This window comes from Tachyglossus aculeatus, chromosome 21, assembly GCF_015852505.1.
Source record: "Tachyglossus aculeatus isolate mTacAcu1 chromosome 21, mTacAcu1.pri, whole genome shotgun sequence".
In the NCBI taxonomy this organism is placed as follows: Eukaryota; Metazoa; Chordata; class Mammalia; order Monotremata; family Tachyglossidae; genus Tachyglossus; species Tachyglossus aculeatus.
The window spans coordinates 720,007-855,609 of record NC_052086.1 but is presented as its reverse complement, the minus strand read 5'-3'; the positions used below and the strand labels follow the sequence as shown (position 1 = coordinate 855,609).

At 57.6% G+C, this 135,603-nt stretch overlaps 9 protein-coding genes across 15 annotated transcripts; 6 read left to right on the top strand and 3 right to left on the bottom strand.

The window, feature by feature from the left end:
* Positions 1 to 14,860: 14,860 nt before the first annotated feature.
* Positions 14,861 to 39,476, top strand: SEPTIN5 (septin 5). Of its 2 annotated transcripts, XM_038763259.1 has the most exons (12): positions 14,861 to 14,908; positions 15,138 to 15,148; positions 32,495 to 32,591; positions 32,953 to 33,039; positions 33,304 to 33,427; positions 33,555 to 33,689; positions 33,969 to 34,086; positions 34,171 to 34,272; positions 34,376 to 34,472; positions 34,640 to 34,775; positions 37,758 to 37,860; positions 37,987 to 39,476. In XM_038763259.1, exons 1-12 carry the CDS (start codon positions 14,866 to 14,868, stop codon positions 38,041 to 38,043), a joined length of 1,110 nt encoding a protein of 369 aa, XP_038619187.1. In that variant the 5' UTR covers positions 14,861 to 14,865; the 3' UTR covers positions 38,044 to 39,476. The 2 variants fall into 2 exon arrangements, with proteins under 2 accessions (XP_038619187.1, XP_038619186.1); XM_038763258.1 differs by lacking the exons at positions 14,861 to 14,908; positions 15,138 to 15,148 and adding an exon at positions 27,558 to 27,664.
* Positions 38,253 to 41,779, top strand: GP1BB (glycoprotein Ib platelet subunit beta). Its single transcript, XM_038762309.1, has 5 exons — positions 38,253 to 38,298; positions 38,670 to 39,032; positions 39,241 to 39,439; positions 40,529 to 40,531; positions 40,892 to 41,779. The coding sequence occupies exons 1-5, from the start codon at positions 38,253 to 38,255 to the stop codon at positions 41,571 to 41,573; spliced, it is 1,293 nt and encodes a 430-aa protein (XP_038618237.1). The 3' UTR covers positions 41,574 to 41,779.
* A 2,866-nt stretch (positions 41,780 to 44,645) lies between these two features.
* CDC45 (cell division cycle 45) lies at positions 44,646 to 61,468 on the bottom strand. 4 transcript variants are annotated; one of them, XM_038762989.1, is made up of 19 exons: positions 61,394 to 61,468; positions 57,855 to 57,914; positions 55,217 to 55,309; positions 52,725 to 52,862; positions 52,182 to 52,352; positions 51,890 to 51,945; positions 51,497 to 51,545; positions 50,622 to 50,683; positions 50,035 to 50,085; positions 49,760 to 49,879; positions 48,329 to 48,460; positions 47,454 to 47,552; positions 47,075 to 47,245; positions 46,526 to 46,664; positions 46,221 to 46,304; positions 45,982 to 46,100; positions 45,341 to 45,417; positions 44,916 to 44,982; positions 44,646 to 44,791 (listed from the first exon to the last, which is right to left on the bottom strand). In XM_038762989.1, the coding sequence occupies exons 1-18, from the start codon at positions 61,442 to 61,444 to the stop codon at positions 44,918 to 44,920; spliced, it is 1,737 nt and encodes a 578-aa protein (XP_038618917.1). In that variant the 5' UTR covers positions 61,445 to 61,468; the 3' UTR covers positions 44,646 to 44,791; positions 44,916 to 44,917. The 4 variants fall into 4 exon arrangements, with proteins under 4 accessions (XP_038618917.1, XP_038618919.1, XP_038618920.1 ...); XM_038762991.1 differs by lacking the exon at positions 61,394 to 61,468 and adding an exon at positions 58,639 to 58,705; XM_038762992.1 differs by lacking the exon at positions 55,217 to 55,309.
* A 3,555-nt stretch (positions 61,469 to 65,023) lies between these two features.
* On the top strand, positions 65,024 to 77,108 carry UFD1 (ubiquitin recognition factor in ER associated degradation 1). 3 transcript variants are annotated; one of them, XM_038762907.1, is made up of 12 exons: positions 65,024 to 65,089; positions 69,894 to 70,026; positions 70,256 to 70,288; positions 70,830 to 70,951; positions 71,102 to 71,232; positions 71,730 to 71,802; positions 72,213 to 72,281; positions 73,197 to 73,262; positions 73,781 to 73,831; positions 74,238 to 74,326; positions 76,586 to 76,667; positions 76,996 to 77,108. In XM_038762907.1, the coding sequence occupies exons 1-12, from the start codon at positions 65,087 to 65,089 to the stop codon at positions 77,068 to 77,070; spliced, it is 927 nt and encodes a 308-aa protein (XP_038618835.1). In that variant the 5' UTR covers positions 65,024 to 65,086; the 3' UTR covers positions 77,071 to 77,108. The 3 variants fall into 3 exon arrangements, with proteins under 3 accessions (XP_038618835.1, XP_038618834.1, XP_038618836.1); XM_038762908.1 differs by having other exon boundaries at positions 65,025 to 65,089; positions 73,784 to 73,831; XM_038762906.1 differs by having other exon boundaries at positions 70,830 to 71,232; positions 73,784 to 73,831.
* Positions 77,109 to 80,495: 3,387 nt separating this feature from the next.
* Positions 80,496 to 86,441, top strand: C21H22orf39 (chromosome 21 C22orf39 homolog). The gene is made up of 5 exons (XM_038763098.1): positions 80,496 to 80,525; positions 82,027 to 82,194; positions 83,691 to 83,950; positions 85,550 to 85,628; positions 86,252 to 86,441. The coding sequence occupies exons 1-3, from the start codon at positions 80,496 to 80,498 to the stop codon at positions 83,820 to 83,822; spliced, it is 330 nt and encodes a 109-aa protein (XP_038619026.1). The 3' UTR covers positions 83,823 to 83,950; positions 85,550 to 85,628; positions 86,252 to 86,441.
* On the bottom strand, positions 86,391 to 89,511 carry MRPL40 (mitochondrial ribosomal protein L40). The gene is made up of 4 exons (XM_038763097.1): positions 89,447 to 89,511; positions 87,776 to 87,859; positions 86,898 to 87,056; positions 86,391 to 86,815 (listed from the first exon to the last, which is right to left on the bottom strand). The coding sequence occupies exons 1-4, from the start codon at positions 89,506 to 89,508 to the stop codon at positions 86,491 to 86,493; spliced, it is 630 nt and encodes a 209-aa protein (XP_038619025.1). The 5' UTR covers positions 89,509 to 89,511; the 3' UTR covers positions 86,391 to 86,490.
* A 4,424-nt stretch (positions 89,512 to 93,935) lies between these two features.
* On the top strand, positions 93,936 to 105,439 carry LOC119942007 (protein HIRA). Its single transcript, XM_038762647.1, has 25 exons — positions 93,936 to 94,041; positions 97,727 to 97,789; positions 98,041 to 98,151; positions 98,374 to 98,464; positions 98,640 to 98,734; positions 98,854 to 98,949; positions 99,098 to 99,258; positions 99,343 to 99,510; positions 99,804 to 99,917; positions 100,413 to 100,483; positions 100,598 to 100,703; positions 100,819 to 101,040; positions 101,307 to 101,392; positions 101,639 to 101,827; positions 102,080 to 102,244; positions 102,386 to 102,590; positions 102,699 to 102,797; positions 102,927 to 103,075; positions 103,190 to 103,351; positions 103,474 to 103,532; positions 103,647 to 103,752; positions 103,837 to 103,959; positions 104,269 to 104,432; positions 104,756 to 104,844; positions 105,004 to 105,439. The coding sequence occupies exons 1-25, from the start codon at positions 94,005 to 94,007 to the stop codon at positions 105,118 to 105,120; spliced, it is 3,048 nt and encodes a 1,015-aa protein (XP_038618575.1). The 5' UTR covers positions 93,936 to 94,004; the 3' UTR covers positions 105,121 to 105,439.
* Positions 105,440 to 110,438: 4,999 nt separating this feature from the next.
* PPIL2 (peptidylprolyl isomerase like 2) lies at positions 110,439 to 125,163 on the top strand. Its single transcript, XM_038762667.1, has 20 exons — positions 110,439 to 110,547; positions 113,597 to 113,646; positions 115,287 to 115,332; positions 115,442 to 115,504; positions 115,705 to 115,756; positions 117,300 to 117,351; positions 117,723 to 117,814; positions 117,937 to 118,026; positions 118,123 to 118,198; positions 118,315 to 118,475; positions 118,685 to 118,760; positions 118,949 to 119,055; positions 120,820 to 120,909; positions 122,001 to 122,034; positions 122,152 to 122,269; positions 122,552 to 122,608; positions 124,248 to 124,320; positions 124,465 to 124,527; positions 124,691 to 124,830; positions 125,007 to 125,163. The coding sequence occupies exons 1-20, from the start codon at positions 110,516 to 110,518 to the stop codon at positions 125,095 to 125,097; spliced, it is 1,563 nt and encodes a 520-aa protein (XP_038618595.1). The 5' UTR covers positions 110,439 to 110,515; the 3' UTR covers positions 125,098 to 125,163.
* A 1,034-nt stretch (positions 125,164 to 126,197) lies between these two features.
* LOC119942775 (protein yippee-like 1) lies at positions 126,198 to 130,533 on the bottom strand. Its single transcript, XM_038763715.1, has 4 exons — positions 130,295 to 130,533; positions 129,585 to 129,628; positions 127,783 to 127,891; positions 126,198 to 127,302 (listed from the first exon to the last, which is right to left on the bottom strand). Exons 1-4 carry the CDS (start codon positions 130,409 to 130,411, stop codon positions 127,213 to 127,215), a joined length of 360 nt encoding a protein of 119 aa, XP_038619643.1. The 5' UTR covers positions 130,412 to 130,533; the 3' UTR covers positions 126,198 to 127,212.
* Positions 130,534 to 135,603: the final 5,070 nt, after the last annotated feature.

The window sequence follows — 135,603 nt, the reverse complement described above, 5'->3', positions numbered from 1 at the left end:
TGTCTCCCCCTTCTAGACTGTGAGCCCGCTGTTGGGTAGGGACCGTCTCTCTATGTTGCCAACTTGTACTTCCCAAACGCTTAGTACTGTGCTCTGCACACAGTAAACGCTCAATAGATACGATTGAATGAATGAATGAATGAATTTATTGAGCGCTTACTGTGTGCAGAGCACTGTACTAAGCGCTTGGGAACTACAAGTTGGCAACAGAGACGGTCCCTACCCAACAACGGGCTCACAGTCTAGAAGAGGGAGACAGACAACAAAGCAAAACATGCGGACAGGTGTCAAGTCGTCAGAACAAATGGAATTAGAGCTAAATGCACATCATTAACAAAATAAATAGGATAGTAAATGTGTACAAGTAAAATAGAGTAATAAGTCTGTACAAACATATATTGTTGTATTTTACTCTCCCAAGTGCTCAGTACAGTGCTCCGCACACGGTAAGCGCTCAATAAATATGACTGACAATGAATGAATGAATGAAAGGACGTTGCTCGATGTCACGGAGAGGCCCGCTGGCAGAGCCGTGGCTAGAACCCAGGTCTCGGGACTCCCAGCTCTGTCTAAGGGGTTACGTTGCTTGCCCCATGCCAGTTTGGGGTTCCTAAGCGCCGGCCAGAGAGTTTCAGCTCAGAGACGGTCAGTGCGGGGGCCCATTCACTCAATCGTATTTATTGAGCGCTTACTGTGTGCAGAGCACTGTACTAAGCGCTTGGGATGTACAAGTCGGCCACATATAGAGACGGTCCCTACCCACCAACGGGCTCGCATCGCCCACTCCCTGACACGGGGCACACGGACAGACGCACGGGACCACCTGGGGGGCATCGTCCACCTTGGCTCTAGACCCTGTGGACAATCAATCAATCAATCAATCAGTCGTATTTATTGAGCGCTTACTATGTGCGGAGCACTGTACTAAGCGCTTGGGAAGTACAAATTGGCAACACATAGAGACAGTCCCTACCCAACAGTGGGCTCACAGTCTAAAAGGGGGAGACAGAGAACAAAACCAAACATACCAATAAAATGACACTGCTCAGGCCCCACCATCATCATCAATCGTATTTATTGAGCGCTTACTATGTGCAGAGCACTGTACTAAGCGCTTGGGAAGTACAAATTGGCAACATATAGAGACAGTCCCTACCCAACAGTGGGCAGGTTATTGATCTGGGCTAGCCCCGGGGGCTCAGCAGAATCCCCGCCGGCCTTCCCCTGCCCTGTCCGTGCCGGGCTGCTGCCCTTCATCCATCAGCGCTTAGAACAGTGCTTGGCACATAGTAAGCGCTTAATAAATACCATTATTACTATTATTATTGTTATTATTATTATTATTATCCCCAGCTCTCATGTGGGTGAAGAGGTACGAAAGACCTGTTGAACCCAGGCCTGCGCAGGAAGCCACTGACGGGGGGCCCGTGTCAGCAGCCTGCTTCCCAAGCGCTTAGTCCAGTACTCTGCACACAGTAAGCGCTCAATAAATACGATTGACGATGATGATGATGATGCTGTCTCCCTGGGGCACTAGAACTGTACTCAGAGACAATGCGGCTCAGTGGAAAGAGCACCGGCTTGGGAGTCAGAGTTCATGGGTTCAAATCCCGGCTCTGCCGCTTGTCAGCTGGGTGACTTTGGGCAAGTCACTTAACTTCTCTGGGCCTCAGTGACCTCATCTGTAAAATGGGGATTAAGACTGTGAGCCCCCGTGGGACAACCTGATCACCTTGTATCCTCCCCAGCACATAGAACAGTGCTTTGCACATAGTAAGCACTTAACAAATGCCATTATTATCACAGAGAAGCAGCGTGGCTCAGTGGAAAGAGCCCGGGCTTGGGAGTCAGAGGTCATGGGTTCAAATCCCGGCTCTGCCAATGTCAGCTGTGTGACTTTGGGCAAGTCACTTCACTTCTCTGGGCCTCAGTTACCTCATCTGTAAAATGGGGATTAAGATTGTGAGCCCCCATGGGACAACCTGATCAACCTTGTATCCTCCCCAGCACTTAGGAGAGTGCTTTGCATATAGTAAGCGCTTAACAAATGCCATCATAATTATTATTATTATTATTATTACTGGGTGTCTACCGTTTGCAGAGCACTGTACTAGATATTTACTATGTGCAGAACGTTATACTGTGTGCCTGCTATGTGCAGGGTGCAATACTGGGTACCTGTTATGTGTAGAGTGCTGTACTGGGCGCCTATTTTATGCAGAGCATGGTGCTGGGCACCTACTGCTTAAGCACTCTTTTAACCTCTGGGAAGGACTTTATGGAGACTGTGAGCCCACTGTTGGCTAGGGACCGTCTCCATATGTTGCCAACTTGTACTTCCCAAGTGCTTAGTACAGTGCTCTGCAAACAGTAAGCGCTCAATAAATACGATTGAATGAATGAATGAATGAATGAGTTAGATGCGGTCCATGGACCCCAAGGGGTCACAATCTCAGGATAATGCTCGGAGAGGGGACCAGCGCCTGAAACTTGAGGAGAGATGGCACGATTCCAAACATCAAAATGACAAGGACACATCCAGGAAAGGAAAACCAAAAAGCGGTAGGGATCTGGGCTGGAGGGGCTGAGGTTTGGGCTCCTCGAGGCTCAGCGCTCCAAGATGGCAGCCTTAGTACCTGCCCTGGCATGGTAATAATAATAATAATGTTGGTATTTATTAAGCGCTTCCTATATACCAAGCAGTGTTCTAAGCGCTGGGGTGGATAGAAGGTGATCAGGTTGTCCCGTGTGGGGCTCACAGTCTTCATCCCCATTTTCCAGGTGTGGGAACTGAGGTCCAGAGAAGTGAAGTGACTTGCCCAAAGTCACCCAGCTGACAAGTGCCGGAGCCAGGATTAGAACCCATGACCTCTGACGCCCAAGCCCAGGCTCTTTCCACTGAGCCACGCTGCTTCCCTACCACGGTAGCCTCCACGGTCTCCCCACCTCCTGTATGTAATAATAATATTAATAATAATAACAGTAATTCATTCATTCAGTCAATCGTATTTATTGAGCGCTTACTGTGTGCAGAGCACTGTACTAAGCATTTGGGAAGTACAAGTTGGCAACATATAGAAACGGTCCCTACCCAACAGTGGGCTCACAGTACAAGTTGGCAACATATAGAGACGGTCCCTACCCCAACAGTGGGCTTACAGTAATAATAATTGTGGTATTTGTTCAGCACTTACTATGTGCCAGGGACTATATTAAGCCTTGGGTTGACGAAATCGGGTTGGACTCAGATCTGAGGCTCATAGTCTTAATCCCCATTTTACAGATGAAAAGAAGTTAAGTGACTTAGGCAGAGCCACAAAAGCAAACAAGTGGCAGAGCCAGAATGACTTGTCAGCTGTGTGACTGTGGGCAAGTCACTTAACTTCTCTGTGCCTCAGTTCCCTCATCTGTAAAATGGGGATTAAGACTGTGAGCCCCCCGTGGGACAACCTGATCACCTTGTAACCTCCCCAGCGCCTAGAACAGTGCTTTGCACATAGTAAGCACTTAATAAATGCCATTAAAAAAAAAAATGACAACCTGTGGCCTTCTGACTCTCAGGTGTGCTCTATGCACTACGCCGTAAGGCTTCTCCTTTGGAGACGTTTCCTGCTGCCACTGCCCGCGTCCTTCCTGCTTTGGTTGTGTGGGGCCGGACGGGACCGAGGGCCTGGGTTAGTGCCAGGGGGTAAAAGTAGTGGTGTTTGTTAAGCGCTTACTATGTGCCAAGCACTGTTTTAAGCACTGGGGGGATACAAGGTGATCAGGTTGTCCCACGTGGGGCTCACAGTCTTAATTCCCATTTTACAGATAATAATAATAATAATAATGACGGCATTTATTAAGCGCTTACTATGTGCAAAGCACTGTTCTAAGCGCTGGGGAGGTTACAAGGCAATATCAGGTTGTCCCACGTGGGGCTCACAGTCTTAATTCCCATTTTACAGATAATAATAATAATAATAATGACGGCATTTATTAAGCGCTTACCATGTGCAAAGCACTGTTCTAGGCGCTGGGGAGGTTACAAGGCGATCAGGTTGTCCCACGTGGGGCTCACAGTCTTAATTCCCATTTTACAGATAATAATAATAATAATGACGGCATTTATTAAGCGCTTACTATGTGCAAAGCACTGTTCTAAGCGCTGGGGAGGTAACAAGGCAATCAGGTTGTCCCACGGGGGGCTCACAGTCTTAATTCCCATTTTACAGATAATAATAATAATAATAATGACGGCATTTATTAAGCGCTTACTATGTGCAAAGCACTGTTCTAAGCGCTGGGGAGGTTACAAGGCGATCAGGTTGTCCCACGGCGGGCTCACAGTCTTAATCCCCATTTTACAGATGAGCTAACTGAGGCCCAGAGAAGCGAAGTGACTTGCCCAAAGTCACGCAGCTGACAATTGGCGGAGCCTGGATTTGAACCCGTGACCTCTGACTCCAAAGCCCGGGCTCTGGTAATGCCCAGCAGCACTGCCAACCTCCCCCGATCAGTGAGCAGGAACTGATTCTGGGGGAGGTTGGAGACAGGTCAGCGAGGAGGCTGGGGAAGTAGTCAAAGAGGGATATGTCCCGGCCCAGACCAGCGCGGTGGCCGTAGGGATGGGGGGGAAAGAGGTAAATCCAGGATGTGTCGTGGGGAAAGACTGGCAGGATTTTGCAACAGACCGGAGATGGGGGTTGCAAGAGAGGGAGGAGTCAAGAATCAGGCCACGGTTAGGGGCTTGAGACACAGGAAGGGCATGGGTGGGGTCACCGCCTGTGATGGGAGAGGCGGGAGGGAAGGCGATGGGGTCGGCTTTGGACATACTGAGCTTTGAGGGGCCGGTGGGGCGTTCAGAAGGAGAGTTTCTGGAGGCAGGAGGAGGTGCGACAGTGCAGAGGAGGAGAGGGGTCAGGGCTAGCCAAGAAGGTGTCCCCAAAGAGGTGGGAGTCATCATAATAATAAGGATAATGGTATCTGTTTGTCCAGAAACGCTCTGGGCATATTACTCCCCTCCTCAAAAATCTCCAGTGACTACCAATCAATCTGCGCATCAGGCAGAAACTCCTCACCCTGGGCTTCAAGGCTGTCCATCACCTCGCCCCCTCCTACCTCACCTCCCTCCTCTCCTTCTACTGCCCAGCCCGCAACCTCTGCTCCTTCACTGCTAATCTCCTCACTGTACCTCATTCTCGCCTGTCCCGCCATCGACCCCCGGCCCACGTCATCCCCCGGGCCCGGAATGTCCTCCCTCTGCCCCTCTGCCAAGCTCGCTCTCTTCCTCCCTTCAAGGCCCTGCTGAGAGCTCACCTCCTCCAGGAGGCCTTCCCAGACTGAGCCCCTTCTTTCCTCTCCCCTCGTCCCCCTCTCCATCCCCCCGTCTTACCTCCTTCCCTTCCCCACAGCACCTGTATATATGTATATATGGTTGTACATATTTATTACTCTATTTATTTATTTTACTTGTACATTTCTATCCTACTTATTTTATTTTGTTGGTATGTTTGGTTCTGTTCTCTGTCTCCCCCTTTTAGACTGTGAGCCCACTGTTGGGTAGGGACTGTCTCTATGTGATGCCAATTTGTACTTCCCAAGCGCTTAGTACAGTGCTCTGCACATAGTAAGCGCTCAATAAATACGATTGATTGATTGATTGATTGTACTTCCCAAGTGCTTAGTGCAGTGCTCTGCACACAGTAAGCGCTCAATAAATACGATTGATTGAATGAATGAATGAATATTAATATCTGTCTCCCCCTCTAGACTCTTGGTGGGCAATAAATGTGTCTATGTAGTTCTCTCCCAAGTGCTTAGTACAGTGCTTTGCACACAGTAAGCGCTCAATAAATACGATTGACAGACTGTCGCTGATTCTCCCCCAGTGACCCAGCACGGACAGTCCAACACCCCTGACCCTCCCCTCTCCATCATCATCAATCGTATTTATTGAGCGCTTACTGTGTGCAGAGCACTGTACTAAGCGCTTGGGAAGTACAAATTGGCAACATATAGAGACAGTCCCTACCCAACAGTGGGCTCACAGTCTAAAAGTGGGCTCTCCATCGCTGACTGTCCCCCAGTGAGCCAGCACAGGCCACCCCACCCCCCCGACTCTCCTCTCTCCGTCCCCGCCTCTTCCCCCTCCATCCCTTGGCATCCTCCCTTCCCCCAGACCACGAGGGAAGGAGGATTTGGAAATTTGACGTCAGGCTGCGGTTGAGGCCGCGGAGCCCTCGGTGGGGGCGGGGAGCACCGGTGCCCAGTGGGTGGCCGTGGGCAAATCCCCTCCCTACTGCAGGGCGAGGATGGGGGGTGCCCTGGGCGGGGGGTGAGGGGTGGGAGGGACACCCAGTTTGTGCTGGAGTGTATGGGGGGTGGGATGGGACTGGACTGGCCCGGCCCAGCCCAGGAGGGCTCTGGGCGTCCCTCCCACAGCCGGAGCCCAGCCTCGTGGCCAGGCCGCCTTGCTCTTGGTGCCCAGAGCCCGACATTTCTGTGGTGGGAGTGTCCCCACCCCCCACCCCAACCAGCTCCATTTCTTCCTCCTCCCCGCAGCCCCCCGCTCCTCTTCTCCTCCTCCTCCTCTCTGTTCCTTCTTCCTCCTTCCCCCTCTCCCCTGTGTGATGTCTCTGCTACCACAGCATCTCCCCCCAACCAGTGCAGTATCTCTCCTTGGTGCGACGTGTCTCTGCAGCATAGCATCTCTGAGCAAAGGCTGGCGGGGCCCTCCGTTCTCTCTCTTGCCAGGCACGGGCAGGCCACGGGCTGGCAGAGAGCAGCTCAGTCGATCCTGGAGTTTGCATCTGCCCTTTATTTATGGTGTCTGTTAAATACTTACTGTGTCAAGAACTGTCCCTCTAGACTATAGGCTTGTTGTGGGCAGGGAGTGTTCTGTTATATTGTTCATTCATTCATATTTATTGAGCGCTTACTGTGTGCAGAGCACTGTACTAAGCATTTGGGAAGTACAAGTTGGCAACATATAATCAATCGTATTGAGCGCTTACTGTGTGCAGAGCACTGTACTAAGCGCTTGGGAAGTACAAGTTGGCAGCATATTGAGACAGGCCCTACCACATATAGAGATGGTCCCTACCCAACAACGGGCTCACAAGTCTAGAATTGTTGTATTGTACTCTCCCAAGTGTTTAGTACAGTGCTGTGCACATAGTAGGCGCTCAATAACAACCTGATGCCCTTGTATCCCCCCCAGCGCTTAGAACAGTGCTTTGCACATAGTAAGTGCTTAACAAATACCATTATTATTATTATTATTTGCTTGTATCCACCCCAGCGCTTAGTACAGTGCTTGGCACATAGTAGCATGGCTCAGTGGAAAGAGCCCGGGCTTTGGAGTCAGAGGTCGAGGGTTCAAATTCTGGCTCCGCCAATTGTCAGCTGCGTGACTTTGGGCCAGTCACTTAACTTCCCTGTGCCTCAGTTCCCTCATCTGGAAAATGGGAATTAAGACTGTGAGCCCCACGTGGGGCAACCTGATCACCTTGTATCCCCCCCAGCGCTTAGAACAGTGCTTTGCACATAGTAAGCGCTTAACAAATATCATCATCATCAATAAATGTGATTGACTGACTGACTCCTTGCCCCTCCTGCCTCCTCCCCTTCTTATCTCCCTCAGTCTTCCCATCCCCGCCCTCTTGCTCAGTTTCCCGGCCTGGCTCGCTTGTCAGCCAGGTGGGCTACCGAGCACTGAGAACCGGGTGCTGGGTTTCCCACCCCGGGTGCCATTTCAGTCACACAGAAATCGGGGGGCCGGGGGGGTGTCCCTGAAGGAATAAGAGTGTGTGTTCTTGCCAGTATCTGTTCTGGCCCAAATTTGTTTTGTTGTCTGTCTCCCCCCTTCTAGACTGTGAGCCCACTGTTGGGTAGGGACCATCTCTAGATGTTGCCAACTTGTACTTCCCAAGCGCTTAGTCCAGTGCTCTGCACACAGTAAGCGTTCAATAAATACGATTGAATGAACGAATGAATGAATGGAGGCTTGGACAGCCCGCTTATGAATGCGTGCCCACACGTGGGATTGTGTGCGTGTGCTAATGTCAATGTGTGTGTGCAGGCGTGCGTCCATGAGGGCCAATGCGAGTGTGAAAGCGTACATGTGTGCCATGGAAGTGTGAGTGTGCTTATGGGAGTGTGAACATAATAATAATAATGGTGCCATTTATTAAGCGCTTACTATGTGCAAAGCACTGTTCTAAGCGCTTGGGGAGGTTACAAGGTGATCAGGTTGTCCCACGGGGGGCTCACAGTCTTCACCCCCATTTTATAGATGAGGGAACTGAGGCCCGGAGAAGTAAAGTGACTTGCCCAAAGTCACACAGCTGACAAGTGGCAGAGCCGGAATTCGAACCCATGACCTCTGACTCCAAAGCCCGGGTTCTTTCCACTGAACCACGCTACTACTTCTTCTTATAGGGGTGGGTGTGAGGACACGTGTTCATTAGCATGTGTTTACACGCACAGTAATGAGAGACACAGTCACTTTAAAAATGACTCTGTATAGCAGCGTGGCTCAGTGGAAAGAGCCCCGGCTTTGGAGTCAGAGGTCATGGGTTCAAATCCCAGCTCCGCCAACTGCCAGCTGTGTGACTTTGGGTAAGTCACTTAACTACTCTGTGCCTCAGTTACCTCATCTGTAAAATGGGGATTAAAACTGTGAGCCCAGTATGGGACGACCTGATCACCTTGTAACCTCCCCAGCGCTTAGAACAGTGCTTTGCACATAGTAAGCGCTTAACAAATACCATCATTATTATTTACAAACATTCATACAAACGAGCCTGGGGGAGGGGGGGTCTTTTGCTCACCAGCCCCTGCCTCCCCCCAAGGGGTCAGTGGGGTCAGTTTCAGCCTCCAAACCTCGTTAATGTAATTATCATTATTATTATTTTAGTATTTGTTCGGCACTTACTGTGTGCCAGGCACTGTACTAAGCCCGGCGTGAATACAAGCAAATTGTGTTGGACACAGTCCCATGTCCCACGTGGGACTCACAGTCTTAATCCCTATTTTGCAGATGAGGTCACCGAGGCACAGAGAAGTGAAGCCACCTGCCCAAGCTCACACAGCAGACAAGTCGCGGAGGTGGGATTAGAACCCATAACCTTCTGCATCCCAGGCCCGGGCTCTATCCACGAAGTCACGCTGCTTCTAATGTCCTGGTCTGAGGATTACGGCCCCCCTCGAAAGTGACCCTGCCACAGGTACGAACAGCAAGTTGTTTCCTCAGTCAGTCAATTGATTGATCAGTGGTGTTTATTGAGCACTTACAACACAGAGAGTACTGTAGATTCCTGGGAGGGGACAACAAAATAGAATTAGCTGCCCTCAAGGAGCTTCCAGTCTACTGTGTGCAGATGATGATGATGATGATGATGGTATTTGGTAAGCGCTTACTATGTGCAAAGCACCGTTCTAAGCGCTGGGGAGGTTACAAGGTGATCAGGTTGTCCCACGGGCTATTTGGTAAGCGCTTACTATGTGCAAAGCACTGTTCTAAGAGCTGGGGAGGTTACAAGGTGATCAGGTTGTCCCACGGGAGGCTCACAGTTTTAATCCCCATTTTACAGATGAGGGAACTGAGGCTCAGAGAAGTGAAGTGACTTGCCCAAAGTCACGCAGCTGACTGTGAGCCCTGTACCGAGCGCTTGGGAGAGGCAGTAGAGTCGGGAGACACGTCTCCAGCGCACTGGGCCTGGGTTCTAATTCCGGCTCCACCGCTTGTCTGCTCTGGGATCTTGGGCAAGTCAAGTCACCCTTCTGTGCCTGTTACCTCATCTGTAAAATGGGGATGAAGATTGAGCCTCACGTGGGACGTGGACTACATCCAACCTGATTAGTTTGTATCTACGCCCGTGCTTAGTACAGTGCCTGGCTCATGTAAGCATTTAACAAATATCATTTAAAAAAAAACAACACACAAAAGCTGAGTGCCCGCATGTCTCCTTATGCCCCCTCTGTGTGCCAGCTGTGAGCCGGGCCCCTCCTGTCATTGCCCCAGCCCCCGACTGGACCCCTGCCCCCCGGCCCTCCTCCGAAAGCAGCTCAGGAAGCAGAACTTGCCCAATAACGGCCTCCCTTGGCTTGAGGAAACCCGTCCACCCTGCTCTTTCCAGGCCGTGGCCTTGGTTCGGCCACGGGCCCCGAGGCTGGGGGCCTGGATTGGAGGGGAGGAGGCCTTGTTGGCCCTCCGACCCTCACTTTTCCTGTGGCCAATTCATTCATTCAGTTTGTTCAATCCTATTTATTGAGCGCTTCCTTGTGCAGAGCACTGTACTAAGAGCTTGGGAGACTACAGTACGACAATAAACAGACACACGCCCGGCTCGCAATGAGCTTACGGTCTAGAGGGGAAAGACCACCCCTGGCCCAGCCCGTCCCACCCTTAGGGGTGTTTTTCTGGATCCCTATCAATCAATCAATCATATTTATTGAGCACTTACTGTGTGCAGAGCACTGTACTAAGCGCTTGGGAAATACAAGTTGGCAACATATAGAGGCGGTCCCTACCCAACAGTGGGCTCACAGTCTAAAAGAAAAATGGTACTGAGCCTCACACTGCAAGCAGCGTGGCTCAGTGGAAAGAGCCCGGGCTTGGGAATCAGAGGTCATGGGTTCTAATCCCGCTCCGCCACTTGTCTGCTGTGTGACTCTGGGCAAGTCGCTTCTCTGTGCCTCAGTTACCTCATCTGTAAAATGGGGATTAAGACTGTGTGGGACAACCCAATGACCTTGCATCTTCCCCAGTGCTTAGAACAGTTCGGCCCCTCTGTCCAGGGGTCCTCCCTGCCCCCAGTTGGGGCAGTACATTATAGATATATACATAGCATTAATAAAAATAAATAAAATCATAATTATAATAATTATAGGGCTGTCTCGGGGGCACCACTGGGAGACCAGCGGTCGGGGCGCAGAGTGTAGAGCTGCATGGTTGAGTCGGGGGCCGGGCCGCAGGTGGAGATGGCCACTCCCCTGCCTCTGAGCCCAGTCACCGCCCTGGCCCAGCCGGGCAGGGCTCTTGGCTCCTGCGGGGAAGCGGTGACTCAACCCCACGCGGGCTGGTGACCGTGCGGAGCTGTTTGACGGGGTGCAGGGGGAGCAGCGGGAGGGTGCCATGGGACCTGCTGTCCTGGGAGACTCCCCCACCACCACCCACCAACGCCCCATGGGGGAGGAGCTGAGGGTCAGAGGTCATGGGCTCAACCCTTTTTTTATGGTGTTTAAGTGCTTATTACACGCCAGGCACTGTACTGAGTGGGGGAAGAAACAAGATAATTAGGATGTATACAGCCCATGGCCCACATGGGATTCACAGCTTAAATCCCCATTTTACAGATGAGGCAACCGAGGCACAGTGGAGTGACTTGCCTGAGGTAACACGGCAACAATAATAATAATAATCATATTTGTTAAGCACTTCTTATGTGCCAAGCACTGTTCTAAGCACTTGAGTAGATACAAGTTAATCAGGTTGGATACAACCCCTGTCCCACATGGGGCTCACACTCTCAATCCCCATTTTAAAGTTGAAGTAACCGAGGTGCAGCTGAGGTAACCCAGAGAAGTGAAGTGACTTGCCCGACGGCAGACATGTGGCGGAGGCAGGATTAGAACCCAGGTCCTTCCAGGCCTGGGGTCTCTCCAGTAGGCCGCAATGCAGCCTTGTGGGGAGACTGCGGGGCTTGGAGTCAGGAGACGGGGATCGAGTCCCTTCTCTGCCCAGGGCTTGGGGCGGTGTGACCTTGAACATCTCTAGGGCAGCAGCGTGGCTCAGTGGAAAGAGCCCGGGCTTTGGAGTCAGAGGTCACGGGTTCAAATTCCGGCTCTGGCACTTGTCAGCCGTGTGACTTTGGGCAAGTCACTTCATTTCTCTGTGCCTCAGTTCCCTCATCTGTAAAATGGGGGTTAAGACTGTGAGCCCCACTTGGGACAACCTGATCCCCTTGTAACCTCCCCAGCGCTTAGAACAGTGCTTTGCCCGTAGTAAGCGCTTAATAAATACCATTATTATTATTAGAAAAAAAGCCTGAAGGGAGAACTGGGAATTGAGCCGCCCCAGCTCCCAGCCCAGGTCACTTGATAATCAGTAATCAATTTCCTTAGTGCTTACAGCATCCTGAGGGTGAAGACAGGCCCCCTCCAGAATCCCAGAGAGGGCCTGTGCATGGCCCAGGGGAAATAATAATAATAATGGTGGCATTTATTAAGCGCTTACTATGTGCAAAGCACTGTTCTAAGCGCTGGGGAGGTTACAAGGTGATCAGGTTGTCCCACGGGGGGCTCACAGTCAATCCCCATTTTACAGATGAGGCAACTGAGGCACAGAGAAGTTAAGTGACTTGCCCAAAGTCACACAGCTGACAACTGGCGGAGCTTGGATTTGAACCCATGACCACTGACTCCAAAGCCCGGGCTCTTTCCACTGAGCCACGCTGCTTCTCCAGGCATGGGCCTGAGAGTCAGGGCACTGGATTTTTAACCTGATTCCCCCTTTTATTTGCTGCGTGATCTTGGACAAGTCATTTAACTTCTCTTGGCCTCCGTTTCCTCATCTGTAAAATGAGTTCAATACCTGTTCTCCCTCCCACTTAGACCGGGAGGCCCATGCGGGGTGGAGACTGTGACTGATCTGAGTGATCCCATATCTGCCCCAGCACTTAGTGCAGTGCTCAGCACATAGTAAGTGCTTAAATACTACATTATTAGGATGATTAGGGGTTCAGTAAGTGGTCTGAAGTTCGGGGGTAGCGTCAGGAGTTGAGCCCAGACCCTTCTGGCTTCCCAACTGACCCTGGTGCTTTCTACTGGGTGGTGGACTTAGGGGAGGCCAGGGAAATAATTCGCCCTTGGGTCCTGGGCCTTCTCAGGGCAAACTGGCAGGTCCTCAGGGACACAGTAGCCACTGACTTCCACACAGACTTCTTGGCAGTGGAGTTGGGGTTTTCTGCTTCTATGAGGGGTCTCCAATTGATCAGTGAACCGTATAGATTGAACGCCCACCGTATACCGAGCACTGTATTCAATCAGTCTTGCAGAGTACAGTATAACAGAGTTAGTAGGCATGTTCCCTGCCCACAGTGAGCAGCGTGGCTCAGTGGAAAGAGCACGGGCTTTGGAGTCAGAAGTCATGGGTTCAAATCCCAGCTCCGCCACATGTCTGCTGTGTGACCTTGGGCAAGTCCCTTGACTTCTCTGAGCCTCAGTTCCCTCATCTGGAAAATGGGGATTAAGACTGTGAGCCCCACGTGGGACAACCTGATCGCCTTGTATCCACCCCAACGCTTAGAACAGCGCTTTGCACATAGTAAGCGCTTAATAAATGCCATCATAATTATTATTATTATTATTACTGTCTAGAGGACTAAGGGCTGTACTAAGGGCTTGGGTGAGTATGGTAGAGTCAGGAGACGTGATCCCTTGAGGAGCTTCCAGTCTATTGTGTGCATGCAGAGCACTGTACAACAGAGTTAAAAGTAGACACAGTCCCTGCCCAGAAGGAACTTGCAGTCATGCCCGTCTGTCCCTGCCCCTGTGCCACAAAGTCCTCTGTTTGACCAGGCTTTCTGGGCGGGGATGCCAGCCTGCCCCTGGTCCTTGCTCAGAGCCTGCTGCCCTGGCCTTCCCCCAGAGGTGGGCAAGTCTTCCTTCCCGCTGAGAAACACCCAGCCCCAGAAAACCACGACCCCCCAGCACTCCAGCTGGGAAGGGGTGGGGCTGGGGAATCCCGGGAAGAGCCCCCCTCTCTCTGGGGATCCCTTTTGACATGCCCCTTTCTGCAAGGGAGGTGGTTGTGATCAAGGGTCAGTTAGCAATCAGGCAGATCTTCTTGGGTCTGGAGGGTGGCCCACCCCAGGGGAGGCCTCACGGGATTCCTGCTGGCCATCTTGGGTGGCAGTGTCACCCGTGGGAGGGGGGTGGGTGGGCTAGGGCCGTGGGTGTCACGCTCTGGAGATGACCCTCTCGTGGGCAGGTTGGGGGTATGGGTGTTGTCCCCTGGGGATGGGTCTGGGCAGGTTTGGGGTGCCGGTGTCAACCAGGCGGGTGGGGCTGGGGGTGAGGCTGGAGAGTGGGGTGTGGCCCTCGGGGATGGGTGGGCCGGGGACGCGGATGTGGCCAGGGGGTTGGGGCTGGGGCTGGGGATCTGGGGGTGTATATGGGGACCTCGGGGCTGGGGCTGCAGGTGTGACTTCGGGGGGGATGGGGCTGGGAATGGGTGGCGGGCTTGGGGGCGTGGATGGCCCCCCGGGGGATAGGTCTGGGGGGCTGGGGGCGCGAGTTTGGTCCCTTGGGAAGGGGCTACGGTGCGGGGGACGCCTCGGGGGATGGGGCTGGGGGCGTGGGTGTCCCCCCGAGGGATGGGGCTGGGGGCGTGGGTGTGGCACCGGGGGATGGGGCTGGGGGCGCGGGCGTCACCCCTGGGATGGGGTCGCGGGCGTCGCCCCTGGGGATGGGTCTGGGGGCGCGGGTGACGCCTCGGGGGCTGGGGCTGGGGGCGCGGGCGTCGCCCCTTGGTTGGGGGCGATGGTGTCACCCCGAGGGCTGGGGCTGGGGCTGGGGGCGCGGGTCGGGGCGCTGATTGGTCGGCGGGGCGGGGAGCGGCGCTGATTGGCGGGCGGGGCGGGGAGCGGAGCGCTGATTGGCGGGCGGGGCGGGGCGGGGCGGGGCGGGACGCGGGGGGGGGGGGGGGTGCAGGCGGTCTGGGCCCGCGCAGCATCTATCCATCCATCCATCTCTCTATCTGTCTCTCTGTCTCTACCTGCCCGCCCGCCCGCCTGCCCTCCTGCAGCCTTGGCTCCGGAGACTTCGGCTCCCGCTGGGCCCGGCCCCCGCCCCCCGCCCCCCGCGCCCCCCGGCCGCACCATGAGCACCAGCCTGAGGTTCAAGAGCAAAGCGGCGAACCCCGGTGAGCCCCCCGCCCCGGCCCCCTGGGCCCCTTCCCCCCGGCCCCGGCCCCGCCCGGGCCCGGCCAAGCCTCACCGGCTCCTGTCTCTCTCTCTCTCTCTCTCTCTCTCTCTTGCTCTCTCTCTCTCTGTCTCTGTCTTTCCCCCTCCCTCTCTCGCCCTCTGTCTCTCTCCCTTTCTCTCTTTGTTTCTGCCTCTGTGTCTCCATCGCCTCCGCTCCGTCACCGGCAGAAGAGAAGCAGGTAAGGTGGGGGCTGCCCCTTCCCCGTCCCCTCCCCCATCCCCTTTCCCATTCCCTTTTCCCTTCCCCCATCCCCTTTCCCATTCCCTTTTCCCTTCCCCCATCCCCCTTTCCCTCCCCCATTCCTTTCCCCATCCCCTTCCCCATCCTCTCTTCCCATCGTCTCTCCCCGTCCCCCTTTCCCTCCTCCCATTCCCTGTCCCCATCCCCCTTTCCCTCCCCCCATTCCCTGTCCCCATCCCCCTTTCCCTCCCCATCCCCTTTCCCCATCTCCTCTCCCCCCCATTCTCTCTCCCCATCCCCTTTTCACTCCCCATCCCCTTTCCCCATTCCCTCTCCCCATCCCCTCTCCCCATCCCCTCTCCCCATTCCCTCTCCCCATCCCCTCTCCTCATCCCCTCTCCCCATCCCCTCTCCTCATCCCCTCTCCCCATCCCCTCTCCCCATCCCCTCTCCCCATCCCCTCTCCCCACCCTTTTCCCCACCCCCCTTTCCCCACCCCCCTTTCCCCACCCCCCTTTCCCCATTCCCCTTTCCCCATTCCCCTTTCCCCATCCCCATCCCCTTTTCCCCTTTCCCCATCCCCTTTCCCTCCCCAGTCCCCTTTCCCCATCCCCTCTCCCCATCCCCTCTCCCCATCCCCTCTCCCCATCCCCTCTCCCCATCTCCTCTCCTCATCCCTTTCCCCATCTCCTTTCCCCATTCCCCTTTCCCCATCCCCTTGCCCTCCCCATTCCCCTTTCCCCATCCCCTTGCCCTCCCCATTCCCCTCTCCCCATCCCCTTCCCCCTTCCCCCCGGGGCGCTGGTAACCTGTCACCGCTCCGTGAAACCCGGCCGCCTCTCCTCTTCCTCCTCCTCCTCCTCCGTGATTGCCATGATGGGGGAGGGGAAGGGGCTTCGCCCGGCGTCGGGGTTTGGCCCGGGCTGGGGGCATTCCCGGGGCAGCAAGGGGTCACGCCAGGTCACCGGCTGGACGCCCACCGACCCCCGGCCGAGAGACCCTCCCTCCCCCAAGGATGCTGCGGCCTCCCCAGGGGACCCGTATGGGTGGGTGTGTGGGTGGGTGGGGGCTGCTTGGCTGGAAGCAGCATGGCCTTGGGGCTAGACTACGCGCCTGGGAGTCTGAAGGCCCTGGGTTCTAATCCCGGCTCCTCCACTTGTCTGCTGTGTGACCTTTGGCAAGTCACTTCACTTTTCTGAGCCTCAGTTCCCTCATCTGGAAAATGGGGATTAAGACTGTGAGCCCCCCGTGGGACAACCTGATCACCTTGTATCCCCCCCAGTGCTTAGAACAGTGCTTCACACATAGTAAGTGCTTAACAAATGCCATTATTATTATTATTATTATTATTGTTGTTATTAATTCTGGCTCCGCCACTTGTCTGCTGTGTGACCTCGGACAAGTCACTTCACTTCTCCAGGCCTCAGTTACCTCATCTGGAAAAAGGGGTTTGAAACTGTGAACCCTTCGTGGGACAGGGATTGGGTCCGCCCCAATTTGCTTTCATCCGTCTCAGTGCTTTGCACAGTGCCTGGCACATAGTAAGCGCTTAACGAATGCCATTATTATCCACAAATGGGGATTGAGACTGTGAGCCCTATGTGAGGAACTGTGGCCAACCCAATTTGCGTGTATCCATCCCAGCGCTTTGCACAGTGCCTGGCGCATAGTCAGCTCTTAACGAATACCATTATTATCCACAAATAGGGACTGAGACTGTGAGTCCTATGTGAGGAACTGTGGCCAACCCAATTTGCTTGTATCCATCCCAGCGCTTTGCACAGTGCCTGGCACATAGTAAGCGCTTACAAATACCATTATTATTATTATTATTGTTATTATTATTATTCACAAATGGGGATTGAGACTGTGAGCCCTCTGTGAGACAGCGACTGTGTCCAACTCAATTGGTTTGTATCCATTCCAGCGCTTTGCACAGTGCCTGGGACATAGTAAGCACTTACAAATACCACTGCTATTATTATTATTATTATTATTATTATTATTATTATTAACAAATGGGGATTGAGTCTGTGAGTCCTACGTGAGTCAGGGACTGTGTCCAACCCAATTGGCTTGTATCCATCCCAGCGCTTTGCACAGTGCTTGGCACATAGTAAGCGCTTACAAATACCATTATTATTATTATTATTATTCACAAACGGGGATTGAGACTGTGAGCCCTCTGTGAGACAGCGACTGTGTCCAACTCAATTGGCTTGTATCCATCCCAGCGCTTTGCACAGTGCCTGGCACATAGTAAGCGCTTACAAATACCACTGTTATTATTATTATTATTATTCACAAATGGGGATTGAGACTGTGAGCCCTTTGTGAGACAGTGACTGTGTCCAACCCAGTTGGCTTGTATCCATCCCAGCACTTACTACAATGCCTGGCACATAGCAAGCGCTTAACAAATACCATAATAGTAATTATTATTATTATAGGGTGGACCCCGGCCGCGAGTGGGCCTTGTCCTGGTCGTCTCTGGGCGCTCTCTTGGGGAGCTGGGAGATGATTTTGCCGCCGCCAGGGCTTTGCCCTCGATGAGTTTGTAGGCCGTGGGGAGGGCGATGTTTAAGTAGCCCCACATTGAAAGCTGGAGACCAGGGGAGCGGGCAGACCGACGGCCGGTAAGGCCAGGAGGTGGAGGCCCGCGACCACCTTCTTTCCCCCCTTTCCCTCCCTCCGGTAGTATCTTGGACCACAACTCGATGTGGCCCCCTGCTCAGTCTGGGGAAACGAGTTTGACTGCAGTGGAAAGGATTGAGGTTAGACTCTAGGGCGGGGTGACGCAGGAACGCCCTCCGGGTGGGGTGCCGCCCTCTCTGTTGGGATTAAAATCAGGGTGGGAGGGGGCACACCCCTAGGGCCCGCCCCTCCCGTGCCAAATGGACCAGGCCAGGTCCAGAAACTTGTGGGCTCAGCTAATAATAAAATAATAATGATGGCATTTCTTAAGCGCTTACTATGTGCCAAGCACTATTCTAAGCGCTGGGGAGGTTACAAGGTGATCAAGTTGTCCCACGGTGGGGGGCTCACGGTCTTAATCTCCATTTTACAGATGAAGTAACTGAGGCACAGATAAATCAAGTGATACGCCCAAAGTCACACAGCCAACAATGGGCGGAGTAGGGATTTGAACCCATGACCTCTGACTCCAAAGCCCGGGCTCTTCCCACTGAGCTACGCTGCTTCTCTGGTGCCGGCCCCCTCCGTGGATGGGGAAGGGGGACAGGGGTCGGCTGGCCTGGCGACAGAAATGTGGGACCCGATTTCTAATACTGCCACCTTGCCCGACTGGATGGCTGGTGCCTCGGTTTCCCCATCTGCGGCTCCGGCCGGGGAAGAAAGGTCAAGGCCGTGCCTCTTTTTATGGGGTGGGGGGAGGAAACCGGGGGAGGGTGGGGAGCTGGAAGAGCATGGCTTAGTGGAAAGAGCTTGGGAGTCAAAGGATATGGGTTCTAATCCTGCCTCCGCCACTTGTCAGCTGTGTGACTTTGGGCAAGTCACTTCTCTGTGCCTCAGTTCCCTCATCTGTAAAATGGGGATAAAGACTGGGAGCCCCACGTGGGACACCCTGATGACCTGGCATCTACCCCAGTGCTTAGAACAGTGCTTGGCACATAGGAAGCGCTTAACAAATACCTTAATTAGTCTTCTTATTAGGGATGCTTTGGGGCAGGAGTGCTACTCCCCCCTCTTCCCCCTTTCCGTGTGAAAGGCCGCTGTTACCGCCTGGGCAGCTGCAGGAGGAACCCAGACAGTACCAGGAGCCCCCCACCCCCCCAGCGTCGTCGAGATCACAGATGGTCTCTGAGCGCCGCCAACCGCGCCCGCCCTGGGCCCTGTCAAAGGAGGGATTGTGCGGCATGGGCACAGAGGGGCGATGGGGGTCTGGACTGGAAGGCGGTGCCCACCCCCTCCCACCACCCACTTTTCCACTAGGTCTCAGCAGGCCCCGCTCCGGGAGTCCAGGGGACCTGTCGGGTTATTAATAATAATGACAGGAGTAATGTAATAATGACACGAGAAGCAGCGTGGCTCAGTGGAAAGAGCAAGGGCTTTGGAGTCAGAGGTCGTGGGTTCAAATCCCGGCTCCGCCAACTGTCAGCTATGTGACTACGGGCAAGTCACCTCACTTCTCTAGGCCTCAGTTCCCTCATCTGTAAAATGGGGATTAAAGACTGTGAGCCCCTGGTGGGACAAGCTGATCACCTTGTAGCCTCCACAGAACTTAGAACAGTGCTTTGCCCATTGTAAGCACTTAATATATGCCATCATTATTATTATTATTAATGATAATAATGGTGTTTGTTAAGCGCTTACTATGTGCTGAGCACTGTTTTAAGCGCTGGGGGAGATACAATGTAATCAGGTGGTCCCATGTAGGGCTCACAGTCTTAATCCCCATTGTAGGTTGAGAACTGATTAGACATGGTTTGGGGGTCTGGGACCCTCGGCTCTCTCCCTGAGGCACGGAAAGCCCCTTTCCTTGGTGCTGGGTTGGGGGTAGGAAGTGTGGGGAGGGGGCTGAAGTGGACCCCCCCCCCCAACCTTTCACCCAAGCCCCTCCGGGTCACCGTCCGAGACAGAGCCGGGGCCTGATGACGACGGTCCGGTTCGGCCTCCCCCGGGAGAAAGAAGCCCCTCAAGACTGGAGGCTCGTTGTGGGCAGGGCACGTGTCTCCTAACTTTGCTGTATTGTCCCAAGCGCTTCATACAGTGTCCTTCAGGGAGTAGGCGCCCAGTAAGTACGCTTGATGAGAGGAGGCAGAGGGAGTGCGGTGGACGGACCCGGGTTCTCGTCCCAGCCTCGGCCCGCTGTGTGAGCTCGGACAAGTCACTGCCTCCCTGGGCCTTAGTTTCCTCGTCTGTAAAATGAGCAAGACCATCCCTTAGAGAAGCAGCCTGGTGCAGTGCATAGAACACGGGCCCGGGAATCAGAAGGTCTTGAGTTCCAGTCCTGTCATCGCCACTTGTGTGCTGTGTGATCTTGGGCGAGTCATTTCACTTGTCTGGGCCTCAGTTACCTCATCTGCAAAATGGGGATTGAGACTTTGAGCTCCGCGTGGGACAGGGACTGCGTTCAACCCGATTGGCTTGTATCTACTCCAGCGCTCAGTACAGTGCCTGGCACATGGTAAGCGCTTAACAAATACCATAATTGTTGTTATTATTACTACCCCTAGCCCTGTGTGCCTCGTGGGGCTGGGGGCATCAATCCGTCGACAAGTCTGTTAACTCACTTTATGGCCTACTGGCGATGGACCGGTGGCGACCCCGACCCTCGCGGGAACCAGAGCGGAGGGCGGCCGTCTGCTTGGGGAGGGATCGGGGTGTCCGGGGGCTTAGGCTGGAGGGACCCCGTCTTGCCCGGTGGGTCGCAGCTAACTCTGGCCGGACTCTGTGCGGCCCGTGCGGATCAGAGTTTCCTGACGGCTAAGGGAGAGCGGTCGAAGCCGGTCAGGTGGGGGGCTGGCTCCTGGAAGTGGGGGTCTTTCCCTCCCCCCTGCCCAGGACCAGGCTGCCCCTTAGGGATCCTCTTCTGTGGCCAGGAGTCGGGGGTCGAGGGCTGCCCGTCCACCTGCTGGATTCTGCCTTTGCCCTGCCGGAGGGAGCGCCGAGGGGTGTGGGCCGGCCCAGGCCTGACTCCTTGGGGTGGGTGTGGGGGCAGTGACATGACCCCTCTCTCCCAAAAAAACAAACCCCTCCGCCTCTTGCCGGATCAGGATTCGCTGCTCAGCTCGGCCTGAGCCCAGGTTTCAGGCTGCTGTTCCTGGAGGAGACCCTTCCCCTTCCCCTCCTCTCTTTTCGTCTTCTCCCTCTCTCCTCTTCCCCTTTCTTCCTCTTCCTCCCTCTCCCAACTCCTTTTCCCTCTCCATCTGCCCTTCCCCTCTCTCTTCCCTTTTCATCCTTCCCGTCTCCCCTTCCCCTCCTCCCTCTTCTTCTTCTTCCTCCTTCCTTTTATTCCCCCCCCCCCCCCCGCCCAACTCCTTTTCCCTCTCCCTCTGCCCTTCCCTGGTCTCTTCCCTTTTCATCCTCCCAGTCTCCCCTTCCCCTCCTCCCTCTTCTTCTTCTCCCTCCTTCCTTTTATTCCTCTCCCCCAACTCCTTTTCCTTCTCCCTCTGCCCTTCCCCTCTCTCTTCCCTTTTCATCCTCCCCTTCTCCCCTTCCCCTCCTTCCTCTTCTTCTTCTTCTCCCTCCTTCCTTTTATTCCTCTCCCCTTCCCCTCCCGCCCCCCTCATTTTTCTCCTTTTCCTCCTCCCATCCTCTCTCTTTCTCCCTCCGCCCTGTTCCTTGGCTCCCCACCCCCGGCCTTCAGGTGGGAGCTTGTCCCCGGACATTGATTCCCCCACCTCGGGTCCGGTCACGGTCACTCGTGGTCACTCGGGCTCGACGTGATCCTTGGCCTGAATCCCCTCCCTCTCAATTGGGTGGGCCCAAGCCCAGTCCGGCCCGGTTGGAAGTGCCCCAGTGGTTCGAAACCTGTTGGTTTGGGGTCGTCTAGATGGGGCAGGGGGGTGGGAGGTGGGGAGAAGAGCGTCGGGGTACCAGCCTGCCGACCCTCCCCACTGACCCTCCCCACTGACCCTCCCCACTGGTCCACCCCACCCTTTCACGCGGGGGTGGCGCCCCCTGGTGCGGGAATCCGGTACTGAAGCGGGGCCGGCTCGGGTCGTCGTCCCATCCTTAACCTGCGGGCCCAGGGGTCAGGGGGTCGAGGGGCAGAGTGGGGCTCGGCCTCACCCCATCTTCAGGCAGGAAACGGAGGCCCAGAGATGGGAGTGAGCTGTGACAGGTGGAGTGGGGGCTTCCTGGCTGCTCCCCTCCCTCTCAGGACACTGGCTGCTGATGTGGGGGGACGGTCGGAGTGACTCCCCCTGGGCAGTGGGGGTTGATGAGTGGCCGGGCCCTCCATCCATTTTCTAACCCCCACCCCAGGCCCCCAACTCCCAGTCCGGCCCCGTTGGGCCCCACAGGCCGGGCGGTGGGCCTGTCCCAGGAGAGGACCAGCCGGGACCAGGATGCTGGCGGAGGGGGGTGATTCTCAGGTTCCCCACACCCCAACATCCACACTGCGGGCAGGACCCCCACCCCCACCGCTGCGGGGGTAACCCTGGGCTCAGGGACCCCAATTCTTCCCTCCCAGATTGGGGCCAAAGGAGGACTCTGCCGTCTCCCCCAGGAGATCCCGCTCCCCCTACCCCAACAGGAACCTCCATCTGAGCGGAGGGGGGAGTTTTGAAGGGGTCCCCTGCCCCCGACAATGCGCCCTGCAGCTTCCCTCTCCTTCCCCCCCAAAACCTGGCTTGCCCACCCGGTCCCCGCCCCCGCCCATCTGACCTGGGTGGAAGGTTAGACCGAGACTGGCCCGGGGGACCCCCAGGCTCCAGTGTCCGGCCCGGTAGGAGGTGGGAGGCCAGCCGGCCGGCTTCCTTCTGGGAGGGCCGCATCCCTCGCTACTGGACTTCAGTTGTCCTCGCTCATCTCCCCGGCCCCCTTGCGCGGAGGAGGGTGCCGGGGGTGGGATCCGCCACTGTCCATCATCGTCCCGGCCTCCGTGCCACCGGCGCCTGGCAACCGTCTCCTAGCAACCAGCGGGGCCGTGGGAGGAGGGGACCAGCTGGGCCCTGGGACAGTCGGCGAGGGCGGGGACCAGCTGTGCGGGACCTGCGGGCCGGGCCGAGGGGCTGCCCAGGGCCTGGGGCCCCAATCCCGAAGCCCGCCCCTGGCTCGGGGGTCCTTCCTAGGCCTGGGAGCATCTCTCACAGACCCCCCAGCCCCGCCGGCTCTGCCCCCTCGCCCACCACAGAGTCCAGGCCTCGGGTCACCCCGGCTCTGAGAAGCGGCGTGGCTCAGTGGAAAGAGCCCGGGATTGGGAGTCAGAGGTCATGGGTTCTAATCCCTGCTCTGCCGCTTGTCAGCTGTGTGACCTTGGGCAAGTCATTTCACTTCTCTGTGCCTCATTCCCCTCATCTGCAGAGAAGCAGTGTGGCTCAGTGGATAGAGTATGGGCTTTGGAGTCAGTGGTCATGTGTTCAAATGCCGGCTCCGCCAATTGTCAGCTGTGTGACTTTGGGCAAGTCACTTAACTTCTCTGTGCCTCAGTTCCCTCATCTGTAAAATGGGGATTGATTGTGAGCCCCCCGTGGGACAACCTGATCACCTTGTAACCTCCCCCAGTGCTTAGAACAGTGCTTTGCACATAGTAAATGCATAATAAATGCCATCATTATTATTATTGTTATTAAAATGGGGAAGAAGACTGTGAGCCCCACGTGGGACCACCTGATCACCTTGTATCTACCCCAGTGCTTAAAACAGTGCTTGGCGCATAGTAAGCGCTTAACATATACCAACATTATTATTATGAAGTGCTCCTACCTCCGCCACTTGTCTGCTGTGTGACCTTGGGCAAGTCACTTCACTTCTCTGTGCCTAAGTTACCTCATCTGTAAAATGGGGATTCAAAATGTGAGCCCCACGTGGGACAACCTGCTTATCCTGTACCCACCCCAGTGCTGTATGTTGGCAACATACAGACCGTCTCTGTATGTTGCCAACTTGTACTTCCCAAGTGCTTAGTACAGTGCTCTGCACACAGTAAGAGCTCAATAAATACGATTGAATGAATGAATGCTTAGAACAGTGCTTAGAACAGTGCTCCCCCTCTCCATCCCCCCCGCCTTACCTCCTTCCCCTCCCCACAGCACCTGTATATATGATATATGTTTGTACGTATTTATTACTCTATTTTACTTGTACATATTTATTCTATTTATTTTATTTTGTTAATATGTTTTGTTTTGCCGTCTGTCTCCCCCTTCTAGACAGTGAGCCCGCTGTTGGGTAGGGACCGTCTCTATATGTTGCCAACTTGGACTTAATATGTTTTATTTTGTCATCTGTCTCCCCCTTCTAGACAGTGAGCCCGCTGTTGGGTAGGGACCGTCTCTATACGTTGCCAACTTGGACTTCCCAAGTGCTTAGTACAGTGCCCTGCACACAGTAAGCGCTCAATAAATACGATTGAATGAATGAATGAATGTTGCCAACTTGTACTTCCCAAGTGCTTAGAACAGTGCTCTGCACACCGTAAGCGCTCAATAAATACGATTGAATGAATGAATGAAAGCTTGGCACATCGTAAGCGCTTAACAAATACCATAATAATAATCATTATTGTTATTAATTATCAAATACCACCTCCCACCCCCCGTCCTGGGCCTTACCAGTTTGGGGTGGTGGGTGGCGCGTCCAGTAATCCCGGGGTGGGGTTGGGATGGGGAACCCTCCCTCCTCATCCTCGCGGGCTTGGGGGTCGGAGGTCATGGGTTCTAATCCTCTCTCCTCCTCTCCCCCTCCCCATCCTCCCCGCCCCCCAGCACCTGTGTATATGTTTGTACAGATTAATTACTCTATTTTACTTGTACAGATTTACTATTCTATTCATTTTATTTTGTTAATATGTTTTGTTTTGTTGTCTGTCTCCCCCTTCTAGACTGTGAGCCCGCTGTTGGGTAGGGACCGTCTCTAGATGTTGCCAACTTGTACTTCCCAAGCGCTTAGTACAGAGCTCTGCACACAGTAAGCGCTCAATAAATACGATTGAAGGAATGAATGATCCCGGACCCGCCGCTTGTCAGCCGTGTGACCTCGGGCAAGTCACTTCCCTGGGCCTCAGTTCTCTCCTCTGTAAAATGGGGATGAAGACTGTGAGCCCCACAGGGGACAACCTGATCATTTTGTATCCCCCCCCCCCCACACACACACCAGGTGCTTAGAACAGTGCTTCGCACCTAGTAAGCGCTCAACAAATGCCATTGTTATTATTATTAGTGGAGGGGCAGGCCGATGGGGTAATAATAATAATGGCATTTGTTAAGCGCTTACTATGTGCAAAGCACTGTAGTGCTTTGGGCTGTGTGTTGGGGGGGTGCGCTTAGAACAGTGCTTCGCACATCAGCGTGGCTCAGTGGAAAGAGCCCGGGCTTTGGAGTCAGAGGTCATGGGTTCAAATCCCGGCTCCGCCAATTGTCAGCTGTGTGACTTTGGGCAAGTCACTTAACCTCTCTGTGCCTCCGTTCCCTCGTCTGTGAAATGGGGATTAAGACTGTGAGCCCACCGTGGGACACCCTGATTACCTTGTAACCTCCCCAGCGCTTAGAACAGTGCTTTGCACATAGTAAGTGCTTAATAAATGCCATTATTATCATTATTATTTGGAGTCAGAGGTCACGGGTTTAAATCCTGACTCCGGCAACTGTCAGCTGTGTGACTTTGGACGAGTCACTTAACTTCTCTGGGCCTGTTACCTCATCTGTAAAATGGGGATTAAGACTGTGAGCCTCCCGTGGGACACCGTGATCACCTTGTCACCTCCCCAGTGCTTAGAACAGTGCCTTGCACATAGTAAGCACTTAATAAATTCCATTATTAATATTATTATTATTTGGAGGCAGAAGTCATGGGTTCAAATTCCGGCTCTGCCGACTGTCAGCTGTGTGACTTTGGGCAAGTCACTTCATTTCTCTGGGCCTCAGTTCCCTCATCTGTAAAATGGGGATTAAAGCCTGTGAGCCCCCCGTGGGACCACCTTATCACCTTGTAACCTTCCCAGTGCTTAGAACAGTGCTTTGCACATAGTAAGTGCTTAATACATGCCATTATTATTATTATTATTATTATTTGGAGTCAGAGATCATGGGTTCAAATCCTGGCTCTGCCAACTGTCAGCTGTGTGACTTTGAGTCATTTAACTTCTCTGGGCCTGTTATCTGTAAATTGGGATTAAGACTGTCAGCCCCCTGTGGGACAACGTGATTACCTTGTAGCCTCCCCAGCGCTCAGAACAGTGTTTTGCACATAGTAAGAGCTTATTATTATTTGGAGTCAGAGGTCATGGGTTCAAATTCCGGTTCCGCCAACTGTCAGCTTTGTGACTTTGGGAGAGTCACCTCACTTCAGTGCTTAGAACAGTGCTCAGCGCTTAGAACAGTGCTTTGCACTAGTAAATGCTTAATAAATGCCATTATTATTATTATTATTATTGTTATTATTGTTATTTTTCTCTGGGCCTCAGTTCCCTCATCTGGAAAATGGGGGTGAAGCCTGTGAGCCTCCCGTGGGACACCGTGATTACCTTGTCACCTCCCCAGCGCTTAGAACAGTGTTTTGCACATTGTAAGCGCTTATTATTATTTGGAGTCAGGGGTCATGGGTTCAAATTCTGGTGCCGCCAACTGTCAGCTGTGTGTCTTTGGGCGAGTCACTTCACTTCAGCTCTTAGAACAGTGCTTTGCACATAGTAAGTGCTTAATAAATGCCATTATCATCATTATTATTATTATTCTCTGGGCCTCAGTTCCCTCATCTGGAAAATGGGGGTGAAGCCTGTGAGCCCCCCGGGGGACCACCTGATCACCTTGTCACCTCCCCAGTGCTTAGAATAGTGCCTTGTGCATAGTAAGCACTTAATAAATGCCATTATTATTATTATTTGGAGGCAGAAGTCATGGGTTCAAATCCTGGCTCTGCCGACTGTCAGCTGTGTGACTTTGGGCGAGTCCCTTCACTTCTCTGGGCCTCAGTTCCCTCATCTGGAAAATGGGGGTGAAGCCCGTGAGCCCCCCCGGGGGACCACCTGGTCACCTTGTCAGCTCCCCAGCGCTTAGAACAGTGCTTTGCACATAGTAAGTGCTTAATACATGCCATCATTATTATTATTATTATTTGGAGTCAGAGGTCATGGGTTCAAATTCCGGCGCCGCCAACTGTCAGCTGTGTGTCTTTGGGCGAGTCACTTCACTTCAGCGCTTAGAACAGTGCTTTGCCCATAGTAAGTGCTTAATAAATGCCATTATCATGATTATCCTCTGGGCCTCAGTTCCCTCATCTGGAAAATGGGGGTGAAGCCCGTGAGCCCCCCCCCCGGGGGGCCACCTGGTCACCTTGTCAGCTCCCCAGCGCTTAGAACAGGGCTTTGCACAGAGTAAGCGCTTAACATAGTAAGCGCTTCTAGACTGTGAGCCCGCCGTCGGGTAGGGACCGTCTCTGTATGTTGCCACCTTGGAGTTCCCAAGCGCTTAGTCCAGTGCTCTGCACACAGGAAGCGCTCAATAAATACGATTGATTGATGGATGGATGGATTGACAGGTACCATCTTCATTAGTGGTAGTGGAGGAAGCGCTTAACAAAGAGCATCGTTGTTGTCTTTCTGGTGGAGGGGCCTCCCTCCCTTCCCGTCGGCGGGGCCGGGGCGGCCCCCGTGGCGTGTCCCCGCCCCCGGGGGTGGGGGGCTCGGCCCGGTTGGCGGGGTAGGATGGCTCTGAGCGTCGGGAGCCCCGGAGGGCGGCCGGGGGGGCCGGGGGGCCCCGGGGGGCTCGGCGGCCACCCCAGTGCCGGCCCCAGCCCCAGCGCCATGGACTCGCTGGGGCTCCAGGACCGGCTGGTGGAGCAGCTGCTGTCGCCCAGGGCCCAGGCCCAGCGCCGCCTCCCCAGGCACAAGGTAGCCGGACGGCTGGGGGGTGGGCCGCACTGCTAACCGGAGCCCCCCCCCCCTCCCCTTAGACGCCCCCCAAACCGCGCCCCGCAGACGGCCCGCGCAGGAATGGGGGGCGGTGGGGTTGCCCACCCTCAGGACAGGCCGACACACACCGTGGGCCCGGCCGCCTTGGGGGTGGGCGTGGGGGCCCCCAGCATTCTGAGTCTCCATAGGAGGGGTGGTGGGAGCCCCCTCTGCTCTGGGCCTGGGGGTGGGCGGCAAGACCCCCGGCACTCTGAGTGTGGGGGCGGGCGGTGGGGGTCCCAGAGCTGTGGGGACGGGTGGCGGGGCCCCCAGCATTCTGAGTCTCTATAGGAGGGGTGGTGGGAGTCCCCTCTGCTTCGGGCCTGGGTGTCAAGACCCCCGGCACTCTGAGTGTAGGTTTGGGCGGCAGGGGTCCCAGAGCTGTGGGGGTGGGCGGCGGGGCCCCCAGCATTCTGAGTCTACATAGGAGGGGTAGTGGGAGTCCCCTCTGCTTTGGGCCGGGGGGTGGGTGGCAAGACCCCCGGCACTCTGAGTGTGGGAGTGGATGGCGGGGGTCCCAGAGCTGTGGGGGTGGGCGGTGGGGCCCCCAGCATTCTGAGTCTCTATAGGAGGGGTGGTGGGAGCCCCCCTGCTCTGGGCCTAGGGGTGGGCATCAAGACCCCTGGCACTCTGAGTGTGGGAGTGGGCAGCGGGGGTCCCAGTGCCCTGGCTGTGGGGATGGGTGGCGGGGCCCCCAGCATTCTGAGTCCCTGTAGGAGGGCTGGTGGGAGCCCCCTTTTCTTTGGGCCTGAGCGTGGGCGTCAAGACCCCCCGGCACTGTGAGTGTGGGGGTGGGCGGCAGGGGTCTCAGTGCTGTGGGGGTGGGCGGCGGGGCCCCTAGCATTCTGAGCCTCTAGGAGGGGTGGTGGGAGTCCCCTCTGCTTTGGGCCTGGGGGTGGGTGGCAAGACCCCCGGCACTCTGAGTGTGGGAGTGGATGGCGGGGGTCCCAGTGCCCTGGCTGTGGGGACGGGCGGTGGGGGTCCCAGAGCTGTGGGGGTGGGTGGTGGGGCCCCCAGCATTCTGAGTCTGTATAGGAGGGGTGGTGGGAGCCCCCTCTGATCTGGGCCTGGGGGTGGGCGTCAAGACCCCCGGCATTCTGAGTGTGGGGGTGGGCGGCAGGGGTCTCAGAGCTGTGGGGGTGGGCGGCGGGGCCCCCAGCATTCTGAGTCTACATAGGAGGGGTGGTGGGAGTCCCCTCTGCTTTGGGCCTGGGCGTGGGTGGCAAGACCCCCGGCACTCTGAGTGTGGGGGTGGGCAGCGGGGGTCCCAGAGCTGTGGGGGTGGGCGGTGGGGCCCCCAGCATTCTGAGTCTACATAGGAGGGGTGGTGGGAGTCCCCTCTGCTTTGGGCCTGGGCGTGGGTGGCAAGACCCCCGGCACTCTGAGTGTGGGGGTGGGCAGCGGGGGTCCCAGAGCTGTGGGGGTAGGCGGTGGGGCCCCCAGCATTCTGAGTCTCTATAGGAGGGGTAGTGGGAGTCCCCTCTGCTTTGGGCCTGGGGGTGGGTGGCAAGACCCCCAGCACTCCAAGTGTGGGAGTGGATGGCGGGGGTCCCAGTGCCCTGGCTGTGGGGATGGGCGGCGGGGTTCCCAGAGCTGTGGGGGTTGGCGGTGGGGCCCCCAGCATTCTGAGTCTCTATAGGAAGGGTGGTGGGAGTCTCCTCTGCTCTGGGCCTCGGGGTGGGCGTCAAGACACCTGGCACTCCGAGTGTAGGGGTGGGTTGTGGGGGTCCCAGTGCCCTGGTTGTGGGGGTGGGCGGCAGGGCCCCCAGCATTCTGAGTCTCTGTAGGAGGGGTGGTGGGAGCCCTCTCTGCTCTGGGCCTGGGGGTGGGCATCAAGGCCCCTGGCACTCTGAGTGTGGGGGTGGCTGGCGGGGGTCTCAGAGCTGTGGGGGTGGGCGGCGGGGCCCCCAGCATTCTGAATCTCTATAGGAGGGGTGGTGGGAGTCCCCTCTGCTTTGGGCCTGGGGGTGGGTGGCAAGAACCCTAGCACTCTGAGTGTGGGGGTGGGTGGCGGGGGTCCCAGTGCCCTGGCTTTGGGGGTGGGCAGCAGGGCCCCCAGCATTCTGAGTCTCTATAGGATGGGTGGTGGGAGTCTCCTCTGCTCTGGGCCTGGGGGTGAGTGTCAAGGCCCCCAGCACTCTGAGTGTGGGGGTGGGTGGCGGTGGTCCCAGTGCCTTGGCTGTGTGGGAGGGCGGCAGGGCCCCCAGCATTCTGAGTCTCTATAGGAGGGGTGGTGGGAGTCTCCTCTGCTCTGGGCCTGGGGGTGAGTGTCAAGGCCCCCAGCACTCTGAGTGTGGGGGTGGGTGGCGGTGGTCCCAGTGCCTTGGCTGTGTGGGAGGGCGGCAGGGCCCCCAGTATTCTGAGTCTCTATAGGAGGGGTAGTGGGAGCCCCCTTTGCTCTGGGCCTGAGGGTGGGCATCAAGACCCCCAGCACTCTGAGTGTAGGGGTGGGCAGCGAGGTCCCAGTACCCTGGCTGTGGGGACGGGCACCGGGGGTCCCAGAGCTGTGGGGGTGGGTGGCGGGGCCCCCGGCATTCTGAGTCTATATTGGTGGGGTGGTGGGAGCCCCCTCTGCTCTGGGCCTGGGGGTGGGCATAAAGACCCCCAGCACTCTGAGTGTGGGGGTGGGTGGCGGGGGTCCCAGTGCCCTGGCTGTGTGGGAGGGCGGCAGGGCCCCCGGTATTCTGAGTCCATATAGGAGGGGTGGTGAGAGTCCCCTCTGCTCTGGGCCTGGGGGTGGGCTTCAAGGCCCCCAGCACTCTGAGTGTGGGAGTGGATGGCGGGGGTCCCAGTGCCCTGGCTGTGGGGACGGGCGCCGGGGGTCCCAGAGCTGTGGGGGTGGGCGGCGGGGCCCCCCTCATTCTGAGTCTATATCAGTGGGGTGGTGGGAACCTCCTCTGCTCTGGGCCTGGGGGGTGGGCATCAAGACCCCCAGCACTCTGAGTGTGGGGGTGGGTGGCGGGGCCCTCAGCATTTTGGATGTATAGGACGGGTGGTCAGAGCCCATATGCTTCTGGGTGTGGGAGTGGGCGGCAGGGCCCCCAGCGCTATGGTGTTGGGCAGCAGAGCCCCCTGCGCTCTGGGTCGGGGGTGGGTGTCAAGACCCCCGGCACTCTGGGTGTATTTATTAAATCATATTTATTGAGCGCTAACTGTGTGCAGAGCACTGTGCTAAGCGCTTGGGAGGGGTGGCGGGAGCCCCCGCTGTTCTGGGCCTGGGGGTGGGCGACTAGTCCCTGGCACTCTGGATGTGGGGGTGGGCGGTGGGGCCCTCAGCGTTCTGGGTGTGTGGGAAGGGTGGCGACAGCCCTCATCCCTCTGGTCCTGGGGGTGGATGGCAGGGTGGGTGGGTTTGGGAAGGGTGGCAGCAACCCCCCATTCCTCTGGACCTGGGTGTCGGCAGCAAGACCCCCCAGTACTCCGAGTGTGGGGGCGGGTGGCGGGGCCTCCAGTGTTGTAAGGGTTGGGGTAGAGAAGGGGCATCGCTATTTGGGCCCCCTGGGGCCAGGGTCAGGTCAGCCATCAGCCCAGAGCTGAGGGGAAGGGGAGGTCTTCCTGTAGGAGATGAGAGCTCCCTTCCCGGGGGTCGGCGGCTCCCCTCCTCAGGCCCCCCTGCCCTCCCCAGCTGGGGCACGTGGCCCTTTTCTGGGAAGATTGGGCCCCCTCCCCGGGGGAGTCTAGCTGTTGGGGACCCAGAAGAGGTCCCAGGGGATGGAAAGGTTCACAAGCCCGAAAGTAGCAACAGCACTGGGGTCCCCCGCAAACACACACCCGCCCCCTCCCAAATATAGTCTGACACCCATCCCCTCTGCAGGTGGTCAGGAAGACGGGAAGAACGTTCCCAAGTGCCCAGCACAGTGCTTCGCTTACAGTAGTAATAATAATAATAATAATGGCATTTATTAGGCCTTACTATGTGCAGAGCACGGTTCTAAGCGCTGGGGAGGTTACAGGGTGATCAGGTTGTCCCACGGGGGGCTCACAGTCTTCATCCCCATTTTACAGATGAGGGAACTGAGGTACAGAAGGCACCCAACCGAGCACTCTGCGCCCAGAAATCGGGCGGAAGTAGCAGGAGGGATTCTGATGGGCTGAGGAAGGGGAAATACTGGCCGGTGCTCCCCAGGGAGGGATGGGGGGGTCTTCACCCCAGGTTTTGCTGAAGGAAGAGGAGACCCTGCCTATCCTGGCTAGGCGCCTTGACCCTGTACAGGGGCAGGGGATTGGACCGCGTGACCCCTAGGGGTCCCTCCCTGTTTGGGAATTCTGGGATCACAGCAACAGGTGGTGGTTCCAACTGTTGAGCGCTGTGCCTTGCTCAGCCCCGGACCCTCTCCCTATCCCCCCACCAACTCCTGTCACATTTTAAGGGACTGGGGCTGGGCCTTACCGGATGGGGGTGGGATATGATTTGCCTTGGCAGAGGAGCCAGGGCTGTGTTTCTTTTTGTGGGGTAGGTCTGGAGGTGGGTTCTGGTGGCCAAGGAGCTAGGGTGGGTGTTTTTTTTGTGGGGGAAGAGGGACATCTGGATGGGAGCTCCGGTGGCAGAGAGCCAGGACTGAGAGAGCTGAGAGAAAGGGAGGGAGGGGAGGGAGAGGGATCCATCTTGTGCCAGGAAGGAGCCCGGTGGGGCCCTCCGCCTTAGGGGTCCCGGCCCCCTACAGAAGCCTCCTGGCCAGGGGTGGTGGGCACACAGGGACCCGCGGTCCCCCAGGGGGCCACGGCCTGGCCCGGCCCGGCGAGACCTCCCCTCTGGCCCCGCTCCCACAGGACCATGAGAAACAGTATGTGGGTTTTGCCACCCTGCCCAACCAAGTCCACCGCAAGTCCGTCAAGAAGGGTTTTGACTTCACCCTCATGGTGGCAGGTGAGTCATCGCTCCCCCCGCTATTCCCTCCTTCCTCCCCCTCCGATCTCTTTGGCAGCCGGCCCCTTCCCCATCTCTCCTCGGGCCTCTCCCCCAGCCCACCCCCTCCAGCCTACTTCCCTGGCCTGTCCCCCAACCCCTCTCCCCATCTGTTCATCCACCGGTTCCTCCCTGGGGCCGACCGCAGCTGGCTACAGCTCAGGACAGCTACGCAACTCACCCCGCACCGTGTCTCCCCTTCTGATCTCTGCTGGTCCCCAGCGGGAGGTGAGGGCGGAGGCTGGACCAGCTGGGGCCCGCTGCCCGTGTCCCCGTCGGGGACCCCACGGCCCGCCCCTCACCTCCCGGCTTGTGCGGACAGGGGAGTCGGGCCTGGGAAAATCCACGCTGGTCACCAGCCTCTTCCTCACGGACCTGTACAAGGACAGGAAGCTCCTCAACGCAGAGGGTGAGTGGCCGGCGGTGACCAGCACCCGGGGACCGGTCTGGGAAATGGACACCTCACCCTGCCCTCTGTGGCAAACGGGTCCTGGAGCCGAGCGGTGGCGGGTGGTGGGGGGAGGCCTCTCAAGGCTGCATCCTGAACCAGACCTGGGCCCTGAGCCCAAACCCCAAACCCCCAGCCATGGCACTGCCCTTGATGGGGAAGGGGAGACCTACCCCTCCGCGGTGGGGCCCACCTCATTCCGCCCTCCCCCTGCCCGGGCCTCAGAACGAATCAACCAGACTGTGGAGATTGTGAAACACACGGTGGACATCGAGGAGAAGGGCGTCAAACTGAAGCTGACCATCGTGGACACCCCGGGGTTTGGCGATGCTGTGAACAACACGGAGTGGTGAGGGGGCTGGGACTGGGGGGGGTTGGCTCCGCAGCTCACGTCCCGGGGCTCACCTCCTCGGGGGCGGGTGGGGTGTCCGAGGACCCACCCCCAGCCCTGATGGACGCCCCGCTCTCGACTGCAGCTGGAGGCCCGTCACAGACTACGTGGACCAGCAGTTCGAACAATACTTTCGGGACGAGAGCGGCCTGAACCGGAAGAACATCCAGGACAACCGCGTGCACTGCTGCCTCTACTTCATCTCGCCCTTCGGCCACGGGTGAGCCCACCGGCCCCAGGCCCCCCATGCTGGGGATGACCGCAGCCACCCAGCCTGGCTCAGGACCGGTGTGGGGGTGGGACGGAGGGAGATCTGGTGCGATCAGAGAGGACGCAGTCCCTGTCCCACGCGGCCTAGGACGGAGGGAGACCCAGGAGCCCATCCCCATTTCATGGATGAGGAAACAGGCCCGGAGACAGGGTTGGGCCTAGGAGCTGGATGTCCTGATCACGGCCCGGCCAGCCCTTAGGGCCTCACCCTCCTCCGTCCGCCACCCAGGCTGCGGCCCGTGGACGTGGAGTTCATGAAGGCCCTGCACGAGAAGGTGAACATCGTGCCGCTCATTGCCAAGGCGGACTGCCTCGTCCCCAGCGAGATCCGGAAGCTGAAAGAGCGGGTCAGGCCCCGGGGGCCGGGGGGCGGCGGGCGGGGCCCGGGGCGGGCCGGAGCGGAGCTGACCCGGCTGTTCCCGCTGCCGCAGGTCCGGGAGGAGATCGACAAATTCGGCATCAAGGTGTACCAGTTCCCGGAGTGCGACTCGGACGAGGACGAGGATTTCAAGCAGCAGGACAGAGAGTTGAAGGTAGTGGCCGGCCGAGGGGGGCCCCGTGCCTCAGCCCAACCCCCGGGGCCCCCTCTCCCCCCGCCGTTCTCCTCGTCTCACCCCTCGCGCCTGCGGCCCGCAGGAGAGTGCCCCCTTCGCCGTCATCGGCAGCAACACGGTGGTCGAGGCCAAGGGTCAGAGGGTGCGAGGCCGGCTTTATCCCTGGGGGATTGTGGAAGGTGAGTCTCCCCATCCCCACCCACCGACCTGTCCCCTCGGTCGCCCCCTGAGCCCCCCCGCCCCAACCTGTCCTCCCGCCCTCCCCGTCCCCTGGCCGCCCCCCGTCCGTCCCCCCGTTCCGACCGGGCCCCGGGCCCGGGCCGGACCCCTGACCCCCTGCCCGCAGTGGAGAACCAGGCGCACTGCGACTTTGTGAAGCTGCGTAACATGCTGATCCGGACGCACATGCACGATCTGAAGGACGTGACCTGCGACGTGCACTACGAGAACTACCGGGCACACTGCATTCAGCAGATGGCCAGGTGCGCGGGGGCCGGCCCAGGCCCCGGGGACTATTGGGTGGCCGGGTCGGTCCGCCAATCGTATTGATCGAGCGTCTACTAGAGCCCCGGACTAAGCGCTTGGGAGAGTGTCGCTTGGTGGAAAGAGCCCGGGCTTTGGAGTCAGAGGTCATGGGTTCGAATCCCGGCTCTGCCACCTGTCAGCTGGGTGACTTTGTGCAAGTGTGTGTCTCAGTTCCCTCATCTGGAAAATGGGGACTAAGACTGTGAGCCCCACGTGGGACAACCTGATCACCTTATATCTACTCCAGCGCTTAGAACAGTGCTTGGCACATAGTAAGCGCTTAACAAATACCAACATGATTATTATGAAGTGCTCCCGCCTCCGCCACTTGTCTGCTTTGTGACCTTTGGCAAGTCACTTCACGTCTCTGGGCCTCAGTTACCTCATCTATAAAATGGGGACTAAGACTGTAAAATGGGGACAACCTGATCACCTTGTATCTACCCCAGCGCTTAGAACAGTGCTTTGCACATAGTAAGCGCTTAACACATACGATAATAATAATAATGGCATTTATTAAGCGCTTACTATGTGCAAAGCACTGTTCTAAGCGCTGGGAAGGTTACAAGGTGATCAGGTTGTCCCACTGGGGGCTCACAGTCTTCATCCCCATTTTACAGATGAGGGAACTGAGGCCCAGAGAAGTGAAGTGACTCACCCAAAGTCACACAGCTGACAAGTGGCAGAGCCGGGATTTGAACCCATGACCTCTGACTCCAAAGCCCGGGCTCTTTCCACTGAGCCACGCTGCTTCACTATTATCTCGTTATTAGTATTATTACTATTACAATAGAACAATAAACAGGCATATTCCCTACCCACAATGAGCCTAGTGTCTAGAAGGGGAGACAGGCATTAATGCAAATAAATGAATTACATGAGTGCTGTGGGGTTGGGAAAGGGGTCTTGTGGGTGCGTGTGTGTACATGCATGTGTGGTGTGGTGTCTACATGCATTTTGAGGCTTGTGCGTACGTGTGTGCAAGCGTGTGCAGCCTGACCCAGTGGGTAGAGCATGGATCTGAAAGAAGGACGTGGATTCTAATCCTGGCTCCGCCACTTGCCAACTGAGTGACCCTGGGCGAGTCACTTCACTTCTCTGTGCCTCGGTTCCCTCATCTGTAAAATGGGAATTAAGACTGCGAACCCCATTTGGGACGTGGATGGTGTTCCCCTGATTTGCTTGTATCCACCTGGCATGTGATGATCCTTCCCGTCTCACAAGCCCGCAAACTTGGTGTCATCCTCGACTCCGCTCTCTCATTCACCCCTCACATCCAAGCTGTCACCAAAACCTGCCGGTCTCAGCTCTGCAACATTGCCAAGATCCGCCCTTTCCTCTCCATCCATACCGCTACCCTGCTCGTTCAAGCTCTCATCCTATCCCATCTGGACTACTGCATCAGCCTTCTCTCTGATCTCCTGTCCCCGTGTCTCTCCCCACTTCAATCCATACTTCATGCTGCTGCCCGGATTGTCTTTGTCCAGAAATACTCTGGGAATGTTACTCCCCTCCTCAAAAATCTCCAGTGGCAACCAATCAATCTGCACATCAGGCAGAAACTCCTCACCCTGGGCTTCAAGGCTGTCCATCACCTTGCCCCCTCCTACCTCACCTCCCTTCTCTCCTTCTACTGCCCAGCCCGCACCCTCCGCTCCTCTGCCGCTAATCTCCTCACCGTACCTCGTTCTCGCCTGTCCCGCCATTGACCCCCGGGCCACGCCATCCCCCGGGCCTGGAATGCCCTCCCTCTGCCCATCCACCAAGCTCGCTCTCTTCCTCCCTTCAAGGCCCTACTGAGAGCTCACCTCCTCCAGGAGGCCTTCCCACACTCAGCCCCTTCCTTCCTCTCCCCCTCGTCCCCCTCTCCATCCCCCCCATCTTACCTCCTTCCCTTCCCCACAGCACCTGGATATATGGATATATGTTTGTACATATTTATTACTCTATTTATTTTACTTGTACATATCTATTCTATTTATTTTATTTTGTTAGTCTGGTTTTGTTCTCCGTCTCCCCCTTTTAGACTGTGAGCCCACTGTTGGGTAGGGACTGTCTCTATATGTTGCCAACTTGTACTTCCCAAGTGCTTAGTACAGTGCTCTGCACACAGTAAGCGCTCAATAAATACGATTGATTGATTGATTGATAAGAATTATGATTATCATTATTATTTGTTAAGTGCTTACTATGTGCCAAGCACTGTTCTAAGCACTGGGGTAGATACAGGGTAATCAGGTTCTCCCTTGTGAGGCTCACAGTTTTAATTGCCATTTTACAGATGAGGTAACTGAGGCACCGAGAATAATAATAATAATAATGGCATTTGTTAAGCGCTTACTATGTGCAAAGCACTGTTCTAAGCGCTGGGGAGGTTACAAGGTGATCAAGTTGTCCCATGGGGGGCTCACAGTTTTAATCGCCATTTTACAGATGAGGTAACTGAGGCACAGAGAATAATAATAATAATGGCATTTATTAAGCGCTTACTATGTGTAAATCACTGTTCTAAGCGCTGGGGAGGTTACATGGTGATCAGGTTGTCCCACGGGGGGCTCACAGTCTTAATCCCCATTTTACAGGTGAGGTAACTGAGGCACAGAGAATAATAATAATAATAATGGCATTTATTAAGCGCTGACTATGTGCAAAGCACTGTTCCAAGCGCTGGGGAGGTTACAGGGTGATCAAGTTGTCCCACGGGGGGCTCACAGTTTTAATCGCCACTTTACAGTTGAGGTAACTGAGGCACAGAGAAGTGAAGTGACATGCAAGATCACCCAGCAGACAAGTGGCGGAGCCGGGATTAGAACCCACAACCTCTGACTCCAAAGCCCCTGCTCTTTCCACTAAGCCCCGCTGCTCCTCTCAAGTAAGCACTTAATCGATACCGCAATTTTGATTATTATCACTATTAACTGACCCTTCCGTCCCCTCAGCAAACTGACCCAGGATAACAGGATCGAGAGCCCCATCCCCCTCCTCCCGCTGCCGACGCCCGACGCCGAGACGGAGAAGCTCATCAAGATGAAGGACGAGGAGGTGAGGGCCCGCTGTGCGCCGCCCCCCGACTCCCCTCCACCCCCCGGGGGGTCCGCGCGGCCTCGAGCAGGGGGCTTGCCCCCCAGGGCGGGGGTCTATTTCTGACGGCTGCCCTCGTGCCCCCAGCTGCGGCGGATGCAGGAGATGCTGCAGAAGATGAAGCAGCAGATGCAGGACCAGTGAGAACTGGCCTCTCCCGACCCCGGCCCGGCCCCGAGGGGGCCCGCTGGGCGGGGGGCTGCCGGCGGGCACCTCCCCCTGACCCTAATTTATTCTCCCGAGGCTACGGGTCGGCTGGCGGGCTTCCTCCCCACGGGTGGCGGACGTTTCTGCGGGGCTTGACCCCTCCTCACAGAACACCAGTCCCCCACAGCCCCCTTCCGCTAGAGCTCATGGGACCTCGGAGCCCACCCGCCCACCCCACTCCCGGGCCGGGAGGTACTGCTAGGTGGACTTGTGCCCCTTCTTCGCCCCCCACCCGTTTCCAGCCCCCAGAGACCGGGTGCTGCCTGCAGATAGCGGCGCTGGCTTCCCGCTCCTTCCGGTCCCGGGCCCCTTTGGGAGCGGGAGGACGTTTCCCTCCCGGCCCCCTCTCCACCCCCCTGCCCCTCCAGGGTCTCTGAGGGGCTTGGGGGACAGGGGAAGGGAGATGCTCCGTGCCTGTCTACCCACATCAGATGGGACCCCAAAGCTGAGGCTGACTCCTCTCCCAGCCCGGCATCCAGATTGTCCCCAAGCCAGGGTGTCCCCCTCTCCAGCCCATGTCATCTCCTCCGGACCCAACGCTCACGCTTCGGCCCCTCTCCCAGCACGGATCCGTTGCCGAGGACCGAGGTTGGGCCGAGGGGCCGGGCTGGACGTCCTCCGCGCCCCCCACATCCACACACGCCCAACACGCAAATCCCTCCCTCGGACGAGGCGACCAGAGCCGTCGGCCCCCGACGGCTCCAGGCGGGCACAGTGCCCGCACGGGGCACGACCCGGCGGCCACCCTGAGTTTCAAACTCCTGTTGGACCCCCCTCCCTGCCCACCACCATGCCCTACCACACAGACACGGGCCGCCACATATGTAGACAGGCCCCACCGATTCACGCGCTCCGTGCCGTACGGTTGACGAGCCATCAGCGGCACACGGGCCTACCCGTGCCGGCCAGCGGACACACGCGGCTCAGTGAGACGTCTGCACGCCCGACGTAGACCCGGAACCCGGGCTCCTCCGGTCCCTCCTCCTCGCATGCACATCGCGGACCCCTCACCCCCCTAACTCCCGCGCGCACTCGTGGCTCTCTCTCTACAGGGTCTCTGGGGTGGGACGCCCGCTCCACCCCTCCCAGCCCCTCTCCCTGGGACACTCTTCCTCCCTGCTGTCACTGCCGCAGCCCTCCCCGGGCCCCTCTGCATGCCTCCTCCCCGTGTCGCCCCCATTTTCCTGGCTGGGGCGGCATCCCCGCCTTGGAAACGATTCCAAGTCGTAGCCGAGGATGTGCCCCACCTCGGGATGAGGTCCCGCCTGGGACTCTGGTCAGTGCGGTCCCCGCCTGGGGGATTCTTGTTGTCAGTCATGTCCGACGATACCCGGTGAGGCCTCGTTAACGATAATTATAACTGTAACGATCAACGGCAGTAGTGATGATATTGACCCCGCCGCCACCGGGACGGGATTGGCCGCGGGGTGTGGGGACGCCTGGGTCTCGCTCGCTCTTGGGGAGAGGGGAAGAGGAGGGAGGGTCGTGGCAGGAGTCAGGAAACCGTGGTGTCCCGGGCTGGGCCTGACTGCTATCAGCCCCGGCCGTGGGCGTCCGTCCGTTCCTCCATCTGTCAATCTGAGGCCCGGGTGCGTGACCCAGGGTTGGGGGTTGGGATGGTCGGGGGTGACCGCCCATCGCCCCCCCGCCCCCCCAACCCCACCTGAAAACTGGCAATGGGCCTTGAGGAGTCTTGGGCAGTGATTCTCCCCATCTCCTGCAGCCCTCTCGCCCTGCTCACCTTGGGCTGTTAAGAGGACTGGGCCTTGTGGGGGGTGCTGGGCTTGCCCACACCCGTGTCTAGTCAGTGGTCCCAGAGGTGGGGGAGGAGACCGGGGGTGGGGGGCGGGGCCCTGCACGAGTTTCCCCTTATCTCCCTCCCCAACCCAACCAGCCTCACAAGCCAGCTGCCCGCGAGCCAGTCTCAACATGGGCTCCAGTGAGTCTGCCCAAATTTGGGCCTGGGGGTTAGGGGTGGTGACTGGCGGCTGGGTGAGGGTGGGAGCTGGCGTCTGGGGGTGGTCTGGGGGGGTTAGGCTGGGGACCAAGAGGCAGGGACTGGGGTGTGGGGTCAGAAATGGAGGTCGGGAGAGATGGGGGCCGGGGGTCAGGCACTGGGGTGGGGGCTGCGAGCCAGGAGGCAGAGAGCGGAGTTGGGGCGGGGGCTGAACTGGAGTCCGGGAATTGGGGGCTTGGGTGAGGGGGCGGCTGGGCTGAGGGCTGGAGTCGGGAGGCAGGGACTGGGGTGAGTTTGGGTACGGCACCGAACGAGCCAGGGGATGGTCTTGGGGTCAACTTAGTCAGTCCCCTGCCCCAGTCTGAACTCAAGTCCACAACCCAGGGAGCCTCATCCCTATTCATCCTGCGGCTTACTCTGTCACTCCCTCCACACTCCCTGTCACCCCCAAACCCTCCCTCTCAGGAGGTACAGTTCTAACCTGGATCCACCTGTTGTTCCGTCAGCCAGTTTCAGCCCCTCTGCCCTAGGGCAGTTGGCCTGAAGGCCGGGCCCTGACCCAATCAGGACCCCCTCCTCGCCCCTGTGACCCCCTACCTTCCCTCCCCACCTCCCCACGGCGGAACCCCAGTGCGTAGGTCCGAGGCCAGCCTGGAGACAGGGGGCTAGATGACATGATCCTCGGGCTGCCGAGGAAGTTAAAACCTAGTGTTACCCCAGAACCCGCGTCTAGGTGCTGGCAGGGTCTCGTCCGCCTCCTCTCCCGATTTGGGGGCAGAGTGGGGTGGGGGGAGACTGAGGCACGGGGCGCCTAGCCTCCCCCCACCCCTCTCCCTGGGCCCCGTGGCCGCACGGCCCCCGCTCACGCCTGCCCGTTTCAGGGCCGCGGACCCCGGCGTCCCGGGCCCTGGGCCCGCTGCTGCTGGCCTGCTGGGCGCTGCTCCCGGCCGGGCTCTCCGCCTGCCCCGCCCGCTGCCGCTGTGCGGGCACCATCGTGGACTGCGGCCGGCTGGGGCTGACCGCGGACCTGCTGCCCGCCGCCTTCCCGCCGGCCACCACGGAGATCGTGCTGTCGGCCAACAACCTGTCGGCCGTGCCCGAGGGGCTGTTCGACGGGCTGACGGCCCTGCGCGCCGTCCACTTGGCCGGGAACCCCTGGCGCTGCGACTGCGACGTCCTCTACCTGCGGGCCTGGCTGCGTTGGCAGCAGCAGCGCGACTCTTACCGCGAGCTGCGCTGCGCCTCGCCCCCCGGCCTGCGCGGCCGCCTCCTGGCCTACCTGTCGGAGGACGAGCTGTTCTCGTCGTGCCAGGCCTGGTACTGCCGCTGGGCACTGGGCGCGCAGCTCTGCCTCCTGATCTTCCTGCTGCTGCAGGCCCTGCTGCTGCTGCTCGTCATCCTAAGGCTGCGCCGCTTCCAGGCCGTGGCGCGGGAGGCCCGCCGTACCGCCCAGGAGCTGCTGCAGACCGTGCCGCTCGTGCCCTTGGAGCCTGACGCCCCCTCCACCTAGCCCCGGCCTCAGACCGGATGGACTGGACAGTCGGGACCCCCCCAACCATCCCCCCCAGCCCAGGACCCTGCTGCCCAACCTGCACTCCGCCCAGCCCCGTCCCCTTTGGCCAAGTGGATGTGGGCGAACCCCTCTCACTCCTCTCCCCGGGCCCGGTCTCCCCACCCCCTCACCCACAGGTCGGCTGAATGGTCATCCGCACCCCTCGCCCCGCACCGGCCCCTCCAGGCTGCGGGCAGCCCGGTGGGCGCTGCGGCTGCCCTCGGCCAGGCGAGAGGAGTTGGGGGACGGCGGGCCCCGATCCCCCCGCGGTGAGCGCGGCCCTTGTCGATCTCGGTGAAAATAAAGGCCCCGGCCTGACCCGTGTGCTGCATCTGGCTGGGGCCAGGGGTGGCCCAGAGGGCAGGGCCGTCGGGGCTGACCGCGCCGGCCGGCCGGCGGTGATGCAGGGGCCTGCCGTGCACCTCTGAGTTCGTGTCGGGGCAGCTGTCGCTCTAGGATCCCCGCTTTGATGGCCCCAGGAGGAGGTGCTGAGGCTCCAGGCTGTGGTGGGGCTCGCTCTACTCGGAAATTGTCCCCCGGTTGATCAGTAGTAGCGAGACCGAGTGCCTATCGTTCAGTCAATAAGTGGTGTTTATTGAGCACTTACTGTGTGCAGGGCATTGTGTCAAGTGCTTGGGAGAGTACTGTATAAGAGAGTTGGCCTACTTCGTGCGTGAACTGGGTGTGGACCGCGGGGAAGAGTGTGACGGAGTCGGCAGAGGCGACCCCTGACCTCGGGAGCCTTCGGTCTAGTTGGGGGAGACGGTCGCTGAAATACAGGACAGACTGGAGGAAGGAGGGGAGGGGGCCGTGGACCGGAAAAGTTGAGTGGGGAGGGTGGGAGCTTGCCCAGTGGTTCTGTAGTGCTGAGGGGGCAGTCGGGGAACATAGGGCGGGGAGATGAGGAATCGATCGGGGAAGGCTTCCGGGAGGAGATGTGAGCCCTCAAGATGAGAGGAGCTGGGAGGAGAGAGCAGCGGGAGGGAGCCGAGGGTGGGAGAGACAAGAGTGGAGAGGTGAAGAGGTGGACTTGGAGAGGATTGATGAGCGTGAGCTGGGGCCTAGAGGGAAAGGAAAGAGGATGAGTAGGGGGTAGGGAGCCGATGGAGCACCGCAAAGGATGATCGGGAGTTTCTACCTCATGTGGTGAGGGATGGGAAAGGGGTCCCAGGGTCGCCTCTCCACCTGGTTGTGTGCACCCCAGGGATGGGGAGGTCGTCTGCCGGGTTTTGTGGAGGGGCACGTGCACCCGGCTACAATCGTAATCTTTATGTCCTCCCCACCCGAGGGAACAACTGAGCCACTAAAATCCGCCTCCAGCCCCAGCCCCCAGCTGCAGCGGGAGCCTTTACTGTGCTCCCATTCTGTGCAGGGCACTGTCCTAGCCGTCGGGGAAGGACAGAATGAAGAATAATAATAATGATGGCATTTATTAAGCGCTTACTATGTGCAAAGCACTGTTCTAAGCACCGGGGAGGTTGCAAGGTGATCAGGTTGTCCCATGGGGGGCTCACAGTCTTAATCCCCATTTTACAGAGGAGGTAACTGAGGCCCAGATAAATTAAGTGACTTGCCCAAAGTCACACAGCTGACGATTGGTGGAGCCGGGATTTGAACCCGACCTCTGACTTTAAAGCCCGTGCTCTTTCCACTGAGCCACGCTGCACATTTTGTGCCCCAAAAGAGCTTCCGCTCTAACCAGGGAGACAGATAGATACCTAACTACAACTAGAACGGCCCAAATAAATAATGGAATAAGCTCATAATTAGGTGTGATAAGGGTGGGCATAAATAAGTATGTATGGCCTAGAGGCGACAAGGCAGTTTATACGGTTTTAAGTGTCGCGTGATCAATCAGGGGAAGGCTCGTTTGGAGAAGGCGGGATTTTAGGAGGGATTTGAAGGTGGGGAGGGCTGGGGTCTGTCAGATGTAGAGAAGGTGGGTGCTTCGGGTTGGGGGAGCAGTGCGAGTGGGGATAATAATAATAATAATGATGGTATTTTTAAGCACTTAGTTTGTGCAAAGCAGTGTTCTAAGCGCTGGGGGGATACAAGGCGATCAGGTTGTTCCACGTGGGGCTCACAGTCCTAATCCCCATTTTACAGATGAGGGAACTGAGGCCCAGTTAAGTGAGTTGCCCACAGTCACACAGCTGACAGTTGGTGGAGCCGGGATTTGAACCCATGATCTCTGACTCCCAAGCCTGGGCTCTCTCCACTGAGCCAAGCTGCTTCTCACGGAAGCGGAGTCCACGAGAGCGAGGGATGGCTAGAAGATTGGCTGTGGCTGAGCCGACTTAAGTTTTGGCGTGATGCGGAGGGACCCGGGGAGCTGGTTGGGGTTTTTTGGGGAGCGATTCGGGCCGAGTGACGCCTGGGAAGACGAGCCGTGCGGAGGCGTGGGGTCTAAGATAGGAGTGGGAGAGGCTGGAGGCGGGGAGACTGGCGGGGAACCGGATGTGAGCATCCCACCGCGATATGGCCGGAGCTCGGATCGGGCTGGCGGAGCCCGTTAGGATGGAGGGGAAGGGGGTGGATCAGGAAGAACTGGCAGGACGTGGCAGTGGGCCGGATGTGAGGGCTGAATGATAGCGAAGCGTCGGGGATGGCACCGAGCAGAGACGCGAGCCCCCCCTCCCAGGGTGTCCCACTAGTGTCTTCTCCCGAAGTTCTTCCTTGTGTCCCCCCACAATCCCTCCTGCTGCAGTGTCAGCCCAATTCCCCACGGTCCGGCCCTCGGGGGGACGGGAGAGCGGCCGACCGGCCTCCCCCGGTACAGATACTTCCAGTCCCGGGCGGCCTCCCTTCTCTCCCTGGATGTAGTGGAAGGTCCCTGTGGGCAGGAACTGGGTTGCACGGGCCAATTCCAGGGCCAGGCCTCAATAACTGCCCCCACCACTTAGAGAGATCGCACTTTGCTCTCCCCGGAGTGGCCGTGAAGGTTGGCCTGCGGGACGGGTCACAGCCCAGGGGGATCCAGGCACTACTGGCTGGGGAGGGAAACAGGACAAGAGGCAGGAGGGGGGCGGTTCAGGGTCTTTATTAGGTCCGAGGGGACGGGCAAGTTTCCCCTCCATCTAAAAAGTTGATCATTTACAATCACCTCACGTGGAGGCGGGCAGTGGGGGCCGGTGGGTAGAGGAGCGTCGGGCTTTGTTCCGAGGGCGTGGGTGGCACTGAGGAAGAAGAAGAGCCCCGCTGCAGCCGGGCTCCCCGGGCCCCCCGGATGCTGTCCCGGGACCCGGGGAGACATCTCCGATCAGCAAGTTCCCCCACCACGTACGGCCCCGCCAGACTCACCCTTAGGACAAGAGCGAGATCAGGGCATCCAGGAACTTGCTGCGATCCTCAATTTTCAGCTCGATGACTGGAGCAGAAGGTGCAGATGGTTCATTAGGGGAGGGGCCCGGTGGAGGGAATCAAAGGGGGGTGTGGGGAGGACCCCCCCACACACCTCTGCCCCAGCACCTCCTCTCCCACCATCCCCCCCCAACCCATCACGGTCTCCAGGATCCCCTCAGCGGTGGGCCCCAGCCCCCCAATTTTCCAGTATTCCGCTTCCCGCTGGCGACCCGGCCTGGCTCGTCCTGAGAGCCAAGGGCGGGTGTGCGATGGGGATGTTACTAAGCACTGAAGCCCCCAGGTGTCTGCCCAGCCCAGCCCAAGTCACTGGCTCAGGGTGGACCCCCCCCCAACTAGGTGACAACTGGAGGAGAGGCTCTTACTCGACAAGTCGAAGTGGTTGTGCAGAGTCCTGGAGTTGGTGCTCTCGGCCGCCTTCTCAAACGCTCTCCCAAAGAAACTACAGGGCCCAGAGAGATGTTCTGGGCGGGAGTCTCAGCAGCACAGTCCCAGCATGTATCACTTCCCCCTGGATGTAGGCCTCCCTGTTCGGCTCTTAAAGAGCTGCAGAGCCCTCGGAGGCTCTGGAAAACTCCCCCGGGAGGCTCTGCAGAGCTCAGGGGCGGGAGCGGCCTGACTCACGGCCGGCTTCTCCCCGTATTTTGCAGAACTGGGGGGCTGTGGCGAGCAGCCCCTCTCCCCAATCTCTCCCGCGTGCCCTGGGCGCCGTCCGAGCCAGTTGAGCGTAGGCATCAGTGTACTCTCTGCCCGTGTTCTATATTAGGGCCCCACTCTCAAAGTCTCTCCCCAACCCTGCAAGGTTTGCTCCCTCTCTGACCTTAGACCATCTGGGGGGTCACCTCCACCCAACAGGCGCCCAGTACAGCACCTGATGTAACATCCGGCCCTCGGCAGGGGCCCTGCCCGTCTGGGCGATCATGCCCCAGTATCTGGGAGTTCTTAGCAGGGAGGAAGTGGGGTCCCCGGTGGGCCCCCGCCCGCCCCCGGGGCACCAAACGCTCACTTCTTCTTGTCGGAGGCCTCGGTCTCCGGAGGAATCCCCACCATGATCACGGTGCCCTGCTCCACGTCCATCGGGGCCGCCATCACCAGGGGCAGCAGCTGGCAGCGTCTGTTCTTGGTCTGGGGGACGAGGGGTTGCTCGGTGCGGGCCCCCGCCGTCCGGAGGGGAGAGGGGAGCGGGGAGGGCCGCGCCCCGGCCGCCTCCAGCCCGCTAGCGGGGAGCCTCGTCGCTGGACTTACGGAGCGGATGAAGGACTTGAGCAGACACTTGCTGAGCAGCCCCAAGGCCACAGGTTTGGAGAACAGTCTCACGTCGGGTGTGCCCTGGGGGCGGAGAAGGGTCACCGGTGGGTGCCTCGGCCGAAGGAGGGTGTGAAAACAAGGGGAGGGCGAGGACAAGGAAATGTGGGTGACGGTAAGGATGAGGACGAGGGCCAGGGGCAGGATGAGGGTGAGGCCGAGGGCCAGGACCAGAGAAGGGACAAGGATAAGTCAGGTGGCAGGGGCTAGGGCTGGCGAGGGGACAAGGCCCGTTGAGTACCCACTTCGGGGAGGTAGCAGTAGAGGAAGGGCCCCTGGGAAATGACGAGGTTGGTGCAGATACAGCTGGCCACGGTCTGTTGAATGGCCCGGAGACGCCGCTTAGCCAGCTCTAGACCCTGCTGCAGCGTGTCCAGGTTACTCCTGTCGTGGACCCCGGCGGGAGTCAGTGGGTCCTCACCCCCAGCCCCAGCAACACCTCCCCAACTCCCTGCGCCCACCCTCACCAGATCCCGGGTCCCGACCCCCCGTCCCCTCCTCCCATCCCACCGGGCAGTCCCAGACCCCTGGCTCTGCCCCAACCTTTGTTCCCCCTCCTGCTCTCGCCACCCGCCTGGCCGCCAAGAGCCCGGCTGGGAGGCCAGCGGGTGCCGAAAGACACCGTGGACCCACGGGAGATGCCCCGAGAGAGTAGCGGCCGTCTCCTGCCAGCAAGGGGAGGTCAGACTGGGGACCCTTTGGGGTCCTCTGGGCCAAGGCGGATCGCTAGGAAGCTGGGACCGGCCCGAGGTGAGGAGTTTGTGGGAGGGGGCCGGTGGAGGTGCCCTCCGTACCTGGAGAGGCTGTCCAGTGCCTTGATGAAGCTGTCCGTGCCCGTCCCGTTGGCCCCGTCCTTGTCCACGCTCTCCATCAGGGAAGTGGCGGCGTAGACGATGTCGCTGGCCAGAAACTTGTTCTTGAAGCCAAACGTAATGCTGAAAGTCTGCACCCGCAGGTCCTTCATCCTGCAGCGGGGGAGCAGGGAGAGGGCGTGGGTGGGTGGGCCGTGGGGAGCGTGCTTGGGCGGGCAGACCATGAGGGGAAGGTGGCAGAATTTAAAAATCAGAGGTTTTTACTGCCTAACAGGAGACCACTCGCCCCAGTTGGCTCGGGGAAGAAGCGACCCTGGCTTCCCGGTGGGGGTGGGGGCGGGCAGAGACCGTCCGGCTTTACCCAAACTTGTTGGCGGACTCCTCAATCATGTCCCGCAGGCTCTCCTTCAGGGAGACGTCCATGGAGTGGAACTTCTGCTTCACCTGTTTCAGAGGCAGGCTGCAGGGACGGGGAGGGGCCGGCCTGCTCGGCATCTGGGGGCCACCGGGAACGGGGTGGGGGGTATGTGTGGGGGCTGGGGGGCACCTGCTTGGGGCAGAAAGGTGTTTCGGGGTGTTGCTTCCAGCCCACGGATGGGCAGAAACAGAGGGCAGAGTCCCAGGTTACAACCAGTGGGGTGTGTCTCTGCAATCTCTCCGTTTCTCTTCCTCTCCATCCTTCCCTTTGTTGCATAGGTCTTTGTGACTTTTTTATCCTGGGTTGTGTGTTCTGGTGTCTCTGCTGAGGCCCTCTCCGTCCCCCTATCCGCCCCTCTGGGGCTCCACTTCTTCCTTTAGTCCGTAAGTTTGTTGTGGGCAGGGAATGTGCTTATCAACTCTGTTGTATTGTACGCTCCCAAGCGCTTAGTATAGTGTTCTGCACGTGTTAAGTGCTCCATAAATACAACTGATCAGTCGATTGATTCTTCTGAGGACTGCTGAGTACAGACCGTCACTACAGCACAGTTGCAAATCCCTGCAACTCTTGCCCTGGTGACGATTCCCTCGGGACCCTAAGGGATAACGGCGGGAGAGGGGGTCTAAACTAGCTCATTTTCTATAAGGACATGGCAGTTGCTCAGAGCCCGGACCCCTGGCCCGGGAGACTGGCTGTCCCGTTGCCGGGGAGGAGGAGTCCCTGCAAGCCTCCCAGCCTGAAAGCCCGTCCGTCGGGTGACCCCACCTCCGCTGCCCAGTGCCCAGCTGGAGGGGCCATCCGTCGGCCCATGTCCTCACCCCATGTCCGCCAGGAATTCCTGCAGACGCTTCTGGCCCTGCAGTGTCCACAGCTTGAGGCTGGCCGCCGTGTAGCCGCTGTTCCACAGGCTCTCGTAGAGGGACCAGTGCTGATACAGGGCCAGGCGCAGGCTGTCGCAGCACGCGCCCGGTTAAGGAATATTCCGAGGCCCCCGACGCCCATTTCCCGTCCATCTCGGCCCGGATCCGCTGGGATCCCTCCGGCGTGGCCCGGCCCGGCCCCGCCGTGAGGCTGCAGTTACCCCGCTCGGATCCATTCCGCACTCGGTCGCGGGTGACGGGCACGTTGTCCCAAGCCCCGTGACCGGGGACCCCCGTTCCCCACCCGTCCCCCTCATCAGCAGGGGATCGTCGGGAGTAGCCACCCGCAGCCCCGACCGCCAAGAGAAGCCGAGAGGCTTGGGAGTCAGGAGGACATGGGGAAGCAGTGTGGCTCAGTGGAAAGGGCACGGGCTTTGGAGTCAGAGTTCATGGGTTCAAATCCCGGCTCTGCCAATTGTCAGCTGTGTGACTTTGGGCAAGTCTCTTAACTTCTCTGTGCCTGTTACCTCATTTGTAAAATGGGGATTAAGACTGTGAGCCCCCCATGGGACAACCTGATCACTTTGTAACCTCCCCAGCGCTTAGAACAGTGGTTTGCACATAGTAAGCACAGCACCTGTCAATATGTTTGTACATATTACTCTATTTATTTTACTTGTACATATCTATTCTATTTATTTTACTTTGTTAGTATGTTTGGTTTTGTTCTCTGTCTCTTTCTCCCCCTTTTAGACTGTGAGCCCACTGTTGGGTAGGGACTGTCTCTATATGTTGCCAACTTGTACTTCCCAAGCGCTTAGTACAGTGCTCTGCACACAGTAAGCGCTCCATAAATACGATTGATTGATTGATAGTAAGCGCTTAATAAATGCCATTATTATTATTGTTATTAATCCTAGCTCCTCCTCTTGTCTGCTGTGAGACCTTGGGTAAGTCAATTCTCTGGGCTTCAGCTCCCTCATCTGCCAAATGGGGGTTAAGAGTGGGATCCCCACATGGGACGGGGACCGTGTCCAGCCTGATTAACCGATAACCTGAGAGAGAAGCAGCGTGGCTCAATGGAAAGAGCCCAGGCTTGGGAGTCAGAGGTCATGGGTTCTAATCCCGGCTCTGCCATTTGGACAAGTCACTTCACTTCTCTGTGCCTCAGTTACCTCATCTGTAAAATGGGGATTAAGACTGTGAGCACCACATGGGACAACCTGATCACCTTGTATCCCCCCCAGCGCTTAGAACAGTGCTTTGCACTTAGTAAGTGCTTAACAAATACCAACATTATTATTATTATTAACTTGTATCTACCCCAATACTTAAAACGGTGCTTGGCACATAGTAAGCGCTTAACAAGCACCAAAACGGTTAGGATACTCGTATTCGAAGGCGATTCTCATGCAGTCGATGGACAGGGAGTTCTCCTCATCCTCGTTGCGGTGGTTGTGGCGGGACACGTGTCGCTGGAGCGCCCCGATGTCTGTCACGTATTTCATTCTGGAGACGGGAGTGGTCCGAGCTCACGCCGGACCGACGGACTGACCAAGGCCCCCCAGCTTCCTCCCCCGGCCCAGGAGCAGCGGCCTCGCCCCCGCCGCGAGGGACTCCGCCATCGCCCCTTCCCAGAGCCTCAGAGGTGAGAATGGGCTTACTGAGTGATCTTGTCTTGTATCCACTGGTCCGTTAGTCCGACGATGGCCCACCTGGGGTGGGGGGAAGAAAGTAGGTGGTGAGGGAAATGGGGGCCTTCATACTGGACAGGATCGGGGAAAAGAAAGCAGGCAGCGAGGGGCAGGTGACGATTGCCCCAGGTCTGGCCAGCGAGTGCAGTGACCGCCCAGGGCCCAGAGTCCACGGTCTATGGTACCCGCAACGGAAAACCCATTTGGACACGGCCTCGGGTAATCTGGAGGAGCAGGTCTGGGGGTCTCCTTCCCATGTCTGTCTCTGGCGAAGGCCAGGATGGGAAGGGGGGTCCACCCATCTGTCTCCCAGGGGTCAGAAGGGTGGCAGAAAGGGTCATTTTGTTTCCTCAGGACTAAAGCCACCCGGGCCCAGTGTTCCCCTCATGGGCCTCGTAACAGCACCAGCCCCCTGCTCCGCTCCGTGGTGACGCTGGCCCGGCTGGGGATGGTGCAGCCCAACGGGGATGCGGAGGTCAGAGGCCGCGGGCGGACTGGTGGTTTGGCCCAGGAAGTAGCCGTCCCGTGGGGAAGCATGTGAGTTTGGTGCCACGTACCACAACATATCGTTCAGGTCCTTGGACATGATCCAGGCGAGGTCAAACATCACCATGGCGGACTGCAGGGCAGACGGCAGACATTGAGGCCCCGTGCCCGTTTGCCTGTGGCCCGTTTCCACTGGTGGCTACGCAGCCAAGGGCCTGGGGCGGGTGGGTCCCCGCTCCGGCGCAGGGAGTGGGCACATGCGGGGCCTCGGTCATCAGCCGCTGTCCTTTCTTAGCCTGGCCCCCTCAATTGCCGGTGCTCTGCGGGGGCAGTCAGGGACAGCCAGAGAGGGCATGAATAATAATTTTGGTGTTTGTTGAGGGCTCACTATGTGAGGCACTGTTTTATGCACTGAGGTAGACACAAGGTAATCGGGTTGGACAGTCCCTGCCCCATTTAGGGCTAACAGTCTTAATCTCCATTTTACAGATGAGCGAACCGAGGCGCGCAGAAGTGCAGTGACTTGCTCAAGGTCACCCGGCAGACAAGTGGTGGAGTCCAGGACTCCCAGCCTTTGGGGCCTCCAGTGAGACACTTTCCCTCCCAAGCCCAGGACCTCCACAATGACTGCGAGAAGCTGGGACGACCCTGATGGGAACGGGAGCAGGAAGGTCAGGCTTCGGCTGCTCTGGCCGACGTTAGTGTTCTAACTTAGTTTTCTCTGATATGTGCGTGTTTGTGTGTAACTGTGTGTGCACCCGCACACTTTTCCTCCCTCCCTCCCCATTCCCACCCCGCTGCAATTCTCCCCACCGCTGGCTTCCTGCTATCCCATTTGGCTGGTGGCGGAAACACCCAGGGCTACGTCAACAGGAATGAGCCAGCGGGCTGTCCCGGCGCCCAGTGCCGGGCACGGTCCGGCCTCCCGGCGCCCACCGCTGCTCACCGAGGTGCCGTGGTACTCGTACTGCTCGTAGTCGAATAGGATCTCCTTCCTGCAAGGGAGACACAGAGCCCCCAGGCTCCCTGCTCAGGTAGGTGAGCCCCGCCTGCTCCTTTCCCCGAGGCCGGAGGAGACCCTCGGCCCCCGCCACGCCGAGGCTGCGTCGGGATCGCGGCCCACCCGCCCTCAGGTCCCCCCACGTCCCCAACCAGCCGGACCCCTAGGGTGAGTGGTCCCCAGATGGGGTGGCCAGACGGCTATCCCTCACTGGGTAGAGTGCCTTGGCTCCCCCGCCGTCCCGGGGCAGGAGTGTGGATATGTCAGGGGAGACGACCACCCGCGATGGGGAGCGAAACTGAGACCGGACCCCGCCCGGGGCCCCGCCGGCTGGCCTACCTGCGGGCTTCCCACTCCCGCCGCTCACGGCGCCTCATGGTCCGCTCCACCACGGCCTGGCGCGGGAGACAGAGCCGAAACCCCTTCGTGTCGGGGACCGGGGATCCCTGCCGCTCCTGCCCCCCACCTCCGGCACCGCGCTTGGCTGGCGCACGTTACTCCTGTACGGACCGATGGACGGAAGGAGCCATTTCCCCACCCTCACCGCCCTTCCCTTTGAATAACCACTGGGGCCTTGCAGCCCAAGGACCAAACTGTCCCGGCCATCAGGGGATCCGCCCCAGCCCCTCACCTCCTCAAATCGCCTGCGTTTTTCAGCGGGCCCCGCCCTCTCGCTCTCCGAGCTCTCTCCCCCTTCCTCCTCCGCCTCTTCTTCCTCCTCCTCCTCTTCCTCGTCGTCTCTGAAGATGTCCTCATAGGCGGGGACGTCCAGGTCGTCATCTTGCTTAATGAGGAGCTTCACCTGGCGGAAACGGAGCCGCGGGGGTCCCGGGCAGCCGGCCGAGTGCCAGCCCAGGCACGGCCCAAGAGCGGAGGGGGCAGAGGCTTAGGGCCAGGGCTCGTGACCCTCCTCCACACACTGGCATCGCCCAGGTGTCTCTGGCCACTGCCCCGAGACTTCGGCCGGCTGCCCGGGAGAGCCACCCTGCCAGCACCCCAAGGTCGGCGGGCCCTCCGTTGAACGAACACGTCCGCCACGTCCGTAGCCCCCTGGCCAAAGTTCCTTCCCGCCGGGCTCCGTGCCCACGGCTGGCCTGGGCTAACGGACCCAACGCCACCGCTCCCTGACCCACCGGACTTCTGCGAGGCGTAAATCCCGGCAGGGAGCACATACCTGCGTGTCGTTGTACACGTTGACGACGTTGACGGGCCGGTGCGTGTCGCACACGAAGAACAGCGTGTCTTCCTCGGGCTGCAGAGCCTCCAGCAAGTCTACATTGGCGCCACAGTTGATGAGGAGGAAGTGACGGAACTGGAGGAGGCAACCGGGGGGAGTCGGACCTCTAACGGCCCGCCAGGGATCCCGGTTCAGAGGGGCTTCGCCCCCAACGAGGGTCCCTCCCGCCCCGTCTCGCCCCCGATCCAGAAGGACGGGGCGCCTGTGAAAGAGTCCGGAGCCGGAAGGCAAGGAGTCCCGGCTTCTAGTCCCAGGTCAGCGACTGACTCAGGCAGGCCTCAGTCGCCCTGCCTGTCAAATGGGTGAGTCCCTTCCCTTCCCTCCCTCTAACGCTATGACCCCCTCGTTGGGTGGGATTGTGTCCGATCTGATAATCCTGTTTGTATCGGCTCCGGTAGTAGCGGTAGTAGTACTAACGATTACGGAGCACTGTACTAAGCACCGGGAGAGGATGTATAGGTGGGAATTAGACGTGGTCTCTGTCTCTCGGGGGGTTCACAATCCAAGCTCCGGGAAGCGGCAGGGAGACACGTGGAACTGGGGAGCCGCGGGTGGGAGGGAGGGTGGCCCTGGGAGGAGGGCGGTAGGCTGGTCCCCGATGACCTCTTTGCCCTTGGGGAGATGCCCGAGGTTCAGTCTATAGATGGTGGCAGCGATGGGGGCACCTGGACTTGGGGACAACTGAGCCGACCCCATCAAGAAGCAGCGTGGCTCAGCGGAAAGAGCCCGGGCTTGGGAGTCAGAGGTCGTGGGTTCTAATCCCGGCTCCGCCCCTTGTCAGCTGTGTGACTTGGGGCAAATCACTTAGCTTCCCTGGGCCTCAGTTCCCTCATCTGGAAAATGGGGATGAAGACTGTGAGCCCCACGTGGGACAACCTGCTGACCTTGTATCTACCCCAGCGCTTAGAACAGTGCTTGGCACACAGTAAGTATTTAACAAACACCATAGTTAGGAGAAGCAGCGTGGCTCAGTGGAAAGAGCCCATGCTTTGGAGTTAGAGGTCATGGGTTCAAATCCCTGCTCTGCCAACTGTCAGCTGTGTGACTTTGGGCAAGTCACTTAACTTCTCTGTGAATCAGTTACCCCATCTGTAAAATGGGGGTTAAAACTGTGAGCCCCCCCGTGGGACAACCCGATCACCTTGTAAGCTCCCCAGCGCTTAGAACAGTGCTTTGCACATAGTAATCGCTTAACAGATACCATCATTATTATTGTTATTATCCCAAACCCGTGTTAGAAGAGTGGGAGAACTGAAGGGCTTTAGGATTCGGCAAAGGCCGATCGGGATCTGGAAGACTCTAGTGACGGTTTAAAACCCTGGGAATGTCCCAGAATCTCCTTGGTTCCCCAGATGAAGAGCAGGCGGGGTAGGATGCGGACTGGGCTCTGAGGGGCCGGTTGCCGGGGGTCAGGGTTGAGAAGGAGGGGAGGTGTTGGGTGGGCGGGCGGGGTCTCCCCTCAGGGACCCCCACATCAGGCGCAAGGCTGCAAGAGGCCGGGTCACCGAGGCGGGGCTCCTCGGGCACTTGGGGCAGGGGGCGAGGGCCTGCCCTCCGGTTACCCCAACATCAGCTCTTCTCTTCCTGCCAGGGGCCCCGCCCCGGCCCCCCCAGCCCAAGGACGACACGTTTTTCCACAGTCCCCTCCCCAACCTCCACAGTTCCAGCTCAGGCTGACCCCCGGGCTCCGTGTAGCTCTCTGCAATCCCCAGCTGCCCCCGCAATCTCTCTGGGCCTCACTTTCCCCGTCTGTAAAATGGGGGTGCCAGCGCCCGCCTCTCCGGGCCTCAGTTTCCCCCATACGTGTATCTGCAGAGCCAATGCTTGCTCCCCGGGGCTCGGTTTCCCCATCTGTCCCCTGGGGGTGCCAGGGATGATGATGATGGCATTTATTAAGCGTTTACTCTGTGCAAGGCACTGTTCTAAGCACGGGGGAGTTTACAAGGTGTTCAGGTTGTCCCACGGTGGGGGGCTCACAGTCTTAATCCCCATTTGACAGATGAGGTCACTGAGGCCCACAGAAGTGAGGTGACTTGCCCAAAGTCACACAGCTGACCATTGGCAGAGCCGGGATTTGAACCCATGACCTCTGACTCCAATAATGATGATGGCATTTATTAAGCGCTTACGATGTGCAAAGCACTGTACTAAGCGCTGGAAATATGATGGCATTAAATGTAACGATGGCTTTGCCCGAGCTCTTTCCACTGAGCCACGCGGTGCCTGCCGAGGAGGTTTGCAGTGGGTTTGCAGGTAGACTTGTAGACTGTGAACCCGCTGTTGGGTAGGGACCGTCTCTATGTGTTGCCAACTTGGACTTCCCAAGCGCTTACTACAGTGCTCTGCACACAGTAAGCGCTCAATCAATACGATTGAATGAATGAATGAATAGGGGGAAGGGCCTGGTGTGGCCAGAGGGCATCGCCTACCTGCTCTTTGTGCTCCAGAAATGCCGTCTCCAGGTCCTGCCACCCGGACACGGGGACCAGGGTGTACTGAACGTGGTCGCACTGGAACAGAGCCTGGGGAGAGAAGCCGACCGAGGCCCCCGTTCTAGTCCCGGCTCCGCTGTGTGACTTGGGTGAGTTCCTCAGCCTCTCTGAGCCTCCGTTTCCTCTTTAGTACAAGGGGAACTAAAGGAGGCCTTCCCAGAATGAGCCTCCTCCTTCCTCTCCCCCTCCTCTCCCTCTCCATCCCCCCCCGCCTTACCTCCTTCCCTTCCCCACAGCACCTGGATATATATATATATATATATATATATAGATATATAGATATATACATATATATATCTATATATATATATGTGTGTGTATATATATATACACATACACATACATGTATATGTATATATACACATGTATGTGTGTATATATACATATACATGTATGTGTGTATACATATATATACACACATACATGTATATATACATATATATATATATATATATATATATACATATATATATATATATATATATTCCCCCTTTTAGACTGTGAGCCCACTGTTGGGTAGGGACTGTCTCTATATGTTGCCAACTTGTACTTCCCAAGCGCTTAGTACAGTGCTCTGCACACAGTAAGCACTCAATAAATACGATTGATTGATTGATGTATATACGTTTGTATGTATTTATTATTTTATTTTATTTGTACATATTTATTCTATTTATTTTATTTTGTTAATTTGTTTTGTTCTCTGTCTCCCCCTTCTAGACCGTGAGCCCACTGTTGGGCAGGGACCGTCTCTATATGTTGCCAACTTGGACTTCCCAAGCGCTTAGTACAGTGCTCCGCACACAGTAAGCGCTCAATAAATACGACTGAATGAATGAATGAATGGGAAATAGATCCCTGTCTCTCCCCGGAGTGACGGGAACACAGCCCTCTGTAACTGGTGATGACAAAGGAGCAGTGCTCAACAACCACGGTGTATGTGAGTGTGTGGAGAGAGAGCGCACATACGCACAAGAGGGTGGTCCATACGGTAGCCGGAGTTCTTCCCCGACCCCAGAGGAGCCGGTAGTTGTTGTGGAAACCTGTCCCCGTGCTGGGTGGGGAGACTTTGGTCCCCTCAAATCTCCACCTCTGGCGCCACAATCCCCGCACCCCCCGGGCTTTGCGAACACAGGCAGCAGCAGCGAAAATCAGGAGACCCGCAGGCCGTCCCACCCAAACCTCAAGCGTGTATCACGCACAGCTCGTGTACAACGCTCAGGTGTACAACTTGGGCGCACAGCTCACGAGAAGTGGCGTGGCTTGGCAGAAAGAGCTCGGGCCTTGGCGCCAGAAGACCTGGGTTCTAATCCCAGCCCCGCCACTTACCAGCTGCGTGACCTTGGGTGAGTCACTTCACTTCTCCGGGCTTCTATCTGTGCTCCCTCCTACTTAGAATGTAAGCCCCATGTGGACCCTGATTATCTTGCATCTACCCAGTGCTTGATAAGTGCTTAACCTATACCACAGTTATTATTATGGCTTGCCTGCACTTAGTCATTCATTCATTCATTCATTCAATCGTATTTATTGAGCGCTTACTGTGTGCGGAGCACTGTACTAAGCGCTTGGGAAGTACAAGATGGCAACATATAGAGATGGTTCCTACCCAACAGCGGGCTCACAGTCTAGAAGGGGGAGACAGACAACAAAACAAAACATATTAACAAAATAAAATAAATAGAATAAATATGTACAAATAAAATAGAGTAATAAATCCGTACAAACATATATACATGTGCTGTAGGGAGGGGAAGGAGGAAAGGCGGGGGGGATGGGGAGGGAGAGGAGGGGGCAAGCGTTCAATTAATATTATTGATTGATTAGTTAACAAAGAACAGCACAAATGCCTCACATTTCCACTTTAATCTTTCTTCCCGGGACACAAACCCAGTATGATGATGATGATAATGGCATTTATTAAGCGCTTACTATGTGCAAAGCACTGTTCTAAGTGCTGGGGAGGTTACCCTGTATACGGCTCGCGTGCACAGCTCATGTACGCAACTTTCACATATAAAACTCATGCGAATACGGTTGGCGTGCACAGCTCATGTACACAACTTTCACATACAAAACTCAGGCGCACGGCTTGGGTGCACACAGCTCAGTTAGACGGCTCACCCACCCGGCCCTCAGCAGGCCCCCCAAAGCGACACTATCAAGATGTTGTCCTTTGCAGACTGGGAAACAAAAAAAAAAGGTTCCTGAGTACACAAGACTGTAGACTGTAAGCTCACTGTGGGCAGGGAATGTATCTGTTTATTGTTATATGTTTATTGTTACATTCATTCATTCATTCAATCGTATTTATTGAGCGCTTACTGTGTGCAGAGCACTGGACTAAGCGCTTGGGAAGTACAAGTTGGCAACATATAGAGACGGTCCCTACGCAACAGCGGGCTCACAATTACTGCTTATTGTTATCTGTACTCTCTCAAGCGCTTAGTACAGTGCTCCGCACACAGTAAGCGCTCGATAAATATGAATGAACAAGGACACCCCCCGCTCCCAGCCCACGGGCCTCCAACCCCAGCCCCCCGGGCTCTGGAGGGAGGAAAGGGAGTCTCATTACCTGGAGGATTTTGCAAGCGCATAGCGCATCCACGTCGAAAGCCACCAGAAGCAGAACCCTCTGTGGGAGCGAGCAGAGAAACATGAGGAAGAAATAAAAACAATAACAACGATAACCGTGGTATTTGCGAAGCACTTACTACGCGCCAGGCACCGTTCTAAGCGCTGGGATAGGTACAAGCTAATCGGGTTGGACGCAGTCCCGGTCCCACGCGAGGGCTCCCAGTTTTAATCCCCATTTTGCAGATGAGGGAACTGAGGCCCGGAGAAGGGAAGTGACTAGCCCAAGGTCACACAGTAGACAAGTGGCAGAGCCTTCTGACCCCCAGGCTCTCTATCCGCTAGGCCACACTGCTTCCATAATCCCACGTCCAACGGGGAATCTGCCGACGGGATGGTCCTGCTCCCGGAAGCGGCGCGTTCCTCACTTGGGTTCGTTTCCATTTTATCAAGTCTCGGGAGCAGGCTCGCTCCCAAGGACAAGCAGCATTCCCTCCTTCTGACCCCCACTAGGCCACACTGCTTCCATAATCCCACATCCAACGGGGAATCTGAGGACGGGAGCGGCCACGGACGGTCCTGCTCCCGGAAGCGGCGTGTTCCTCACTTGGGTTCGTTTCCATTTTATCCCGTCTCGGAAGGAGGCTCGCTCCCAAGGACAACCAGCATTCCCTCCGGACTGTCGGCTCCTTATGGGCTGGGAATGGGGCTACTAATGATGTTGTATTGTACTCTCCTAGGCGCTTAGTCCAGTGCTCTGCACTTAGTAAGCACTCAGTAAATACCATTGATTGATCCTGAGCAGAGTTCTACCCTCAGCACAATGATTTGGTCCACGACAGGCGGCCAGCACACGGCGAATGTTTGTTATAGGACCGGGCACCCAGCACGTCATCCTGGGGCTTGTGATGATGACCTTCCTTGTCAATTCAAGTTCAATCCTATTTACTGAGCGCTTACTGTCTGTACTAAGCGCTTGGAAAAGTACAGTACAGCAACAGGGACAATCCCTGCCGAGCTCCCAGCTCACGGAGGACACACACACACACAGGGTGAGAAGCAGTGTTGCCTAGTGGAAGGAGCCCAAGCTTGGGAATCGGGAGGCCTGGGTTCTAATCCAGTGAAACCCTGGGCGAGTCACTCAACTGCTCTGTGCCTCAGTTTCCTCATCTGCAAAATGGGGATTCAATACCTGTTCTCCCTCCTACTTAGACCGTGAGCCCCATGAGGGACCTACTCCCTCTCATCCTGTAAAGTCCCTTGAGGGTTGGGATCGTGTCTATCAACTCTATCCTATTTTTTTAAAATCAATCAATCAATCAGTGGCATTTATTCTTGTCCCGGGCAGGGACCGTATCTACCAACTCCGTTGTACTGCTCCTCCACAAGCCCTTGCTACCTCGCCCCGCACGCAGGAAGCGCTCAGTAAATAAGACGGATGAAGATGATTTATTGAGCGCTTACTGCGGGCAGAGCATGGAGCACTTATGCAGGCCATAAATGCTCACTAAATACTCCTAGACTGTGAGCTCGTTGTGGGCAGGAAATGAGTCTGATGTTCTACTGTCCTCTCCCAAGCGCTTAGAGCTTTGCACGCAATAAGCGTTCAATAACCCCAAGAGCTTAGTACAGTGCTCTGCACACAGTAAGTGCTCAATAAATGCCATTATTATTAATAAATACAACTGACTGAATGAATGAATAAATACGATTAATCAGAGAAGCAGCAGGGCTCAGTGGAAAGAGCCCAGGCTTGGAAATCAGAGGTCGTGGGTTCTAATCCCGGCTTTGCCACTTTGATAATAATAATGGCATTCGTTAAGCGTTTACTATGTGCCAAGCACTGCTCTAAGCGCTGGAGTAATAAAAAAAAAAAAAATAATAATGACATTTGTTAAGCTTTTACTATGTGCAAAGCACTGTTCTTCTAAGTGCTGGGGGAGGAATACAACGTGATCAAGTTGTTCCACTTGGGGCTCACAGTCTTAGTCCCCATTTTACAAATGAGGTAACTGAGGCTCAGAGAAGTGAAGTGACTTGCCCAAGGTCACACAACAGACTTGTACTTCCCAAGCACTTAGTACACTGCCCTGCACACAGTAAGCGCTCAATAAATACGATTGAATGACTATTAAGTTGGTTCCAATCCCGGCTCCGCAACTTGTCAACTGTGTGACTTTGGGTGAATCACTTCACTTCTCTGTGCCTTAGTTACCTCATTTGTAAAATGGGGATTAAGACTGTGAGCCCCACGTGGGACAACCTGATAATAATAATAATGATGGCATTTATTAAGCGCTTACTATGTGCAAAGCACTGTTCTAAGTGCTGGGGAGGTTACAAGGAGATCAGGTTGCCCCACAGGGGGCTCGCAGTCTTAATCCCCATTTTACAGATGAGGGAACTGAGGCCCAGAGAAGTTAAGTGACTTGCCCAAAGATCACCTTGTAAGCCAAGCTGATGATGATGATGATGGCATTTATTAAGCGCTTACTACGTGCAAAGCACTGTTATAAATGCTGGGGAGGTTACAAGGTGATCAGGTTTTCCCACGGGGGCTCGCAGTCTTAATCCCCATTTTACAGATGAGGGAACTGAGGCCCAGAGAATAATAATAATAATAATAATAATAATATTGTTGGTATTTAAGTGCTTACTATGTGCAAAGCACTGTTCTAAGCGCTGGGGAGGTTACAAGGTGATCAGGTTGTCCCACAGGGGGCTCACAGTCTTAATATCCATTTTACAGATGAGGGAACTGAGGCCCAGAGAATAATAATAATAATAATAATAATGATGCCTTTTGTTAAGCGCTTACTATGTGCAAAGCACTGTTCTAGGCGCTGGGGAGGTTACAAGGTGATCAGGTTGTCCCATGGGGGGCTCACAATTTTAATCCCCACTTTACAGATGAGGTAACTGAGGCACAGAGAAGTTAAGTCTTCCAGACTGTGAGCCCACTGTTGGGTGGGGACCGTCTATGTTGCCAACTTGGACTTCCCAAGCAGTGCTCTGCACAAAGTAAGCGCTCAATAAATACAACTGATTGATTGATAAGTGGGTCTCTCTAGGTTGCCAACTTGTACTTCCCAAGCAGTGCTCTGCACGCAGTAAGCGCTCAATAAATACAATTGATTGATTAAGTGACTTGCCCAAAAAGTGAGGTGACTTGCCCAGGGTCACACAGCTGACAAACGGCAGAAGCCGGGATCACCTTGGAAGCTCCCCGGCGCTTAGGACAGTGCTTTGCACATAGTAAGCGCTTAGCAAATCAATCAATCGTATTTATTGAGCGCTTACTGTGTGCGGAGCACTATACTAAGCGCTTAGGAAGTTCAATCAATCAATCAATCGTATTTATTGAGCGCTTACTGTGTGCAGAGCACTGTACTAAGCGCTTGGGAAGTATAAGTTGGCAACATACAGAGACAGTCCCTACCCAACAGTGGGCTCAATGCCTTTGTTATCAGAAGGGGCGGATTTTTGCGGCCGCCCCAGTGCTTAGCGCAGGGTTTAGCGCCCACATCAGCCCCCGCGCACCTGGCCCTGGATCGGCTCGTAGAAATCCCTGCGGAAATCGGCCAGGAACATGGTCCGCCGGGCCGGGAATCCCGGCCTGGGAATCCCGGGCTTCCAAGGAGGAGACGGCCACAGGCCGGGACAGCGGGCGGCGCCTCCAAGCCGGCGCCAAATCCCCCGCGCCTGATTGGCCGCGCGCCCCGCCTGTCGCCGGCCGCCCACCAATGGCCGCGCGCCGCCCCGGCCGCCCGCCGACGCCATTGGGCGAGCCTCCCGCCGAGTTGCGAGGGCTCCACCAATCGGGGGCCGGGACGGCGAGGGCGGGGGGCGGGGCCAACGCCGGCCTTCCCTCCTCCCCTTAGGGACGGGCCCAGGCTAGCAGTCATTCATTCATTCATTCAAAAGTACTTATTGAGCGCTTACTGTGTGCAGAGCACTGTACTAAGCGCTTGGGAAGTACAAATTGGCAACGTATAGAGACGGTCCCTACCCAACAGCGGGCTCACAGTCGAGAAGGGGGCCTCTGCATGAGCAGAACTTAGTCTTGAATCCACTGCTGTTGGGTAGGGACCGTCTCTGGATGTTGCCTACTTATACTTCCCAAGCGCTTAGTCCAGTGCTCTGCACACAGTAAGCGCTCAATAAATACGATTGAATGAATGACAAGACCCCATATGTTTGACCGGATCTCTCTTGAACGCAAGAGTACCCGCAGACGTAAATGTTCTTTAAAGATGAACTTTCGGGGTTTTGTGGCTTACCCTTCATTCCTTCCTTCCTTCCTTCAGTCGTATCTATTGAGCGCTTACTGTGTGCAGAGCACTGGACTAAGCGCTTGGGAAGTCCAAGTTGGCAACCGCCGGGGACGGTCTTGGGAGCTAGAGGTCGTGGGGTCTAATCCGGCTCCGCCAAATAATAATAATAGCATTTGCTAAGCGCTTACTATGTGCAAAGCACTGTTCTAAGCGCTGGGGGGGATACAATGGGATCAAGTTGTCCCACGTGGGGCTCACAGTCTTCATCCCCATTTTTACAGATGAGGTCACTGAGGCTCAGAGTAGTTAAGTGACTCGCCCAAGGTCACACAGCAGAATTGTGGTGGAGCCGGGATTCGAATCCATGACCTCTGACTCCAAAGCCCGCGCTCTTTCCACTGAGCCACGGATTAATTATTATTATTAATAATAATGATATCCATAATAATAATAATGACGGCATTTATTAAGCGCTTACTATGTGCAAAGCACTGTTCTAGGCGCTGGGAAGGTTACAAGGTCATCGGGTTGTCCCACGGGGGAGCTCACAGTCTTCATCCCCATTTTCCAGATGAGGGAACTGAGGCCCAGAGAAGTGAAGTGACTTGCCCAAAGCCACACAGCTGACAATTGGCAGAGCTGGGATTTGAACCCATGACCTCTGACTCCAAAACCCGGGCTCTTTCCATTGAGCCACACTGCTTCTCCAATAATAATGATGGTATTTGTAAGCGCTGGGGGGGATACAAGGTGATCAGGTTGTTCCACATGGGGTTCACGGTCTTAATCCCCATTTTACAGATGAGCTGAGGCACAGAGAAGTTAAGTGACTTGCCCAAAGTCACACAGCTGACACTTGGCAGAGTTGGGATTTGAACCCATGACCGCTGACTCCAAAGCCCGCGCTCTTTCCACTGACCCACGCTGCTTCTCATCCATCCATTCATTCAATCGTATTTATGGAGCGCTTACCGTGTGCAGAGCACTGTACTAAGCGCTTGGGAAGTAGTAATAATACTAACAATAATGGTATTATTAGGTCAGAGAGGAGGCTGATAAAGCAATCATGACAGGGGAGGATAATTGATTGGATTAATGTGGTAGCTTGTACTTCCCAATCGCTTAGTACAGTGTTCTGCACACGGTAAGCGCTCAATAAATACGATTGAATGAATGAATGAACATTTAGATCTAATCCTGACTCCACCACTTGTCAGCAGTGTGATTTTGGGCAAGTCAAAATACGATTGAATGAATGAATGAACATTTAGATCTAATCCCGACGCCACCACTTGTCAGCTGTGTGACTTTGGTCATGTCACTGAACTCTGGGCCTCAGTTACCTCATCTGTAAAATGGGGATTAAGACCGTGAGACACATGTGGGACAACCTGATCATCTTGCAACCCCCCAAGCGCTTAGAACAGTGCTTCGCACATAGTATGAGCTTAACAAATGTTATTATTATTAGTAGTAGTAGTAGTATTATTATCGTTTCAAGGGAGACCCGAGGCGCCCCAATTCACATTGTGGCCCCCCTCGCAGTGTCTTCTGGGAGTTGTAGTTTTAGGGACGGGCTAGGCCCAGGCCCCTCGCAGTGTCTTCTGGGAGTTGTAGTTTTAGTGAAGGGTTAGGCCCGGCCCCCTCGCAGTGTCTTCTGGGAGTTGTAGTTTTGGGGACGGGCGAGGCCCGGCCCCCTCGCAGTGTCTTCTGCGAGATGTAGTTTGGGGAACGGAAGATCAATCAATCAATCGTATTTATTGAGCGCTTACTGTGTGCAGAACACTGTACTAAGCGCCTGGGAAGTCCAAGTTGGCAACATATTGCAGAGAAGCATTGTGGCTCAATGGAAAGAGCACGGGCTTTGGAGTCAAAGGTCATGGGTTCAAATCCCCGCTCCACCAATTGTCAGCTGTGTGACTTTGGGCAAGTCACTTCACTTCTCTGTGCCTCAGTTACCTCATCTGTAAAGCGGGGATTAAGACTGTGAGCCCCCCATGGGACCACCTGATCACCTTGTAGCTTCCCCAGCGCTTAGAATAGTGCTCTGCACATAGTAAGTGCTTAATAAATGCCATTATTATTATTATTATATAGAGACGGTCCCTACCCAACAGTGGGCTCACAGTCTAGAAGGGGGAGACGGAGAACAAAACAAAACATATGAACAAAATAAAATAGAGTAGATACGTACAAGTAAAATAAATAGAGTAATAAAACAAAACATAGTAACAAAATAAAATAAATAGAATAGATACGTACAAGTAAAATAAATAGAGTAATAAAACAAAACATAGTAACAAAATAAAATAAATAGAATAAATACGTACAAGTAAAATAAATAAAGAGTAATAAATCCGTACAAACATATATACATATATACGAAATACGATTGATTGATTGACTGATTGTACTTAGATTGTACTTAGTACAGTGCTCTGCACCCAGTAAGCGCTCAATAAATACGATTGATTGATTGATTGATTGATATACAGCTGCTGTGGGGAAGGGAAGGAGGTAAGGCGGAGAAGAGGCCCGGCCCCCCTCGCAGTGTCTTCTGGGAGTTGTAGTTTGGGGAACGGGCCCTCGCAGTGTCTTCTGGGAGTTGTAGTTTTGGGAGGAAACCGGGCTCGGCCAAGGTTCCCGGGTGGGAGGGAGGGGGCTGCCGTGGGACGTGAAATGGAAGGGGGACGGCCGTGAAATCCGGAGCGGGAAAACCGGAGCAGGGTTAGGGAGGGCGGGGAAAGGGTGAGGCCCCTCCCCCACCCTCAGCTTGGAGCCGCCATGTTTGTGGGCCCGTCTCTTCCGGTGCCCGCCCCCGCCCGTGACCTCTGACCCCGCACTTCCGGTGGGGGCCGCGCTGAGGGGCTGCCGTCCCGTCAGCTGAGGAGGCCGGTCGGCCGTGAGGAGGAGGAAGAAGAAGAAGAAACGAAGAAGAAGAAGAAGAAGATCATCCACCATGGTAGGAGGCCCCGGGACCCGCTAAAGGACGAGGGAGCCGCCAAACGCCGAGTCATCCCGGTCCCCCGTGGTATTTGTTAATCAATCGATCAATCAATCAATCGTATTTATTGAGCGCTTACTGTGTGCAGAGCACTGGACTAAGCGCTTGGGAAGGACAATAATCAATCAATCAGTCGTATTTATTGAGCGCTTACCGTGTGCAGAGCACTGGACTAAGCGCTTGGGAAGTATAAGTTGGCAGCGTATAGAGACGGTCCCTACCCAACAGTGGGCTCACAGTCTAGTTATTAATAACACTATTAGTTGTTAAGAATAATAACAATAATAATGCTATTTCTTAAGCGCTTACTATGTGCCAAGCACTGTTCTGGGCGCTGGGGGGATACAAAGTAACCAGGTTGGCCCCCAGTCTTCATCCCCATTTTACAGATGAGGGGACTGAGGCCCAGAGAATAGTAATAATAATGGTGGCGTTTATTAAGCGCTTACTATGTGCAAAGCACTGTTCACAGCACTGTGCAAAGCACAGAGAAGTGAAGCGACTTGCGCTTACCATGTGCCAAGCACTGTTCGGAGCGCTGGGGCAGTTACAGGGTAACCAGGTTGTCCCCCGTGAGGCTCCCAGTCTTCATCCCCATTTTACAGATGAGGGGACTGAGGCCTAGTAGAGAATAATAATAATAATAATAATGGCATTTATTAAGCGCTTACTATGTGCAAAGCACAGAGAAGTGAAGCGACTTGCGCTTTCTATGTCCCAGTCACTGTTCTGAGCGCAGGGGCGGATACAAGGTAACCAGGTTGTCCCCCGTGGGGCTCCCAGTCTTCATCCCCATTTTACAGATGAGGGGACTGAGGCCTAGAGAATAATAATAATAATAATGGCATTTATTAAGCGCTTACTATGTGCAAAGCACGGTTCACAGCACTGTGCAAAGCACAGAGAAGTGAAGCGACTTGCGCTTACCATGTGCCAAGCACTGTTCTGAGCGCCGGGGCGGATACAAGGTAACCAGGTTGTCCCCCGTGGGGCTCCCAGTCTTCATCCCCATTTTACAGATGAGGGGACTGAGGCCCAGAGAATAGTAATAATAATGGTGGTGTTTATTAAGCGCTTACTGTGTGCAAAGCACCGTTCACAGCACTGTGGAAAGCACAGAGAAGTGAAGCGACTTGCGCTTACCATGTGCCAAGCACTGTTCGGAGCGCTGGGGCAGTTACAAGGTAACCAGGTTGTCCCGCGTGGGGCTCCCAGTCTTCATCCCCATTTTACAGATAAGGGGATTGAGGCCTAGAGAATAATAATAATGATAATAATGATGATGGCATTTATTAAGTGCTTACTATGTGCATAGCACAGAGAAGTGAAGCGACTTGCGCATACCATGTGCCAAGCACTGTTCTGAGCGCTGGGGCAGTTACAAAGTAACCAGGTTGTCCCCCGTGGGGCTCCCAGTCTTCATCCCCATTTTACAGATGAGGGGACTGAGGCCCAGAGAATAATAATAATAATGATGGCATTTATTAAGCGCTTACTTTGTGCAAAGCACAGAGAAGTGAAGCGACTTGCGATTACTATGTGCCAAACACTGTTCTGAGCGCTGAGGCAGATACAAGGTAACCAGGTTGTCCCCCCTGGGGGGCTCCCAGTCTTCATCCCCATTTTACAGGTGAGGGGACTGAGGCCCAGAGAATAATAATAATAATGATGGCATTTATTAATTGCTTACCATGTGCAAAGCACTGTTCACAGCACTGTGCAAAGCACAGAGAAGTGAAGTGACTTGTACTTACTGTGTGCCAAGCACTGTTCTGAGCGCCGGGGCAGATGCAAGGTAACCAGGTTGTCCCCCGTGGGGCTGCCAGTCTTCATCCCCATTTTACAGATAAGGGAATTGAGGCCTAGAGAATAATAATAATAATAATAATAATAATAATGATGGCATTTATTAAGTGCTAGCTATGTGCAAAGCACAGAGAAGTGAAGTGACTTGCGCATACCATGTGCCAAGCACTGTTCTGAGCGCTGGGGCAGTTACAAGGTAACCAGGTTGTTCCCTGTGGGCCTCCCAGTCTTCATCCCTATTTTACAGATGAGGGGACTGAGGCACAGAGAATAATAATAATAATGGCATTTATTAAGCACTTACTATGTGCAAAGCACAGAGAAGTGAAGCGACTTGCGGTTACTATATGCCAAACACTGTTCTGAGCGCTGGGGCAGTTACAAGGTAACCAGGTTGTCCCCCGTGGGGCTCCCAGTCTTCATCCCCATTTTACAGATGAGGGGACTGAGGCCCAGAGAATAATAATAATAATGATGGCATTTATTAAGCGCTTACTATGTGCAAAGCACTGTTCACAGCACTGTGCAGAGCACAGAGAAGTGAAGCAACTTGCGGTTACTATATGCCAAGCACTGTTCTGAGCGCTGGGGCAGATACAAGATAACCAGGTTTTCCCCTTTGGGGCTCCCAGTCTTCATCCCCATTTTACAGATGAGGGGACTGAGGCCCAGAGAATAATAATAATAATGTTGGCATTTATTAAGCGCTTATTATGTGCAAAGCACAGAGAAGTGAAGCGACTTGCCCAAAGTCACCCCGCTGACAAGTGGCCGAACCGGGATTAGAACCCATGACCTCTGACTCCCAAGTCCGGGCTCTTTCCACTGAGCCCCGATGCTTCTCAAATAATAATAATGATATTTGTTAAGGGCTTACTGCATGCAAAGCACTGTTCTAAGCGCTGGGGAGGTTACAAGGTGATCAGGTTGTCCCACGGGGGGGGGCTCCCAGTCTTCATCCCCGTTTTACAGATGAGGGGACTGAGGCCCAGAGAAGTGAAGCGGCTTGCCCAAAGTCACCCAGCTGACAAGTGGCGGAGCCGGGATTTGAACCCACGACCTCTTGACTCCCAAGCCCGGGCTCTTTCCACTGAGCCACACTGTTTCTCATTCTGTGCGGACTGGGCGCTGGGGAACGCAGCCCCTGCAGCTTGGCAGCCCCCCGAGGGACAACCTGACGACCTTACGACCTCCCCAGCGCTTAGAACAGTGCTTTGCACATAGTAAGCGCTTAATAAATGCTATTATTATTATTATCATTATTATTATTATTATTGTGTCTCCTCCAAAAGGCCTTCCCTGACTAAGCCCTCCTTTCCTCTTCTCCCACTCCGCTCTCTGTCACCCTGGCTTGCTCCATTTATTCATCCCAGCCCCACAGCACTTAGATACGTATCTCTAATTTATTTTTATTAATGCCTGCCTCCCCATCTAAACTCTAAGCTCATTGTGGGCAGGAAATTTGTCTACTTCTCATTATATTATTCTCTCCCACGGGGACAGTAGCGTTCGGTAAATACGATCGAATGAATGAATGAAAGAAGGGCCCCTAAGCACTTTGCCCCTCACCCCCCAGCCCCACAGCATTCATTCAACCGTATTTATTGAGCGCTTACTGTGTGCAGAGCACTGCACTAAGCGCTTGGGAAGTCCAAGTTGGCAACATATAGAGACGGTCCCTACCCAACAACGGGCTCACAGTCACTTACGTCCATATCCTTACAGTCTGCCGCTTCCCCCGTGAGCCCCCTTCTTCCTCTCCCACTGTTGGGTAGGGATTGTCTCTCTATGTTGCCAACTTGGACTTCCCAAGCGCTTAGTCCAGTGCTCTGCACACAGTAAGCGCTCAATAAATACGATTGAATGAATGAATGAATTTATTTTAACGTCCGTGTGACCCGCTAGCCTGGAAGCCCCTTAGGGTGGGGATCGTGTTTACTTGCTCTATCGCTTTGTCCTCTTACTTGCTCTATCGCTTTGTCCTCTTCCCAGTGCTTAGTTCAGTGCTCTGCACCCAGTAATCTCTCTGTAAATACCGTGGATTGTTTGATTGGCGAGGCCATGCCCACCGTCTCCGCACGGACCAGCATCCTGAGGGTCTGGCTAGTGCTTCCTGAATGTTTCCCAACCATTTCTCCTCCTCCCCCGGCCCTCTGCCCGGGAACCGCCTCTGGGCCGGTCAGAGCACCGGGAAGCGGTGATCCGGAGGGTGTCGGTTCCGAGCGTATTTGTAAGGGCCGTGTCCAGATGTGCCGTACTGAATGGTGTGTATCATCATCATCAATCGTATTTATTGAGCGCTTACTGTGTGCAGAGCACTGTACTAAGCGCTTGGGAAGTACAAGTTGGCAACATATAGAGACGGTCCCTACCCAACAGTGGGCTCACAGTCTAAAAGGGGGAGACAGAGAACAAAACCAAACATACTAACAGAATAAAATAAATAGAATAGATATGTACAAGTAAAATAAATACTAAATAAATAAATTTATTTATTTATTAAATAAATGTATTTATTTAAAAAAATAAATAACATTATTTACGTATTTGCCCTGTACCAAAATGCGCGGTGTGCGGTCTCTCCGTCTAGAGCCGTCCACACTGCACCGATCTTTGCAACGTCCAGTTGGTCTTTTGGGGGAATTGGTGCCATTTCATCCGCCCCCCCCGGGGACCACATCCCTCTCTCCCCGCCCTGTCCCTGTCTCTCTTCTCCCCCCATGGTACCCTGCCCTGTTTCTGCCAGGTTGCGGAGATGCCGGGAAGTGAGGGAGGGACAGGGGTGTTGAAGGAGCAACCGTCAGGGTGGGTGCCCCCATGCCACCGCCCTGGTGAGGCCAGGGCCAACCGTGAATATGTTCTTGGGTGCTGCTGCTGGTGGGGGGGCTCCGTCCCGGTGTGATGTTCCCGCGGGCTTGTCTCACTCTCTCTTTCTCTCTCTCCACTCCAATTCCAGTTTTCCTTCAACATGTTCGACCACCCCATCCCCCGGGTCTTCCAGAACCGCTTCTCCACGCAGTACCGCTGCTTCTCCGTGTCCATGCTGGCCGGCCCCAACGACAGGTCAGATGTGGAGAAAGGCGGGAAGAGTATGTGCTTCTTTTTACTTCTCCTCCTCCCCGCCCTCCCCCTACCATTCCTCATCACTCACGCCCCTTAGTCTCTTGGGGCCGGCAGGCGGGGCGCGGCCCCCCCGGGCAGAGACCCAGAGAGGAAAGTCGGCCTGCCCGTCTCTCGGTCTCCGGCCGAGCCCCCTGCCCCCTGCGCGTCAGGTTCCCGTGCCCGGCCCTGACTGGGCCGTGCCTGTTCTCTCCTCAGTCATCATGCCGCCGTCGGCCTTGGACCAGCTCAGTGAGTAGCCCCCGGGGCTGGGCCGGGGGTGGGGTCCCTCTGGAGGCGTGAGGGGCCACCGGAATCCCGGAGAGGGTCCGACCCGCCGGGGAATTCACTCGTGAATGGTGGCTGGAACCTCTGGGGGCTTGGGGTTTGCCCTCGGGAGCTCGGACCAAGAGTGGGGAAACCTCCCGCATTGGCGGGCACATGGGGCGGCCCTTCCGGGAAGGGGACGGGGACCCTTCCCGCGTCATGGGCCACTTCTCAAACTTGGGCCACCATCCTGGGCCTGCCTGCCGTGCTCCCCGCTAGAACCCCCAGCCTCCCCGCCACCGCTCGGAGACAACGTTGAGGGGGCTGGGAAGGGCGAAGGAGCCATGCCCCCGCTCCCTTACCCCCCGGCTCCTTTGCCAGTGGCAGGGTGAGGCGAGGTGTCCCCAACCAGCCCCCCTCCTCCCCGCCTCTCTTTCTGCTCTTCCTCCTCGTCTCTCCCTCCTCCTTGCCCTCCCTGTCTCCCCGGCCCGGCCGGTCCCGCTCTCCCCGTCTGACCCGGCTCCAGGCCGGCTGAACATCACGTACCCCATGCTGTTCAAGCTGACCAATAAGAACTCGGACCGGCTGACTCACTGTGGCGTGCTGGAGTTCGTGGCCGACGAGGGGATCTGTTACCTCCCGCACTGGGTAGGCTGTCGGGTGACCGGGGGCACGGGGCCTGCCCAGGGGACCGCAGCAAGGGGCCGGTCCCGGATGACTGATGCTGCCCGGGGGAGGCCTCTGCCCCCGCCCCCTCCGCCCCCCGCCCCTACCCTGAGGCCGCGTCCCCCCCCGCAGATGATGCAGAACCTGCTCCTGGAAGAGGGAGGCTTGGTGCAGGTGGAGAGCGTCAATCTGCAGGTGGCCACTTACTCCAAGTTCCAGCCCCAGAGCCCCGACTTCCTGGACATCACCAACCCCAAAGCCGTGTATCCTTGGGCGGCACGGCCCCGAGGGAGGGGGCCCGCGGGGGGCAGGGGCGCGGGGCCCGCGGGTCAACGCGAGCGGCGGCCGGGGCCGGGACCAAACGGCAGCAGCAGCGATGGCGTTGGTTTCTCGCAGGCGTTTGTCTTGGCAGGGGCTCCAGAGGCCCTCGGCCCCGAGGCGCCGCCCAGCCGGGAGAAGCAGCGCGGCTCAGTGGAAAGAGCCTGGGCTTGGGAGTCCGAGGTCATGGGTTCGAATCCCGGCTCCGCCACGTGTCTGCTGTGTGACCCTGGGCAAGTCACTTAACTTCTCTGAGCCTCAGTTACCTCCTCTGTAAAATGGGGATGAAGATTGTGAGCCCCACGTGGGACGACCTGATCACCTTGTCTCCCCCCCGCGCTTAGAGCAGTGCTTTGCGCATAGTAAGGGCTTAACAAATGCCATCATTACTATTACCGTTCGGTCTCTCCTTCCATTTGGCCTTGACTCTTCCCGCTCCCAGGCTGGAGAACGCCCTGAGAAACTTTGCCTGCTTGACCACAGGAGATGTGATCGCCATCAACTACAATGAGAAGGTGGGGAGGGGCCAGGCCGCCCGAGCCGCACCTTTGGGGTCGAGGGCCGGGCCGGGCGGTGTCCCCCGGAGCGGAGCGGCCGGGCGCTGCCCTCTGTGCCGGGTGCTTCCCACTGGGGTGGGGGGCTAAGATGGGCAGTGCCCTCCGTCCTGGGGGACAGGGCCAGTGGTTCCCTCTGGGCCGGGGGGCCGGGCTCGGGGAGGTTTGATCTGGCCGGGAGGTGTGGGTCAGCGCTCCCTGGCCATTAGACCCGTGTCGGAGCGTTGGGCGTTGAGGTGGCCGGGCGGGCTTGGGAACGGGCCTCCACATCTTCTGGTCACCGGGGGAGCCGGGCCGGGAGGGGGACGGCGAGAGGGAGGCCTGGTCCCAATCTCGGCCCCAGGAGTGCTGAGAGACGCTCCCCTTTGCAGATCTACGAGCTGCGGGTCATGGAGACCAAACCGGACAAGGCCGTGTCCATCATCGAGTGTGACATGAACGTGAGCCTGGCAGGGGCCCGGGCACCGCAGGCGGTGGAGGGGCGGGAGCCGGGCCAAGGGGCGTGCCCGGAGGCCTAGGGCCTGGGGTTCACTCACTCAGTCATATTTATTGAGCGCTTACTATGTGCAGAGCACTGTACCTAGCTCTTAGGAGAGTACAATGTGGCGTCAGATACATTCCCTGCCCACAGTGAGCTCACAGTCCAGAAGGTGACAAGTGGGGGCCAGGGAAGGGGGGCATTCATTCACTCAGTCGTACTTATGGAGCACTTAATAATAATAATAATAATAATAATAATAATAATAATGGCATTTGTTAAGCGCTTACTATGTGCAAAGCACTGTTCTAAGTGCTGGGGAGGGATAGTAGGTGATCAGGTTGTCCCACGTGGGGCTCACAGTCGTCATCCCCATTTTACAGATGAGGTAACTGAGGCTCAGAAGTTTTGACTTGCCCAAGGTCACACAGCAGACAGGTGGCGGAGCGGTGATTCGAACCCATGACCTCTGACTCCAAAGCCCGTGCTCTTTCCAGTGAGCCACGCTGCTTACTGTATGCGAAGCACTGTACCAAGTGGTTGGGAGAGTACAATATAATGTCAGACCCATTCCCTGCCCACAATGAGCTCACAGTTTGGGGGGTGCTCACACCAGGCAGAGGGGGATCCCCCTTAGACCGTGAGCCCCACATGGGGCAGGGGCTGCCTCCCCCCCGGGCCCAGTACAGCGCTCCGCACAGAGCAAGCGCCGTTTCTCCCCAGTCTGGTTTTGAGTGGGCTGGGAGCTGGGCTCGGGAGAGACGGCGTGGCCCGGGTGCTTAGTGCAGTAAGCACTCAATAAATACGATCGATCGATTGGAGTGGGGACCGTAATCAATCAGTGGGCGGCTCACGCTGCCCCCCCGTCTTCCTGCAGGTCGATTTCGACGCCCCCTTGGGCTACAAAGAGCCCGAAAGGCAGACTCAGCCCGAGGAGATTACGGTGAGCATCTCCCCGAGGGCTCGGCCCGACTCGGCTGCCTCCCTAACCGTCCGCCCGGCCGGGCCGGGACTCTTTGCGGCGTGTCCCCGGGGCCCCACAAGCCCCCAGTGAAACAGGCCTAGCCGTCGGCCCTCCCTCCGGCCCGGACCAGGCCCCCGGCGTCCCTCTCCTAACGCCGCTGTGGTCAGGAATGGTCTTTTCACACCCTAACTCTCCCACTCACGGTCACCCAAGGGTGTCGACTCTCGGAACTGGTGGAACCCGTAAGGGTGTCCTCTGGCCTGGATGCCCAGGCAGGAATTGGGGAAGCGCTCTGCCCATTCGGGTCTCCATCCGAGCGTTCTCCCTGTCACTGTCTCCCGGGCGGATACTCCCTCCCTCCCTCGCCCTGTCAGTCCGTTGGGGTCTTCCCTCTCCGGGGTCGGCGGGGTCCCAGCCGGAGCAGCCGGCCGGGGATCGGGAGCGTGTTGAGCTCTGGGCCAGCGGCCGGTCTTTCCTCTTCCCTCTCCCCTGCCCCACAGGACGTCGAAGGTGACCACAGCGGCTACGTGGGCGACATTGGATTTAGAGTAAGTGCCTGCCCTGGCGAGGGCCGCCTCCTGGGCAGGGAGGGGCACGTGCTGAGTGACTGGATTGGGGTGGTGGGCATTAACAGCCATCTCTGCGGGGGCAAGGAGTTCTCACTGTCCCCCTGCACCCCGCCATCGGGGGCTGAGTCTCCAACCGTGGCACCAGGACACTGGGGGGGAGCCAGGTGCTGGTTGCCCTCCTGGACCCCCACGTGCACATTGATGGCCGGACTATCCAATACAGACCCAATAGACCATCCCACACCCCTGACTCTTCCCCCAGTGACCCCGCACGAACCATCCCGTACCCCTGACTCCGTGCACTAACCCAGCCCAGGCCATCCATCGCCCCTGACTCTCCCCGCTCAATCCCGGGAGGCTCAGCTGACTCCCTGACTCCCTGCAGGCATTCTCTGGCTCCGGGAACCGGCTGGATGGAAAGAAGAAAGGCGTCGAGCCTCGCCCCTCGCCCATGAAGCCCGGAGACATCCGGAGGTGACAGGCGGGCAGTGTGGGGTGGGGGAACGCCACCGTGGGAGAATCCGGGGTCTGTGGATTGGGCGGACCTGCCAAATGCCCCCCGTGGTCCTCTCTACCCCGCCGGTTGGGTGGTGAGGAGAGCACTGTGCTTGGGAGAGTACAGCATAACGGAATTGGCGGTCGCTCCTTGCTCACGAGGACCTTACAGTCTAGAGCGGGACGCAGACCTTAAAATAAACGATGGCTATGAACGCAAGTGCTGTGGGGCTGAGGGGAAGGGGTGAACATCAAGTACTTAGGGTACAAATCCAAGGGCAAGGGCAGCTTGGGAGGGAGAGGGAGTAGGGGAAAAGAGGGCTTAGTTGGGGAAGGCCTCTTGTAGAAGGTGTGATTGTTAATAAGGCTTTGGAGGTGGGGAGAACAGTGGTCTGTTCATTAGGGAAGGAGGGGGAGATCCAGGCCAGAGGAGGATGTGAACAGGGCTCTAAGGTGAAGTAGATGAGACAAGCAAAGTGAGCTGGCTGGGTTTTAGTAGGAAATAAACCAAATGTCCCTTAAACCCTCCCCGCTGTGCAGAGCGCTGGGGTAGGCATAATCGGCACGGCTCAGACGCAGGCCCTGTTCCCCACGGGGCTTGCTGTCCAAAGGGGTGAGAGAGCAGGTATCTTAATTTCCCATTTACAGATGACGCACGTAAGTTCCAGAGAAGTTCAGTGACTTGCCCCAGGTCATATAGCAGATGAGTGGCGGAGCCCGGGGTGGAGCCAGGCCTCCGTCATCATCATCAATCGTATTTATTGAGCGCTTACTGTGTGCAGAGCACTGGACTAAGCGCTTGGGAAGTAGAAGTTGGCAACATATAGAGAAGTCCCTACCCAACAGTGGGCCCCAGCCTTGCCGTCTTTCCACTAGGCCTCCTCCGCCCCTAAATTGGCTGAACCCGCCGTAGGCCGGGCACCAATCCGGGCACCGGGTGGGAACACTTGAGAACAAAGGATTCAAGCAGCAGGCAACGGACCCCGACCCTTGAGGAGCTTCCCATCAAATGGGGGAGATGGGAGGACGCAGATTGTCCATGTCTACCGAGAACGGGAGGCAAAGAGCTCTGGAAACAGTTGGTGCCACGGGAAGTTTGGGAAGCGTTGAGAGAACACGGCCGTAAATGCGACCAATGGGGAATTCTTTCCCAATGCTTAGTTCAGCGCTGTTCACGCTTAGAGTAGCAGCGTGGCTCAGTGGAAAGAGCCCGGGCTTGGGAGCCAGAGGTCATGGGTTCTAATCCCAGCTCTGCCACTTGTCAGCTGTGTGCAAGTCACTTCACTTCTCTGGGCCTCAGGTACCACATCTGTAAAATGGGGATTGAAGACTGTGAGCCCCACGTGGGACAACCTGATCACCTTGTATCCCCCCCCAACAGTGCTTAGAACAATGCTTTGCATATAGTAATCCTTTAACAGATGCCATTATTATTGTTATTATTAATAAATTCTAGTACTGCTACTCTTAATAGTAGGTCAGTCATATTTCTTATGTGCTTACGGTGTGCAGAACACTGTAGTAAGTGCACGGGAGAGTACAATAAAACAGACACCTTCCTTGCCCACAACGAGTTTACAGTCTGGAGGGGAAGACTAACAATATAAATAAATTAAAGGTATGTACATAAGTGATGTGGGGCTGGGAGTAGGGTGTGGTGAATAAAATTGTAATGATGGTATTTGTTAAGTGCTTATTATGTGCCAAGCACTGTTCTAAGCACTGGAGTAGATACAAGGTAATCAGGTTGTCCCATGTGGGGGCTCACTGTCTTCATCCCCATTTTACAGATGAGGGAACTGAGGTCCGGAGAAGGTCACCCGGCAGGCAAGTGGCGGAATAAAGGGAGCAAGTCAAGGCGATGCAGCAGGGAGTGGGAAAAGAGAAAAGAAGGGCCTAGTCAGGGAAGGCGTCTTGGAGGAGATGGGCCTTCAATAAGGCTTTGAAGCGGGGGGAGAGTCATCATTCTTGCCGCAGTTCTTGCCACTCAGTGGTTACCAAGCACTAACAGTTGTTATTCTGTCCATTTCCCCAAGCTCTTAAACGGAGCATAGCCCAGAGTAGACACCCACTCCAGAGCGGTAGCCCTGCCAAGGGTGGTGACTGGGACAACAGTCAGGGAAGGCCTCCTGGAGGAAGTGGGTTTGCGGAGGGGTCTTGGGTGGCGAGAGCTGGGTAGAGGTCTGAAACCCAGAAGCGAAGCGGGTTTCAAGGTTGTGCCCCTTTCTCCATCCCCAGGGGAATTCCCAATTACGACTTCCGCCTGGGCCGGATCACCTTCATTCGGAATTCAAGACCCCTGGCCAAGAAGGTGGGAGAGGTGAGTAGATCCGGGGTCTTCTCATCTGGTTCTGGGGGGTGTACGGGAGGGAGGGAAGGAGAGAGGGGCGCGCCAAACTGGGCTTTGTGAGGGGCCGGCCCCTCTCCCGGGGAGGTCAGTGCCGTCCTGAGTGGACTCAGTCCAGTGCAGTCAACCCGGACAGCCAGGCCGGTTGGGGTGGGGAGAGGCCTTCACTCTGGGGGACCCGACGGCTGGCTGAACCACCAACCGGGGGTGGAAGGAAGGGGCGACGGGGTGTTATTGACTGGTGGGGAGCGCAGGGTGGGCCGGGCCGGGGCCCCTGACCGAGGCTCCTCCCGTCCACCAGGATGACGCTGGAGGCCGCTTCATCGCCTTCTCCGGGGAGGGTCAATCCCTGCGCAAGAAGGGGAGGAAGCCGTAGCCCGGCCGCCGGCCAATAAATCGTCTCGTGCAACGCCAGGGGTGTCTGGTTCCTGGGGCCCGGGGGGCTGGGGGTGTCCACTGTCCCATAGGTCCTCCCACCCCGCGTCACCCCCGAGCCTTCCTCTTTCTTGACACCTCCTCCTTGCCCTCCTCTCGCTCTGCTTCCCTTCTCGCTCCCCCGGTGCCCTCGGCCCCCGTCACGGGGGCTCCGGTGCCCGTCTCGCACGGTGCCGTGCTCATCCCCAGGTAGCCGCACCCATGGGGGCTTTGGGGGACGGCGTTGGCCGACCCCGGAGCTCAGGGTGAGGTTTGATTCCTTGACTCCATCAGTTCCACCCGGGGGGACCTGACCCAAGTCCGGCTGGGTCCACTGCCGAGGGGCAGTGGAATCTCCCTGAAGGAGGGAAGCGCACCCGTGGGCGGCCCAGGTGACCCCGTCTGTAGCTAAGAGGTTGTTGGGTTTCGACCGCGTGTGTTGTTGTACTCTCCCAAGCGCTTAGAACAGTGCCCTGTACATAGCGAGAAGTACCGTGGCTTAGTGGAAAGAGCCCGGGCTTGGCAGTCCAAAGGTCAGGGGTTCTAATTCCGGCTCCGCCACTGACCCGCCGTGTGACTTTTGGGCAAGTCACTTGACTTCTTTGTGCCTCAGTTCCCTCATCTGTAAAATGGGGGTGAAGACTGTGAGCCCCACGTGGGACAACCTGATTACCGTGTAGAACAGTGCTCGGCACACAATACGCGCTTAACAAATGCCGCCATCATCATTCATTCGTTCAATCGTATTTCCTATATGATTTCGTAATCGTATATAGAAGCAGCGTGGAAAGAGCCCGGGCTTTGGAGTCCCACGGGGGGCTCACAGTCTTAATCCCCATTTTACAGATGAGATAACTGAGGCACAGAGATGTGAAGCAACTTGCCCAAAGTCACACAGCTGGCAGTTGGCGGGGCTGGGGTTTGAACTCCTGACCTCTAAGACTGTGAGCCCCCCGTGGGACAACCTGATCACCTTGTATCCTCCCCAGTGCTTGAAACGGTGCTTTGCACATAGTAAGCCCTTAACAAATGCTATCATTATTATTATTACTCTTTATTGAGTGCTTATTGTGTGCCGAGCAGTGTACTAAGTGCTTATCATCAGAGTAAGTGCTCACTAAATACCACTGACATATTAAATAATGATAATGATGGTATTGTTAAGCACTTACAATGTGCAAAGCACTGTTCTAAGTGCTGGGGTAATAATAATAATAATGGTATTTGTTTAGCGCTTACTACGTACAAAGCACTGTTCTAAGCACTGGGGAGGTTACAAGGTGATCAGGTTGTCCCACAGAGGGGCTCTAAATTTTAATCCCCATTTTACAGATGAGGTAACAGGCCGAGAGACTGTGAGCCCGCTGTTGGGTAGGGACTTTCTCTATATGTTGCCAACTTGTACTTCCCAAGTGCTTACATTGCTGTGCACACAGTAAGCGCTCAATAAATACGATTGAATGAATAGAGAAGCACCGTGGCTGAGTGGAAAGAGCCCGGGCTTTGGAGTCAGAGGTCAGGGGTTCGAATCCTGGTTCTGCCAATTATCAGCTGCGTGACTTTGGGCAAGTCACTTAACTTCTCTATGCCTCACTTACCTCATTTGTAAAATGGGGATGAAGACTGAGCCCCCCTGTGGGACAACCTGATCACCTTGTAACCTCCCCGGCTCTTAGACCAGTGCCTTGCACATAAATAAAATAAAATTGGCTTAATAAGAATGCCATCATTATTCTTCTAGCTCTCTTCCTCCCTTCAAAGCCCTACTGAGAGCTCACCTCCTCCAGGAGGCTTTCCCAGACTGAGCCCCCTCCTTCCTCTCCCCCTCACCCCCCTCCCCATCCCCCTGCCATACCTCCTTCCCCACCCCACAGCACCTGTATATATGTATATATGTTTGTACAGTTTTATTACTCTATTTTACTTGTACATATTTATTCTATTTATTTTGTTAATATGTTTTGTTTTGTTGTCTGTCTCCCCCTTCTAGACTGTGAGCCCGCTGTTGGGTAGGGACCGTCTTCATTTGTAGCCAACTTGTACTTCCAAGTGCTTAGTACAGTGCTCTGCACACAGTAAGCACTCAATAAATACGAATGAATGAATGAATGAAGTGACTTGCCCAAAGTCACACAGCTGACAAGTGGCAGAGCAGGGAATTGAACCCATGACCTCCCACTCCGAAGCCCGGGCTCTTTCCACTGAGCCACGCTGGGTAGATACAAGGTCTTCTAAACTGTGAGCCCGCTGTTGGATAGGGACCGTCTCTAGATGTTGCCAACTTGGACTTCCCAAGCACTTAGTCCAGTGCCCTGCACACAGTAAGTGCTCCAATTCATTCATTCATTCAATCGTATTTATTGAGCGCTTACTGTGTGCACAGCACTGGACTAAGCGCTTGGGAAGTCCAAGTTGGCAACATATAGAGACAGTCCCTACCCAATAAATACGATTGAATGAATAATCAGATTGCCCCATGTGGGCCTATTGTATATTCCCAAGCGCTTAGTCCAGTGCTCTGCACACAGTAAGTGCTCAATAAATACAATTGAATGAATGAATAATCAGATTGCCCCATGTGGGCCTAGTGGAAAGAGCCCGGGCTTTGGAGTCAGAGGTCATGGGTTCAAATCCCTGCTCCGCCACTTGTCAGCTGTGTGACTTTGGGCAAGTCACTTCACTTCTCTGTGCCTGTTACCTCATCTGTAAAATGGGGATTAAGACCGTGAGCCCTATGTGGGACAACCTGTTCACTTTGTAATCTCCCCAGCGCTTAGAACAGTGCTTTGCACATAGTAAGCGCTTAATAAATGCCATTGTTGTTATTATTGTATTCTCCCAAGCGCTTAGTACAGCGCTCTGCACACAGTAAGTGCTCAATAAATACGATTGAATGAAGGAATAATCAGATTGCCCCATGTGGGCCTATTGTATTCTCCCAAGCGCTTAGTACGGTGCGGTGCACACAGTAAGTGCTCAATAAATACGATTGCATAAATGATCAGATTGCCCCATTTGGGCCTATTGTTTTCTCCCAAGCGCTTAGTACAGTGCTCTGCACACAGTAAGCGCTCAATAAATACGATTGAATGAATGATCAGATTGCCCCATTTGGGCTTATTGTATTCTCCCAAGCGCTTAGTAGAGTGCTCTGCACACAGTAAGCGCTCAATAAATACGGTTGACCGGACTTGAGGCGGCGAGGGCGTGACCCCGCGGCGGAGGCTTCCGATTGGTCCTCCGGCCCGCCCGTCAGCGGGGTGGGCGGGGCTCGCCCTCGGGCCGCGCGCTCATTGGCCGCGTCTCCCGCCCGTCACTCGCACTCCCGCTCTCCGATTGGCTGAGGGCGCCCAGGGGGCGGGGCCAGCCGACGGCGGCGTTGGCGGGATGGCCGGCGGCGGCGGCGGCGCTTGGACGGTCAGTAGCTGCGGGGAAGTAGGGAAGGCCGGGCCTAATCGTGATAATAATATTATTAATAATAATAATAATAATAACGATTTTGATGGTATTTGTTGAAAGCTTACCATGTGCGAAGCACTAATTGCTGGAATAAAAATGTGATTATAATAAGCGCTTAGTACAGCGCTCCGCACACAGTAAGCGCTCAATAAATACGATTGAATGAATGAATAATGATTCCACTGGGACACGCTGAGCTCCCACTAGGTGCCAAGCACTGTAGTAAGCGCTGCGGTAGAGACAAGGTCATTCATTCACTCGTATTTATTGAGCGCTTACTGTGTGCAGAGCACTGGACTAAGCGCTTGGGAAGTGCAAGTTGGCAACATATAGAGACGGTCCGTACCCAACTGTGGGCTCACAGTCTAGAATAATAATCATTCATATGTATTGAGCGCTAACAGTGTGCAGAGCACTGTACTAAGCGCTTGGGAAGTACAAGTTGGCAACGTACAGAGACGTTTCCTACCAACAGCAGGCTCCCAGTCTAAAAATAATGGCATTTATCATCATCAATTGTATTTATTGAGCGCTTACTGTGTGCGGAGCACTGTACTAAGCGTTTGGCACTGTACTAAGCGCTTGATTTGTAAAGCATTTACTATGTGCAAAGTAGTGTTCTAATAATGATGGCATTTATTAAACGCTTACTCTGTGCAAAGCACTGTTCTAAGCACTGGGGAGGTTACAAGGTGATCAGTTAGACCCACGGGGGGCTCACAGTCTTAACCCCCATTTTCCGGATGAGGTAACCGAGGCACAGAGAAGTTAAGTGACTTGTCCAAAGTCACACAGCTGACAATGATGAGAAGCAACGTGGCTTAGTGGCAAGAGCCCGGGCTGGGGAAGCAGAGGACGTGGGTTCTAATCCCCCCTCCGCCACCTGTCCGCTGGGCGACCTGGGGCAAGCCATCTCACTTATCTGGGCCTCAGTCCCCTCATCTGTAAAATGGGGATGAAGCCTGTGAGCCCCACATGGGACAACCTGATCATCTTGTAACCTCCCCAGCGCTTAGAACAGTGCCCGGCACATAGTAAGGGCTTAACAAATACCGTGATTATTATGAGGGCCTACACGGGGCTCACTGGCTGTGGGCTCGGAGGGAGGCACCTGTATATATGTATATATGTTTGTACATATTTATTACTCTTTATTTTACTTGTACATATCTATTCTATTTTTTTTATTTTGTTAGTATGGTTTTGTTCTCCGTCTCCCCCTTTTAGACTGTGAGCCCACTGTTGGGTAGGGACTGTCTCTAGATGTTGCCAACTTGGACTTCCCAAGCGCTTAGTCCAGTGCTCTGCACACAGTAAGCGCTCAGTAAATACGATTGATGATGATGATGATGAGGGCAGAGTTTGGATTTCCAGTTTGGAGTTGCGGGGTGGACACGGCCCTGGGGTAGGCCTTCGGCCCCCGGCCCCGGGGGCCGCTGACCCCGGCCGGTCCGCGTAGCCCCCGCGGAGTTGTGCGGATTACTGGGCCGAGTGGACTCTGTGCCGCAGCGTCCGCAACCTCGTCCACCACTACTACGCCTTCGGGGAGGCCCCGGCCTGTGCCCAGTGGAAGCTAGACTTTGCCAGCTGCCGGGAGTGGGAGGAGCGACGGAGCCCAGAGGCCCAGGTAACGGGCTGGGGTAGGGTGGGGGGACGGCCTGGAGGCAGGGGACTGACCCGGATGACCCCTTAAGGGTGGGTTGAAATTCGGGATCTCGTCCAGTAATAATGATGATGGTATTTGTTGAGCGCGTACTAGGTGCCAAGCACTGTTCTAAGCGCTGGGGGAGATTCAGTACTAATAACGATGGCATTTGTAAGCGCTTACTATGTGTTAAGCGCTGGGGGGATACAAGGGGATCAGGTTGTCCCACGTGGGACTCAGTCTTAATCCCCATTTGACAGGTGGGGTCGCTGAGGCCCAGTTAAGTGATCACCCAGCTGACAAGTGGCGGAGCATGATTAGAACCCATGACCTCCGACTCCCAAGCCCCTGCTCTTTCCATTGAGCCATGCTGCTTCTGTATTATAATAATGTTGGTATTTAAGTGCTTAACACTTGTGCTCCTGACAGCTCCCCTCCATAATAATAATAGCGTTTGTTAAGTGTTTACTATGTGCCAAGCACTGTTCTAAACGCTGGGGGAGAGAGCAGGTCATCAGGTTGTCCCACGTAGTGAGCCCACTGTTGGGTAGGGACTGTATATGTTGCCAACTTGTACTTTCCAAGCGCTTAGTACAGTGCTCTGCACACAGTAAGCGCTCAATAAATACGATTGATGATGATGATGATCTTTTTGAGAAGCAGCATAGCTCAGTGGAAAGAGCCCGGGCTTTGGAGTCAGAGGTCATGGGTTCAAACCCCCGCTCTGCCAATTGTCAGCTGTGTGACTTTGGGCAAGTCACTTCACTTCCCAGTGCTTCAGTACCTCATCTGTAAAATGGGGATTAAGAATGTGGGAATGGGAATGGTCGCGGACCCCGAGAAGGAGGGAGGAGCCATGGGGCTTGGCCCCAAGAAGCCCAGAGGACCTGGGTTCTAATCCCAGCTCTGCCGCTCATCAGCTGGACCACCTTGGGCACGGTACTTCTTTCCTCTGGGCCTCAGTTACCTCATCTGTAAAATGGGAATGAAGCCCCCCGTGGGATGTGCTCACCTTGTAACCTCCCCAGCGCTTAGAACAGTGCTTTGCACATAGTAAGCGCTTAATAAATGCCATTGTTATTATTATTATCCCCATTTTATATGGTTGTACATATTTATTACTCTATTTATTTATTTATTTATTTATTTTACTTGTACATTTCTATCCTACTTACTTTATTTTGTTGGTATGTTTGGTTCTGTTCTCTGTCTCCCCCTTTTAGACCGTGAGCCCACTGTTGGGTAGGGACTGTCTCTATGTGATGCCAATTTGTACTTCCCAAGCGCTTAGTCCAGTGCTCTGCACATAGTAAGCGCTCAATAAATACGATTGATTGATTGATTTTAGAGGTGAGGTAACTGTGGCCCAGAGAAGTGGAGTGACTCGCCCGAGGTCACACAGCTGACAAGCGGCGGAGGGGCCTCTGACTCCCAAGGGCCGGGCTCTTTCCGCTGAGCCACGCTGCTTCTTTCCGCAGCAGGCCCTGCGCGAGAGCGAGCGGGCGCGACTCCGGGCCCGGCAACGGGCGCCCGACCCCGTGTGGGTCCTGAGGCGGAGGCCCCCGGAGGACTGGCACTGCCCCCTGCCCGACCAGGACGGCCCCAAGTGACGGGCACACCGACGGCGCCCGGACCCCGAGAAGGAGGGAGGAGCCGTGGGGCTTGGCCCCAAGAAGCCCAGAGGACCCGGGTTCTAATCCCAGCCCCGCCGCTCACCAGCCGGACGACCTCGGGCACGGTACGTCTTTCCTCTGGGCCTCAGTTACCTCATCTGTAAAATGGGAATGGCGACTCGAGCCCCACCTGGGACGTGGACCTTGTCCAAACTGATTACTTAGTGCTTAGTCCTGGGCCGGGCATATAGCCTTAACTGCTCATCGTGCGCTCAGAATGGCGTCATTCATTCATTCAATCGTATTTATTGAGCGCTTACTGTGTGCAGAGCACTGTGCTAAGCGCTTGGGAAGTACAGGTTGGCAACATATACAGACGGTCCCTACCCAACAGCGGGCTCACAGTCTAGGAGGGGGAGACAGACGCACGTAGTAAGCGCTCAATAAATACCATTTTTTAAAAAAGCAGACCAGCAGCCTGTTCTGATCCCAGGTCCACCGCTGGCCCGCTGTGTGACCGTGGGCAAGCTGCCGAACTTCTCTGTGTCTAAATTTCCTTATCTGAAAAATGGGGACTGAATCCCTGTTCTAGAGAATCAATCAATCATATTTATTGAGTGCATACTGTGTGCAGAGCACTGGACTAAGCGCTTGGGAAGTGCAAATTGGCAACATATAGACGGTCCCTACCCAACAGTGGGCTCACAGTCTAGAAGGGGGAAGTCTAGAGAAGCAGCGTGGCTCAGCGGAAAGAGCCCGGGCTTTGGAGTCAGAGGTCATGGGTTCAAATCCCTGCTCCTCCGATTGTCAGCTGTGTGACCTTAGGCAAGTCACTTCACTTCTCTGGGCCTGTTACCTCAACTGTAAAATGAGGATGAATACTGTGAGCCCCCGTGGGACAACCTGATCACCCTGTAACCTCCCCAGCGCTTAGAACAGTGTTTTGCACATAGTAGGCACTTAATAAATGCCATCACTATTATTATTATTCTACCTCCACTTTAGATTGAGGCCCACGTGGGACAGGGACAGCGTCTGACCCGATTATCTCATCTCTACCCCAGTGCTTAGCGCAAAGCCGCGTGGCTACGTGGAAACAGCGTGGACTTGGGAGTCAGAGGACTTGGCTCCGCCACTTGTCTGCTGTGTGACCTTGGGCAAGCCGCTTAACTTCTCTGTGCCTCAGTGACCTCATCTGTGAAATGGGGATTAAGACCGGGAGCCCCGTGTGGTACAACCTGATCACCTTGTATCTGCCCCAGTGCTTAGAATGGTGGTTGGCACCGAGTAATCACTTAACAAATACCATCATTATTGTTATTATTTAACAAGTCACCTTGTATCTACCCCAGTGCTTAGAACGGTGGTTGGCATAGAGTAATCACTTAACAAATACCATCATTATTGTTATTATTTAACAAGTACTGCAGGTGTTAGGGTGAAGAACCCAGATGGGTATCTACAGCGTGGCTCAGTGGAAAGAGCCCGGGCTTTGGAGTCAGAGTTCACGGGTTCAAATCCCGGCTCTGCCACTTGTCAGCTGTGTGACTTAGGGCAAGTCACTTAACTTCTCTGGGCCTCAGTTCCCTCATCTGGAAAATGGGGATTAAGACTGTGGGACAACCTGATCACCTTGTAACTTCCCCAGTGCTTACAACAGTGCTTTGTGCATAGTAAGTGCTTAATAAATGCCATTATCATTATTATTATTATTATTATTACAGGCTGCTAGAGGCTGGGTGAGCCACCTTGGCCTCAGTCCCACTTTGGCGCCCACCGAACCGCGGCTTCCGTAATAAACAGGTATCGTGTCTGCTCCCTCCCCAAAGCGATTGCTGGGGCCCTGCGGGCAGGGGGTGCAGGCTCAGCTCAAGCCGGGGGGGCCTCCTGACACACGTGTCCCCGAGCCCTTCGCCCTAGGTGCAGGGGGGAACCGTGGTGCCCTTTAGGGACCGGAGTTTTCACTGTAACGGCAGTTGCCCCCGCCACCCTCTAACCTCATCATCATCATCAATCGTATTTATTGAGCGCTTACTGTGTGCAGAGCACTGTACTAAGCGCTTGGGAAGTACAAGTTGGCAACATATAGAGACAGTCCCTACCCAACAGTGGGCTCACAGAGTCAGCGAGCCAGGGGTGGACGGTGCTCCCTGGGTCATCACTCCCCCTGAGGTCACTTCCTGGGCCACCCACCCTCGTCGTCAGGGTCAGACCACCCCACGCCGCCCGACTCTCCTCCAGGACGGACCGCCCCACACCCCTGGGTTCTCCCCTCTCCGTCCCTAAACGTCCCCCGGTGACCCGGCGTGGACCGTCCCCGACCCCCGCCTCCTCCCTCTCTGTCCTCGATTCTCCCTGCAGTGACCCGGCCTGGTCCACGGCACCCCGCCGATTCTCCCCTCTCCGTCCCTTTCCCCTCCACTCAGGTCCCCCCACCACGGTGTCTGTGTGCGTCTGACCCAGCCCAGAAGCGGGCCCCATTTCCGCGTGGGTAACCCAGCTGGCCCGGAGTTCGTTTCCCGGGCCCCTGACCGGTTCCCGGTCGGCAGCAAGACCTCCACAAGCTCCGACTCTGTCCTGCTTTTATTACAGAGTGGCAGCCGGGGAGGGGCAGAGAGGTGGGGGGCCGGCGGCCTGGGACCGTGGGGGGGTGGGCCTGCCGGCTCTACCTCTTGGTCTCCACCTGCGTGTACGCTCTGGTCACGTCCTTGTATTTCCCCTCGGGGGCCTGGTAGCCGGGGATGGGGGGGCTGTGGCGGGGCCCCTCCCTGTCGAAGGGGAAGAGGTGGTGGTCACGAGCCAGGGCAGCCCGGTGCAGGGCGGGGGCCTCGAGGAGCAGCTCCCGCAGGGCCTCTTCCTGGGCGGCCAGCAGGGCCCGCACCGTGGCTCGCTCGGCTTCGTGCTCCTGCTGCTTGTACGCCGCCCAGCGCTTCATCAGATGCGCCCGCCGCTCCTCCTCCTCTGCGGAGAGCACCACCGGTGCCCGCTTCCTGCCGGATGCCAAGGGGCGGGGCTGGGTGGGCGCCCAGCCCACGCTGGGAAGTGCCCGAGGACCCCCGCCCGCGGCCCTACCTGTCGGCGTCCATGTATCTCACGGGGGTGATGAAGTCCTCGATGGGGACCAGCTCCTGGGCCGCCTTCTCCATCCGCCTCAGCTTCTTCTTCAGCCGGTCCCTGACAGCCTGGTCCTTCTTCGGGTCTACCCGCTTCTTCTTCTTCATGGGCTCCGCCCTGGAAGCGAGATGCCTCCGCCCTCGTGGGAAATTCCTCCCGGGGCCTCAACGGGCCTCCCTGGGCCAGGGGTGGACTCTCCTGGATGACCTCTGCCCTGTCTCGGCCGGGTAGCGGGTATGCCCCGGGGCTCCGTAGCCCCCACCCGGGGCCAGGAGTCAACAGGGGTCGGCGGCCAAGTCAGGCCTGGGAGTCCCAAGGGGCTGGGTTCTTACCCCGGCTCTGCCGCTTTGTGACTTTGGACAAGTCCACTTCTCTGGGCCTCAGTTCCCTCATCAGTAAAATGGGGATAAAGACTGTGAGCCCCACGTGGGACAGGGACCAACCCGATTTGCTTGTATCCACCCCAGCGCTTCCTAAAAGGCCTGGTAAGCGCTTAACAGATACCCAGTTAGTACTGTTGTTTACACAGCTTTGTTATATTTTCACTCCAGGGCACTGCACCAAATCAATACAATCAATTGCTTGACTGCGGGGCTCTGCCAGAGCTACACGGTTCCCCTCGGCGACTCGGACCATTCCCCTCTGGTCCTCCCGGAGGCCAGGTGGGCATACCTATTCTATTTATTTTATTTTGTTAATGTGTTTTGTTTTGTTCTGTCTCCCCCTTCTAGACTGTGAGCCCACGGTTGGGTAGGGGCCGTCTCTATATGTTGCCAACTTGGACTTCCCAAGCGCTTAGTACAGCGCTCTGTAAATACGATTGAATGAATGAATACCTCAGGGGCAGGGCCGCCCGCAGCGCCAGCAGTGACGTCTGCCAGTGGTTCTCTCGGACGGGAAGGTGCCAGGGCGGGAACAGGCTGCAGAGGAAGACATCAGAGGGAGCGTTTGAGGCTTCCTAGGCTCCAGTCAGACTCTGCCCTCCCTGAGCCCCCAACCAGTCAGGTCATCACGGTCCATCACGCCCCTCCCCTGCCAAGTCACCGCTGTCCATCACAGTCCCCCACCTGTGCCCAGCAGGGTCACCACTGTCCTCCTATCCTGCCTGACCTAAGCCTAGAATGATGGAGGGGGGTGCATAGGGGGGCTAGTAGAGGGAGTAGGGCAAGGAACTAGGGGGAAGACGATAATAATAACGAGGGGATTTCGCGCTCCATCCCCCCTGCCTTACCTCCTTCCCTTCCCCACAGCACCTGTATATATGTTCGTACGTATTTGTTACTCTATTTTACTTGTACATATCCTACTTATTTTATTTTGTTAATATGTTTTGTTTTGTTCTCTGTCTCCCCCTTCTAGACTGTGAGCCCACTGTTGGGTAGGGACAGTCTCTCTATGTTGCCAACTTGTACTTCCCAAGCGCTTAGTACAGTGCTCTGCACACGGTAAGCGCTCAATAAATACAACCGAATGAATGAATGTACGCACTGGGGCAGATACAAAGTAGTCAAGTTGTCCCACGTGGGGCTCCCAGTCTTCATCCCCATTTTCCAGCTGAGGTCACTGAGGCCCAGAGCAGTGAAGTGACTTGCCCCAAGTCACACAGCCAAGGGGCAGAGCCGGGATTTGAACCCGTGACCGACTCCAAAGCCCGGGCTCCTTCCACTGAGCCACGCTGTTTCCCCAGTGTTAATCATGATTTTGGTATTTCATCATCATCAATTGTATTTATTGAGCGCTTACTGTGTGCAGAGCACTGTACTAAGCGCTTGGGAAGTACAAATTGGCAACATATAGAGACAGTCCCTACCCAACAGTGGGCTCACAGTCTAAAAGGGGGAGACAAAACCAAACATACTACAAAATAGAATAGATATGTACAAATAAAATAAATAAAGAATAACAAATCTGTACAAACATATATACATATATACAGGTGCTGTGGGGAAGGGAAGGAGGTAAGGGAGGGAATGGAGAGGAAGGAAGGGGCTCAGTCTGGGAAGGCCTCCTGGAGGAGGTGAGCTCTCAGTAGGGCCTTGAATGATGATGGTATTTGCTAAGCACTTACAATGTGTACAAGGTGATCAGGTTGTCCCACATGGGGCTCACAACCTTCATCCCCATTTTCCAGATGAGGGAACTGAGGCCCAGGGAAGTGAAGTGACTTGCCCAAAGTCACACGGCTGACAACTGGCAGGGCCGGGATTTGAACCTCTGACTCCAAAGCCCGGGCTCTTTCCACTGAGCCACGCTGCTTCTCTTGTTATTTGTTAATCAATCAATCAATCAATCGTATTTATTGAGCGCTTACTGTGTGCAGAGCACTGTACTAAGCGCTTGGGAAGTGCAAGTTGGCAACATATAGAGACGGTCCCTACCCAACAGAAGCGCTCTGCAGTGTTGTAAGTGGACTTTCCCAAGCGCATAGGGCAGGGTTATAAAGGCGCGCCCTAAGTAGGGGCTCCCAAGGTCACGGGGTCACGGGGTCAAAGGGCAGCCGGACTCACCTGCCCCCGCGGCGGCAGCGGCCCAGGCGCAGCGCGACCCCCAGCGCAGCCACTCCGGCCATGACCTCCGCGACTGCGCAGGCGCCAGGCCTCGCGCGCGCCCTCGCGATCGCGCAGGCGCACATCCACGTGCCCGCCCTCGCGATCGCGCAGGCGCACATCCACGCGCCCGCCCTCGCCATCGCGCAGGCGCACATCCCCGTGCCCGCCCTCGCCATCGCGCAGGCGCACATCCCCGCGCCCGCCCTCGCCATCGCGCAGGCGCATATCCCCGCGCCCGCCCCCGCGATCGTGCAGGCGCAAACCCTCGCGATTGCGCAGGCGCACATCCACGCGCCCGCCCTCGCGCCCCTGCTCTCCCTCGCGTCCGCCCTCCGGGCGGTGCAGCGCTCTCACCGGTCCGGCCGCGCGCGCGCTCCCGCGCCCCCAGGGTTCCGCCGCGCCCGGCGGTCCGCGCCCCTCGGTTCGTTCCTTCAGTCGCCTTATAAATAAATAAATAAATAGTGACGTCGTTTATTAAGCGCTTACTCTGTGCAAAGCACTGTTCTAAGCGCTGGGGGAGTGTTATCAGGAGATAACTTTTCGATTGTGAGCCCACTGTTGGGTAGGGACTGTATATGTTGCCAACTTGTACTTCCCAAGCGCTTAGTCCAGTGCTCTGCACACAGTAAGCGCTCAATAAATACGATTGGTTAATTGATTGATTGATAACAGATTCGGATCCCGGCTCCGCCAATCGTCAGCTGGGTGACTTTGGGCAAGTCACTTCACTTCTCTGGGCCTCCGTTCCCTCATCTGGAAAATGGGGATGAAGACTGGGAGCCCCTCGGGGGTCAACCTGATCACCTTGTGTCCCCCCCCAGCGCTTAGAACAGTGCTTGGCACATGGTGGGCGCTTGACAAATACCATCATTATTATTTTTAGACTGTGAGCCCACTGTTGGGTAGGGACTGTCTTTATATGTTGCCAACTTGGACTTCCCAAGCGCTTAGCACAGTGTTCTGCACACAGTAAGCGCTCAATAAATACGATTGATTGATTGATAATGGTCAACACAGTATGGGGACATTCCAGACAGAGAGGAGCCACTTTGGTTAATGTTACTTTATAAACACTAAATAAAGTGCATCCGGTCTGCACAAAATAAAGGGTTACTGTTGGCACGCACAAGATGCATTTTATTTTATTCTGTTAGTATGTTTGGTTTTGTTCTCTGTCTCCCCCTTTTAGACTGTGAGCCCCCTGTTGGGTAGGGACTGTCTCTGTATGTTGCCAACTTGTACTTCCCAAGCGCTTAGTACAGTGCTCAGCACACAGTAAGCGCTCAATAAATGTGATTGATGATGATGATGGAGTCAGTCATGCCAAGTTTGCTGGTAGACAACAATGGGGGAACGTGGTGTGGGGGGGGAATGTTGCCAACTTGTACTTCCCAAGCGCTTAGTACAGTGCTCTGCACACAGTAAGCGCTCAATAAATACGATTGATTGGGGGGAAGGAGATGGGGGGAATGTGTTGGGGGGGGACGTAATGATGCCAACTTGGCCTTCCCAAGCGCTTAGTACAGTGCTCTGCACACAGTAAGCGCTCAATAAATATGAATGAATGAATGAATGTATGAACGTGGTGTGCGGGGGACGTGATGAGGAGGGAACGAGATGTGGGGGGAAGAGATGGGGGACGTGATGGGGGGCGTGATGATGGGGGAACGAGATGTCTGGGAGGATGTGATGAGGGGGGAACGAGCTGTGGGGGGGACATGATGGGGGGGCGTGATGAGGAAGGAACGAGATGGGGGGAGACGTGATGAGGGGAGAACGTAGTGGGGGGAATGTGGTGATGGAGGGACGTGAGGGGGGAACATGGGGGGGGAACGAGATGTGGAGGGGAGCATGACGGGGGGACGTGATGAGGAGGGAACGAGATGGGGGGAACGTGAGGAGGGGGGAACGTGATGAACGTGATCCTTGAAGGGAGAATCCCTTCAAGGCCCTGCTGAGAGCTCACCTCCTCCAGGAGGCCTTCCCACACTGAGCCCCTTCCTTCCTCTCCCCCTCGTCCCCCTCTCCATCCCCCCCATCTTACCTCCTTCCCTTCCCCACAGCACCTGGATATATGTATATATGTTTGTACATATTTTTATACTCCAATTTATTTGTACATATCTATTCTATTTATCTTATTTTGTTAGTATGTTTGGTTTTGTCCTCCGTCTCCCCCTTTTAGACTGCGAGCCCACGGTTGGGTAGGGACCGTCTCTAGATGTTGCCAACTTGGACTTCCCAAGCGCTTAGTCCAGTGCTCTGCACATCATCATCATCAATCGTATTTATTGAGCGCTTACTATGTGCAGAGCACTGCACTAAGCGCTTGGGAAGTACAAATTGGCAACACATAGAGACGGTCCCTACCCAACAGTGGGCTCACAGTCTAAAAGGGGGAGACAGAGAACAAAACCAAACATACTAACAAAATAAGATAAATAGAATAGATATGTACAAGTCAAATAAAGAGTAATAAATATGTACAGACATATATACATATATATAGGCCCATAGAAAGCACTTCACAAATGCCACAACTATAACAGCATTATATTATTATTAAGGCATATTGAATAGATCAGGGGTAACAAGTCTGACCTTGGACTTACAACACAACGGGTCCCTGAAAAACGCATCCTGTGGGTGTGAATTTAAGTCGGAGTCAGCCTTTCCCACACAGTAAGCGCTCAATAAATACGATTGATGATGATGATGGTGATGGGGGGGGACGAGATGTGGAGAGGAGCATGATAATAATATTTATTTATTTATTTATTTTACTTGTACATTTCTATCCTATTTATTTTATCTTGTTGGTATGTTTGGTTCTGTTCTCCGTCTCCCCCTTTTAGACTGTGAGCCCACTGTTGGGTAGGGACTGTCTCTTATGTGTTGCCAATTTGTACTTCCCAAGCGCTTAGTCCAGTGCTCTGCACATAGTAAGCGCTTGATTGATTGATTGATTGATTCCTCTCCCCCTCGTCCCCCTCTCCATCCCCCCATCTTACCTCCCTCCCTTCCCCACAGCACCTGTATATATGGATATATGTTTGTACATATTTTTATACTCTTTATTTATTTATCTAATTTATTTGTACATATCTATCCTATTTATTTTATCTTGTTGGTATGTTTGGTTCTGTTCTCCGTCTCCCCCTTTTAGACTGTGAGCCCCCTGTTGGGTAGGGACTGTCTCTTATGTGTTGCCAATTTGTACCTCCCAAGCGCTTAGTCCAGTGCTCTGCACATAGTAAGCGCTCAATAAATACGATTGATTGATTGATTGATTCCTCTCCCCCTCGTCCCCCTCTCCATCCCCCCATCTTACCTCCCTCCCTTCCCCACAGCACCTGTATATATGGATATATGTTTGTACATATTTTTATACTCTTTATTTATTTATCTAATTTATTTGTACATATCTATCCTATTTATTTTATCTTGTTGGTATGTTTGGTTCTGTTCTCCGTCTCCCCCTTTTAGACTGTGAGCCCACTGTTGGGTAGGGACTGTCTCTTATGTGTTGCCAATTTGTACTTCCCAAGCGCTTAGTCCAGTGCTCTGCACATAGTAAGCGCTCAATAAATACGATTGATTGATTGATTGATTGATTGATTCCTCTCCCCCTCGTCCCCCTCTCCATCCCCCCATCTTACCTCCCTCCCTTCCCCACAGCACCTGTATATATGGATATATGTTTGTACATATTTTTATACTCTTTATTTATTTATCTAATTTATTTGTACATATCTATCCTATTTATTTTATCTTGTTGGTATGTTTGGTTCTGTTCTCCGTCTCCCCCTTTTAGACTGTGAGCCCCCTGTTGGGTAGGGACTGTCTCTTATGTGTTGCCAATTTGTACCTCCCAAGCGCTTAGTCCAGTGCTCTGCACATAGTAAGCGCTCAATAAATACGATTGATTGATTGATTGATTGATTCCTCTCCCCCTCGTCCCCCTCTCCATCCCCCCATCTTACCTCCCTCCCTTCCCCACAGCACCTGTATATATGGTTGTACATATTTTTATACTCTTTATTTATCTAATTTATTTGTACCTATCTATTCTATTTATTTTATTTTGTTAGTACGTTTGGTTTTGTTCTCTGTCTCCCCCTTCTAGACTGTGAGCCCACTGCTGGGTAGGGACCGTCTCTAGATGTTGCCAACTTGGACTTTCCAAGCGCTTAGTCCAGTGCCCTGCACATAGTAAGCGCTCAATAAATACGATTGATTGATTGATTGATGACGGGAGGACGTGATGAGGGGGGAACGAGATTGGGGGGGGGGAACGTGGTGTGTGCGGGTGTGCGTTTGTGGCCGGGGCTTTTTCTCGGTGGCGCGGGGGTTTCGACTTCCGGCGAGGGGGAGGGGAGGAGGGGAGGAGGGGGTGCGGGGGGGGCCGAGGGCCAGGGACCCCCAGGCCCGGCCCTGACCCCCAAGGGGCGGGAGGACAAGGAAGGGGGAGAAAAAGGGGGGCTCCGTCCGTCCCGTCCGTCCCGCCTGACGAACCATGAAGCTCCTGAAGCCCACCTGGGTCAACCACAATGGTGAGCCCCGCCCCCAAGATGAGCAATCATCATCATCATCATCCTCCTCCTCCTCCTAATAATAAGGACACTAATGAAGCCATCTGCCCAGCGCTTACTCGGTGCTAAGCGCTGGGGAGGATCCAAGGCCATCAGGGGGTCCCACGTGAGAGGCTCCCAACCTTCCCCCCCATCTGACAGATAATAGTAATAATAATAATCAATCAATCAATCAATCGTATTTATTGAGCGCTTACTATGTGCAGAGCACTGTACTAAGCGCTTGGGAAGGACAAATCGGCATCACATAGAGACAGTCCCTACCCAACAGTGGGCTCACAGTCTAAAAGGGGGAGACAGAGAATAATAATGACATTTATTAAGCGCTTACTCTGTGCCAAGCCCTGTTCTAAGCGCTGGGGAGGTTGCAAGGTGATCACGTGGTCCCACAGGGGGCTCACAGTCTTCATCCCCATTGTACAGACGAGGTAACTGAGGCCCAGAGAAGTTAAGTGGCTCGCCCGAAGTCACCCAGCTGACAAGTGGGGGAGCCGGGATTCAAACCCATGGCCTCTGACTCCAAAGCCCGGGCTCTTTCCTGCTGAGCCCCGCTGCTTCGCTCTCGTCCTTCTCAGATGAGAGGACTGAGGCCCAGAGAAGTCGAGTGGCCCGCCCAAAGCCACCCAAGCGCTTAGGACGGTGCTCTGCACGCAGTGAGCGCTCAGTAAATACGATTGAATGACTGTTGGGTAGGGACTGTCTCTATATGTTGCCAATTTGTACTTCCCAAGCGCTTAGTACGGTGCTCTGCACACAGTAGGCGCTCAGTAAATACGATTGATGATGATGATGAATGAAGGCTCAGTAAGTACGATTGAATGAATGAATGACTGAAGGGTGTCCCACGTGAGGCTCCCAGTCTTCACCCTTCACCCGTCTTCTTTTAGACTGTGAGCCCATTGTTGGGTAGGGACCGTCTCTCTGTGTTGCCAACTTGGACTTCCCAAGCGCTTAGTACAGTGCTCTGCACACAGTAAGTGCTCAACAGATACGATTGATTGATTGATTCACCCCCATTTGACAGATGAGGGGACTGAGGCCCAGAGAAGTCAGGTGACCTGCCCAAAGCCACCCAGCTGACAAGGGGCAGAGGTGGGATTAGAACCCACGACCTCCAACTCCCAAGCCCGGGCTCTTTCCACTGAGCTATGCTGCTTCCTTAAAAAATAACAATAATGATGGCATTTGTTAAGTGCTTACTATGTGAGCCCGTTGTTGGGTAGGGACCATCTCTGCATGTTGCTGATTTGTACTTCCCAAGCGCTTAGTACAGTGCTCTGCGCACAGTAAGCGCCCAATAAACGCAATTGAATGAATGAATGAATGTGCAAAGCACTGTTCTAAGCGCCGGGGAGGTTGCAAGGCGATCAGGGTGTCCCACGTGGGGCTCCCAGCCTTCGCCCCCATTTGACAGATGAGGGGACTGAGGCCCAGAGAAGTCAAGTGACTCACCCAAAGTCACCCAGCTGACAAGGGGCAGAGGCGGGATTAGAACCCACGACCTCCGACTCCCAAACCCGGGTTCTTTCCACTGAGCCACGCTGCCTCGTTAAAAAATAATGATAATGATGGCATTTATTAAGCGCTTACTATGTGCAAAGCACTGTTCTAAGCGCTGGGGAGGTTACAAGGCGATCAGGGTTTCCCACATGGGGCTCCCAGCCTTCACCCCCATTTGACAGATGAGGGGACTGAGGCCCAGAGAAGTCAAGTGACTCACCCAGAGTCACCCAGCTGACAAGGGGCAGAGGCGGGATTAGAACCCACGACCTCCGACTCCCAAGCCCGGGCTCTTTCCACTGAGCCAAGCTGCCTCCTTAAAAAATAATGATAATGATGGCATTTATTAAGTGCTTACTATGTGCAAAGCACTGTTCTAAGCGCTGGGGAGGTTACAAGGCGATCAGGGTGTCCCACATGGGGCTCCCAGCCTTTGCCCCCATTTGACAGATGAGGGAACTGAGGCCCAGAGAAGTCAAGTGGCCCGCCCAAAGTCACCCAGCTGACAAGGGGCAGAGGCGGGATTAGAACCCACGACCTCCGACTCCCAAACCCGGGCTGTTTCCACTGAGCCACCATTGCGCCCAGACCCCGGCCGAGCCCCCCCGGGCCCCGCACCTTCCAACACTTCCACCCTACTTCTTTCATTCAACTGTATTTATTGAGCGCCTACTGTGTACAGAGCACTGGACTAAGCGTTTGGGAAGTACAAGGTGGCAACAGAGACGGTTCCTACCCAACAACGGCTTATACTCAAGTTACTTTCTTAGCCTCTTTTTAATAATAATAATAATGGCGTTTATTAAGTGCTTACTGTGTGCAAAGCACTGTTCTAAGTGCCGGGGAGGTTACAAGGTGATCAGGTTGCCCCACAGCAGGAGGTTCACAATCTTCATCCCCGTTTTACAGATGAGGTCACCGAGGCCCAGAGAAGTGAAGTGAGTTGGCCAAAGTCACACGGCTGACAAGTGGCAGCGGCAGGATTTGAACCCATGACCTCTGACTCCCAAGCCCGGGTTCTTTCCGCTGAGCCACGCTGCTTCTCTGCTCCTTTTTCGGCCCCCATCTTGGCCTTGCCCCCTGCCCTTCCTTCTCCCCTCGGGTCGGGTCCGGGGGCGGCCGGTCTGTCCGATGGGGGTGCAGAGTGAGGAAGGGGGGACCCTCCCCAAACGGCTCCATACTGGCCACCCCTTTCCTTGCCCATTTCCGCGGGCTGGGGTGGGCCGGTCCGGTGGGGGCCAGAGCAAGACAGATCAATCAATCAATCAGTCGTATTTATTGAGCACTTACTGTGTGCAGAGCACTGTACTAACCGCTTGGGAAGTACAAGTTGGCAGCATATAGAGACGGTCCCTACCCAACAGTGGGCTCACAGTCTAGACCACCCACTCCAGCTCCTCCCCCCACCCCTTTCCGTGCCCGTTCTCTGGGGTCTCAGCCCCCCATTGCCTGACCCTCCTACGGAGGGCCGCGGGGAGCCCCCCATCCCTCCGGGGAGACGCGTGAGGAGCGTTCCCGGCCGGAGAGCTACAGGGAGGGACCCCGGTGGGAGAAGCGTGGGGGGGATTCGAGGCCCGAGCCCCTCAGAGCAGCGAGGCGGCGTCCAGCCGGACGGGTCACGCTGGGTCATCATCAGTCGTATTTATTGAGCGCTTACTATGTGCAGAGCACTGTACTAAGCGCTTGGGAAGTACAAATTGGCAACATATAGAGACAGTCCCTACCCAACAGTGGGCTCACAGTCTAAAAGGGTCCCTGAGCCCGTGACAGCAACGAGGGGAACGGAGGCTTGGCCGCCAGGACCCCCGATTTGCGGCCTCGTGGCCATCGGGCCCCCCCCACTGCGGAACGGGGCGCGGGAAGGCGGGGGACGCCCCTCCCTCCCGAGTGACCGCGGTCGGACGGCGTGGCCACTGCCCGGTTGACGGATCGGTCCCCAGCCCGCCATCCCACCGTTGCCGTCACCGGCTGCTCGATGTGTGGGGACCCAGAGGATCGGACCCCCCCCCCTCAGGCCGGATGGGCCCGTGGGGCCCCTGCCTGGTGTCGTATTCGACGGTGCCCCAAACCCCCCCGCCCCCCAGGTCAGGAGGGGGAACGTGGGCTCTGCTGGGGGGTCAGCTTGGTGGTCTTCCCTCGTTTCCAGGCAAGCCGATCTTTTCGGTGGACATCCACCCTGATGGGACCAAGTTCGCCACTGGCGGGCAAGGTGCGTGGCCACCCGGGGTCCGGGAGGGGGACGGGGCGGGAGACCCGATTGTCTCCGCGGGCGGCCCGTCCGTTGTGGGCCCCAGGTGCGAGGGCCGGCCGGTCCGCCGGGGGGGCGTCGGGAATGGGGGCTCCGGGGATGGCGTGAAGCGCTCCGGGCAGGTCGGGGCTGGGGGGGCGGCGGGAAGCGCCGGGAGCCGGGCGTCCGCGGATGGCCACCGACGAGGTCGGGTCCCCGCTTGTGCGCCTCAGGCCAGGACTCGGGGAAGGTGGTCATCTGGAGCCTGGGCCCCGTCCTCAAGGAGGAGGAAGAGAAGGACGAGAACATCCCCAAGATGCTGTGCCAGATGGACAACCACCTGGGTGCGCGGGGGGGGGGCCGGGGGGCAGGAGGGCGGAGGACGGCCGGAGGCGGGGGACCGGGGCGGAGGGCGGACGGCCCGGCCGCCCGGGAACGTTCCCCGCTTCGGCGCCCAGCGGGAGACTCAGCGGTGGCGGCGGCGGCGGCGGTCGGAGTGGCTCAGCGCTCTCTCGCTCTTCCCCTCTCTTTCCGTCTCCCGCCCACACGCCGTCGTCCCCCCGCAGCCTGCGTGAATTGCGTGCGCTGGTCCCACAGCGGCGCGTGCCTGGCCTCCGGCGGCGACGACAAGCTCATCATGGTGTGGACACGCACCGCGTAAGCGCCGCCCCCGCACCCCCCAACCCCCCCGTGCCTTCCGCCCGGCTGCGGCTACCCACCCCGGGGCGATTGTGGGCGGAGGGCACGCGTACACCACGCTGGGCCCCGTGTTCGGGGAGGGGCCGAGACCTTGTGGTGTCCGTCCTTCCCCGTCCGCCCGCCCGCCCGCCAGGCTCATGGGACCCAGCACGGTGTTCGGCTCCAGCAGCAAAGTGGCCAACGTAGAGCAGTGGCGTTGCGTGTCCATCCTCCGCAGCCACTCAGGCGGTGAGTCGGGGGCTGGGGGCGGGGGAGGCGTCGAGCCGCGGCCCGGCCGAGACGAGAGCGGCGGCCGGTGCCCGGGCCGGCGGGGGCGTGCCCACCAGCCTCTCCGGCCCCACTCCCAGATGTGATGGACGTGGCCTGGTCCCCCCACGACGCCTGGTTGGCCTCCTGCAGCGTGGACAACACCGTCGTCATCTGGAACGCGGTCAAGTTCCCAGGTGTGCCGTCCCTCGCCCTCCCCGCTTCCCCGTCCGCCCGCTCGTCTCCCGGCCCAGCCGGTCGGGGCCGCCTCCCCCTTCCCTGCTCCCGGGTCGGGGCCGTCTCCCGGGCCCCGAGCCCACGGGCCGCCTCACCTCGCCTCCCCAGAGATCCTGGCCACGCTGCGGGGCCACTCGGGCCTGGTGAAGGGACTGACGTGGGACCCCGTGGGCAAGTACATCGCCTCGCAGGCGGACGACCGCAGCCTCAAAGTGTGGCGGACGCTGGACTGGCAGCTGGAGGCCAGCATCACCGAGCCCTTCGACGAGGTGTGGGGTGGGCCGCCCGGGGTGGGCGGGGGCGGGCGCGCGGCGGGGGCCGCAGACGGGGCCTGACCCCGGCCGCGCTTGCAGTGCGGGGGCACCACGCACGTCCTGCGGCTCAGCTGGTCGCCCGACGGCCACTACCTCGTCTCCGCCCACGCCATGAACAACTCGGGGCCCACCGCCCAGATCATCGAGCGCGACGGCTGGAAGACCAACATGGACTTCGTGGGTCACCGCAAAGCCGTGACCGTGGTGGTGAGTGCCCCCCCCCGGATCCCCCCCCCGCGCCCCCTCTAGCTCTAGATGACGACGGTGCCCGGCCAGACCCTCCACGGGGGGCTCGTCCTCCTCCCACGACCCTTGAGACGGTGCCGCCGGCTCTTCGGCCGTTCCCGAGCGAAGTGGAGCGGGCGGATTTCTGCGTGACCGCGGAGGGCCCGTGTTGGGGTGCTGACGGAGAGACGGGGACGGAGGGGGAGAGTCGGGTACGGGTACGTTGAGGGGAGAGCCCCCTCCCACTCCCCCAGCGTGTTTCTTCTTTTCTTTAGAAGTTCAACCCCAAGATCTTCAAGAAGAAGCAGAGGAACGGCAGCCCTCCGAAGCCCAGCTGCCCTTACTGCTGCTGCGCCGTCGGAAGCAAAGACCGCTCGCTGTCTGTCTGGGTGAGGCCGCCTTCCCCGTCCAAGAACCCGATCACACCTCTGGTCACCTCCTCCAGGAGGCCTTCCCAGACTGAGCCCCTTCTTTCCCCTCCCCCTCGTCCCCCTCTCCATCCCCCCGTCTTACCTCCTTCCCTTCCCCACAGCACCTGTATATATGTAGATATGGTTGTACATATTTATTACTCTATTTATTTATTTATTTATTTATTTTACTTGTACATTTCTATCCTACTTATTTTATTTTGTTGGTATGTCTGGTTCTGTTCCCTGTCTCCCCCTTTTAGACTGTGAGCCCACTGTTGGGTAGGGACTGTCTCTATGTGATGCCAATTTGTACTTCCCAATGTGCTCTGCACATAGTAAGCGCTCAATAAATACGATTGATTGATTGATTGATTGATTCCCCGTCCAAGCCCGGCGTCCCGCGCCGGGGTCCGGCCCGGCCCGGGCCCGGGGGAGCAGTCGTGCCTGACCCGAGCGCCCTTTCCCCCGCAGCTCACCTGCCTGAAGCGCCCCTTGGTAGTGATCCACGAGCTGTTCGACAAGTCCATCATGGACATCTCCTGGTGAGGCCTCTGGGCTGGGGCCACCCGGGGTGGGGGACGGGGAGGGAGACGCCGGCCCCCACCCCCGCCTCGCTGACGTCCACGTTGCCGCCGCCCACCGCGCCGCCCTTCCAGGACCCTGAACGGGCTGGGCATCTTGGTGTGCTCGATGGATGGCTCCGTGGCCTTCTTGGGCTTCTCCCAGGACGAGCTGGGCGACCCGCTCAGCGAGGAGGAGAAGGTACCACCGGGGAGGAGGGGGTGGGGGGCGGGAGCCGGCTGGGGGCCCTCATCCCCCCTCTCCTGAACGCGTCCCCTCCCTTCCCCCTCGTCCCGCTCCGCGACGGCCCCGCCAGAGCAACATCCACCAGTCGACTTACGGGAAGAGCCTGGCCATCGTGACGGAGGCCCAGCTCCCCACCACCATCATCGAGAACCCCGAGATGCTCAAATACCAGCAGCAGCAGCGGCGGCGGCGGCAGCCCGCGGCCGAGCCGAGGGCCGCCGCCCCGGACGAGGCGGCGGCCCCCAAGGCGGCCGGCATGGTCAACGGCGAGAGCCTGGAGGACATCAGGAAGGTCCGTCCGCCCGCCCGCCGGGCCGGGAGGGAGGAGGGAGGTGGCGGGGCTGGGCCCGGGGTCGGCGATACGAAGGGGGTGCGGGAACCGGGGCAGGAGGGAGGCCGAAGGGAGCCCGCCGTGGCCGGGATGAAACAGCAGGACGCGTGTGGCCCCACTCAGTCGCCCCCTTCTCCTTCGACCCCACCGCTGTTGTCCGTCAGCGTGGGGGTCCGCGGTCCCCTACGGGTGGTCCCCTCCCCGCTCACCCGCTCGCTCCCCTCCAGAACCTCCTGAAGAAGCAGGTGGAGACGCGGACGGCGGACGGCCGGAGAAGGATCACCCCTCTCTGCATCGCTCAGCTGGACACCGGGTACGGCCGGGGGGCCCCGCCGACTGCCCGGCTGGCCCCGCCCGGGCCGGCGGGCGGACGGGTGGGCGGGCGGATGGATGAACGAGAGCGCCTGGGTCCCCCGTGGTGCGTCCCCAGGACCGGGATGGGGGCGGGCGTGGGGGAGGGAGGGAAGCCCCCCATCCGGCCTTCCGGGAGGTGGGGCGGAGATCCGGGCACGCCTCCCTCCCTCCGTGTCAGGGCCCCTAAAGCGGGTTTCTGCGGCAGGGACTTCTCCACGGCGTTCTTCAATAGCATCCCGCTGTCGGGCTCGCTGGCGGGCTCCATGCTGTCGGCGCAGAGCGGCGAGCAGCTGCTGGCCCTGGACCCGGGCGTGGCCGGCGCCCTCGGCACTTACAAGCCTCCCCTCGAGCCGGCGGCGGTCAGGCCGGCGGGCGACGCGGCCGGCAGGGACGGGTGAGCGCCGGGGACCCGCGAGCACTCCCCCACCGGGATCCCGGGACCCCCGGGCGGGTCTCCGGGGCAGGGGGCCCGGCCCCCCGCACTGAGCCCGCCCGCCCCCGTTGTTCCCGGCTGTTTCCCGCCCTCCTCCCGTCCCGTCCCGTCCCGTCCGAGCGACCCGCGGGGATCCCCGCCGGTGGGGCGGGACCGCTTGGGGGAAGCCGGCCGGGCTCCGGGACCCCAGAGGCCGACGGTCTGCCCCCGCAGCGCCAACGCTACCTCGGCCTCGGCCACCCCCGCGGCCCCCGCCGGGCTCGGCACCCCGGCCAAGATCGAACCGATGAAGGCGTTCGACTCCCGCTTCACCGAGCGCTCCAAGCCCACGGCGGGGCCGGCAGCCGGGAGCGGCGGGAACCAGGCGGCGCTGGACAGGTCCGAGGGCCGGCAGGGGGGCGGGCTCCTCCGGGGGATCCCCGCTCCGCCCCGGCCCCCGGTTCCCCTCCCCGGCCCGGGCCGGGGGCGAGTGGGGCGCGGGCCTCAACGGGGGCTCCCGGTCCCCGCCGGCTCCGGCAGGTTGAAAGACCAGGCGCCGGCCAAGGAGGCGAAGGCCCGGGACGTCCTGGAGAGCAGCAGCGACAGCGAGGACAGGATCCCGCCCGCCCGGCCCTCAGCCCCGCCCAAGCGCAAGCTGGACCTGGAGGCCGAGACGGTGGAGAAGAAGAAGAAGGGCCGCCCGCGCAAGGATCCCCGCCTGGTGCCCGTGGCCCTCTCCGTCCAGGTACCCGCGGCTGGGAGGCCGGCGGCCCCGAGCCCCGGAGGGAGCCGGCCGGGGGGTCCGGGGCCTCCCGGCCGAGGCCTCACCCCCTCCGGGCCGCCTGTCTGTCAGTGTCCGGCGGCCCAGAGCGTGGACAAGGACGGCGTGGGCACCGCGGCCCTGCCCCTCATCCTGCCCGCCCCCGCCCTGCAGAGATCCTTCTCGCTGCAGGTCAGGAAAGCCGCGGGGCGGGGGGATCGGGGGGGTTGGAGGGGCACCCCCGCGTCGCCCGCGGGCCCTTCCGCGTGTCTCCGCGCGTTCCCCCGGGGCGGGGTGGCGACGGTGCGGGTTTCTCGCCAGGTGAGCACCGACCCGTCCGTGTACCTGGAGGTGGAGAACGAGGTGGCCGGCCTGGGCGGGGCCCGGCTGAGCCGCCTCAAGTGCACGCGCGAAGGGCGCGGCTGGGAGAACGTGGTCCCCGGCCGCGTCCTCACCGCCGCCGGCAGCCGGTAAGCTCCCCGGCGGGCTCCCCCCGGCCCCCCCTCCCCGGGCTCCGTCGCCGACCCTCCCGCCCGCCCCGGGCGCGGGGCGCGGGCGTGACGGGACCCCCGTGTCCCGCCCAGCGAGGTGGTGTGCGTGGCTTGCGAGAAGCGGACCGTGTCGGTGTTCTCCGCCTGCGGCCGCCGCCTCCTGCCCCCGATGGTCCTGCCTTCCCCCGTCTCCACGCTGCACTGCACGGGCTCCTACGTCATGGCGCTGACCACCGCCGCCACCCTGTCCGTCTGGTGAGCCCCCTCTCTCGCCCTCGTCCCCCCCGGGTGGGTGGCGCGGGGCCGGGTCTCGGCCGACGGCCGCGGCCAACTCCCCTTCCTCCCTCCCTCGCTGCCCCCCGGCCGGCCGGCCCCAGGGACGTCCACAAGCAGGTGGCCGTGGTGAAGGACGAATCCGTGCAGACCATCTTATCAGGTAACGCGAGCCTCCCGCGCTCGAGTCCGTCGCTCGTAGCGTTCTGCCCGGGGCGGGGAGGGCAGGCGCCGGGCGCGCCGGGGGTCCGAGCCCGTCGATGCCACCCTCCCGCAGGCGGTGACGCCACGGTGTCGCAGACCCTGCTGACGCAGCACGGCATCCCCGTGATGAACCTGTCGGACGGGAAGGCCTACTGCTTCAACCCCTCGTTGGCCACCTGGTGAGCGCCCCCCGCCCCCTCGCCGCCCCGGCCCCGGCCCGCCCGGGGACCGGCCGGCTGAGCGGGGACCTGTGCCGCCCGCAGGAACCTGGTGTCCGACAAGCAGGACTGGCTGGCGCTGTGCGCGGACTTCCGGACCAGCCGCGCCTCCCAGGAGGCCATGCTGTGTGCCGGGCCCCTCGCCATCATCCAGGGACGCACGGCCAAGTACGCCCGCCCCGTGGCCCCGATCCCCGTCCCGTGCCCGCCGCCGCCGCCGCCGCCGCCCCCGGGCCCTCCGCCTTTCGGGTTCGGGGAGCGGGCCCGCCCCGTACCTCGGCCCCGGGCGGTGACGTCCGGCTGGGGGTCCCGACGTCCTGTTGAGCCGGGCGAGGGTGGGCGCGAGCCGCGGTGGCCTTCCCCGTCCCCTCGGGGCCCCATCCGGCTTCCCTCCGGCCCCGAGCCCCTTCCCGAGCCTCCGTCCGCCCCGTCCCCCGTCCGAGCCCCCCGTTCGCGCGCGGTGTGTCTGTGTGTCAGCTCAGGCCGCCAGGCCGCCAGGCTGTTTGGGACGCCCCACCTGGTGCAGCAGGAGACCACCCTGGCCTATCTGGAGACCCAGGTAGCGGCCGCCCTCATGCTCCAGTCCAGCCACGAGTACCGCCACTGGCTCCTCGTCTACGCGCGCTATCTGGTCAACGAAGGTCAGGCGGGGCCCCGCCGACCCCCACGCAGCCCGACTCCCACCCCCTCTCCGCCCCCGCCCGTTCCTGATATCCTCGCTCGCCTCCCTCTCCGACGTGGGCGGTAGAAAGGGTCACGTGGTGGGCGGTTGGAGACGCCCTGGGTCTTTGTTCAGGCTCGGGGCGGGCCCCCGGACCCCTTCCAAGCCGGTTTGGGACAGCACCAGAGCTCACGGGGGGCGTCGGGTGGGGTTGGCGCACCTTCGGTAACGCCGGCATCCCTTCTCCGCCCTTCCCTCCCTGCGCCCGTCTGTCCCCCTCTTCCGCCGTCCCGGCCCCCGCAGGGTTTGAGTGCCGCCTGCGAGAGCTGTGCACGGACCTGCTGGGCCCCGTCCATCACTCGGCCGGCAGCCAGTGGGAGTCGACGGTCGTGGTGAGCCCCGTCCTCCCTGCCACCTCCGACGTCCGGCCGGGCGGGGGGAGCAAGGGGGTCCGGGCGCCCGCGGGTCCAGGCGGGGGAGCGAGGGGGTCCGGGCGCCCGCGGGTCCGGGCGGGGGAGCGAGGCTGACCGCGCGCACGGCTCTCCGGGCAGGGCCTGCGGAAGAGGGGGCTCCTCGAAGAGCTGCTCCCCGTCATCGGCCAGAACCTGCGCCTGCAGCGGCTGTTCACCGAGTTCCAGGAGCAGCTGGACCTGCTGACGGACAAGTAGCCGCCACCCTGGGTCACCTGCCGCCTCGGGTCACCCTCCACGGGCTGCCCGGGCCGGCGTCCTGCCCGGGATCCCGGCCCGAGGCGGGGGCGGCGCCCCGGAAGCGCCGGAGCCCCCCATGGCGCCGGGACCCCACCTTGGGTCAGCCGGGACTCGGGGGCCCGGCCGGGGACGGCAGCGGCGGCGAGGCGGTGCTAACACATGGACTATTTTTTTACTAGAATTTGCTACCTTGGAATACGAATCTTCCCTCAACGCCGAGCGGCCCCCTCCCCAGCCCTGGCAGGGTTTGGGGGGCTGGATGGTGGGGGCGGGGAGGAGGGGTCTCCCGGGCCCGTCGGGACGTTCACGCGCCCGGGCCCCGGGTCCTCAGTAACCTGCCCCCGTTTGGGTTTTCATTTTTAAATATTTGTAAAGCAGACCGTTTTCCTGGGACGGGATGGGGCGGGGGGGGGTGGCGGGGGGCTGCTTTTTGTAAGGAGGAAATAAACGAGCCCTGGATCAGATTTGCGAGTCAGCCATGGTGGGGCGGGGGGCGGGACGGGGGACCACTGTGTCTTTCCCCACTGGGCTCAGGCCGGCCTTGGGACGGGCCCGGCCCGGGCTACTGACTTTTTTTTTTTTTTTTTTTAAATGGCATTTGTTAAGCGCTTACTCTGTGCAAAGCACTGTTCTAAGCGCTGGGGGGGATAACAATGTGATCAAGTTGTCCCACGTGGGGCTCACAGTCTTAATCCCCATTTTTACAGATGAGGTAACAGGCTCAGAGAAGTTAAGTGACTTGCCCAAGGTCACACAGCAGACTTGTTCCACTGGGCCACCGAGCCACGCTGCTTCCTGGGGGAAGGGGACCCAGGTGGTTCTCGGCGGGAATCCGAGCCGCCCATCAGCGTGGCTCGGTGGAAAGAGCCCGGGCTTTGGAGTCAGAGGTCACGGGTTCGACTTCAGACGGCCGAGCCGGCCCCGCTGACCCCACCCGGCCGGACCCTCCCCTGCCCTGTCACGGCTCCGAGCGGGACTCGGCGGGACAGCGGGGAGGACGTGGGGACGGGCAGGGCTTCGGACAGACCCGTGGATGGGTCACTAGGGGAGAGTGGCTAGCGCGGGGCGGTCCGTGCTGGCTCACTGTGGGGAGAGTCCGGGGCGCGGGGTGGTCCCTGTTGGACCACCGACCGGAGAGGCGGGGATGCGAGATGGCCTAGGCCGGATCGCCGGGGGAGAATCAGGAACCGGGAGGGCCCCCGGGAGCGGCCCGGGGGCTAAAACAGCGCGCCCCTCAAGCTCTGATTTTACAAGGGTGAGCTTCTCTCCAGCCTCACCACCCCCAGGCCCAACGAGGAGATCGTCTCTTTCCTCAAGGTCTGGCGGCCACTCGGTCCTAATGGTAGCCATAGCCGTGGTTTTATTCATTAAGTGTCTGCTGTGTCCAGAGCACCGAATAAAAGGGGAAGACACGATCCCTGTCCTCGCAGTGTTTCCCATCTAATGGGGGTGACCGACGGGCCTCCCCACCCCGGAGTGCGCCCCGGTCACTGATCCACAGTATTCATTCATCGTCGTATTTATTAAGCACTTACTGTGTGCAGAGCACTGTACTACGACAGTCTTCTAGACTGTGAGCCCGCTGTTGGGTAGGGACCGTCTCTATATGTTGCCAACTTGCACTTCCCAAGCGCTTAGTACAGTGCTCTGCACACATTAAGCGCTCAATAAATATGATTGAATGAATACTAAGCTAGGAAAGTACAGTGCAACGATAAACAGTGACACTCCCCGCCTACAATGAGCTCACAGTCTAGAGGGGGAGAGACGGGAGTGGGAGATGAGAAAAAGTGGAGCCTAGTCAGGGAAGGCTTCTTGGAGGAGATGGGCCGTCAATAAAGCTTTGAATTGGGGGAGAGCAATTGTACCGGCACTTAGGACGGTGCTCAGCGCTTAGAACAGTGCTTTGCACGTAGTAAGCGCTTAACAAATACCATTATTATCATTATCTTTTAGACGGTGAGCCCACTGTTGGGTAGGGACTGTCTCTATGTGTTGCCAACTTGTACTTCCCAAGCGCTTAGTACAGTGCTCTGCACATAGTAAGCGCTCAATAAATACGATTGATTGATTGATTGATTATCTGATATGAGGAGGGAGGGTGTTTCCAGCCAGAGGCAGGATGTGGGCGAGACAGATGAGATGGAGGCATTAGGGTAACAAAATGTGTGGGCTGGGTTGGGGTAATTAGGTTGACCCTCGTGGGGCTCACGGTCATAATCCCCATTTTACAAATGAGGTCACAGGCCCAGAGAAGTGAAGTGATTTGCCCAAGGTCACACAGCAGACGTGTGCCGGAAGGGGGATTAGAACCCAAGTCCTGTGACCCAGGCCATGCTGCCTCTAAGTGATCCCCACCACCACGTAAGTGGACGTTGTAGGGGGAGTTCACTCACTCATTCATTCATTCAGCTGTATTTATTGAGTGCTTACTGTGTGCAGAGCATTCATTCATTCAGTCGTATGTACTGAGCGCTCTGTGCGCAAAGCACTGTACTAAGCGCTTGGAAAGTACAATCTGGCATAGAGACAATCCCGGCCCACACCGGGCTCACAGGCTATTAGGGGGGAGACGGACATCAAAACAACTAAACCGGCATTCATTCATTTCATTCATTCATTCAATAGTATTTATTGAGCGCCTACTGTGTGCAGAGCACTGTACTAAGCGCTTGGGAAGTCCAAATTGGCAACATATAGAGACGGTCCCTACCCAACAACGGGCTCACAGTCTAGAAGGGGGGAGATGGACAACAAGACAAAACATGTGGACAGGTGTCAACAGCATCAATAGAAATAAATAGAATGGTAGATGTAGACACAGCCAAACACGTAAACAGGCATCAATGTAAATAAATAGAATGATAGGTGTATACATATTATATATATATATATATACATAATAATAATAATAATGACATTTATTAAGCGCTTACTATGTGCAAAGCACTGTTCTAAGCACTGGGGAGGTTACACGGTGATCATGTTGTCCCACATGGGGCTCACAGTCTTAATCCCCATTTTACAGATGAGGTAACTGAGGCCCAGAGAAGTGAAGTGACTTGCCCAAAGTCACACAGCTGCCAATTGGCGGAGCTGGGGTATGAACCCATGACCTCTGACTCCAAAGCCCGGCTCTTTCCACTGAGCCACGCTGCTTCTCATAGGTACACAAGTGCTGTGGGATGGGGAGGGGAAACTGAGGAAAAGGGAGGTTCGGTCTGGGAAGGCCTCCTGGAGGAGGTGAGCCTTGATTAGGGCTTTGAAAGGGGGAAGTGTGAATGTTTGGGGGATTTGAGGAAGGAGGGCAGTCAGGCCAGAGGTAGGACTTGGGCCAGGGGTCGACAGCAGGACAGGCGTTCATTCATTCATTCATTCATTCATTCATTCATTCATTCATTCATTCATTCAATCGTATTTATTGAGCACCTATAGCGTGCACAGCACAGCACTGTAATAGAGAAGCAGCGTGGCTCAGTGGAAAGAGCCCGGGCTTTGGAGTCAGAGGTCAGGGGTTCAAATCCCGACCGTGCCAATTGTCAGCCGTGTGACTTTGGGCAAGTCACTTCACTTCTCTGGGCCTCAGTTCCCTCATCTGGAAAATGGGGGTGAAGATTGTGAGCCCCAAGGACAACCTGATCACCTTGTATTCCCCCAGCGCTTGGAACAGTGCTTTGCACATAGTAAGCGCTTAAATATTATTATTATTATTAAGTTGGAATTGGAGGAGCTTAACAAGTGCTTAACAAATACCATCATTATTATTATTATTATAAGCTCCCCTCCTCCCCCAGGTGTTGTGTGAGGGGGGGTGTCTTCTTTTCACTCATTCATTCAGCTGTATTTAACAGTGCTAGGTATGTAATAAGTGCTTAACAAATACCAATATTAGTTATTAAGCACTTAGCTGTGTGCAGAGCACTGTACTAAGCGCTTGGAAAGCACAATACAGCAATAAAGAAGCAGCGTGGCTTAGTGGCAAGAGCCCCGACTTGGGAATCAGAGGATGTGGGTTCTCACCCCGCCTCCGCCACTTGTCCACTGGGTGACTTGGGGCAAGTCACTTCACTTCTCTGGGCCTCCGTTATCTCATCTGGAAAATGGGGATTAAAGGCGTGAGCCCCATGTGGGACAACCTGATTTCCCTGTATCTCCCCCAGCGCTTAGAGTAAGCAGCGCTTGGCCTATGATACAGTTGTTGGGCAGAGACCGTTCTATACGTTGCCGATTTGTACAGCCCAAGCGCCTAGTCCAGTGCTCTGCACACAGTAAGCGCTCAAAAAAGAAGCATAATAATAAGAGGAATAGTAGAGAAGCAGCGTGGCTCAATGGAAAGAGCACGGGTTTTGGAGTCAGAGGTCATGGGTTCAAATCCCACCTCAGCCAACTGTCAGCTGTGGGCAAATCACTTCACTTCTCTGGGCCTCAGTTCCCCCATCTGGAAAATGGGGATTGAGACTGTGAGCCCCCCGTGGGACAACCTGATCACCTGGGAACCTCCCCAGTGCTTAGAACGGTGCTTGGCACATAGTCAGTGCTTAATAAATGCTATTATCATTATTATCTGTAAAATAGGGATGAAGACTGTGAGCCCCACGTGGGCCAACCTGATCACCTTGTAATCTCCCCAGCGCTTAGAACAGTGCTTGGCACAGAGTAAGTGCTTAATAAATGCCATTATTATTATTATCTGTAAAATAGGGATGAAGACTGTGAGCCCCCCGTGGGACAACCTGATCACCTTGGAACCTCCCCAGCGCTTAGAACGGTGCTTGGTACAGAGTAAGTGCTTAATAAATGCCATTATTATTATTATCTGTAAAATAGGGATGAAGACTGTGAGCCCCCCGTGGGACAACCTGATCACCTTGGAACCTCCCCAGCGGTTAGAACGGTGCTTGGCACAGAGTAAGTGCTTAACAGATTCCATCATTATTATTATTATTGCCGCGTCGTCCCCGGCTCCAGTCTCCACCTTGGGCCGGGCCCTCCGCGCCGGGCGGAACGAAAGGGCGGGGGGGGCGCCGTTTCCCCGGGGCCCGGAGGGGCGGCGCACCGCGCAGCCCACTTCCGGGAGGGCCTGTAGCCACTTCCGGAAGGGCTGTGCCCCACTTCCGGTAGGGCCCGCCGCGCCCCCACTTCCGGAAGGGCCTGTTCCCACTTCCGGAAGGGCTCTGCCCTACTTCCGGAAGGGGTTTTGCCCCACTTCCGCTTTCCGGCCGGCGGACGCTGAGGGGAGAGGCCGCCCGCTGAGGGGAGGGACCCCACCGGATCCCCCCGGGACCCCCCAAAACCCCCCCAAAATCCGCGACCCCCCAATCCAGCTCCCTCCGCCGGAACCGCCGCCGCCGCCATGGGGAAACGACAGCACCAGAAGGACAAGATGTGAGCGGCCTCCCCCGGATCCCTGGGGTCCACACTGTCCTGCCCTCTTAACCATAATAATCGTCATAATAATCGTAATAACAATAATGATAATAATGGCATTTATTAAGCGTTTACTATATGCAATGCACTGTTTTGTTGTTTGCGTCGCCAATTTGTACTTCCCAAGCACTTAGTACAGTGCTCTGCACATAGTAAGCGCTCAATATATACGATTGATTGATTGATTGATTTTGTTAGAGAAGCAGCGTGGCTCAGTAAGCGCTCCAGAAACACGATTGATGATGACGAAGGAGCCCGGGCTTGGGAGTCCGAGGTCGTGGGTTCGAATCCCGCCCCCTGTCAGCTGGGTGACTTGGGGCAAGTCGCTTCACTTCTCTGGGCCTCAGTTCCCTCATCTGGAAAATGGGGATGGAGACTGTGAACCCCCCCCCGGGGGACCACCTGATCGCCTTGTAACCTCCCCAGCGCTTAGGACAGTGCTTTACATCATCATCATCATCAATCGTATTTATTGAGCGCTTACTGTGTGCAGAGCCCTGTACTAAGCGCTTGGGAAGTACAAGGAGGCAACATTTGCACATAGTAAGCGCTTAATAGACTGTGACCCCAATGTTGGGTGGGAACTGTCTCTATATGTTGCCAATTTCTACTTCCCAAGCGCTTAGTACAGTGTTCTGCACATAGTAAGCGCTCAATAAATATGATTGATTGATTAATAAATGCCATTATTATTATTGTAAGCGCTGGGGGAGGTTACAAGGTGATATCTATTCTATTTATTTTACTTTGCTAATACGTTTGGTTTTGTTCTCTGTCTCCCCCTTCTAGACTGTGAGCCCACTGTTGGGTAGGGACCGTCTCTAGACGTTGCCAACTTGGACTTCCCAAGCGCTTAGTACAGTGCTCTGCGCACAGTAAGCGCTCAATAAATACGACTGATTGATTGAGCAGGTTGTCCCACGGGAGTCTCACAGTCTTCATCCCCGTTTTGCAGATGAGGGAGCTGAGGCACAGAGAATAATAATAATAACAATGGCTTTTATTAGGCGCTTACTATGTGCAGGGCACTGTTCTGAGCCCTGGGGAGGTTACAAGTTGATCAGGTTGTCCCACGGGGGGCTCACAGTATTCATCCCCAATTTGCAGATGAGGGAACTGAGGCACAGAGAATGATAATAATAATGGCATTTATTAGGCGCTTACTATGTGCCAGGCACTGTTCTAAAACCTGGGGAGGTTACAAGGTGATCAGGTTGTCCCACAGTGGGGGCTCACAGTTTTAATTCCCATTTTACAGATGAGGTAACTGAGGCACAGAGAATAATAATGGCATTTATTAGGCGTTTACTGTGTGCAAAGCACTGTTCTAAGCGCAGGGGAGGTTACAAGGTGATCAGGTTGTCCCCCGGGGGGCTCACAGGTTTAATCCCCATTTTACAGATGAGGTAACTGAGGCACAGAGAATAATAATAGTAATGGCATTTATTAGGCGCTTACTATGTGCAAAGCACTGTTCCAAGCACTGGGGAGGTTACAAGGCGATCAGGTTGTCCCCCGGGGAGCTCACAGTCTTCATCCCCATTTTCCAGGTGAGGGAACGTGAGGCCCAGAGAAGTGAAGTGACTTGCCCAAAGTCACACAGCTGACAATTGGCCGAGCCGGAATTAGAACCCATGACCTCTGACTCCAAAGCCCCTGCTCTTTCCACTGAGCAAAGCTGCTTCTCTGCTTCTTAATAATGATAGTAATAATAATAATAGATTTTGATAAGCGTTTACTACGTGCCCAGCACTGTTCTAAGCGCTGGGAGCGATTCAGCAGCATGGCTTAGTGGAAAGAGCCTGGGCCGGGGAGTCAGAGGTCTTGGGTTCGAATCCTGGCCCCACCACTTGTCAGCTGGGTGACTCTGGGCAAGTCACTTCACTTCTCTGGGCCTCTGTTCCCTCATCTGGAAAATGGGGGCTAAGATTGTGAGTCCCGGGTGGGACAACCTGATCCCCTTGGATTTACCCCAGTGCTTAGAACAGTGCTTGGCACATAATAATAATAATAATAATGATATTTGTTAAGTGCATACTATGTGTTAAGCACTGAGGAGGTTACAAGGTGATCAGGTTGTCCCATGGGAGGCTCAAGTTTTAATCCCCATTTTACAGGTGAGGGAATTGAGGCCCAGAGAAGTTAAGTGACTTGCCCAAAGTCACACAGCTGACAGTTGGCGGAGCCGGGATTTGAACCCCCGACCCCCGACTCCAAAGCCCGGGCTCTTTCCGCTGAGCCACACTGCTCTTCATATTAAGCACTTAACAAATGCTGTCGTTAGTATTATTATTATTATTGTGAGGTAATGGGATTGTCCCGTGTGGGGCTCGCAGTTTTAATCCCCATTTTACAGATGAGGTAACCGAGGCCCAGAGAAGCTAAGTGACTTGCCCAAGGTCACACAGCAGACAAGTGGCAGAGTCAGGATTAGAACCAACGACCTGTGACTCCCAAGCCCGGGCTCTTTCCACTGAGCCACGCTGCTTCCTAATTCCTGCTTCCTTCTATTCCCCAAAGATGAGCCCCTCTGGAGGAGATGGGAGCCATTTAAGACTATGACTCGGATTTTTGTCTTTGACCTTTTACCTAAATTAACTTGTAAATTTCTCGGATCTTCTAGTTCCCACTCCTTTTAGCAGAGTAAGTGGGGAAAACGATTGCAAAAACAATCATTAAGTATTGGGCAAAGAAAATCATATCACCGCCTCCCCGAGAGGAGAACCAGTGGGGCTCAGTGGAAAGAGGCCGGGCTTGGGAGTCAGAGGTCGCGGGTTCTAATCCTGGCTCCACCGCCTGTCAGCCGTGTGACTTCGGGCAACTCCCTTGGCTTCTCTGTGCCTTAGTTATCCTCATCTGTAAAATGGGAACTCAGACTGTGAGCTCCCCGTGGGACAACCTGATCACCTTGTATCCCCCTCCAGTGCTTAGGACGGTGCTTGGCATATAGTAAGCGCTTAATAAATACCATCATCATCATCACCACCACCGGATCCTCCCCTTACAGGTACATCACGTGTGCTGAGTACACGCACTTCTACGGGGGCAAGAAGGCAGGTAAGGGCTCCCACCCCTCTGCTCCCCTCCTTCATCCCCCCCCATGGGGGGGGGGGGGTCTCCTTTTCATTCACTCATTCATTCAGTCATACGTATTAAGCACTTATTATGTGCAGAGCACTGTACTAAGCGCTTGCGAAAGTACAGTTCAACAATAGAGTGACAATCCCAGTCCACAGCGAGCTCACAATCTAGAGGGAGGGAGAGGCACAGAAATACAAATAAACAGACGTCAGTGTGAATTAATAGAATTACAGGTCTATACGTTAAGTGCCGGGGGGTGGGGGGGAGAGCAACGGGAGCAAGTCTGGCGATGCCGAAGGGAGCGGGAGATGAGGAAAAGCGGGGCTTAGACGGGGAAGGCCTCTTGAAGGAGATGGGCCTTCAGTAAGGTTTTGAACGGGGGGAGAGTGATTTGTCTGGCGGATGTGAGGAAGGAGGGCATCCCAGGCCGGAGGTAGGTTGTGGACCAGGGGTCGTCGGCGAGACGGGTGAAGTGGAGGCCCAGTGAGAAAGTTAGCACCAGAGGAGCCGAGTGTGGGATGGATTGATTGATTGATTGATTGATTGATTGTTGGAGGGGGCGAGGTGATGGACGGCGTTAAAGCCGATGGTGAGGAGATTTTGTCTGTTACGGAGGTGGATAGGCAACCACTGGAGATTTGGGGGATGGGGGGGGTGATGTGTTCTGAACTTTTCTGACGAAAGATTATCCGTGCAGTGGAGTGAAGTAGGGACTGGAGTGGGGAGAGGCGGGAGGTTGGGAGCTCAGCAAGGAGGCTGGTGCGGTCATCTAGGCGGGATAGGATGAGTGATTCTATTAACGTGGTAGCGGTTTGGATGGAGGGGAAAGGGTGGATTTTAGCTAGGTCACGAAGGTGAGACTGACAGGATTTGGTGACGGATTGAATAGGCGGATTGAATGAGAAAAAGGAGTCAGGGCTAATGCCGTAAGGGTTTGTGAGATGGGAAGGATGGCGGTGTTGTTTTACAGTGATGGGAAAGTCCGGGAGAGGACTGGGATTGGGTGGGAAGATAAGGAACTCTGTTTTGGACATGTTAAGTTTGAGGTGACGGGAGGACATCCAAGTCCAGATGTCTTGAAGGCAGGAGGAGATGCGAGCTTGGAGAGAGGGAGAGAGATCTGAGGAACATAGAGATGGTGGTTGAAGCCATGGGAGCCTATGAGTTCTCCAAGGGAATGAGTCTAGATGGAGAATAGAAGGGGACAGAGAATGGAAATTTGAGGGACCCCTACGTTTATGGGATGAGAGGCAGTGGAGGAGACCGAGAATGAATGGCCAGAGAGATGAGGAGACCAGCGTTGGGTTATGGCCATCCCGGCTGGCCTGTCGGATCAGCTATGCAATCAGTAGTATCTAAAGAGCACTTATATGTGGTGCTCTGTACTAAACACTTGGGAAAGTACAGCAGAGCTAGCAGACGCGTTCCCTGCCCATAACGAGCTGACACTCCTGCACCCCGGGAGCCCTGGGGAATTTCCACTAAACTCCCCACATGCCCCGTACTGTCCTGTCCCGTCCAAGCCCCGTCCCGCCCAAGCCAAGGGTGGAGGGCACCCTCTCTCGTCCCCGCGGCCCGATGAGGCCAGCTCGAGCCTCCCTCTTCCTCCCGCACAGACCTCCCGCAGACGAACTTCCGGCGCTTACCGTTCGACCACTGCAGGTGGGTTTCCGGGCGGGCCTGGGGGGCAGCCGGGGGCGGGGGGGGGGGGGGGGGGGGGGGGCGGCGACCGGGCACCGGGGCTCACCAGAAGCGCCCGTCTCCGCCCCAGCTTGTCCCTGCAGCCGTTCGAGTACCCGGTGTGTACGCCCGACGGAACCATCTTCGACTTGCTGTAAGATCCGCGTCGCCCCTGCCAGCGCAGCAGGATGAGGCCTTCTCCGCTCTTCCCAGCCTCCCCCAATCCTCCCGGCCCCTCCGACTTCCCCCGGCTTCTCCGGCCTCCCGGCCCCTTGCCCGACAGCGGCGGTGGTGTTGGTGGCCCGTACGGGATCAGACAGCTTAGCTGACGATATCTCTTCTTACAATTCCCAGGAACATCGTTCCCTGGATCAATAAGTTCGGTACCAACCCCAGCACCGGTGAGGTGGGTGCAGCCTGGACGTGCTGGCTCACTGGGGCAGAGCTGGGGTGGTGGGATGGTCCATGCTGGTCATTGGGGGAGAGTCCGGGGGTGCTGTATGGGCCGCAGTGGGGGAGCGTCAGAGGCGTGGGATGGTCCCTTTTGGGTCACTGGGGAGAGTCGGGGTCGAAGAGGGGAGAATCAGGGGTGCTGAATGGGGGAGAGTCGGGCGCATCCCTAACCTCTGTGTCCTCCTACTCCATTGGAGACGGAGTTCTGGCCCCAGCCGGCCGGCGTAGGGGCACGTAAAAGTTCCCAAGAGCCGTCGAAGCAAATGAGAGAGCGAATGGATGTGCAAACGGGAATGTCAAGGATGAGCACGTATAAGTTCCCAAGTGTCTGCCGAAAGCTTGAACCGGCTCGGGGCGCTGGGGGATGAGCAGGGGAAGGCCGGTGGGACGAGGTGGGGGGAACTGGGAGCAGGCGAATGTAGGGAGGGAGAACGCTCCAGCTCGGGGGAGTGATGTGAGCAAAGGGGACCGGAGAGGGGAGAGCGAAGGGCAGAGCCGACGGGCCAGGCGGGGCCCAGAGGAGGATAGCCACGTTGTTGGCCCTTGGGCTGGGGTCCCTGCACGCTCGTCGTTCGTTCTGTAGTATTCGCTTGACTCTTACAAGGGGCAGAGCGCCAGAGTGGGCAGAGCACTGTCCCTGGCATTTGTTTGAGGCAGGGCACCGGGCTGAATGCTGGCCCGGCCTTGCCCTGCCCTCAAGGAGCTTTCAGTCCCTGCCAGGAGGCAGACAGGTCCCCATCCCAAACAGGCAGCGCTCCGAGCACTTGGTAACAGGTGCCCAGAGGGACTAGCAGAGGTGGAAAAGGTGTTTGGTGTGAGCTACGAGCAGTCGTGGTGGGGTCGGCCACCCCCTGGGCCGGCCGGCAGGAAGGAGACCCGGCCTTTGGGGGTCGGGGAGGGGGGCTCGGGTGGAGTAGGAGCAGGGAATGCCGAGTGGGCGGCCCGGGCAGCGGGAACTCACGGCAGGGAGACCGGGGGAGTTGGCAAACGGCGGTAACTCGTGCCTCAGTGGCTCACTTTGGGGTCCTCCTATATCATTGCACAAATTCGCCTCCACCCGCCTAACCTGCGGGTGGCCCCAGTCCTGCCCCTGGCTCTTCCCCCAACCCTTCCCCCCAGGGCCCCCAGCACTGGGGTCCAGAGGCTCTGGTGGAGCCCTCCCTTTGGGACCCTCTCACTGGCTCCTTGTTTTCCCCACATCCCTCGAGGGTCCATGAGAGTCAGGGTAGGTTGCCTCAGTTTGATGCAAGAGGAAACCGAGGCCCGGACGGGCTCGTCTAAGATGAGCCGGTGAGCCAGCGACCGCGGTGGGAGTAGAACCCAGTTCTGCTAAGCGCTTAGTCGGGGTGTGCTCCCGCTAGTAAGCATCCTCTACAGTCAATTGATGGCTTCCAGTCGTCACATCTCCTGCGGGCTCCGGTGTGCCGGCCCCCCGGGCGGATCTGTCTGCTGGCGGGAGCCCTCCAACTGAACACCGATTCCTTTCTCCCCTGCAGAAGCTGGATGCCAAGTCTCTGATCAAGCTGAACTTTGCCAAGAACAATGAAGGTGAGCGGGGATGGGATCCCCCGATGTCCTGGAGCCCTTCCCAGAGTGCCAGCCTGGGCACGGAATCTGTCCACCCGGCTCCCGACCAGACTGGGAATGGTGCCCCATCCCTCCCCGTCCCCAGAGCACCAGGCTGGGCACAGTCGACCCCCTCCCACAGTGGCCCTTCTCCCCAGAGCACCAGGCTGGGTTTAGCCACCCCCATCCCCATATTTCCCAGGCGGGAAATGCCAGCCCCCCTCCCCTGCTCCCCAGGCCGGGCACGGCAGGCCCTACGGAGGCCGGGGGCGGCGGGGAGACGGGGCAAGGCAGCGGCCGGCCGAGAGGGCCCGGACGGCGCAGAGAGGACTGACCAGTTGTCCTCCCGACAGGGAAATACCACTGCCCCGTGCTGTTCACCGTCTTCTCCGACAACTCTCACATCGTGGCCGTGCGCACGACGGGGAACGTGTACGCCCGTGAGGTGGGTGTCGACGAGGTGGGGGCCCGCCCCCGCCCCTCCCGCTCTTCCCGGCCCCGCGTTTCCGGGCTGGGGGCGGCCGGGGCGAGGCCGGACGCTGACCCCGCCCCTTTGGGCCGCCTCAGGCAGTGGAGCAGCTCAACATCAAGGCCAAGAGCTTCCGGGACCTGCTCACTGACGAGCCCTTCACCCGCCAGGACATCCTCACCCTCCAGGTCTGGCCCACCCCCACTCCTCCCGCCCGGCCCCTCACCTGCCCGCCTCACCTCCCTCCTCCTCACTCGCGGCCCCCCGCCTCACGCCCCCGACAGGACCCCACCAACCTGGAGAAATTCAACGTCTCCAACTTCTTCCACGTGAAAAACAACGTGAAAGTCATCGACCCAGGTGAGGCTCCCCCGTCATCCGGCTCCGAATAAAGGGAGCGCACCGTGCCCGGCGATCGCGGGTCGGGATCCGGAATCAGTCCCGAGCCCCGGCAGTGACGACTGGCCTCCCGGCAGAGGAGGAGCAGGCCAGGCTGGATCCCGCCTACTACCTGAAGAACCCCAACGCGGAGACGCGGGAGACGTTGGAGGAGCTGAACCGCGACTTCAAGGGCGACGCCATCCTGGCTGCCACCATGCAGCCCCCCAAGAAGACCAAGGTGGATCGGCTGAACGCGGTGAGTCAGGGCTCTGGGATCGTCGCCCCCGCCCCCTCTCCCAGTGGTCCGGGGGTTGACCCGGACCTCACCCCAGAACCCGCTCAGGTTCCCATCGGCTCCGAGGTGCATAGCTGAACCCAAAACCAAGCTGGTTGGGGCTGACGTGGCAATGGGGGCAAGGAGGGGGGCACGCCCCGGGCCCGCGCTGACCCCCGTGACTCTCGCAGGCCCATTACTCCACCGGGACAGTGAGCGCTTCCTTCACCTCCACTGCCATGGTGCCCGAGACCACCCACCAGGCGGGTAGGTGCCCGACGGACCTGGGGCCACCCGGGTCCCGAGTCCAAGCACCTCACAGCACTGGTGGGGGGGTTGGGGGGGAGGTGGGGGGTCTCTCTGAGGTGGTGGCAGGAACCCCGGGGGGTGGGCGGGCGCCATCTGGGATGGGGGCACCCCGCACGGCAGAGCTGACGTGCCGCGTCCCGGCCTAGCGGCCATCGACGAGGACGTGGTGCGTTACCGCTTCGTGAAGAAGAAGGGCTACGTCCGGCTGCACACCAACAAGGGGGACCTCAACCTGGAGCTGCACTGCGACATGGTGAGCCGGGGACCGCGGGGCGGGAGGGCGGCCTGGACGTTGCCCTTTACCCAATAATAGCGATAACAAGGACATCTCTTCAGCGTCTGCTAGGCACCAAACACCGAGCCGAGCACTGAGGTAGATGGAGGGTGATTAGACGGCCCCCCACGTCTGGGGCTCGAGGCCTGAAGGGGGATCAGGGATCAGGAGAGGATACTGAGGTCCGGAGAGGCCAAGGGGCTTGCCCTTGGCGACCCAGCGGGGCGGGGTTTAAGGCTAGAACCCCGGCCTCCTGACCCCCAGCCCGGTGGCCCCAGCAGACCGGCCGTCCTGGTGAAACGCTCTCCCCGGCCCTGTCCAGCTGTCCTGGTGGGCCGGAGGGAGGGAGCGGGCACCTGAGCTGGTGGCACAGGGGGGCCGCTGGGATGAATTTGGGGTGTCATCGCCCAGCCTGGCGCTCTTCCAGAGGCGCTGATCCTCCCCTTCCCTGCTTCGCGCTTTCCGGCACAGGGCGGGGGTCCCGGGGGGCTGGGGCAGGGCCCACCAGAGCCCTCGCAGACCGTCAGAACAGACCGGTTCCGCTCCCAGCCAGGCTGGCCCGGCCTGGGCACCATAGCGACGGTTCTGACGCCGCCACCGTCTCTACAGGGGCTGTTCCCCTCTGCCTTGGTGACAGCGTGCCGGGCCCCTGGCCGGTCCGTGATCGGCCCCCGGCCTGGCCATCCGATCGGGGGATGCGCTCAACTCTTTTACTGATGGCAGCTGGGTCGTCCCCCTTCACCCCCGTCCCTGCCGAGGGCCCTCCCCACGCCGGGAGGCTTTGCGAAACCTACCACCCTCACCAGGCCCTGGGGTCGTACTAGCCCAGGCTGCCAAGGCAGAGCCAGTGAAGAGGACAGCAGGCTGCGATGAGTGAACGGCTCTTTGACCCTCCAGGGTGAGGGCCTGCGGGTCCGGAGCCCCCAGGGGCCACGGCCTGCCCAAACTGGACTTGGGGTAGTGTCACCCCGGGGCCCCGACCGGCCCCTTCCCTGTTACCCCCCAGCTCCCGCTCCCCAAGCCCACACGACAGCCCCCCGATCTGGACGTAAGTGTCGCGAGGCTGGGACGGGGGATGAATAAAGGGAGCAAGTCAAGTTGATGCAGAATAATAATAATTGTGGTGTCTGTTAAGCGCTTACTATGTGCCATGTACTGTACTAAGCGCTGGGTCGGATAGCCAGAGTGTGTCAGGAGGTGCTTTCCTTGGGGGGGCTCCTCCTCTGCCCACCCCCCTCCCCACCCCACGGTAGAGTTATGAGCGTGTGACGCGGCACGTTGAGACTGAGATGCCACCGGCGGATCCTGGCCCTCAGCAGTGGCTCAAGGAGCTAAATAAATATGATTGATTGAAAGCTACCCAAGGCCACCCATAGGATTTGAACCCATGACCTCTGACTCCAGAGCCCGGGCTCCTTCCACTGGACCACACTGCTTCTGTAATGAATGACCAACGGGTATCTACCCTAGTGCTTAGAACAGTGCTTGGCCCATAACAAGTGCTTAACAAATATCACAATTCTCAATTACTGCCACTATTAATTAGCCAATCCCTTCATCCATCCGCCCCTCTGCCCGTCCTTCTACCTCCAGCGCCTCCAGCCTCCCCAGGGGTTGCCCCAAGTCCAAACGGGACGCGGGCTCCTTACCTTCGAGGTTCTCGCGCTGTATACGTGCGCAGGCACTGCGTTGCTGGGGGGTGGGCTGGGGGCTTGTGTTGTACGATGCCTTGTGTTCCTGCAGACCCCGAAAACCTGCGAAAACTTCATCAAACTGTGCAAGAAGTGCTACTACGATGGCACCATCTTCCACAGGTCCATCCGTAACTTTGTGGTGAGTGCCCGCCTCTTATCCTTTCCTTCCTCCTCCTCTTCCTCTTCCTATTCGCCCACCCCGGCCCCCCAACCCAAGACCCCACGTTGGCTGGGCATCTCGGCCAGTCCCCTGTGTGCAAATTTGGCAAATGTGGAGTCCCGGCCATTATCCGCCCCCAACCTCCCCCCCGGCCCGATGCAGCGTGGCCTGGTGGAAAAAACACAGGCCGCGGAGGCAGAGGACCTGAGTTCTAATCCCCGCTCTGCCGATTGCTGGCTGTGTGACTTCAGGCAAGTCACTTCACTTCTCTGTGCTGTGGTTTTCCTAGTTTTAGACTGTAAGCCCATGTTCATTCATTCGATTGGATTTATTGAGCACTTACTGTGTGCAGAGCACTCCGCTAAGCACTTGGGAGAGTACAGTGCAACCATAAACAGATATAGTCCCTGCTCACAGTGAGCTTACAGTCTAGAGGGGGAGACAGACATTAGTATAATTAAATAAATTGCAGATGTGGACATAAGTGTCGTGAGGCTGGGGCGGGGGATGAATAAAGGGAGCAAGCCAGGGCGATGCAGAATAATAATAATTGTGGCGTTTGTTAAGCGCTTACTATGTGCCATGTACTGTACTAAGCGCTGGGGTGGATATGAGCAAATCGGATTGGCCGGAGTCCCTGTCACACCTGGGGTTCACGGTTTCAATCCCCATTTTACAGATGAGGTAACTGAGGCCCAGAGAAATTAAATAACTTGCCCAGGATCACACAGCAGACAAGTGGTGGAGTCAGGATTAGAACCACCGACCTGCTGATTTCCAGGCCCGGGCTCTAGCCACTAGGCCATGCTGCAGAAAGGAGTGCGAGAAGTCCCTGTCCACAGCCTAATTAACTCGTATCCACCCCAGCGCCTAGAACGGTGTTTGACACACAGTAAGTGCCTAACAAATACCGTGAGAGGGAAAAAAAATTCTGTGGCCCGGGGACCACATTCAGCACCCGAAGCAGAGTGCCACAGCGGTCCCCGAGTCCCTTCCCCTCGGCCGCTGCCCCTGCCTACTGGGAGCCGGGACCGTGAGCGCGTCCGTGTCTGTGTCCCTCTTCTCTGCAGATCCAGGGCGGCGACCCGACGGGCACGGGCACAGGTGAGGTCCCAGACGGCCCGCCCAACCGCGGCCAGCCGGGCCTTTGGGGGTCGTGGAGGGGCGGGGGGCAGGCGGGGTTGCGGGGCGCTCGGACGGACAACTGGCCCCCACGGACAGGGGGCGAGTCGTGCTGGGGGAAGCCGTTCCGGGACGAGTTCCGGCCCAACTTGTCGCACACGGGGCGGGGCGTGCTCAGCATGGCCAACTCGGGGCCCAACTGCAACAAGTCCCAATTGTGAGTGGTGTTGGGCCCGCCGCGATCTTCCGCTGCCCGTTCCGTTTTCGCCCACCACATCCCGAGGGTCATTCCCCTTCCCCTGATCCTACCGCCGCCCCCCACCACCCCCTTCCCCCGTGCAGTTGCAGCTCCCAACGCAGCAGTGGCGGGGGGCTCGGGGTTGACGCGGCTGAACCGGACAGGCGCTTCCCGGGTGAGCCCGTCCCCTTAAGTCCAGGGGGCCGTGGGGGCCGGGCCCCCTCCTGCCTCCTGAGCGGCCCCCGCCTGGTTCTCCTCCAGTTTCATCACCTTCCGCTCCTGCGCCTACCTGGACAGAAAGCACACCATCTTCGGCAGGTAAGGCCGACACCTCCTCCTCGTGACCCAAGCCCCCTTCCTTCCTCCGTCCCTCCCTCTGCACGGGGGTTTGAGGGGCCGTTGCGTCGGCGGGCCCGGTGACGCAGCCTAGCAGGGGCAGAGCGCCACACTGGCTGCCTGTGGGGCGTAGAGCCCCACGCCGGCTGGGCGGCCGCCGTGGGGCCCAGACCGGTGGGCTTGGGCCGAGCTGGGCCGTGTCCCAGGCCCGGCGGGCTGCAGCCGCCCCCCGTGACCGCGTCTGGACCGGGACGTTGGGTGGGAGCCCCCCAAGGGAGTGGGACAGATGTCCGGCCACGCCTCGGCCAATCCCCTGCATTTTTTTTTTAAATGGTGTAAAGCACTTAACGTGTGTCAAACACCATTCTAAGCACTGAGGTAGCGACAAGTGAATTAGTTTGGACACAGACCCTGGGCCGCATCGGGCTCCAAGTCGAAACAGGAGCGAGAACAGGAAAACCGAGGCGCAGAGAAGTGAAGTGACTTACCTGAGGTCCCACAGCAAGCATTTGGTAGAGCCGGGATTAGAACCCAGGCCCTCTGACTCCCAAGCTTGGGCTCTTTCCACTAGGCCACGCTGCTTCCCTCCCCACTGCCCCCATCCTGTCCTAGCGCTCCCATTTCCGATACCGGGGCTGCAGCTGCCCCCATCTCCCGGGTCCTGGAAAGTCCCCGGCTCCGGCTTCCTGGCCCGGAGCCTTCCTGCGAGGGGCTTGTTCAGGCTGGGATGTGGCCGGACAAGATTCCTGTTGGGGAAACAAACCCCTTCCCGTCCCCTCCCCTCTCTTCCTCCCCCCTCATTCCCGCCTCTCGTCCCTGCCTCTCCTCCCCCGATCCCGATGGCTCCTCCAGCTCGGAGCCAAAGCCTTCCTGGCTGGGCCAGCTGTGGGGGCGGGGTGGGATGTGTCAGCCCCTTCCCCTTGAGCAGTCCTCACTGCAGGGGATGGGCGGGGGGGGGGGGAACGGGTTGTCAACGTGACCTCCGGGGATTCTCTGGACCCCGCTCCCCCCAACCCAGCGCAGTCGTCTTCCCACTCCATGCAACTCGGGGACTAAATCTTGTCCCGCCCCACCCCTGTGCGGCTCATCTGCTACCCTGCCCCAGGCTGGGCCCTTCCCTCTGGCCCTGGAGCCCAAACCAAGCTCCTTCTGACCATTCCACACCCAACTGTTCCCCAGCGGCCCAGCATGGACCACCCCACATCCCTGACTCTCCCCTCTCCCATCTCCGACTCTCCCCCAGTGACCCAGCATGGACCGTCCAACATCTCTGACTCGCCCCTCTCCATCCCTACGTCCCCACCTCAGTGCCCTCCGGACACTACCGTGGATCTTCTGGTGTTTTCCTATTTTGTTTTTTCTAAGAATAGGCCCTCTCTCTTTCTCTCCCTTTCCCGGTCCCGGGCCCGGTCCCGGGCCCACCGGATTGGTTGCAGAGTCAGGTTTGCGCCGCGGCCGGGGAGCCTGCGGTGACTGGCGCAGCCTGCGGTCAATCCCAGCCGGCCCTCGGTGTCCCTGGCCGGAGGGGCTTTGTCCGACAAGGCTTTTGGCGTCGCCCGTTCAGCCCGGCCGGGGCTGGGGGCCTGCCCCCCAGCGCTGACCCTCCCTCGCTCCCCGGCAGGGTGGTCGGTGGTTTTGACACTCTGACGGCCATGGAGAACGTGGAGAGCGACCCCAAGACGGACCGGCCCACGGTGAGCAACGGCGGCCCCGAGTACGAGCATCTGCGGGCTGGATCTCCCCCCGTGGTCTCCTGGACAGGGCGGGCTGGGCGCTGGGACCCCTGGGTCCCCGGACCTCCCGGCTCGGGGCACTCACGGGGTCGCCCCCCTCTCCAGGAGGACATACGGATCGAGTCGACCACAGTGTTCGTGGACCCTTATGAGGAGGCGGATGCTCAGGTGAGGGCACGGGAGGCCAATCAGCTCCTCCCCTGGTCACCGGGCTCCCTGCCCCTCCCTAACCCGGGGGGCTCGGAGCGGGGCTGGGTGTAAGGGGGGTGTCCCGGGGCCGCCCACTCCCCTCCCCCAGACCCACTGTGTCCCCCTGGCCTTGGGCCCGCAGGTGGCCGCGGAGCGGGCGAAGGCCCAGCAGGAAGCCGATGCCCAGAAGACCAAAGTCCGGGTGGAGCCGCCCAAGCCGGAGCCCCAGGGCCCCAAGACCTACCGGCAGGGAGTGGGGAAATACATCAACCTGGCAGCTGCGTAAGTGTCCTGGCCCCATGTGCCCTCCCCTCCACCCTGCGGGAAGAGGGGCTCCCGCCCCCGGGGCGCAGGGAGGGGTGGCTAGCCCAGCCCCCGCCCGGAGGTGGGCCCACGGCGGGGGGGTGTTGGGGCCCAGGACCGGATGGGTCGAGACCGGGCATCTCTGGCCGTCACAGCAAACGCGCGGCGGAGGAGGCGGGACCGTCCCAAGGGGCCGCCAAGAAGGAGAAGCCGAGCCGGGGCTTTGGCGACTTCAGCTCCTGGTAGCCGCTCGTCGTGCCGCTTCCCCCGCCACCGCGAACTGTGTCCCTGCGCTGCCTGGGGGAGGTTAGCTGGGGGGGGTCCACCTGGTTGGGGGCCCGGGGGGCTTTTTTAAGGCTTTTGTATCGGGTCTGCTGCCTGGGAGCTTCCCCGTGAAGCGCCCAGCGCCTTTTGTCAATAAAGACTCTTGGTGGGGCAGGGCTCCCGGCCTCTTGTGACATAGTGGGGATCCTGGCCTCGGTGGGCACTGCCTGAGCACTGAGATGCCGTTGCTCTCGAGGTTTTGTCCACCACCTGCCCGTCAGGGCCCGACCTGGAGCTGGATCCCGAGGTCTGCCCAGCCACGCTCTTCCCTTCCCCCCGCCCTCCCGGACACGCACAACCTGTACGGACGCTGCCCACATCTGACGGTCAGCCGTCCGGCAGACTCTTGTCCCCCGCGGTCAGAGTTGCAGGCCGGAGGCGACCCCCGCCTGCAGACGATGGGCACGGTGGTGGGGGGAAGAAGGATATGGCCCAGAATTCCCCTCAGATTTCCCACTCTCCACTCCCTACCGCTCCCCAGCCGCACATTAACTGTCTGGACAGGATGACCCCAAGCTGGGCGAGCAGGACGCTGGGATTCCCCAGGCCTCGCTGGCCTTGCGAGGGGGCGGTACGTAGACCCGCGGCCCTTCCCGGGCTCCCGGTCCCTGGGCCACCTCGGGGCCCGGCCTCTGATGGTTCGGGGCGGCGGACGGAGTGACCTTGCCGTGATCCCGGAATGACGGGAGGCTGCTCCCCGAGCACTGAAAGCTTTATTGGACAGCGCATGTGGACACAAGAACGTCAAACAGCAGACCGCGGTGGCGGCGGAGTGGCCAGCCTTGGGGAGAGGCTCTGGTGGCCCCCAGGACCCAAGCCCTCCTGCTCGGGATTCCCTGGGCGACCTGCGCCCAGCTTCTGCTCGGATGGTTTTTGGGCTCACGGCTCCCTGTCAGGGCCTGGCCCACTCTCTCCCCGCTGCCCAGAGGGGCGGCCGGCGGCTCCGGGCAACCTGCTCGGCTTCCAGAGGCAGGCTTTCGGCGAGTCCACGGGGAGGCCCGACAAGCCGGCCGGCGGGCGCGGGGAGCTCCCATTTTACACAACAGAACATCAACCCAAAAGGCATCAAAGGTATCTATCTAGGGGCGGTGGACGGGGGCGGGGTGGGGGGGCGGAGCCGAAAACAAAGAGCAAACCGTGAGCCGCCCCAGCCCACCACGCCAACCGTCGCACAACACGGGAACGAGAGACCAAAGTGCTTGAGTAGAAAGGGCGAAAGCCGAGGCGGACCACCCAGGGAGCCCCGGGGTACGGACGAGGGTCGGGGGAGAGGCGGCGGGCCCCCTCGCCTGTCGCGGTCCCCAGGCAGTGGCGGGGTGCCAATGGGCTGCGCCGAGCAAAATCGCCTTTGGGATGAATTTGGGCGCGGGGAGGGGCCCTGTGCCTCCCACCCTTGTGTCCGGATCCCGCCTAATGGAGTGGCTTGGGACCAGGGATCCCGGCTGCTCCGGGATGGAGAGGGGAGAAGGGGATCACTGAGGTTGGCCCGGCCCCGGGACGTGATTCCCGCTTCCCCCTCCTCCCAGGAGGAGCTGTCGCGGCTGGACCGGGGACCACTCTCCCGTGACGGGAGGGTGGCAGGGTAGCGTGGGGGCGGCCACAGCCGAAGGGGGGAGTAGAGGTGGGGGGAGCAGCAGGGGGTGGGGGGGGAGGTTTATAGAAATCTTCTTAGAAAAGTGTCCCGGGGGATGATTTATCCAGCAAACCAAACGCCCTCCTTAAAAACTTGCAAAAGCTTCCGGCAGCGGGGCCCTTCCCCGTCTCACCCCCGCGGTCAGCCGCCGGCCCCTCGATCTGTATCGGCCGCACGGGCTCGGACGGGCCAACCTAGACCCCCGACTGGGCGGACGGTGCCGGGCCGCGGTTGGCGGGGACCCCCCTTGCCCCTCTGAGTCTGGGGTCCGCGGAGGAAGGGTGGGCACGGCCTCAGCCAAGGGTCGAGCTGCTTTGGTCCACGGGATCGTGCTTTCTGGAGTTCTCGGGCGAGAGGAGCGGAGGCGGGGGGGCCACGGACACGGACGGACGGTCGGAGCGGCCTCACTCCCACCCGTTGTCCTTGATCATGTGGGCGACCTCAATGATAAACTTCCCTTCCTTGTACTTCTGGCTACTCTCAAACGCGTGCTCCTGCGGGGGGGAGCGGGAGGGAGCCCGGTCGCACATAGAGCCGGGGCCCCCTCAAGCCCCCAATTTGGTCCAGGGCCGCGCCCAGGGACCCACTCTTAAGCCCCCCCGGGTCCCCATCGGCGTGGCCTTCTACTTCTCCTGGGGCCTTCCAGGTTGGATTAGTTTTGCGGTATTAAGTGCTCACTATGTGTCAAACGCTATGCTGAGAGCCCGGGCAGGTGCAAGTTAATTAGGTCAGACGCAGTCCCCGTCCTGCGCGGGGCTCAGCCTAAGTAGGAGGGAGAAGGGGTATTCAAATACCCATTTTACAGGTGAGGTCACCGAGGCCCAGAGAAGCGTAATGATTTGCCCCGGGTCACACAGCGAGCGATTGGCAGAGCGATCGACAGAGCTGGGAGGAGAACCCACCGGGTCCTTTGATTCCCAGGCCCGGGCTCTGCTCCCCTGGCGAGGCGGGTGGGCGTTGGAGGAGGCACTCACGTATTTCCAGCCGAGCGTGGTCTTGCAGTTCTCACAGTAGATGTCGGCAACGGCGTGCAGCCCGGTCAGCAGGACTCGCTCCTCGGCGGGGCCGCAGCCCACGTTCACCCTGGGAGGCGGGGAGGGGCGCGGGCGGTGGAACCAGCCTTTCGTCACCCTCAGGGGCCCCACCCCCTCTGTGAGACACCCGCCGGCTTTGGGGGTGCCTGGTGGTTGGGCCCTACAAGGGGGAGCGGGGGGCGCGCACTCTTTCCCTCTCTTTTTCTTTCCCTTTATCTCTCCCTTTCCCTCTGTCTCTCTCTTTTCCTCTGTCTCCCTCTCTCTCTCTCCCTCCATCTCTTTCCCTCCATCACTTTTCCCTGTATCTCTCCCTCTATCTTTTCCTCTCTCTCTTTCTCTCTCTCCCTCTATCTCTCTCTTTCTCTCTAGAGAAGCAGCGTGGCTCAGTGGAAAGAGCCCAGGCTTTGGAGTCAGAGGTCATGGGTACAAATCCAGGCTCTGCCATTTGTCAGCTGTGACTTGGGGCAAGCCACTTAACTTCAAGCGCTTAGTACAGTGCTCTGCACATAGTAAGCGCTCAATAAATACGATTGATTAGATTTAGTTAACTCATCTGTAAAATGGGGATTAAGGGGCAACCGTGGGACAACCTGATCACTTCGTAACATCCCAAGCGCTTCGAATAGTGCTTTGTACATAGTAAGTGCTTAATAAATGCCATCATTATATTATTATTAAGAGGCTGGAGACTGTCCCAGTGTCCACGGGCTGCCAGAAGTCTCTGCTGAACAAATCTGCCCTCTCTTCCGCCGCCTCCACCCACCCCCTGCCTGGGGGAGAGCGGCCAGTTGGTCCCCAAATCTCACGCTCCCTCAGTCTCCCACATACTGCCTTCCCAGCGTGGAGACCCCCGCAGCGCTGCCCCTATTAACTCCCCTCCTGCGGCTCAAGGGGCCTTGTGGCCGCCAGCTGGGATCTTTGGAGGACGAGCGTCTGGGTGTTTTGGTGAAAGTTGTTTTGGACGTTTACTCTGGCTCTGTCTAGGGGCTGTCTTTTTTAGGGAATGCTTTCTCCCTTTGACCCGGAACCCCACAGCCCGGGGTCGGGGCGGGAGCGGTAGAGCCCGAGAGGGCGGCCGGAGAAACCGAGGAGGGGTGGACGCGAGTGTTTTCCCGCCGCCGGCGTGAGGGTGGGGACGGTTTCAATGAGGTCGCGAGAAACGAAATGGCCCCGAGAGGGTCGGCGGGTCCCAGGTTTGGAGAGATCCGTGCGTGAGAGCGCCCTGGGGGCCGCCAGGGCCCGTGGACCACCTGCTTCAGGCCGCTCTTTGGTCCTGGCTCCTGCACAGGCCGTGGCCTCGCGGGCTGCAACCTTTTCGTGACGGAGAGGGCCGTCGCGGGCACGGGGCCAGCCAGGGCCGATCTGGCCGGAGTTGGCCCCGGACGCCAACCTGCCCGTCGCTCCCAGCCTTTCACCGAGGCGGGCGATGCCGGCCTGGCAGGCCGCGGGGGAGTCCCCGTTGGTGGGGCGTGCGCGGGGGAGGGCAAACACGGCCGCGCCCAGGCCCACGATGACGTGGGCCAGCTGGCCTGGGACCGCTGCTGCCAACGCCATGGCGGCCAGCTCGTCTCGGCAGAAAGCGGGGATGCGAGGGGCAGGACGCCACCGTGGGCGGGCCCTCAGCTCTCTGTCGTGGCCTGACCCCGGGAAGGAATCCTGCCCATATTTCCCTTCCACTGGCGAGGAGGCGGCCCTGGGGCCCGGGGACGGGAGGGAAGGGCCCCGGGGCGCTATGTACTCACACGGAATTGAAGAGATAGGCTCGCCCCTGGCTTCCTTGAAACGACTGCCAAGAAGAAGAATCAGAGTCCGTCTTTAGAGCATTCGGACTCTGGGTGAGCGCCCTGCTTGGCCGGCCCGGCCGAAGGCCCGGCGTCACGCCGGGGAGGGCTGGCGCGGGGGAGCGAGGGGTTGGCCCACGGCCCCCAGGTCCCGTGGACCGGAGGCATGCCGCGGCCAGGAAGCCCAAGGGACGGCCTGGACGGGTTCTAACGGAAATCCCAACCGTGTTCTGAGGGATTTGCAAGTTAGAGATTTTGTGGTTCGGGACAGATGGCGTGGCGGGGGGAAGGGCAGCCGAAGCCCCGGGTGAGAGGGGAGGCCCCGGCTCCGCCGCCTCCCCCTTCTCCGCCAGCTAGGTGACCCACACGCAGCTGGCCAAACCTCTCTGGGTCCTAGGAAAACGTGTGCGGAAGCGGGCGCTGGTCTCCCTCCCTCTATCCTCACACCGGGATACCAGAGGGAGACAAGGGAGATGAGCGAAAAAGGACAAAGGCTCCGGCCAGGCAACACGGACCCGAAGCCCGGTTGCCGCCGGCCGACGCGTGTGCCGCCCGACCTCCCCGCCTGCCCCGAGCCGGCCCCCGGCCCCGATCCCGCGGGCTGGGGGCGAGCGGGGTCCGATCCCGAGCCACCTCGGGGGGAGAGACTCGAGCCCTCCGGGGCCACTTGCCTTGGAGATCAGCTCGTCGTGGTTGGCCAGGTGGGCCCTGCAGTGGACGCAGCTGTAGGTGCGGTGGCAGTCGGGCAGGTACGCCTGGAAGGTCTTCGACTTGGTCATCTTGACCATCTCGGCGGGGGGCGGCGCCCCCGGCCCGGGGCCGGGCAAACCGCGGCTCGGCCAGACGCGGCGGCAGAAGGAGAAACACCGGCCAACGCAGGCCAGAGCCGCCGTCGCTCCGCGGGGTGCGGGGACCCCGACCTGTCAACGACACCGACCGACCAGGGGTCACCACCCGGATGGGCGCGGACCCTCGCGGTCGGCCCGTCGACGGTAGCGACTCAGCCCTTCCTGCGTGCCGAGCACCGGACGAGAGAGTCGGTAGATGAGATCCCCGCCCACGGAGAGCTTACAATCTACGTGGGGAAACCGGAGAGCCTAAGGATTCGGACTCAAGGGCTGTGAGGCTGGGGTGAGTCTCAAAGCACTTAAGGGGCGCGTGGGCAAGTGCGTCGGTGATGCAGAGGAGAGGGTGGGGAGAAGAGATGAGGGCTTGGTCCCGGCAGGTCATCCCCATTTTACGGATGAGGGCACCGAGGCCCAGATGGGGCAGACCGCAATCAATTAATGTTATTTATTGAGCGCTTACTGCGTGCCAGACGCTGAATCGGGTGCTTGGGGGAGCACGATACCGTAGAGTTGTTCAACACGATCCCTGCTCTCGAGGAGCTTACAGTCTAGCAGGGGGAGACAGACATAGCGATAAAGTACAGAGAAGGGGAACTGTGGGGCCGGGGGTTGGGGGAGTATCAAATGCCTAAGGTGTAAATGAAAATAAATAATGATCTCTGTTAAGCGCTTACCGTGTGCCAGGCACTGTTGTAAGCGCTGGGCGTACGGACCCAGGTGCAGAGGTGACATAGAGGCAGGGCGAATAGGGGAAACGAAGACTTAGTCAAGGAAGGCCTCTTAGAGAAGGCGGGCTAAGAAGTTGGGGAGAGCGGTGGCCTGTCAGATCCCGACGGGAAGGGAGTTCCAAGTCCAAGGGCAAAGTCGGGCACGGGGTCGACGGCAAGGCAGGTGACGCCGAGGCCCGATGAGTAGGTTGGCGTTCCAGTGACGGGTGCGGGTTGGGTTGTAGTAAGAGAACAGCGAGGTCGAAGGGAGAAGACGTGATTGAGTGCCTTAAAGCCGACCGTAAGGAGTTTCTGTTGGATGTGGGGGTGGAGATTCTGGAGGAGCGGGGAGGGGTGGGAGGCGCAGGGAGTTCAGCAAGGAGGCCGATCCAGTAATCGAAGCGGGAAAAGACGAGCGCTTGGATGGGCACTGCAGTGTGGAAGAGGCAGATTCTAGAGGCGGCGTGCAGGGAGAACCGATTGGATGACGGACTGAGTACGTGGGTCGAATGCGAGAAGTCCAACGGGATAATGCCGAGGTTCCGGGCTAGTGAGTCTGGGAGGAAGGTGGTGGTGTCTACAGCGATGGGAAATCCTGGATGCCGACAGGGCTCGGTTGGGACTCGGGGAGAGCCCTCCTGGCCTTAGCGACGGAGTGACCGTACGGCACTCATGCTGACCCAGGACTAAGACGGTGTTTTGACCCTGGGTGGCACCCGGGGGGACGAAAGGAAGGGGAGAGGGGCGGGGGTGACGGGCCCCCGAGCCGCAGCTGAGCCGCCTTGGGCAGCGAACACAAACAAACCCGTTTCCCAGAAACGTAGGGAAGGAAAGTTACGTAGGGTGGGGACCTGAGCAACCGCGGGATCCAACTGGTTGTGAGGAAGGGCTCCGCAGAAGGGCAGTTTTCCGCATCATCGCCCCCCGGCCCCATCTGGTGCCCAGGCTGTGTGGGGGAGACCGGGCTCCCCCAATTCCATCTGGGGATGAGGGAAAAGTGCTTCCTCTTAGGCCAGTCTCCCCTCAGAGTGTCAGCTCCCCGTGGGCAGGGAACTTGTCTCGTGGCGGACCCTTCCTCGAGGCTAGAGCGCCGGGCACAGATGGGTAAAGCGGCCTTCGGTCTGGCCCTCTCCCTGCCAAGCCCGGGTGAACGAGTCCTGGGAGGAGAAGGGGAGGGAGGCGAGGAGGAAGCGGGTCCCACGGCGACAGTCCCGAGAGCAGTCGGGCCACCCCGTTGGAAAGCACCGGGGCCGGCGGACCAGGCCAGGGCACCCTTGGCGTTGACCGCGCTGCTCCTTGCCGACGGTCGGAGGAGCGGGTGGGCGATGTCTTTCTGAGCGCGGGATCGGCTGGCCCCGGGCCCTCGCGGGGAGCTCTGACGGAGAGGTGGGGCCTCCATTCCCAGCGGGATCTGGAACCCAAATCCGACGGGCCCTTCTTTCGGAAGTCCCGAGGGAGCCTTTGAAAAGTCCCAATTGCTCTGAAAAAATAGCGGATCCCAGCTCCACAGCACAGGGGACGAGGCGGCCAAGTAGCTCCCTCTTCTTGGGCGCCCACACTGGGCGAGGACTCCGGCCACTGGATTTCTCCTGGGAAAAGTTTTCCAGCCATCCGAAGGAAGCGCTTCTCCCCATTGTGGCAGGGCCGGGTCGGGCTGTCGGAGAGCCTACGTCCACGGCGGCTCCGCACTCGTCTGGGACATTGGTGGACTCTGGCCAAAGCCCCGCGGTCTCATCTTCCTCTCTTTTCCTGGCTTCAGATCTGTTGGCCGAAATCACGGCGGCTGCCTGGCGGGGAGGTTCTGTGAGGTCTGTCACAACACCCACCCGCCTGTTGGACTGGGGCCTGGGGGGGCGGAGAAGGAGGGCATGGGGCCCCTCTCCCAAGGGCCGGGGGCTTGGAGAGCTCAGCCCTGGAACCGGGCTCAATGGCGGCGGCCCCCCCGGGCTCCCTCGTGTCGGACACGCTGGATTCCGGGCCACTTTCCCGAGGTCCTCCCTTCCTGGGGACGTGGAGCTTAGGGATGGAGAAGGGGTGTGGCCTAGTAGAAAGAGCGTAAGCCTGGGAATCAGAGGACCCAGGTTCTCATCCTGGCTCTGCCACTCGTCTGCTGTGTGACCTCGCCCAAGTCATTTCACTTCCCTGTGCCTCAGTTACCGCCCGTGTAAAGTGGAGATTAAGAATGTGAGCCCCATGCGGGACAGGGACTGTGTCCGAACTGATTAGCTTGGGTCTACCCAGCGCTTAGCAAAGTGCTTTGCACATAGTAAGCGCTTAATAAATGCCATTATTATGATTATTATTACAGTGCCTCGCACATAATAAGCGTTTAACAAATACAATAAAAAAAAGAGAAGGCTGAAGCGGCTTCTGCCATCCAGTTGGGGGGGGGGGGGTTGGCCTGCCTCCCCTCCCCCCCCCTTAATTGGAGAAATCATTAATTGGACAAATCATTAAAGGGAAGGGGTCGCCTGCAGCTTTGTGTTTTCCCTCAATTTGGCCTTTTCTCCTCAGAATCAACTGTGTCTCTAGTCACCTTGCTAAGTGCAGTTATTCTTGGGCCTGTCTTTCTCCTCTGCCCTCAAGCAGTTCACAGTCTACCAGGGATGGTGCCTTTCAACTCTAGGGCACCTCTCCCAAGTGCCCAGGACATCTGTCCTGCCAACAGTCCGTCCACACCACTGACGGACCGTGAGTGTTGAACTTGTCCCGTGGCCATTGTGGTGGTAGCATTTATTCCGCAGCGGGCGCTTCGTACGTACAGAATGAAATGGCGACCCACCCGTCAATCCCTGATTGCAAGGAGCCTCCGCCCTAAAGGGAGAGAACAACACGAACTTGTTCCAGTGGTCAAAATAGGTGACAGGCAAGCACAGTTCACGGGTGTTAGAATTAGCCAGTGGGTTTCTGTGAATTGGCGCTCTGCGAAATTAATTGGGGAAAAACTCGTTGAAGGAGTTGGGTTTGGAAGGTGGGCTGTGGTTGGCGCAATGTGGGAAGGGAGGGATGGAATTCCAGGCCCACGGAACGACGTAAGAGAGGATGAGTAATAGTACCTATTAAGCGCTTAAGCGGAGCACTGGATTGAACAAAGGCAAGATAGGGAGTCGAGAGCGAGGAGCAGCGACAAGGTTGGCTGGGGAGGAATTACCAGAGCAAGTGGGAAGTCAGTGAAGAGAAGGGAAGGGGCCCCGTCTGCGGAGAGTCTTGAAGCCGGTGGAGGAGGGGTGGGATTTGAGGAGAAGAGAGATGGGGCCCGAGGGACTCCTCAGGAAGACGGATCGGATCGGATTGGATCGATCCCTGCCCCAGCGGCCCCGGGCTGCCGGGGGGGGTGCGGGCGGTCCAGCCCAGTCTTTTGGGGTTTAAGAAAAGCTCCATTTGAGCCAGCCGGGCAACATAGAGACTTTTTTCCCCCCCAGTGGTATTCATTAATACTATGTGCCAGCACTGTACTTATCACTGGGGCAGATAAAAGCTAATCAGGTTGGACACGGTCCGTATCCCACATGGGGCTCACAGTCTTAATCCCTATTTTACAGATGAGGAACTGAGGCCCAGAGAAGTGGACTTGTCCAAGGCCTCACAGCAGCCAAGTGGCAGGGCCGGGATTAGAACCCAGGTCCTTCTGACTCCCAGGACCTGTGTAATAGCCAGTAGGCCTCAGTGCTTCTTTCTTTCCGGCCGTCCCATTCCATCAGCCACTTCTCCTCGAGGGGGTTGAAACAGCTCCTCTAGACCCAGTCATCAACCCGTCGATCTAAACTGTAAGCTCGTTGTGGCCTGGGAATGTGTCTGCCAACTCTCGTATTGTACTCTCCCAGGTAAATACAGTAAACGCTCAATAAATACCATTGATGATGATGATAAAGAATCAATCAATCCCTGGTATTTATTAAGTGCTTACCGTATGCGGAGCACTGGAGTTGGTAGACACAATCCAGGCCCTTAAGGAGCTTCCAATCTGTTGGACACTTACAGCTCTTATTTCAGTTTGTATTTATCCCCATCCACATCTTTTAAGTTGACCGTTTTTTAACTGTTCTTTTTTTCCCCTATGCCCTCCTCTACGTAGAGAAGCAGCGTGGCTCGGTGGAAAGAGCCCGGGCTTTGGAGTCAGAGGTCATGGGTTCAAACCCCGGCCCCGCCAACTGTCAGCTGTGTGACTTTGGGCAAGTCGCTTCACTTCTCTGGGCCTCAATTCCCTAATCTGTAAAATGGGGATTAAGACTGTGAGCCCCCCGTGGGACAACCTGATCACCTTGTAACCTCCCCAGCGCTTAGAACAGTGCTTTGCACATAGCACTTAATAAATGCCATTATTATTATTATTACTACCCTCCTCCACCCCTTATTCTTTAAACCGTGACCCCCCCTCGAGGGGCAGAAACTGGGTCTAATTCTCACCCATTTTCTTTCCCCAGG

Coding starts and splice junctions, on each gene's coding strand:
- LOC119942007 (XM_038762647.1), top strand. CDS start 94,005: ATGAAGCTCCTGAAGCCCACCTGGGTCAACCACAATG. Junction 101,828..102,079: donor GACGCGGCCGGCAGGGACGG/GTGAGCGCCGGG, acceptor CTGCCCCCGCAG/CGCCAACGCTACCTCGGCCT. Junction 103,960..104,268: donor ATCCAGGGACGCACGGCCAA/GTACGCCCGCCC, acceptor TCTGTGTGTCAG/CTCAGGCCGCCAGGCCGCCA.
- PPIL2 (XM_038762667.1), top strand. CDS start 110,516: ATGGGGAAACGACAGCACCAGAAGGACAAGAT. Junction 118,761..118,948: donor CGAGACCACCCACCAGGCGG/GTAGGTGCCCGA, acceptor GTCCCGGCCTAG/CGGCCATCGACGAGGACGTG. Junction 119,056..120,819: donor TGGAGCTGCACTGCGACATG/GTGAGCCGGGGA, acceptor GTGTTCCTGCAG/ACCCCGAAAACCTGCGAAAA.
- LOC119942775 (XM_038763715.1), bottom strand. CDS start 130,411: ATGGTCAAGATGACCAAGTCGAAGACCTTCCAGGCGTACCTGCCCGAC. Junction 129,629..130,294: donor ACGACGAGCTGATCTCCAAG/GCAAGTGGCCCC, acceptor TCTTCTTGGCAG/TCGTTTCAAGGAAGCCAGGG. Junction 127,892..129,584: donor GCCTATCTCTTCAATTCCGT/GTGAGTACATAG, acceptor CCCGCCTCCCAG/GGTGAACGTGGGCTGCGGCC.
- GP1BB (XM_038762309.1), top strand. CDS start 38,253: ATGGGACCTCGGAGCCCACCCGCCCACCCCACTCCCGGGCCGGGAG. Junction 38,299..38,669: donor CCCCACTCCCGGGCCGGGAG/GTACTGCTAGGT, acceptor CCCCTCTCCCAG/CACGGATCCGTTGCCGAGGA. Junction 39,033..39,240: donor CAGCGGACACACGCGGCTCA/GTGAGACGTCTG, acceptor TCACTGCCGCAG/CCCTCCCCGGGCCCCTCTGC.
- SEPTIN5 (XM_038763258.1), top strand. CDS start 27,578: ATGGACTCGCTGGGGCTCCAGGACCGGCTGGTGGAGCAGCTGCTGTCG. Junction 34,087..34,170: donor TCCGGAAGCTGAAAGAGCGG/GTCAGGCCCCGG, acceptor CCGCTGCCGCAG/GTCCGGGAGGAGATCGACAA. Junction 34,473..34,639: donor TCCCTGGGGGATTGTGGAAG/GTGAGTCTCCCC, acceptor CCCTGCCCGCAG/TGGAGAACCAGGCGCACTGC.
- UFD1 (XM_038762906.1), top strand. Junction 71,803..72,212: donor CCATCAACTACAATGAGAAG/GTGGGGAGGGGC, acceptor TCCCCTTTGCAG/ATCTACGAGCTGCGGGTCAT. Junction 74,327..76,585: donor AAGCCCGGAGACATCCGGAG/GTGACAGGCGGG, acceptor CTCCATCCCCAG/GGGAATTCCCAATTACGACT.
- MRPL40 (XM_038763097.1), bottom strand. CDS start 89,508: ATGGCCGGAGTGGCTGCGCTGGGGGTCGCGCTGCGCCTGGGCCGCTGC. Junction 87,860..89,446: donor CGCTGCCGCCGCGGGGGCAG/GTGAGTCCGGCT, acceptor CTTCCTCTGCAG/CCTGTTCCCGCCCTGGCACC. Junction 86,816..86,897: donor AGATACATGGACGCCGACAG/GTAGGGCCGCGG, acceptor GGCATCCGGCAG/GAAGCGGGCACCGGTGGTGC.
- CDC45 (XM_038762989.1), bottom strand. CDS start 61,444: ATGTTCCTGGCCGATTTCCGCAGGGATTTCTACGAGCCGATCCAGGGC. Junction 47,246..47,453: donor GAGTCCGCCAACAAGTTTGG/GTAAAGCCGGAC, acceptor CCCCCGCTGCAG/GATGAAGGACCTGCGGGTGC. Junction 44,983..45,340: donor CAACCACTTCGACTTGTCGA/GTAAGAGCCTCT, acceptor CTTCTGCTCCAG/TCATCGAGCTGAAAATTGAG.
- C21H22orf39 (XM_038763098.1), top strand. CDS start 80,496: ATGGCCGGCGGCGGCGGCGGCGCTTGGACG. Junction 80,526..82,026: donor GCGGCGGCGGCGCTTGGACG/GTCAGTAGCTGC, acceptor CGGTCCGCGTAG/CCCCCGCGGAGTTGTGCGGA. Junction 82,195..83,690: donor GACGGAGCCCAGAGGCCCAG/GTAACGGGCTGG, acceptor TTCTTTCCGCAG/CAGGCCCTGCGCGAGAGCGA.